Source organism: Protomyctophum parallelum, assembly GCF_964188405.1.
Source record: "Protomyctophum parallelum genome assembly, chromosome: 18".
Lineage (NCBI taxonomy): Eukaryota > Metazoa > Chordata > Actinopteri > Myctophiformes > Myctophidae > Protomyctophum > Protomyctophum parallelum.
Genome location: NC_139716.1, coordinates 15,280,319 through 15,424,497, shown reverse-complemented (window position 1 = coordinate 15,424,497; position 144,179 = coordinate 15,280,319). Strand labels below are relative to the sequence as shown.

Genomic DNA, 144,179 nt, shown 5'->3' with positions numbered 1-144,179 from the left:
TAATCTGACTAGCAGCAGCCTGGGGACCAGGTAGTGGTGGGGCATTCATGCACCATGGGTTAAGATTGTTTTTGTTTTCTTCTTACTTGTTACTCACTAATCACACTATCACACTGTATCACAGGCTACATTCATGAGCTGGACAAAAAGTGTTTTTTACTTGTACTAAGCAGGACTCAAAATAAGTCTCAAAATAATAATCCATTTCAGTTAATCACCCAAACACTGAAGACACATTTGACACTTGGTGCATTTGACAGTCACAGTAGGTTTGTTTCTCAATTCTCATGCAGCAGCATTTCCCCCCCCCCCCCCCCCCCCCACTTTTTGAAATGTTAGATTTGAGTTTTATATATATATTAGAAAGGTAAAAAGGCAAAAATACAACTTTTCTGAATGCCTGGCTGCGGACGACCAGCAGTACTCCGCGGACCACCAGGGGGCCGCGGTCCACACGGTTGAAAACCCCTGCCTTAGATAAAAGCCCCAATCCCCCGCCGGCGGGGGCAGCGGCTGTCCACCTCATGACAGCTCTCAGCGGGTTAAATGGGGCTGGTCAAGGTCTCAGGTTCCAACTTTTACCTCCTGGGACCCCCCCTGGGTTTAAGAGGTTAAAGCAATGTGGCCTTAACAAGATGTCAGGTTACCTTATGTTGTATAATAATGGATGAGAGGCGTGGTGAGGCACGGGACCATTGCTTTTCTAAAAAACGGTTACAAACATGAGAAATCATAAAAGTAGTCCTAATAATTCACTAGAGAAAGTGGTTCCACTTTGCTCCGACTCCTCGGGTGCGATAACCTCTTAGAAGGACCATATTTAAATAAGGGCCGGGACACACTCAGAGTGACAAGAGTGAGTGAGTTTATTTGAGTTCTTTACAATAACAAAAGGACAAACGTCTCAGCAGTACAGCCATATTGATCGTCATATCCGTCACGTGCATTTATGTTGGTTTACAAAGCCTAAAAAGACACTCAGGAATTACATTGTTATGGTCCAATGTTTGATGATTTGAATGAGAAATTATTGTTGATTAAAATGATCCCATCATGGTTTAGGTTGGAAGTGTGTTACCTTGGAGTAGGGCTTGAAGATCTGCATTTTTTTCCCAACAGCTAAACCTTTAAATAATGGTTGAAGTGGAAGGTGACACAGATGTGTTCCAGGTCTTAAAGGGGTGGGTTACCTTGGAGTGGGCGGGGCCTTCCTCACTGAGCAGCTTGTACTCCGGCTGGATCTTGTTGAAACGGGCTAACTCATTCACCAAACACATGGGGGTCTTCTCTTTGGGGTTTGCCATGTTAGACACTGGAAGAAACAAAGATATCATCAGCATGACCCGTGTTCGTTCGTTCGTTCATTCATTCATTCATTCACTCGTCTAAAACTATGAGCACGAGTATGACTATTAGTACCAGTAGGGGCGCTGTACCTACGGACGGCTGCAATTCGAAACTGGCCCCTGTAAAATCTGTATTCCCCCCCCCCCCCCCCCCCTTTTCCCCTCACTGTATATGTATCTTTTCCCTTTTTGCTTCCTTTATGATGAATTCCTGTTATGTTCTTTAACTATATAGAAGTGTCTATTTGTACGTCTCTAAATGTTTTGATGAATTGAACAAGGTGGACCCTGTTGTAAACAAGTGTAATGCTTAATTGGGTCTTCCACTCACAGTTAACAGTCTTTGTATTGAGTTTGTGCTTGAGATGTATACTGTAATTCTGCAAACTGTTAATAAATATTTAAATCAATCAATGTTGCCAGAAACAGAGACAGTGCAGCACTGTTGCCTGCTAATGAGAGAGAGAGAGAGAGAGAGAGAGAGAGAGGGGGGGGGGGGGGGGGGGGGGAGTTGCACCACTCAGTTCACACAGGTGTGATTTTAGCTATATGTATGATCCACGGTGACGGTGATTTTTATGTATATGATGTATTACCATTCATTCTTTGACGAATTGAAAATGGTGGGCCCAATTGTAAATAAACTAGTGTAATGCTTTATGGTGTCGTCCACTCAGTCAACAGTCTTTGAGTGGTGCAACCACTCCAAGGAACAGCAATGTCCGTCCTAACCTATGTGACTATGTGAGTACCAGTAGGGGCAAAAGTGGCGCTGTTGTGCCAGAAACAGAGAGAGAAAGATAGTGTCACTGGTGCCTGCTATTACAATTCTGCAAACTGTTAATAAATCAATCAATCAAACCCATGTTGTTTTGTTCTTGCATACTGTAAATCACTCTGGATTAAGAGTGTTTGATAAATGCCTAAATTGTAAATGGTGTTTTGCTGTTGGGAATGATGACAGCAGAGACACGGGTAACCACATATCCCAGCCGAACAGAGGGTTTCAGAATCATTTCGTTGACTACCTTTTCCACTGAAGAAAACTAAATGGAAACTAAATTAAAACTATGCTATGGTGACTAAAACTAAGACTAAATATACTGACAATTTTGTCAACAAATAAAAACTAGACTAAAATGTTAGGAAGGGACTAGTGGACAAGAGATACAGTATATTAAAGTCATTTTACACTTAGTTGCATGCTGAAAATAGCTGATCTACAAGCTCACAACGCGTCGCAGCGGCTATTTTCAGCAAGTGTAAAATAAGTCATTATGACGGCAACAAGGCCCGCAAAAATACATTTTAGTCGACTAAATCGCCTGTAGATTTAGTCGACTAAAATCTTATGACATTTAGTCGACTAAAACTAGACTAACACTAATACATTCCAGGTGACTAAAATGTGACTAAGACTAAGTGAAAACTATTCAGGAGACTATGACTAAAACTAAAATAGAAATTTGCTGCCAAAAACAACACTGTCCCCAAGTCTTCACTCGTCTCCAGAAACCCTCCGTCGCCCGTCGCCTGCCGTCGACACAGCATCACAGGTCGGACCGGCTCAGATCAAAACCGTGGACGCCCGGCTTTGAAGCTTTTTGTTTTCCAGGATACCGTGGTGTTTTTTGGACTCATTCTATCAACACCAGGGACCAAAATACCCCCAGAGATGACAGGACTGTACATGTTATTTCATCACATCTCTCTGTGAGCAGGCGTTCACTCATAATGAATATTAACCTTTTTAGGCCTGAGATCAGACATTCTATAAATGTCTTGTACATCCTGACAGTTGTCTGAAAAAGCTATGTTTCTATGTCAGTCGTTCTTTGATTTTTTCAAAAATAGCAGACCTACAAGCTCGTAGCGCGCCACTCGGTGGCGCATTATGAGCTTGTAGATCTGCTATTTTTCAATAGCTAAAGCATAGCATAATGCTAACACCAAAAGGGGTTCCCGCCGAAAATGCATTAACACGTATGAACTCTGCTCCCAGCCGAGACTGACACAGACGTCTAAATGACGAGTGTTTACACTTTCGTCTAGAAATAGATTTAATGTCTATTATTATTACTGCAGGAATGAATGCACATTATGGGTCAGGGAAGGGTTATGCGTGTTGCGCAAGTTGCATAACGCGCCACACCCCCCCAAATATCGCAGATCAACAAGCTCACGGCGCGTCACACGGCAATGTGTTTTAGCGTGGCACAATGGCAGCCCATTCATCCAAACAGAAAAGTCCTCTCTGATTGCCTTAAACAACGACAAACTCACCAACATTGCAGCTGTACGGAAAGCTTGAATTATCCTCTTTCTATATGAGCTTCTATTTTATGAGCTACTTTGTGTCCTTAGTTGCAGGTGATTATTTTTCTAAGTGCTGGAGTTTGGAAGTGCTCGTTAGATATCACTCAACTGCCCTGTGCTGTGTACCACCTGTTTTGAATGATCACATAATGCAGGAGGCAGCAGGCCATTAGCTTTACGGAAAACGAGTGCTTCCAAACTCTGATGATGGAAACATGGCTGCGGCGGTCTGTGAACGGACAATTGCACACACACCTGTGGTGGGGGGAGGAGGAGGAGGAGTGAAGGGTGTGGCAGAGCCCGACGGCAGGGCGGAACTCCTTAGCGGGTGGCTGGCGCTCTCGGAGGGCAGGGTGCCCCCCGTGGCGCAGGGGATGCCGTACCCAGGCTGGGGGGGCCCTCCTCCTCCTCCTCCGCCCCCTGTGGCACACGAGATGCTGTACCCAGGCTGGGGGGGCCCTCCTCCACCTCCTGTGGCACACCCGATGTTGTACCCGGGTTGGGGAGGCCCTCCTCCACCTCCTGTGGCACACCCGATGCTGTAGCCTCCGGGTTGGGGGGTCCCTCCTCCTCCACCCCCTGTGGCACACCCGATGTTATACCCTGGCTGCTGCTGCTGCCCCCCCATTGGCATGGGGGGCTGGGGGGTCCCTCCTACTCCACCTCCTGTGGCACACGAGATACTGTAGCCTCCGGGCTGGGGGGTCCCTCCTCCACCCCCTGTGGCACACCCGATGCTGTAGCCTCCGGGCTGGGGGGTCCCTCCTCCTCCACCCCCTGTGGCACACGAGATACTGTAGCCAGGCTGGGGGGGCCCTCCGCCGCCCCCTCCTCCTGTGGCACAAGGCATGTTGTACCCAGGCTGGGGCGCGTGCTGCTGCCCGCCCATTGGCATGGGGGGGGTCTGAAGGGCGCTGGCACTGGCAGAAGAACCCGCACTGGGCATGGCGGGGGCATGGCTGCCCCCCTGTGGGGGACACTGGAACTGCAGCTGAGACATGGTGGCTTCTTTCACTCACTGGTTTGAGTAGAGCTGTGGGGATTACACGTGTATGTATGATTAATTGTCACGCAAATATGTGACTTTTTTTAAATTGTAAATGTAAATATGAAATAAATGCTTACACATGTAGCTAGGTGTAATGTTAAGAGTCCACAGAAGACATGTAAATATGAAATAAATGCTTAAACATGTAGCTAGGTGTAATGTTAAGAGTCCACAGAAGACATGTAAATATGAAATAAATGCTTAAACATGTAGCTAGGTCTAATGTTAGAGACCACAGAAGTGTTTTCTCAACTCACTGTTTCTCTGCAAGACATAACTCTATAAGACATATCCCCAAAACTGGTGGGTCAAACTGAACAACCGATATGTCAATTTGAAGCTATGATTCCCTGCTTTCATGACATGAACAAACAAAAAATCTTTCAAATGGCTACGTTTACATGAAGGGTGATCATTCCGAATAAATACTTCAGAATAAAATACATCCGATGTAATGTTTTTTGCCACGAGTTTACATGGGAAATGGTCATTCCGAATGAGTGTTTATATGGAGAAGTGATAGAAGACATGATACATGTTAATTCACGTGAAACTACGCCATCTGTTGGACACATAAAATATAGGCAGTTCATTCATTCATTGTGACTTTCAGACGAAAGACGACACTTTGAAATCCCATCATTTCATTCCGCAGTAGTTTTGAGGCTGCTGCTTGGATAAGGACGGACATACTATGTTTACCGTCTTTTTTTCCCCACCTGCTGCGGCTCCCCTTCTCCGCTGGGAAGGTGATCATCTCGTTTTTATGTGTAGCCTACTTTATTATCTACAGCACGGCCAGGGCACGCAACACACTGATTATTATTGTATCGGGTCGCTCGTTATTTTTGAGAGAGAGAGAGAGAGAGAGAGAGAGTGTGAGAGAGAGACCGTTGAACACACACACACACACACACACACACACACACACACACACACACACAAAATGCACGAAATAACGCGCTCTATGTGCAAACTCCTCAGCGCGCCTTGGATATGAGGCTTATGAGCGCCTTGGAGTTGGAGCGCAATGGAAATGAGCATGCTCAGAAAGACCAGAATTAATTTACATCCGAAGCAGTGTATACATGAGTCCAATTTTCTTTCAATCGCATTGAACATCGGAGTAATCCGGCCAGTGACATCGGAATGGTTTTTAGATCGCATCGAGCGTTTTCATTCGGATGTAAGTTTTTTTAGGTGTTTACATAACAACGTTTAATACGATTTAACTTCTATTCGGAATGAAAAGGGGATTTAACTGCTCATGTAAACGTAGCCAATGACTTAGCCTCGGTCAGAAAACGGTCACAAATAATCTAAAAAAAAAATCATTGAACATTGGAATGTCACAATGTGTACTTCTGTTTGCCTTTTAAGTCCAAACCACACCAAAGGGTCAGGTTTTTAAGGTTTACCTTAAAAGGATCCCTGGCTAATAAAACAAATATGTCTTAAAACATTATCCTTGCCCTCTAACTAAAATAAAACGCCTTCAATATTGTATTTTTCATAAATAAAGAATCTTTCACTCAATAGTAACTGCTCCTGTCACAAGTTGATAATAATAATAATATTAATAAAACTTTATAGCACTTTTTTAAACAAAGTTACAAAGTGCTTTGAACAGTCAGACATCAATAACAACAGAATACATCACTGATGCAAAAGAAAAAACAGTAGAAAATGCAAAATAACAAAACAGATAAGAATCAGGGAGATACAAAGGCTATTTTGGGGGGTTTAGGGGGGTTTTAAAATGTGTTAAGAGACTGGGTTAGCCTCAGTTCCTCTGGTATAGGCTATTCCCTGTGTTAGAGACTGGGGTAGCCTCAGTTCCTCTGGTAGGCTATTCCATGTGTTAGAGACTGGGGTAGCCTCAGTTACTCTGGTATAGGCTATTCCCTGTGTTAGAGACTGGGGTAGCCTCAGTTCCTCTGGTAGGCTATTCCATGTGTTAGAGACTGGGGTAGCCTCAGTTCCTCTGGTAGGCTATTCCATGTGTTAGAGACTGGGGTAGCCTCAGTTCCTCTGGTAGGCTATTCCATGTGTTAGAGACTGGGGTAGCCTCAGTTCCTCTGGTAGGCTATTCCATGTGTTAGAGACTGGGTTAGCCTCAGTTCCTCTGGTATAGGCTATTCCATGTGTTAGAGACTGGGTTAGCCTCAGTTCCTCTGGTATAGGCTATTCCATGTGTTAGAGACTGGGGTAGCCTCAGTTCCTCTGGTATAGGCTATTCCATGTGTTAGAGACTGGGGTAGCCTCAGTTCCTCTGGTAGGCTATTCCGTGTGTTAGAGACTGGGGTAGCCTCAGTTCCTCTGTTAGGCTATTCCAAGTGTTAGAGACTGGGGTAGCCTCAGTTCCTCTGGTATAGGCTATTCCCTGTGTTAGAGACTGGGGTAGCCTCAGTTCCTCTGGTAGGCTATTCCAAGTGTTAGAGACTGGGGTAGCCTCAGTTCCTCTGGTATAGGCTATTCCCTGTGTTAGAGACTGGGGTAGCCTCAGTTCCTCTGGTAGGCTATTCCATGTGTTAGAGACTGGGTTAGCCTCAGTTCCTCTGGTAGACTATTCCATGTGTTAGAGACTGGGGTAGCCTCAGTTCCTCTGGTATAGGCTATTCCAGAGCCTTAACCACAATGATGATGTCATATGCCAATGTGTGGTCCATCCCTATAGAATGCACGTGCTAATAAGAAGCATTTACAATATTGCTTTTATGCTCATATTAACCTTAGGAAGTATTGCGTTTATTATACAATTATTGTATTGGGTTTGCTTTGTATTTGCCCTATGCATTCCATAGGGCTAGACCATAAGGGGCATATGACATCAACTTGCGACAGGAGCAGTTCCTATTGAGTGAAAGACTATTTATTTATGAAAGAAAGAAAGAAAATATTGAAGGTGTTTTTATTATTTTATTTTAGTTGTAGATACTAGAGGGTAGTATAATGTATAATGTTTTAAGGCATATTTGTCTTATTAGCCAGGGATCCTTTTAAAAACACAAATGGAACAGGGCAGACGTGACACGGACACATTTAATATTTTTTCCTTTCCAAATAAATGTACAAAGTAGGGGAAAAGGTTCTTACAACATGTGTTGAAAGCTTGTTTGATCAGCCATTTCTGCTACTTTTGACATGGGAAAACGATTGACGATTATGCAAGAACTATATTGCCATGATTGCAAATAATTGTGATTAGGCGATAACGTAACAGTCGTGAGTGACAGGCGTTACCGTACCGTTGGGGGCGGGGTCAGACGAAGGGGGCGTGGTGGTTCAGGGGGGAGAGCTTTGCAGTGCGGCGGCGAGCGGGCGGGTCAACGGACCGGGTCAACGGACCGACCCAGAGCTTCAGGAACTGGCTGGATGGTTGTAGAGATGTGACTGCAAAGCTCTGCCTGAAAGAGAGAGAGAACGCACAATGGATTTAGAACTAGACCAGTGGTTTTCAGCCTTTATCGTATCAAGGTCCATTATTTATTCAGAATTTGAGCCACGGAACCACCGTTTGATGACATTTAGCCTCTCAGACCCATTTGAGCCACGGAACCACCATTTGATGACATTTAGCCTCTCAGACCCATCTGAGCCACGGAACCACCATTTGATGACATTTAGCCTCTCAGACCCAATTGAGCCACGGAACCACCATTTGATGACATTTAGCCTCTCAGACCCATCTGAGCCACGGAACCACCATCTGATGACATTTAGCCTCTCAGACCCATCTGAGACACGGAACCACCATCTGATGACATTTAGCCTCTCAGACCCATTTGAGCCACGGAACCACCATTTGATGACATTTAGCCTCTCAGACCCATTTGAGCCACGGAACCACCGTTTGATGACATTTAGCCTCTCAGACCCAAAACTGTAGACCAATTATAAACTAGAATATTTTGTTGTCGTTGGACAATATAAGAGATAATAAGAGATCAAAATAACAATTATTCTACATTATAAAATTGTGAACTGCTTGTAAAAGAAATAATTCAAATGTTTAACAATAATTTAACTCTGAGAGCGTAAAATTAAATTATTTCATTTTACACTCAACGGTTATAGATCTTTAACTCATTCTGGACGGGAACCCCTTTTGGTGTTTTAACTAAGCATTATGTTATACTTTAGCTATTGAAAAATAGCAGATCTACAGGCTCATAGCGTGCCACCGAGTGGCACGCTACGAGCTTGTAGGTCTGCTATTTTTTTTAAATCATCCACAGTATGAAACACAGTCATCCTCTGCGCTGCGTGCTTACTGTATGTAAAACAACTGTAGTTATCCACAGTATGAAACACAGTCATCCTCTGCGCTGCGTGCTTACTGTATGTAAAACAACTGTAGTTATCCATAGTATGAAACACAGTCATCCTCTGCGCTGCGTGCTTACTGTATGTAAAACAACCCTAGTTATCCACAGTATGAAACAGTCATCCTGTGCTGCATGCTTACTGTATGTAAAACAACTGTAGTTATCCACAGTATGAAACAGTCATCCTCTGCGCTGCGTGCTTACTGTATGTAAAACAACTGTAGTTATCCATAGTATGAAACAGTCATCCTGTGCTGCATGCTTACTGTATGTAAAACAACCCTAGTTATCCACTGAATGCAACATAATGATCCTCTGTGCTCAGAGTGCGTCCACTAAGGAAAGTAGGCTTTCTAATGACACAACCCGCCTTTGTTTTGGTGAGTAGCAAAAACGTTATTTTTATTCACGCTAAAGAGTAAAGACGAGAGGCTGGTCTGCATTCATGCGAGCGGCGGAAGTTGAGACTGAGAGTAACATAGCTCTAAATGCAACGCATTTAGAGCTATAGGTACGGCCATGACAGCAATGTTAGGAAAAAAGATATATAATATGAACCCATTTTAGGCAGTAACCCCTTTTGGTGTTAGCATTACGTTATGCTTTAGCTATTGAAAAATAGCAGATCTACAAGCTCATAGCGCGCCACCGAGTGGCGCGCTACGAGCTTGTAGGTCTGCTATTTTTGGAAAATTGAAGAACGACTGACATAGAAACATGGCTTTTTCAGAAAAAAAAATGTAGAAGGATGTAGAAGAACATTTGTAGAATCTGATCTCAGGTCAAAATGGGTTAATCATATATTCGGATATTCGGTTTCCCTTTCGGTGCGTCCCTATCTATTTCCAGCCCAGGGCCTGGGAGGTCAAAGTTTGTGTTGAAATGTTGAAACTAAAATTGTTTGTACTTTTGAGGGAAGACTCCCACAGGGCATTGTTCTGAAACTAGTCTGGCAGGTCATTGTGTTGTCCGCTCCAAAAACACCAAAACCGGTGTTTTAAACATTATGTTATAATTTAGCTATTGAAAAATAGCAGATCTACAAGCAGATCTACAAGCTCATAGCTCATATGAGCTTGTAGGTCTGCTATTGTCAGAAGCAAATATTTGAGTTAAAAACGTTCGCTCTGAAAGAATATACATTCAATGATTTGAGCCACATTTGCATCACGATTTTTCCAAAAAATAGCAGACGTACAAGCTCGTGGCGCGGCACTCGGTGCCGCGCCACGAGCTTGTAGATCTGCTATTTGTCAATAGCTAAAGACAAGTATAACATTATGCATAAAACCGTCCGAAATGGGATAAACATGATGAAAGCCAGTGGGTGGACAGACAGTCTGGACACTGACAGGTTAAAGCTATCGATCGCTGTTCCAACCTCGACTCAACCGGCTGTTATTATGGATCCCGATAATCCAATTGAATGCATTTACAATTGATCTAATCCAGTCAACCCGTTCCACAAAATGTCTTCCAAGTCATCATGACAGTTCTCTCAATGTTTCTATGTCAGCGTGGTTTCTATTTCACATCAAGGACCTCCACCAGAATTATCTGTATTTGGACATCATCTGAAAATGTGTTGTTCCTGGGAAAGGAAAGGAAAGGTACCATGTTTACCCAGGGTAACTGGACTAAAGCTCAAGAACTTGTTTACAGCCAGGCCCTGCTCATAGAACATTTCATGGTAGGGGTTCAATGCCTTGTCCAAGGGCACTTCAGCGGTGGTCATTTTAACGTGCCAGTTCCGGGGATATGAACTATAGCGACCTTCCGATATCAAGACCGCTCCGCAAACCGTTCGGCCACCGCTGCCTCCCCAGCGTACTCCCCAGAAGCTTAGATACGACGTATAAACGTTTGCTGTGAAAGAATAAACATCACCAAAGATTTGCACAATTGTCACGATTAAAAGAAAAGCAGATATCTGTTATTTTGCAATAGCTAAAGTATGCAGGAGAAGAAACACCCGCACCTTCTTCAAATGCAGTGAAACGGTTTAATAGTCTGTGTCACCATATAGCTTTTAACCACTTTAACCATTATTTATAACTTTATCTGTTCAAAAATAGCCGATCTACATGCTCAGAATAGCTACGAGCTTGTAGATGTGCTATTTTAGAAAGGTCTTTGCAAAAATGGTGCAAATCTCTGAATATATATTCTTTCCAAGCGAACATTTTTAACTCATATCTTTGCTTCTTATCTGGGGCGGGGGGGTCCCTGAAACTACATATTTTCAGATGGGGTCCACGGCCAAATACAGATCATTCTGGAGGTCCTTTGAGAGAACCTCTGACATAGAAACATAGGTTTTTCTGAAAACTGTCATGACAAAAAAGAAGACATTTTGTAGAATCTGTCGTCGGGTCTAAATGGATTAATTAGGACAAGCACCAATAACAAACATTGATCAGCTGGAGTTAGCATAGTAGCTAATAATGCTAACGTTCAAACTTCTCTCCATCACAGAGGATCACAAGCAATGACAACACCATGGCAACCATACACAGGACTGTCAGCATGTCACTCACAACAATAATTAATTATTGTTCATTTGTACTTACAAGCTTATCATTTAGATAAAAAGACTATGTTTGCACACACACACAGTCCACTCACACACAGAGAGAATAGAGCACCGAAGTCTGACGTCAATATCGGTAGAGGGCACAAATCCACAGGTTCATGTACTTTTTATTTGCATTGTAATCCCCATCGGGGGATTTTAGATCGCCTCATAAGAACTGTGTTTGAAAAATAAACATGTCATCCCGGCCACTTCACTATTTTTGGACCACAACGCTTATAGTAGACGATATTAAGATCACCCCATGTTATTCTCCATAGAGAAATTACTTCCGCGAACCAGGGGAATCGAAGGGATGATCGAGTTGCGTCAGGACTTCGGTGCTCTATAGCTGCAGCTTTGCAAGGCAGCCACGGAAACACGATTGCACAGGATAGGATAGCCCTGAGACATCACAGCCAGGAAGCGTATAAAGATATGACAAAAACAAACATCCCATTGTTTTACCTGCCATTGTGTCTAAATTTGATTGCTCTTGTTATTTTTGAGGGGTGCTAGCCCCTCCTAGCCTGACACTCAGCCTGAATTTTCATTTCGTTTCACTCCATTATTCAGTCTGAACGCCCTCCCTACTACAACCGTTTCTGGGATGGGCGTTGCCAAAGAGGGAGTCTTCGGTGATTGGTTCATACCAACCAATCAGAATAGTAGGAAAGCAGATGGCATTGTGTCAATCATGTGGCTATGGCTAACCCGTTTTCTAACCAAACAAACGCAGCCAACGAGCGCTACTAGTATGTAAACAAAAGCGGTAAAATGTCGGATGATGTTTATAAAACCTCTCGTGTCTTCAAAGAAACTATTTATCATACGTCGATTTAATAGCCAGATTGATACGGCCGTGAGTTACTGCAGTGGGGGCAGCCATGTTTGTTTGTGTCTGGACGGCACTGTTGTTTGACGTCATCGAGTTGAAACGACGCTGATTCGTCGGTTGGATTTCCAACCGAGTCTGAGACCTCCTTCGGGAGCGTCACCAGACCCTAAATCGCCTGAACATATTTTTTTTAATGTGGCTAGATTAGATTTAGGGGCTGGAGCCAGGTTAAGCCCCTCCTATACACAGGTTAAATGTTTGTCTTTAGTTCAATGTTTGTTTTGTAAACGCCATTGAAAAAGGGAAAATGTACGTCATAATGTGTCATCTACGTCGTATTCTCTTTATTGTTAATGGCGTTTAATGTTTGTGTTGGCACCGTTTGTTTTACATCACCTAATGAGTTAGACTTTAATATATTAGTGCCCCTCACTTCACACAGGTGTGATTTTTATTATAATTATTCATTGTGGTATAATGATATATTCAACAAAAGAAATTGACCAATGAATGGTCCTCCTTCCTCAACAAATCAGAAGCCTCCGTGTCATCAGAAGAAAGACAGACAGACGACGCATGGCTATGACGTCACTGACCATACCTTGGTACTATCCATGATGAATTGAACATGGTGGACCCTGTTGTAAACAAGTGTAATGCTTTATGGTGTCGTCCACTCCGTTGAGTTGTATCGAGTTGTGCTTGAAATGTACTGTAATTCTGCAAACTGTTAATAAATACTCCAATCAATCAATCATCAATGAAGGAAGTTATAGGAACCAAATGGACCCTTGTTATGGGTCTTGATTGATTGATTGAAATATTTATTAACAGTTTGTAGAATTTACAGTACATTTTAAGCACAAACTCAATACAAAGACTGTCAACTGTGAGTGGACGACCCAATTAAGCATTACACTTGTTTACAACAGGGTCCACATTGTTCAATTCATCAAAACATTTAAAGACATACAAACATTTAGAGACATACAAATAGACATTTCTATGTAGCTAAATTCATCATATGGGAAGCAAAAAAGGGAAAAGATACAATATACAGTGAGGGAAAATGGGGTGGGGGGGGGATTCAGATTTTACAGAGGCCAGTTTCGAATTGCAGCCATCCGTAGGTGCCCTTTGAGAGCGGTTTTGAAGGAGTCAAGGGATTCACATGTCTTAATGACTGTTGGTAGGGCGTTCCACATTTTGGTGGCATAGGAGCGAAAAGAATTTAGTCCCTTGTTTGTGCCGAATCTGGGTTGTACATGGTTTGTTGTACTCCCTCTGGTGTTGTGGGTGTGGACTTCGTTTACACTAAGGAAGTATTTAGACAGGTACATGGGTATCTTGGTGGTGTATCGAATCTTGTGGACCAGACCCATTGCAAGATGCTGTACTCTGTCGTCGACCCTAAGCCATCCCAGCCTGTCAAAGTGGGCAGGGGTGAGATGGGTTCGGGGGGTGAGGCCAAGTAGGAGCCTGACCAGTTTGTTTTGGGAGGTCTGGAGCCTTGTTTTAAGGGCCTTTGAGGTGCTGTGGTACCAAGACTCTGAGAGTGTACACATGGAACCAAACGGACCCTAACGGGTCCATTTGGTTCCATTTGTACACTCTCAGAGTTAAATTAACATTGATTTTACAATATAATTAAACTGGGGGTCCCATGCAGAGATAGTATTGTCATTAAATGGGGGGTCCGTAGCCTAAATGCATGTCAAACTGGGGGTCCTTGACGCGACATTAAACGGGTTGAGAATCACTGCTTAGAGCCGTAAAGACCTCATGTACTGAGATTCTCCCAAACTGTAAATAAATACTTCAATCAATCAATCAATCAATGGCCTCTTCGTCCTAGCTAGGCTAACGGCTAATAGCATAGCATCATGCTAACAGTCAGGAATGGAACTTTAATGTCAGGTCTGTCTCTCTCTCTCTCACACACACACACACACACACACACACACACACACACAACACACACCCACTCCAGTCGTATCAGTGCAACACGACACAGTATGTGTTGCAAAGTATCTTCAAACAGAACCAACGTTCTCTTGCTCAAATGAAATGAGGAAGAATGAATGTATATGTTTCAGTGTTAGCCACACAGCCTCCTCCTCCTCCACTACAGAGAGGAAGGAAGGAAGCTTCGACACAACATTAAAACAATAAGAATCTCTAATATCCTCACCTCGTGCTTCAATCCTCCGTCCCTCAGTGTGTGTGTTTATTAATATGCCTCCATAAAGGTGCTGTACTGTACGTATTGTGTGTGTGTTGACTGTATAAAAGGAGCTAAGGCAGCAGTGCGCGTAGACAGGGCAAACACTAAAGAGAATGAACTGACACACCAGGGCTGGATGCACAGGAAGTGACATCACGCGCGCGCGTGTGTGTGTGTGTGTGTGCACATTCACTTCGTCTCTTGGAAACGAATTGGAAACGACCCTATGCTGTACATACATGCATTGATTGATTGATTGATTGATTGATTGATTGATTGATCGATCGATTGATTGATCGATTGATCGATTGATTGATTACTTTATTAACAGTGCAAATAGTACAGTGGTACAATTATACAATGGAGCTAAAAGGATTGATATTGTTTGTTTTTGTTTGTTTTCCTCGTGTTTTGCTTGTTCCCCCCCCCCCCCACCCACCCACACACACACACACACACACACACACACACACCGTTTTGTTGTGGTTTGTGTGTTGTGAAGAACGTTGTAAAGTATTGCTTTTGAAAAGTGCTATATATGCCTACAAATAAAGTTTAATATTATTATTATTATTGTGGTCTTGTGTAATAACAATCCGATAACAGAAAAGCCGTACATAGCCTGATAAAATAAATCACACCTGTGTGAAGCGAGGGGCACTCTTACATCATCGTACATCATCATCATCATCATCATCATCATACTATAATTCTAACAATGTCTGAGTGTCTGTGTGTGTGTCCGTGTGTCTGTCTGTGTGTCACTGTGACTGCCGTAACTCCTTACTGCCTGCACCAATCACTCCCACTTTTCACACAGGCATTGACCATATGAATATGGAGGGCGTAACGAAGCCCTTTTTCCGATTTGACACATGAATGATTATTAATTAATGTATTAGTCAATTACAAACGCACCCGGGTGCAGTACCCCCCACGGCCACAAGGGTGGGGGGCAAATATCGGGTAACGGGTAAGGGCTATGAGGTAAATTCTCCATTCATTGTCAATGTGAATTTATTGTTTGTGTAAAACGAAAATCTACACTATAAGCTGAATACTGCGTGAAAAGAGGAGGTAACGGGCAATTATTATGGGCACTAGATTTGCCCATAAACCTCAAGTTTAGCAGCATATACAGTTAATATACAGTAAAATACAGGTGTGATGGTACATATACAGTTAATATATACATATATATATATATATATATATATATATATATAGGAGGGAACGTTGTCCGGACTTTCGGGGTGAGATGTCCGGACAACTCATAATCTTTTAAAACAGACCCCGAAAATCCACCTTTCAACCCCAAGGGAGAGGAAATGATTACTATTATTAAAAGGACAGGCTAGCCTAACAGCAGTGGTTCTCAAACTTCATGTCAAGGACCCCCACATTGACATTTATCACCCCGCGGACCCCCGTTTGAAATGATACAGCAGCTATAGGGACCCCCCGTGCATAAGAGGAGATTTTGTACGGCTCTAGCAGTGATTCTCAACCCGTTTAGTTTTTAAGGACCCCCAGTTTGACTTGAATAAGCCTATATACGGACCCCCATTTAATGGCATTTGTATCTCTGGGACCCCCAATTTATATTGTAAAATCAATGTTAACTTTAACTCTGAGAGTGTACAACAAATGTCCATTTGGTTCCATTTGTACACTCTCAGAGTTACAGAGACATTTGTTTCCAAACTATATATCATTTAGCTGCAGGGGACTCCCTGGAACTCCCTCAAGGACCCCTGTGGGTCCCCCGACCCCACATTGTGAACCCACTGGCCTACAGTGAAGTTAACGATTACACAGTTTATGACTCTAGATGTACAGGAAGTGTCTGGAGGTCTGAAGTTCAGTGAGGACTTGTGACTTCAACGACTCACCTTGTTGGCAGGTAAGCATTCTGACTATGAGAACATCTTTGAACAACAACAGTACACAAATATGATTATTTATATGGACTTACATACTGTAAGTGTTTTAAAGGTGGGCCACGTGATATATTAACAGTAGGCATGTAACTCACCATACGATTCAAATCACGATATTAGGTTCACCAAACGATTTTTCACTAAAATAATTTTCTAGACAAAATGACCGAAAAAAACGTTTGTATTATTATTATTACTCTCACACAAATGCAGTATTGTCTTCTTTTTAATTTAGAATACTGTTTGTTTTCAATACTGTAACAAACGACAGCTATAGGATTATTTTATTTTATTTTAGTTCATGTTTTTGAGGGACAGTGAGTGCATTTTCCAGCAGCGGCCACGGCAGCCGTGGGGGGAGGAGGGAAAGTTATGACTCGCAATATTAATATTTAATACATTATTATTGTCTGAGGTCGTTATGCATAAGCATTCATATTCCTGTATTATTTCTGAGGTTGTTTTGTAAGCAATATGAAGCAGCTCCACTTCGGCACAAGGGACTAAATTAATTTCGCTCCTTATATGCCACCAAAATGTGGAACGCCCTACCAACAGTCATTAAGACATGCAAATCCCTTGACTCCTTCAAAACCGCTCTCAAAGGGCACCTTATACGGACGGCTGCAATTCGAAACTGGCCCCCGTAAAATCTGAAATGGGATTTAATACCTTATAATTATAATCTCCATTTAGTAGTTAGTCGTTTTCTGACAGATGCTTTTTCAGGCCTGAAGCCATGCAGTGATGTAGCTCAGTGTAGCTGTTTTAAATTAATATCAGGGTATGAACATGCATAAAGGGAGTGGCAGACCTTTCTGTTTGGATGTATGGGCTGTCAATCAGATAGGACCTTTCTGTGTGGATGTATGGGCTGTCAATCAGATAGGACTTTTCTGTGTGGATGTATGGGCTGTCAATCAGATAGGACTTTTCTGTGTGGATGTAAGGGCAGTCAATCAGATAGGACTTTTCTGTTTGGATGTAAGGGCAGTCAATCAGATAGGACTTTTCTGTTTGGATGTATGGGCTGTCAATCAGATAGGACTTTTCTGTTTGGATGTATGGGCTGTCAATCAGATAGGACTTTTCTGTTGTGATGTATGGGCTGTCAATCAGATAGGACTTTTCTGTTGTGATGTATGGGCTGTCAATCAGATAGGACTTTTCTGTTTGGATGTATGGGCTGTCAATCAGATAGGACTTTTCTGTTTGGATGTATGGGCTGTCAATCAGATAGGACTTTTATGTGTGGATGTATGGGCTGTCAATCAGATAGGACTTTTCTGTTTGGATGTAGGCTGTCAATCAGATAGGACTTTTCTGTTTGGATGTAGGCTGTCAATCAGATAGGACTTTTCTGTTGTGATGTATGTGCTATCATGGCAAAGATTGTTAATATAGGAAGATATACGAACTTCATTGGAGCCACATAGAGGCGCAATGGACTACAAAATGCTACAAATGGTCTCCTAACGTATAGGCATGGTTTGCTCGGAGTTGGAGTTAAGGAATGGATCATAAGCTGTGTTCACGTTCACTCTCCCATTGGAAATGAATAGACTCCAACCTGCTCCCTGTCTCCTAATAATGTGTCTGGCTGTCCGCCCACTTCACTCAGATACAGGGAAGTAAAGCACAGTTGGCACCTCTTGCTATTGGCCTCTTGGGTCAAGGCCAGAAAGTATTGTCCACTCAGAAGGGGCATATCTTCCAGGCATGATGATGATATCAGGTGCATATACCCTCTATAACCAAAGGGGGGAGCACCAACCCCTTATTTATAGTAATTGTATTGTATCCTGGTTACAGCAGCTCCTATTTGTCTGATTCTAGTGACCTTTTCAGTTTAACCTCTGTCATCATTGACAGAGTGTTGCTTGGTGATTTAAACCTGTTTTAAACCAGTTTAACCTCTGTCATCATTGACAGAGTGTTGCTTGGTGATTTAAACCTGTTTTAAACCAGTTTAACCTCTGTCATCATTGACAGAGTGTTGCTTGGTGATTTAAACACTTTGTCATCGTTGACAGAGTGTTGTTGGTGATTTAAACCTCTGTCATCATTGACAGAGTGTTGCTTGGTGATTTAAACCTGCATCTCAATCAATGTTGCTCTGAATGACCTCATAGTGGATTAGCTATAGGGCTGCTCTAATGGTTTAGCTATAGGGCTGCTCTAATGGTTTAGCTATAGGGCTGATTAAGCTACAGGGCTGCTCTAATGGTTTAGCTATAGCACTTTGCTTGGCTATAATAGAAGTGTCTATTTGTACGTCTCTAAATGTTTTGATGAAGTGAACAAGGTGGACCCACTTGTAAACAAGTGTAATGCTTTATTGGGTCGTCCACTCGCAGTTAACAGTCTTTGTATTGAGTTGTGCTTGAAATGTACTGTAATTCTGCAAACTACTATAAATATTTCAATCAATCAATCAATCAATCAATCAATCAATCAATCAATCAATCAATCAAAAACAGCAGCTGAAAGCTGGGGTACCATTAACAACCTAAGAAAAACATTTCTAAATTTAACTCTGCTTTCAGTAGCATGTGTCAAACTAGGGGGGGTTCATGATTCTGAATTAATTCCAGACCAAATGTGCCCAAAATGTGATGACCTCATCACATTTCGATTTATGATGACAGCTATGGCTGTTTTTAGCCCAAGGAGGGTTTTTTTTCGTGCCAAACTAATGCTTGTAGTGGATTCAGAATCCTGTCAGAGTCCCAGATCTAAACTAATGCTTGTAGTGGATTCAGAATCCTGTCAGAGTCCCAGATCTAAACTAATGCTTGTAGTGGATTCAGAATGCTGTCAGATCTAATAAAGTCAATAGATCAATAAAGTCCCAGATGGACTTTATTGAGCAGAAATCCCTTCAGTCCAGAGAGGTTCTGTTGATGTTTAATCTGCTTTTATTCACCTGTTGGACTTTATCCTGGTCTGACTTGGTCTGACATGTTTATTATTGTATTTACTGGACTCTGTCTTCTGGCTGCATGCTTTTTATAATGTAATCCTTCACCCATTCTGGACGGGAACCCCTTTTGGTGTTTTTACCAAGCATTATTTTATACTTTAGCTATTTAAAAATAGCAGATCTACAAGCTCATAGCGCGCTACCGAGTGTCGCGCTATGAGCTTGTAGGTCTGCTATTTTAGAAATAAATCGTGAAAATCAGTGTGGAATGTAACTGTTTTATTATTATTAGTGTTTATGGTTCACGCGCATGCGCGCGCACGCGCACACGCACACACACACACACACACACACACACACACACACACACACACACACACACACACACACACACACACACACACACACACACACACACACGGCTATGTGGTTAGTTCAGTCTAAATTAATGTGAGAATCCAGACTCTAAATAATTAATCTGTAGGTCTAGTGTGGACATGGTGTCGGTCAGAGAACTATTACATGTGAGAGAGATCTTGTGATGGAAACACATTTAGAGTCTGTTCATCTCTAGCAGTGGTTGTCAAACCAAATGGACCTGTGAGGTCATTTAGTTCCATATGTACACTCTCAGAGTTACAGATCTGTGAGGGTCCATTTGGTTCCATATGTACTCTCAGAGTTACAGATCTGTGAGGGTCCATTTGGTTCCACATGTACTCTCAGAGTTACAGACCTGTGAGGGTCCATTTGGTTCCATGTGTACTCTCAGAGTTACAGACCTGTGAGGGTCCATTTGGTTCCATGTCTACACTCTCAGAGTTACAGACCTGTGAGGGTCCATTTGGTTCCACATGTACTCTCAGAGTTACAGACCTGTGAGGGTCCATTTGGTTCCACATGTACTCTCAGAGTTACAGACCTGTGAGGGTCCATTTGGTTCCATGTCTACACTCTCAGAGTTACAGACCTGTGAGGGTCCATTTGGTTCCATGTGTACTCTCAGAGTTACAGACCTGTAAGGGTCCATTTGGTTCCACATGTACTCTCAGAGTTACAGACCTGTGAGGGTCCATTTGGTTCCATGTGTACTCTCAGAGTTACAGACCTGTGAGGGTCCATTTGGTTCCACATGTACTCTCAGAGTTACAGACCTGTGAGGGTCCATTTGGTTCCATATGTACTCTCAGAGTTACAGACCTGTGAGGGTCCATTTGGTTCCATATGTACTCTCAGAGTTACAGACCTGTGAGGGTCCATTTGGTTCCATGTGTACTCTCAGAGTTACAGACCTGTAAGGGTCCATTTGGTTCCACATGTACTCTCAGAGTTACAGACCTGTGAGGGTCCATTTGGTTCCATATGTACTCTCAGAGTTACAGACCTGTGAGGGTCCATTTGGTTCCACATGTACTCTCAGAGTTACAGACCTGTAAGGGTCCATTTGGTTCCAAATTTACTCTCAGAGTTACAGACCTGTGAGGGTCCATTTGGTTCCATATGTACTCTCAGAGTTACAGACCTGTGAGGGTCCATTTGGTTCCATGTGTACTCTCAGAGTTACAGACCTGTGAGGGTCCATTTGGTTCCATATGTACTCTCAGAGTTACAGACCTGTGAGGGTCCATTTGGTTCCATATGTACTCTCAGAGTTACAGACCTGTGAGGGTCCATTTGGTTCCATGTGTACTCTCAGAGTTACAGACCTGTGAGGGTCCATTTGGTTCCATATGTACTCTCAGAGTTACAGACCTGTGAGGGTCCATTTGGTTCCATATGTACTCTCAAAGTTACAGACCTGTGAGGGTCCATTTGGTTCCATATGTACACTCTCAGAGTTACAGACCTGTGAGGGTCCATTTGGTTCCATATGTACTCTCAGAGTTACAGACCTGTGAGGGTCCATTTGGTTCCATATGTACTCTCAAAGTTACAGACCTGTGAGGGTCCATTTGGTTCCATATGTACTCTCAGAGTTACAGACCTGTGAGGGTCCATTTGGTTCCACATGTACTCTCAGAGTTACAGACCTGTGAGGGTCCATTTGGTTCCATATGTACTCTCAGAGTTACAGACCTGTGAGGGTCCATTTGGTTCCATATGTACTCTCAGAGTTACAGACCTGTGAGGGTCCATTTGGTTCCATATGTACTCTCAGAGTTACAGACCTGTGAGGGTCCATTTGGTTCCAAATGTACTCTCAGAGTTACAGACCTGTGAGGGTCCATTTGGTTCCATATGTACTCTCAGAGTTACAGACCTGTGAGGGTCCATTTGGTTCCATATGTACTCTCAGAGTTACAGACCTGTGAGGGTCCATTTGGTTCCATATGTACTCTCAGAGTTACAGACCTGTGAGGGTCCATTTGGTTCCATATGTACTCTCAGAGTTACAGACCTGTGAGGGTCCATTTGGTTCCATATGTACTCTCAGAGTTACAGACCTGTGAGGGTCCATTTGGTTCCATATGTACTCTCAGAGTTACAGACCTGTGAGGGTCCATTTGGTTCCATGTGTACTCTCAGAGTTACAGACCTGTGAGGGTCCATTTGGTTCCATGTGTACTCTCAGAGTTACAGACCTGTGAGGGTCCATTTGGTTCCATGTGTACTCTCAGAGTTACAGACCTGTGAGGGTCCATTTGGTTCCATATGTACTCTCAGAGTTACAGACCTGTGAGGGTCCATTTGGTTCCAAATGTACTCTCAGAGTTACAGACCTGTGAGGGTCCATTTGGTTCCATATGTACTCTCAGAGTTACAGACCTGTGAGGGTCCATTTGGTTCCATATGTACTCTCAGAGTTACAGACCTGTGAGGGTCCATTTGGTTCCATATGTACTCTCAGAGTTACAGACCTGTGAGGGTCCATTTGGTTCCATATGTACTCTCAGAGTTACAGACCTGTGAGGGTCCATTTGGTTCCATATGTACTCTCAGAGTTACAGACCTGTGAGGGTCCATTTGGTTCCATATGTACTCTCAGAGTTACAGACCTGTGAGGGTCCATTTGGTTCCATATGTACTCTCAGAGTTACAGACCTGTGAGGGTCCATTTGGTTCCATATGTACTCTCAGAGTTACAGACCTGTGAGGGTCCATTTGGTTCCATATGTACTCTCAGAGTTACAGACCTGTGAGGGTCCATTTGGTTCCATGTGTACTCTCAGAGTTACAGACCTGTGAGGGTCCATTTGGTTCCATGTGTACTCTCAGAGTTACAGACCTGTGAGGGTCCATTTGGTTCCATATGTACTCTCAGAGTTACAGACCTGTGAGGGTCCATTTGGTTCCATATGTACTCTCAGAGTTACAGACCTGTGAGGGTCCATTTGGTTCCATATGTACTCTCAGAGTTACAGACCTGTGAGGGTCCATTTGGTTCCATATGTACTCTCAGAGTTACAGACCTGTGAGGGTCCATTTGGTTCCATATGTACTCTCAGAGTTACAGACCTGTGAGGGTCCATTTGGTTCCATATGTACTCTCAGAGTTACAGACCTGTGAGGGTCCATTTGGTTCCATGTGTACTCTCAGAGTTACAGACCTGTGAGGGTCCATTTGGTTCCATGTGTACTCTCAGAGTTACAGACCTGTGAGGGTCCATTTGGTTCCATGTGTACTCTCAGAGTTACAGACCTGTGAAGGTCCATTTGGTTCCATATGTACTCTCAGAGTTACAGACCTGTGAGGGTCCATTTGGTTCCATATGTACTCTCAGAGTTACAGACCTGTGAGGGTCCATTTGGTTCCATATGTACTCTCAGAGTTACAGACCTGTGAGGGTCCATTTGGTTCCAAATGTACTCTCAGAGTTACAGACCTGTGAGGGTCCATTTGGTTCCATATGTACTCTCAGAGTTACAGACCTGTGAGGGTCCATTTGGTTCCATATGTACTCTCAGAGTTACAGACCTGTGAGGGTCCATTTGGTTCCATATGTACTCTCAGAGTTACAGACCTGTGAGGGTCCATTTGGTTCCATATGTACTCTCAGAGTTACAGACCTGTGAGGGTCCATTTGGTTCCATATGTACTCTCAGAGTTACAGACCTGTGAGGGTCCATTTGGTTCCATATGTACTCTCAGAGTTACAGACCTGTGAGGGTCCATTTGGTTCCATATGTACTCTCAGAGTTACAGACCTGTGAGGGTCCATTTGGTTCCATATGTACTCTCAGAGTTACAGACCTGTGAGGGTCCATTTGGTTCCATATGTACTCTCAGAGTTACAGACCTGTGAGGGTCCATTTGGTTCCATATGTACTCTCAGAGTTACAGACCTGTGAGGGTCCATTTGGTTCCATGTGTACTCTCAGAGTTACAGACCTGTGAGGGTCCATTTGGTTCCATATGTACTCTCAGAGTTACAGACCTGTGAGGGTCCATTTGGTTCCATATGTACTCTCAGAGTTACAGACCTGTGAGGGTCCATTTGGTTCCATATGTACTCTCAGAGTTACAGACCTGTGAGGGTCCATTTGGTTCCATATGTACTCTCAGAGTTACAGACCTGTGAGGGTCCATTTGGTTCCATATGTACTCTCAGAGTTACAGACCTGTGAGGGTCCATTTGGTTCCATGTGTACTCTCAGAGTTACAGACCTGTGAGGGTCCATTTGGTTCCATATGTACTCTCAGAGTTACAGACCTGTGAGGGTCCATTTGGTTCCATATGTACTCTCAGAGTTACAGACCTGTGAGGGTCCATTTGGTTCCATATGTACTCTCAGAGTTACAGACCTGTGAGGGTCCATTTGGTTCCATATGTACTCTCAGAGTTACAGACCTGTGAGGGTCCATTTGGTTCCATATGTACTCTCAGAGTTACAGACCTGTGAGGGTCCATTGGAACCCTCTTTGAAAACCGCTGGTCTAAATATAGTATATTCATCATATTGTCCAATGTGTGATATAACAATATAACAGTAATGACAACAAACCAGCAGATTATTGTAATGTTAATGTTTTACAGTTCAACCAACAGCTGCAGACAGGATGGCCAGTGGAACCTCAGCTTCCATCACTGGTGAGTTCTATCAACCCTTTAAAACTGAGAAAGGATCTGTGTGGTTTTAGAGTTCAGCTAAACGTAAATATATAGGCCTATATACTGTATAGCAATGTAGTTTTATCAGAAAACTCTTAGGATAGCAGATCTATATCATAGCAGATCTACAAGCTCACTGCAGCATGCATGTCACTTGTGCCACGCTGTGAGGTTGTACATATTTGAAAAAATCCTCAGTGTTGAGTGTGGAATGAATTTTACTTTTTAATATTTTAACACAAATCCTCTCTTCTGGAGGTCCCTGGAAAGATATTTTACAATGGAGCAGAAAAGGCATATCATTCTGGGTGTCCTTGACTTGAAAAAGATTGAGATCTACTGATTTAAAAGGCATTTGTAGAATCTGCCTCAGGTCTTAATGGGTTAAATCAGATGAAACCAACAAACTGATACTGGTTTAGTCACATCTGTGATTTTTATCAATATTATGTTTATATCTCCAACCAGGGAAGAACAGCGAGCCGTCAGAACTGAGCATTGTTCTGATTGGACCCGGAGTGCCCAGTGTAAAGAGTTCAGTAGGAAACCTCATCCTGGGCAGAGATGGTTTTAAAACAAACACAACTAAGAGTGTCATGAGACAAGAGTTAGTGTCAGGGAGACAGGTCAGTGTGGTCGACACACCAGGATGGATGTCTCATTTACCCCTAGATCTGACCCCAAAACTGACCCAGTTAGAAATCCAACATAGTGTGAGTCTGTGTCCTCCAGGATCACATGCCTTCGTCCTGGTGATGCCATTGGACGTCCCACATGTAGGAACAGATCTGTCAGCAGAGGAGCATGTGAGTCTTCTCCTCAGTGACCGAGTGTGGAAACGCGCTATTATGGTGTTCACTGTAGCTGATAAAACCAACATGAGACCTGATCTCATTAGATCTGACCCTGACTTTAGATATCTTACTGAGAAATGTGAAGGTCGCTTCCATGTTCTTAACATCAGTGACAGAGGAGATGGTAGTCAGGTCACACAGCTGATGGAGAAGATAGATCAGATGGTGAAGAGTAGTGGTGGTCACTATGAGACAGAAGAACACGTCTCAGAGGAACTGAAGGAGAAGGAGAGAACTATCAGCAGAAGAGCAGAACAAAGGAGGACAGACTCTCTGAAACGAACCACTGGACTTCCAAAAGATACTGGTACACACACACACACACACACACACACACACACACACACACACACACACACACACACACACACACACACACACACACACACACACACACACACACACACACACACACACACACACACACACACACAATCTAGTCTAGTAATGTACATTATTATTATTCTATGTATTCTACTGAACTGTACACTGAACACACTTTTCTACTGTTTTTTTTATCAAATAGATTATTAGATATTAAGAACAACATATAATTTCCTGGACATTGTATCCTGGAAGTCATTCCTAATATGGGCATGTCATTACACTGTAGTGTAGGCGAACAATTCCAAGCAGATCTACAAGCTCACAACACAACATATTGTGTTAATAATTGTGAGCTTGTAGATCTGCTATTGTCTTGCTATTTTTACTGCGATGAATTGTGAAATAATGATATGTCTCCAGTTTTTAAATAAGAATCTGTCAAAGTGAAAGTAAACAATGTTTTCTCTGACAGGACTGACTGACCTCAGGATTCTGCTCTTGGGAAGAGCGAACTCTGGGAAGAGTTCAGCAGGAAACACCATTCTAGGAGGAAGTGGTTTTAAAGTTAGTCAGAGAGGTCAGAGGTCAACAAAGTGTGAGGTGAGACAGGGTAGCGTAGCAGGGAGACAAGTGACAGTGGTGGACTCACCAGGCTGGTGGTACAACCGTCCACTACAGGACACCTCAGAGATGGACAGACTGGAGATCAAGGACAGTGTGTCTCTCTGTCCTCCTGGACCACATGCTGTCCTTCTGGCCGTTCCTCTTCGTAGAGCATTCACCAAAGCACAGAGAGTAGCAGTAGAGGAACACATGACCCTTCTGTCACAGAGCGCGTGGAGTCTTGCTATAGTCCTGTTCACCTGTGGAGACCGTCTGGGAGACAGAAGCATCGAGCAGCACATCGAGGCTGAAGGAGAAGACCTCCGCTGGCTTGTTGACACATGTGGGAACAGGTACCATGTCTTCAACAAGCAGAAGACAGATGACACTCAGGTCACAGAGCTGCTGCAGAAGATGGAGGAGATGGTGGCAGGAAACAGAGGAGGACACTATGAAGATGGTGGAGATGTTTCAGAGACGACGTCAGAGAGGAAGAAGATCAGAGAGGAACATGTCCACACATTGATGACCAAGACACAGAGACAAAGAGCTGCTCTGAACGCTCTGTTTGAAGGTGTGTGTATGTGTGTGTGTGTGTGTGTGTGTGTGTGTGTGTGTGTGTGTGTGTTTGTGTGTGTGTGTGTGTGTGTGTGTGTGTGTGTGTGTGTGTGTGTGTGTGTGTGTGTGTGTGTGTGTGTGTGTGTGTGTGTGCGTGCGTGCGTGCGTGCGTGTGTGCGTGCGTGCGTGCGTGCGTGCGTGCGTGCGTGCGTGCGTGCGTGCGTGCGTGCGTGCGTGCGTGCGTGCGTGCGTGCGTGCGTGTGTGCGTGCGTGCATGCACACATGCCTGCGTGTGTGAATCCCACATATTAATAGAAAAGATAATGTGTAAATAAACAAACTAAAACATTAATTTAAACAGCATTGATGTCACGGTCTCACATCATCTACCAAAACACAGAAGACAGTCGACCTGCTGCTATATTATTATATCATTGATCCTGGTGACGCACGCTTAGAGATTCACCGTCGGGAAAACTTGGGATTCCCTTCTAACGTACCAGTGGGACATGTCCCGAGTACCAGTGGGACATGTCCCGAGTACCAGTGGGACATGTCCCGAGTACCAGTGGGACATGTCCCGAGTACCAGTGGGACATGTCCCGTGTACCAGTGGGACATGTCTAACGTACCAGTGGGACATGTCTGACGTACCAGTGGTTGGGAACCTCTGCATTAAAGCATCAATAACTGTGTGTGTGTGTGTGTGTGTGTGTGTGTGTGTGTGTGTGTGTGTGTGTGTGCGTGTGCGTGTGCGTGTGCGTGTGCGTGCGCGTGCGCGTGCGCGTGCGCGTGCGTGTGCGTGTGTGCGTGCGTCAGGAGAACATCAGAGGCTACCAGAGGTGAAGGTGATGCTGGTTGGTGGAGAACAGGATCAGAGAAGCAGAGCTGGAGATCTCATACTGCAGGAGTCTGTGTTTAAACAAACTCCACGCAAGGTGAGGAATATTATATGAATGTGATGTTATAATTATAATGAATGACTTCACTCTAAGTAAATAAACAGTAAAGAGATCAAATTTGTTTTCTGAAGATAATGTAACAATATATAATATAATATTATACTATACTATATCTGCTGTCATGAATGTGCATTGATCATGTGATCATTGAAGTGTCACTGATCAATACACAGAAATGTGTCATTTGACATCTGCTATTCAAAAATAGCAGATGTACAACTCATCGTACGTCACTTCTGCTATTTCTATTTTTTTATCTTGAAAATGATACTAATTTAATTTAGAAGGTATTTGTAGAATCAGCATCTTAACCCATTTTGGGCGGGAACCCTTTTTGGTGTTTCAAGCATTATGTTATGCTTTAGCTGTTGAAAAATAGCAGATCTACAAGCTCGTAGCGCGCCACCGAGTGCCGCGCTACGAACTTGTAGGTCTGCTATTCATGAAAAATGCGGCACAAATCTTTGAAAAAAAATTCTTTCAGAACGAACGTGTGTGTGTGTGTGGGGGGGGGGGACTGGAACAACATATTTTGAGATGGGGGTTGGCGGCCAAATTACATATAATATTTGGGGTCCTTGACATGAAATATTGAGCTGATACAGAAACATGAGGTTTTTCAGAAAATTGTCATGATTTAGAAGACATTTTTTTAATGGGTTAATAAACTGCTCTGAACATATCCTGTGGAGAAGATAGAATGTCAAATTGACAGCTTTCAAACACAGAGTTTAAACTTTTAGAGATTTGTTCGTTTCAGTATTCAGATTACGGCACAATATTAATCCCATATTACTGTCACTGTTAGACAAAGAAAATGAGAATAATATATTCAATGAGTTCATTTCTGTTACGATTGAAGAGCAACTCCAGTGAGCACAGAATAGAGTGAATGTTTTGATTATTATATAACATACAGTAAACTTCATATTCCAGGAGTTTAAAACCCAGACTAAACTGACAGAATGTGTCAGACAACAGAGACTAACATACAGTAAACTTCATATTCCAGGAGTTTAAAACCCAGACTAAACTGACAGAATGTGTCAGACAACAGAGACGAGTTGCTGACAGAACAGTGAGTGTGGTGAACTGTCCAGACTGGTCGACTACACCTCCATCCCAGAAGACCAAAGATGTCCTTCTACACGGTGTGACTCTGTGTTCTCCTGCACCCCACGCCGTCCTGGTGACGGTTCCTGTCAGGTCCAGTTTCTGTGAAGCTGACAGGAGATCAGTGGAGGAACCCATGGAGCTGCTGGGGGACAGAGTCTGGAGACGCGCTCTGGTTCTGTTCACATGGGGATACTGGCTGGGAGGGAGACGTGTTGAGGAGTACATCGAGGCTGAAGGAGAACCTCTGAGGAGGATCCTGGAGAAATGTGGCTACAGGTACCATGTTCTGCATGGTCAGAACGGGGACATTTCAGAAGTCACAGAGCTGATGAAGAAAATAGAAGACATGGTGATGAGGGACAGAGGACACTTTGGACAGATGACACTCATTAAAAGACTGAGAGGAAGAACAGAAGAACAATGGAAGAAGAGAGAGCAGGAGATGATAGAGAGGATGAGGAGGTCTGTGACGACGGAGCCAGAAGAACCAACCCTGCCAGCCGTCAGGAGAAGGAACAGCATTGAGCCACTTCCTCCAAGTAGTGAGTATCAATATCCTGTCTACAGCATATTGGCATTGTTCCTGTGTGTGAGCTTGCATGTGCGTGTGTGTGTGTGTGTGTGATGACCTTTTGGGTGTAAGAGGTCAAGAGGAACAGTATCTGTAGGTGACCAGTGTCATGTAGGGTTTTCACATCCAGTTGTGTTTTTAATGTTTTATTGTCAGTGTAAACATGTTGCTGTCTGTTGTCTTGTGTTCCAGTGAGTGTGTTTATATTGTCAGTGTAAATGTGTTGCTGTCTGTTGTCTTGTGTTCCAGTGAGTGTTTATATTGTCAGTGTAAACGTGTTGCTGTCTGTTGTCTTGTGTTCCAGTGAGTGTGTTTATATTGTCAGTGTAAATGTGTTGCTGTCTGTTGTCTTGTGTTCCAGTGAGTGGAGGAACTCGCTCTTCAGGATATGACACCGCCAGTAAAGCTCCAAGCCTCACTGATGCTGATGTAAGTGTGAGAGAGGAAGATGTTTCATAGATGAAACTTTAGTCACAAACATTTAAGTTCTCATTTCTTTACTTTATGTTTCATTGTGTTTTCAGTCTGTGGTGACGGGGCTAGAAGAACCAACCCTGCCAGCTGTCAGGAGGAGAAGAAGCATGATTTGGGATCCTCCAAGCAGTGAGTATCAATATCCTGTTTACATCATGATGTTATCACTGTCAGATGGAAACCTGTACTGTAATGTTATACTTTTCAGGAAATAAAAAGAGGCTGTGTTTCAATGGGTAGTAATTATTTAGTCACAGCTGTTGTTAATACTTTTTATTGGTTCAATAGTTATAAATTGAAAAATAAACGATAATTATGTAATCGTGTAATGTAATGTGTTGCTGTCTGTTGTCTTGTGTTCCAGTGAGTGTGTTTATATTGTCAGTGTAAACGTGTTGCTGTCTGTTGTCTTGTGTTCCAGTGAGTTTGTTTATATTGTCAGTGTAAATGTGTTGCTGTCTGTTGTCTTGTGTTCCAGTGAGTGTGTTTATATTGTCAGTGTAAACGTGTTGCTGTCTGTTGTCTTGTGTTCCAGTGAGTGGAGGAACTCGCTCTTCAGGATTTGACACCATGAGTGTCGTTTCAAGCCAGGCAGAGTCTGATGTAAGTGTTTCCATTGTGGTCTACAGTATGTATTACATTAATCAACATAGCATAACACTTTGTTGATAACTAGCTTTGGTTACAAATGCAAATGTAATTGATCATATTTTTCCATTGTTGTTTTTATATAGGAAGATAAATCAGATTTAAGTGCTGATGATTGATATACCATCTATCTGATATATCGGGATGATATTTGTGCTTTTTCACTAATTACTGTTCCCTCTGTTTCCTGTTGATATTGTGACAAGGAGACACGACAGAAGACTCTGTTTGAGAGACTGACAGGAGTTAAAACTCTAACAGCAGAAGAATGGAAGAAGAGAGAGGAGGAGCTGATCGATACGATGTTGACGTCTGTGATGACGGAGCCACAAGAACCAAGTAGTGAGTCTTACTGTTGTCCTCTTATGTGGACATGCATTACTTACTAAAATGTGTGTTTGTGCATTTCATAAAATAACAAGATTGGATTCATTTTCATTAAAGAATGATTAGTAGGCTGCTCTGAGATGAATATTTAGGGTGACCAGATTTAGGGTAGCGTGAAGTACCTCATTTCCAAGACTTTTCAGGCGTCCCACAAACTGAGACCCTGTCCAACATTGGGCATATAGGGCATTATATTTGCAAACAAAGTATCTTGCTTTCAAATAAGTCAGGACACTGTCAAAGTGCACGTGGTCAGGTAGGACACCTACTGGACGACAAGAGGTACTGCATAGATCTCAAAGGAAAACTATCATTCCCAGACATGTCCTCTCCATTATAGTTACAGAGTGACCAGATGTCCCTTTGTGTGGGACAGCCCCTCAGGCATCAAACTGAGACCCTGTCCCACATTGTGACCGACAGGCATCAGTGTTCAAACTGAGACCCTGTCCCACATTGTGACCGACAGGCATCAGTGTTCAAACTGAGACTCTGTCCCACATTGTGACCGACAGGCATCAGTGTTTAAACTGAGACCCTGTCCCACATTGTGACCGACAGGCATCAGTGTTTAAACTGAGACCCTGTCCCACATTGTGACCGACAGGCATCAGTGTTCAAACTGAGTCCCTGTCCCACATTGTGACCGACAGGCATCAGTGTTCAAACTGAGACCCTGTCCCACATTGTGACCGACAGGCATCAGTGTTCAAACTGAGACCCTGTCCCACATTGTGACATGGAAGGCATCAGTGTTCAAATGGCCTAATTAATAGTTAGTCCTCTAGTTGGCTTTCTGTTGTAAAGCTCTCTCGTTGTCTCTTTTCCAGCAAGATGTGTTTTTAAGCCTGTTATAATAATAGGCTGACATGAGAAATATCCTCTAGGCTACAATAGGCCTACCAGTAAGTCGGCCATACCACCCATGAACCCAAAATTAGCATTTAGAACACAATGTGAGGGTTTGTGTTTTTATTGTATTGTAAATGTGTGGTGGTGTGTTTGTTGTCTTGTGTTGCAGTGACAGTGTTTTATTCTAAGTGTAAATGTGTGTGTTTGTTGTCTTGTGTTGCAGTGACAGTGTTTTATTCTAAGTGTAAATGTGTGTGTTTGTTCTCTTGTGTTGCAGTGAGTGGTGACACACCTTCTGCCAAGGTCTCAGATTGGCTGAACAGACATACTGGACCAATGGCGCCCTCTTCAGGACATGACACCATGAGCATAGCTCCTCCCAGCCAGGCAGACACTGGTGATGTGAGAGATGAAGATGTTTCATAGATGAAAACTTTATTAGGCTTGAGTTATACTTTGTTGCACACACCGGTGTCACACGGATGAATAGCAGATCTACAAGCTCACACAACTAGTAGTGATGAGCATTGTTGTTCTTTTCAGTGTACGGACAATCTAATTCAAATCAGATCACTAAAACTTTACTTTGAGTTGTACAGATCTAAGTGTATTATTGTATTAATATGAACATAATATTTCTACATTGGTTGATCATTTTAGGTTAATGTTTATTTGTCTTGATTAATTTGTTGTATTTAAATGTATTTTACCATGTATATATTTCTATAAGTTGTTGTATAGTAAATAATTCAGGTTTAAGTATAGAGAGAAATGCCTCTAAAATAAAATAAACTAAACTAAACTAAACTAGGGCCTGACCGATATAATCGTCGTCCAACTGACAGATCAGGCTGATATTTGCATATTTCAGTCATATTGACATAATTGTCCCTTTCTTTAAATCTCTATTGGTCAATAAATAAACCCACACCAGTCAGCCTGTGGACATTACAATGTAATACATTTACAACCATGTGAGCTTTCATTGAAGAGAACATGATTGTATTTCAACATTATTATTGTTGTTCAAGATCAAGTTTATCATGTCATGTTTTATGTTGTCTGTAGCATCCATCCTGTATATTAATGTAAACTGTTCTGTTTCATCTATCAGGGAATAAATCAATTATTTTATGTAAGAGACAATACTGGAAATGATGTTGTTCACTAAACTATGTTTACTATCTATAGTCTGTACCAATAATTAATACACACATATTTGTTCAGTTATAAATGATATACATTATAAAATGATTAGATGTCAATTATTAGGTGTAAATGTGTTTTCATCAGGGAACATTACTACACACTGATACAATTGGACACAAACAGGTCAAGAGGTCAAACTAGCTTCAGATGGACAGTATTCAACCTCATCCACGTTTAAACATGTTTTACTGCTGCATTAACATAATAATAATAATGATGAATAATATAATAAGATGAATAATAATTCATTATTACTGTAAATTACTTTGAGGGACTTCTGCTGTGTGTTGTTGTGTTTACAGTTGGGGAGTGTTGAGTGTGTTTGCTAGATGAGTAGCTTTGATAGCACTGGTTTCAAACGCGACATTTTGGTTTGCTAAACACTTGCAGATGCAGATGTGTGAACATCTGGGAGGGCCAGGAGTCAGGACATGTGTTCCAGATGTGTGAACATCTGGGAGGGCCAGGAGTCAGGACATGTGTTCCAGATGTGTGAACATCTGGGAGGGCCAGGAGTCAGGACATGTGTTCCAGATGTGTGAACATCTGTGAGGGCCAGGAGTCAGGACACATGTGTTCCAGATGTGTGAACATCTGGGAGGGTCAGGAGTCAGGACACAAGTGTTCCAGCTTATTACTTAGGCTACCATATTTCAACATGGAAGCATTGATACTTTTGCTTAAACGGATAGTTCACAATGGTTTTAACTTGAGCTGTATGAAATACTTGCCATTAATATAGTTGTTGCAACTGTATTGATTGATTGCCAGAGTCTCGTGGTGGGAGTTCTGCTCTGGTTTTGGTGAATATTAAAGGGACACTTCACCCTTTTTTGCAAAAACATAATATGTTAATGACTATTAGAAGATTTAGAACACTTTCCGTGGGGTCTTTATGTGTAATATGTGGTTTTAATATTTGAGCAGTGGGCCCAGTGTCTTTGATGTCATGGACATTGGGCTCACTTCCTTCCTGGACTACAATTCCCATAATGCTCTGTGCACTGCTCCTCCTTGTGGATAGAGGGAGGGCTGTCTTACTGAGACAACAACATGTAGTCCAGGAAGTAAGTGAGCCCAATGTCCATGAAATCATAGACACTGGGTTCAAATCTAAAATATCTAAAACCACATATTACACTCCTAAAGACCCCAAAGGAAAGTGTTCTAAATCTTCTAATAGTCATGAAGTTTCCCTTCATTTTCCGGTCATAAACTAAACTAAACTAAACTAGGGCCTGACCGATATAATCGTCGTCCAACTGACAGATCAGGCTGATATTTGCATATTTCAGTCATATTGACATAATTGTCCCTTTCTTTAAATCTCTATTGGTCAATAAATAAACCCACACCAGTCAGCCTGTGGACATTACAATGTAATACATTTACAACCATGTGAGCTTTCATTGAAGAGAACATGATTGTATTTCAACATTATTATTGTTGTTCAAGATCAAGTTTATCATGTCATGTTTTATGTTGTCTGTAGCATCCATCCTGTATATTAATGTAAACTGTTCTGTTTCATCTATCAGGGAATAAATCAATTATTTTATGTAAGAGACAATACTGGAAATGATGTTGTTCACTAAACTATGTTTACTATCTATAGTCTGTACCAATAATTAATACACACATATTTGTTCAGTTATAAATGATATACATTATAAAATGATTAGATGTCAATTATTAGGTGTAAATGTGTTTTCATCAGGGAACATTACTACACACTGATACAATTGGACACAAACAGGTCAAGAGGTCAAACTAGCTTCAGATGGACAGTATTCAACCTCATCCACGTTTAAACATGTTTTACTGCTGCATTAACACCACAGTATAATTCATTATTACTGTAAATTACTTTGAGGGACTTCTGCTGTGTCTGTTGTTGTGTTTACAGTTGGGGAGTGTTGAGTGTGTTTGCTAGATGAGTAGCTTTGATAGCACTGGTTTCAAACGCGACATTTTGGTTTGCTAAACACTTGCAGATGCAGATGTGTGAACATCTGGGAGGGCCAGGAGTCAGGACATGTGTTCCAGATGTGTGAACATCTGGGAGGGCCAGGAGTCAGGACATGTGTTCCAGATGTGTGAACATCTGGGAGGGCCAGGAGTCAGGACATGTGTTCCAGATGTGTGAACATCTGTGAGGGCCAGGAGTCAGGACACATGTGTTCCAGATGTGTGAACATCTGGGAGGGTCAGGAGTCAGGACACAAGTGTTCCAGCTTATTACTTAGGCTACCATATTTCAACATGGAAGCATTGATACTTTTGCTTAAACGGATAGTTCACAATGGTTTTAACTTGAGCTGTATGAAATACTTGCCATTAATATAGTTGTTGCAACTGTATTGATTGATTGCCAGAGTCTCGTGGTGGGAGTTCTGCTCTGGTTTTGGTGAATATTAAAGGGACACTTCACCCTTTTTTGCAAAAACATAATATGTTAATGACTATTAGAAGATTTAGAACACTTTCCGTGGGGTCTTTATGTGTAATATGTGGTTTTAATATTTGAGCAGTGGGCCCAGTGTCTTTGATGTCATGGACATTGGGCTCACTTCCTTCCTGGACTACAATTCCCATAATGCTCTGTGCACTGCTCCTCCTTGTGGATAGAGGGAGGGCTGTCTTACTGAGACAACAACATGTAGTCCAGGAAGTAAGTGAGCCCAATGTCCATGAAATCATAGACACTGGGTTCTCTGCTAAAATCTAAAATATCTAAAACCACATATTACACTCCTAAAGACCCCAAAGGAAAGTGTTCTAAGTCTTCTAATAGTCATGAAGTTTCCCTTCATTTTCCGGTCATTTTGTGGGGGGCACTGGGGTAAAATAAATGCCTTTTCGACCAATGACAAAGCTTCTAGGAACATCGTTGAATGCTGATTGTGGCCCCTAGATTTGTCACAGAGACGTAATATTTTTTGAGCGTTTTACTCATATCTGGCTGTCTGAATACCAAAGAAATCAATAAAAAGAAATGTCCTTAACATTTTGAGAAATATTGCTTCTAGCAGCTTTAATTCTCAGGGCTTCTTGGTAATCCGGCCCCAATGCAATGCCCATATATGGAGTGTCACGGCAGCCTCCGTGTCGCTCTGTTCTCGCTTGTGTCACGAGGCGTGACGGACTGATGCCCGTATATGGTGGAGTGACCGATGGGTCACGCCACGGGTTTTGCCGGTTTTCATAGTAATCTACGGTCACAATTATTATGCAGAATGTCCCATTTCACACACGTTTTCAAATGTATAAATTGTATACAGATATTTTGAAAATGGCAGATCTATACAAACTCAATGTGTCACATCGCATGCTTGTAGATCAGCAATTTTCAAATGGCCGAAGTGTATATAGGGCTTAATGTGTGTTTTGTAGTAATGATCTAAATCAGTGGTTCTCAACCAGTGGTCCGGGGACCACCAGTGGTCCTTGAGAGGGTTCCAGCTAGGTGGTCCCCAGCTAAATGATGGTACCCAAATGGACCCTTATAGAGCGTTGCAGTCCCGCCCCCTTTCATGACGACGAGAGACCCGGAAAAGAATAACGTTCATTTTCCTCACGTCAGAAATCATGACAAACACAATGTTTTGGGCTGATCAAATAATTTGTAAGAAAAACAAATAGTGTTGTATCCTGCCTTTTTTTCATGGTTTATCACAACTCCAGGTGGCTTTGTCCACGGCGTAAACGTCTTTAAATGAATACTTTTTGAAAAGTCTGAGGAAAAAAATAAAAATAATCCGGGTCTCTCGAGGGAGCGGGACTGCGACGCTCTATAGATCTTTAACTCTTGAGAGCGTAAAATTAAACCAAATATTTGGTTTCATTTTACGCTCTCAAGAGTTAAATTATTGTTAAACATCTGCATTACTTAATTTACAAAAAGTCTACCCAATTAGAGAATGTAAAATAATTGTTATTTTGATCAACATCTGCCTGCTATATCTCCTACAGTATAATGGTACCAACATCAATAGAGAATGGAATGATGGACAAAATCTCATCCGACACCAAAATATTCTTTAGTTTTGGGTCTGAGAGGCTAAATATCATCTAAAAAATCACACCATTTGAGCCACGGAACCACCATTTAATGGTGGTTCCGTAGCTCAAATGGTGTGATTTTCTTTTTGTGGGCGGGAACCCCTTTTGGTGTTAAGCAATATGTTATATATATATATATATAATATCTACAAGCTCATGTGCCGCGCTATGGCTGTGAATACACTGTCAGGCGTGAAAGCGTCAGTTGTCCGTCGCGTCAGGTCTCACTTTAAATCCTTCCGGGGCTTTGGGCGGTTCCTAGAGGAGACGCACACGGAAGCCTATTTAAACGCCTGTAGTCCTCTATTTCTTCGTTAGCGAAGTGGGCGTGAGAGGGACGTTTGAGTGACAAGATGTTGACACAGACAAAGGCGCATTCTAATGTAGGCTATAAGTTGCTCTGTTGCTACTTCGCTATCGAGTCATGGCTGTTTAGTCGACTGGTTAACGTACGTGCCTTTGGAACAGGGGACCCGGGTACGCCTCCCGGCCGAGGAGTTTTAAAACTAGTTTTGTTTTCGCCGACGACTTGCGCGACGGACAACTTACATCTGACGCTCTCCTCCGCGTCAGATGTAAGCTGCCGACAAGCGTGTGTCACCCGGCGGTGAGAAGGAGAAGGAGATTTTTGATTGATTGATTTAAATATGTATTAACAGTTTGCAGAATTACAATACATTTCAAGCACAAACTCAATACAAAGACTGTTAACTGTGAGTGGACGACCCAATTAAGCATTACACTTGTTTACAACAGGGTCCACATTGTTCAATTCATCAAAACATTAAAGACGTACAAATAGACACTTCTATATAGTTAAAGAACAGAACAGGAATTCATCATAAAACAGTGTTCCCTGACCGGGAATCGAACCGGGGCCGCGGCGGTGAGAGCGCCGCACCCTAACCACTAGACCACCACGGAGATGGATAATGATGATGAGAAGGGCAGCACATGGTGAAGAGAACGGGCTATTTTATAAAGTAACGTTATTTCAATGTCATGGATCAGGGTTACAGTAAATGACAATGTAATTCAGCCAGGGGTGCCATGGATGAAAAGATTACAGGGGTGATCTGAAGCAAACATGAGAACCAATGCTTTACTTTATTTCTTCAGACGATTTTTCAATGTTTTGTTAATAATTTGGACAGAATGTTACTTCGAGCTGCCCACTGCCCAGATGTCTTCCTGTATCCCTTGACATGGCTTCACAATTCCCTCGCAGGGGGCGTTTGACAGCGTGAAAGAAGACAACTACAAGTATAACTCCTCCCAGTGGATGGGCTGCAGGCTGCATCTGTTCCATTGGCTAGTGCCTATCACTGCCGGGTGACGCGCTTCATTTTCACGCTTGTGCGCGGCTTCCATTTGAGTCTGTCCGTCGCGTCCATTTGAGACTGTCCGTCGCGTCCGTCGGGCGCGGAGGTGGAGCTTATTTTCCATCCACCAGCTGTCTAAAAACCCCACGAAGAAGAAAACTTGAGCTTCAACTTCACGCCTCCTGACGCTTAGATGTGCTCACAGGGACTACTGAGCTTGTAGTTCTGCTATTCTTTGAAAAATCGTGGAAAATGTGGCACAAATCTTTTAAATATATATATATTGCAATTTATCTTTATCTGTTTTCCTGAAACTCTAGAGAGTGTGTGTAATGAGTGTCAATTTGGGGGTCCTTGACATGAAAAAGTTGTGTCAAATCGTTGTGTGATAGGGACTTAATTTGTTTTATTTTCACATTAACCACTTGAACCCTCATATCCTAGATAGTCTCTCGTATTCCACAATCCCCGAATGCTATATAGACTCTGGGTTTGATTATTTATTTCCATGTCTGCTATTAAAGCAACAAGCTATATATGCTGCTCACCTGATTTCTATTTATATGAGGATACATTTGCGTGACTGTAAAGATGAAACGGAAGTGGGGAGGAGGCTTCACTTCCACTTTATCGCTTACTCAGGATAGAGCTTCCGTTGCTCCAGTACAGGAAAAATCTCAAAGTACAGGTAAAAATCTCTCTCTCTCTGAGAGAGAGACGGCTAGCCCCATGGAAGCCGTGGATAGGCTTGGTGTACTCCACAAGTACTTTTTAGTCTAATCTAGAGAGGAGTGCCAGCACTGCAGAGGGTAGACGGGTGACAGACATACCAATGCAACTGAACTCAATAAATACAAACAAACATTTAAAACTCTTTCAACCATTGTGTTAATTACAAAAAATGTCATGTGTAGGCCTACAATATATATAAAACCGTTACTTCCAGTCCAGCTGTTTGTCAATTGATCAAGTTGACTTAACTGTGTGGTCTATTTGCAAGGTCCTTGACATTGTCTAATAGTCCAGTAATAATGTAATTGTAATAATGTAATAATACCGGCCATAGCCACTTGTCCAAATGTGCTGACCTCATCACATTTGTGATGACAGCTATGGCCGGTATTAGCCCAAGGAGTGTTTTTATGCAAAACTAATGCTTGGAATGGACTCAGCATCATGAAAACACCCTAGTTTGACATGTCACATGCTACTTACAGCAAAAGGAAATCTTGAAATTATTTGCCTTATATTGTATGGTGGCCATACTGTACAGGCCATTTTCAACACTTTCCCCTCAGACAATTCCAGGCAACTTTTTGTATGTTATTCAGGACATATGTAAGATACAAAGTCAGCTGAGTTTGGTTGTTTTTTTTGCAATTAGTTGGAAGTTGACCCCTTTTTTCCCATATAATGCCTGTACTATAAGGGCACGGGCTGCCCCGTGACAGATCCCATCTCTCACACGTTACAATTCTGGAAATTCCTGGAATAGTGGAATACAACAGGAAAAAATGTTTCAGCACCACGGAGAGCGCTCTCCGCACTGACATGGTGCAGTGGTATAAAGCGGACAGATAGACTGATGATCCAGTTGGAACACTGAGGACTCCTTAGCAATCTCTTCTTTAAAACCAACGAGAGAGAGAGAGGGGGGAATTGCACCACTCAGTTCACACGGGTGTGGTTTTTATATTACGTTCTGAAATTGTATATTTAAATATGCAAATTAGGCACTACAGTATATAGGGAAAAAATGCAAAAGCTACTACTGTGGAAGGGTTATCATATCATTTACTTACATTTATCCTTTAAACAATTTAATATAGGTATGGTTTTGTCCAACGGTGTCTGGGTTGTAATGCCAGGTATCGCTGAGAATATGGTAAATGGTAAATGGTGCATTTATATAGCGCCTTTATCCAAGGCGCTGTACAGAGATTGTGCATTACATTCACCCATTCATTCACACACATTCATACACCGATGGCGGCGGAAACCATTCAAGGCACCAACCAGCACATCAGGAGCAATCAGGGGTTCAGAGTCTTGCTCAAGGACACTTCAACACTAACTCTGGGGAGCCCACAGGGTTCGAACTGGCAACCTTACGGTTCACCATCCAGCCACTCTACCCCTGAGCCACCGCCGCCCCCTAGTGGCCACTCTACCCCTGAGCCACCACCGCCCCCTAGTGGCCACTCTACCCCTGAGCCACCGCCGCCCCCTAGTGGCCACTCTACCCCTGAGCCACCACCGCCCCCTAGTGGCCACTCTACCCCTGAGCCACCGCCGCCCCCTAGTGGCCACTCTACCCCTGAGCCACCGCCGCCCCCTAGTGGCCACTCTACCCCTGAGCCACCGCCGCCCCCTAGTGGCCACTCTACCCCCTGAACCACCGTCGCCCCCTAGTGGCCACTCTACCCCTGAGCCACCACCGCCCCCTAGTGGCCACTCTACCCCTGAGCCACCGCCGCCCCCTAGTGGCCACTCTACCCCTGAGCCACCGCCGCCCATATCTCAGCGATACCTACCCAGACAGCGGATGATGTCCAACATGCAGCGGACAGACATGAAGAGACATGACATGATCAGACAGCCACACAGAAGGTGTTTAGTCGTGTTGGGGTGGACGTTGTAAAAGGAAAAGAAAATGGTGCAAAAACACAGACAAATACGTCATGGATATCGTGGTGAAATAAATGCTGGTGTGCCGAAACATCGACGTGATCATGTGGATATCCTATCGTAAAGATAAAATAAAATCTGGCACTGCCTCAAACATCACTGTTTACAAGCATTTAGCTGACGCTCTTAATCCAGAGCGATTTACAAGAACAAAACATGGCAATACATCATATAGGCTACATAAAAAGTAGTCGTCATGAATCATACATAAGCTAAGAACGAAACAGTGGAATATCTATATAATGATTTAAACTATGCATTTGCATACATGCAAATGCATAGTTTCATTATATTCCACTGTTTCTATATAGTGCTATGACTACATAGGTCGTCGAGGCTATTTGGAAAGTGCTATGGGCTAAGATGGAGTCTGAAGAGGTGGGTTCTCAGACTATACGGCAGAAGATTGAGAGTATCTTTTGTAGATATTCTGCTGTATTAAAAAAAAAGAAATATTGACGATTATGTCGTTAAAAAAAAAGGAGATTCAGAAACATATTTGTTGTGGAGAAAAAGAAAAGAAAATGGTGCAGAAACAGACCTATTGTGTTGTGGATAATCTGTCGTGAACTAAATAATAAATGAACAGACGTGTTGTTGTGATCATCTGTTCTTAAAAAAAGGGGAATTAAGGGTGGTGTTCAGAAATATTGTCATGGTGTCAATACTCTGTAATTTAAAAAAAAAAGGTTCATGTTGCTGCATGTGAATATTGTCATCATGTTAAAAAAGATGTGCAGTATATTCTGTATAAAAAAGACGTAGCAGTGATTCAGCGTTAACTGAACAGGGATACGTAGTTTGGCGTTCACTGGCCGCTTTTTGGCGTTCACTAGCCGCATTTTGGAAGCTCCCTCTCCACGCTAGCTTTGAGATGAGGTTCCACAGGTGCGTAGGGTTCAGAGGTCAGAGGTGTGTCCGGCAGGAAGTCGGCCAATGGTGACCTTTTTTCCGCAACCTTTTTCATATCCAAAAATGAAAAGGTTAATGAATGGTCCGAGACGCCTGCAGATGTTTCCGCAAAAGAGTCGGAAAGTACAATTTAAGTGACGGGTGGAAGAAGCAACCGTTTTAAATCGGTTAGTTAGTCAGCCTGTGACCGACCGCGGGTGTCGGTACTGCTCCGACTCGGATGAAATGGGAAAACGTGTCTCTCTCAGGCTGACTACGTACGTGATTTGAAACGGTTGTTTCAAGCCGTCGCTTAAGATTTTACATTGCGACTATCTCTTCCGATGATCTGTATGCGTCTCGGACTACCTATAGTTTTTTTATATGAAGTTGCGAAAAGGGGGGACACTCGTTGTCGATTTACCGGACGCAGCCTCTGCCGGGACCTAGCACAGTGGGTAACCTCATCTCGGAGCTGTCACGGTGACCGAGGTCCCAAACGGGCTATAGGTCTAGGAGTTCACTTAGTTTCATGGCTTTTTCAGTCTCTCTGTTTAGGAATTAGTTTGGATGCCTCCATGGTCGTCTTTCTGTTCTTTCTCCTTCTATCCTGCAGCTCCCCCTGCTGGTATGACAATGAAGTATTCTCTAATCATCGCCTTCTTCCTCCTCGAACTCTCCGTCGTCGTCAACGGAGGCGTCCTGGTACTGCTGGTACTCGGACACCAGGTCGTTCATGTTGCTCTCGGCCTCCGTGAACTCCATCTCGTCCATGCCCTCGCCGGTGTACCAGTGGAGGTAGGCCTTGCGGCGGAACATGGCCGTGAACTGCTCCGAGATGCGCTTGAACAGCTCCTGGATGGCCGTGCTGTTGCCGATGAAGGTGGAGGACATCTTGAGGCCGCGGGGCGGGATGTCGCACACGGCCGTCTTGCCGTTGTTGGGGATCCACTCGATGAAGTAGCTGCTGTTCTTGTTCTGCACCTTGAGGATCTCCGCCTCCACCTCCTTCATGGATATGCGGCCTCGGAACATGGTGGCGACGGTGAGGTACTTGCCGTGGCGCGGGTCGCAGGCTGCCATCATGTTCTTGGGGTCGAACATCTGCTGGATGAGCTGGGGCACGGTGAGGGCCGCATACTGCTGGCTGCCTCGGCTGGTGAGCGGAGCGAATCCGAGGATGAAGAAATGCAGCCGGGGGAAGGGAATCATGTTGACGGCCAGCTTCCTCAGGTCGGCGTTGAGCTGGCCGGGGAAGCGCAGGCAGGTGGTGACGCCGCTCATGGTGGCACAGACCAGGTGGTTGAGGTCACCGTAGGTGGGCGTGGTGAGCTTGAGGGTGCGGAAGCAGATGTCGTACAGGGCCTCGTTGTCGATGCAGAACGTCTCGTCCGTGTTCTCCACGAGCTGGTGGACGGACAGGGTGGCGTTGTAAGGCTCTATCACCACATCCGACACCTTGGGAGAAGGCACCACGCTGAACGTGTTCATGATCCTGTCGGGGTACTCCTCTCGGATCTTTCCAACGAGCAGAGTGCCCATGCCTGACCCGGTTCCACCTCCCAGGGAGTGGGTGAGCTGGAAACCCTGGAGGCAGTCACAGTTCTCTGCCTCCTTCCTCAGCGCATCCAGCACATTATCCACCAGCTCAGCTCCCTCCGTGTAGTGGCCCTTGGCCCAGTTGTTGCCGGCGCCCGTCTGACCAAACACAAAGTTATCCGGTCGGAAGATCTGACCAAAAGGACTGGACCTCACAGAGTCCATGGTGCCCGGTTCCAGGTCCACCAGCACGGCACGAGGAACATACTTGCCACTCGTTGCATTGTTGAAATAGACGTTGATTCTTTCCAGCTGCAGTTCGCTGTCCCCACGGTATGTCCCTGTGGGGTCGATGCCATGTTCGTCACTTATGACCTCCCAGAACTTGGATCCAATTTGGTTGCCACATTGGCCAGCCTGTAAACTCACAATTTCTCTCATTTCTGTCAAAAGTTTGTTCAGTCACCTATAAGAACTTCTCTTTCAGTCTTTTATACTAGTTTTGTTTTTCAATCTTTCACTAGTTTCAATTTCTTTCTAGTTTCTTTCTTTTTTCTAGTTTCTTTCAAAGTTTCAATATTCTTTCTGTTTCTAGATTCCTCTTTCTTCTTCTTTCTGATTCTAGATTCCTCTTTCTTCTTCTTTCTGTTTCTAGATTCCTCTTTCTTCTTCACTGTTCTTAGGCAATTCTATATTCTGTTCTGTAGGCTGTGTGTAGGACCACGTCTTATATACCCTACCAGGCTCCGACAGGTCCGACATCACACACACACACACACACAAACTGTTGCCTAACAACACCACTTAGCGCACTGTTTCGCAAACCTTTTCATGTCAAGGACCCCCAAATTGACACTAATGAGCCCCGCGGACCCCCATTTGAAAACACATGCCAGGGACTCCCACATAAGAGAAGATTTTTACGGCTCTAGCAGTGATTCTCAACCCGTTTCTTTTCAAGGACCTGATTGGAGAATATAATATTCTCTACAATGTTCATATACAATTACCTTTATTTTTAAGTGGCAAAAGTGGCGCTGTTGTGCCAGAAACAGAGAGAGAGAGAGAGAGAGAGAGAGAGGGGGGGGAGTTACACCACTCAGTTCCCCCCCCCCCCCCCCCCCCCCGGGGACACGGATTTGCAACACTTACTTCACACAGGTGTGATTTTTTCACTTTAAACTGTTGTTCTCAAATTCCAACGCTACTAACTGATACATCTCTAGGGAGCGCGCCCTGACCAAGGAGACAAGGCCAGGAGGCCCTTTGAGAGGTACGCGCGCAGAGTGTAAATCATTCTGCCCAGCAACAAGCTACTGGTTTCAGCCAGAACTTCAATGGCTCATTGCCCAGTTGTTGCCAGTATCTCCTTTTATGATGATTTCCTGTTTTTTTGTGTATATTTCTATCTCTAAATGTTATGATGAACTGAAAATGGTGGACCCTATTGTAAACAAGTGTAATGCTTTATGGTGTCGTCCACAGTTAACCGTATTTGTATTGTGTTGTGCTTTAAATGTACCTATTATTCTGCATAGGCCTACTGTTAATTAATACTTCAAACGTCACCATTAATGCACACAGCTGGCATGCTGTGGTTGTGTGGCACCACACCGCCTAGTGGTGGCACAGAGGGGCTGTGGTTATACAGCTTTAATGGAAGAGGAGGAAGAAGTCATTTTCTGCTGATATGAAAAGGAAATGAACTTTCTGGATATTATAGATAAGATAGTTGAAAAATAACAACACTCTCAATACCAAAATACCAAATATTTAACAAAATACCAAACATTTATAAACAAAAGAAGGCTGTTGGGCCAACAGCCTTCTCTTTGCACTTTTTGGGTTTGTTTTCATAGACCTGACCGCTTGTTTCTCCCGTGACATCCGATCTGGCAACACACTGATTAGGAGTTCAGAGGAAACGTGTGTGTGTAAATGTGTTTGTTTCTGTTTCAGCCTCGCCCAGAGTCAGACCTCCTGTTTTTATGAGAGAACTTCTAGTTCTGGGAACTCACGTTAGTGAGTTTACTTTACTGTTCCTTTACTGTTCCTTTACTGTTCCTAATATATGTTAACGACATGACTTCAGCTTGTGACTGCAACTTGTTCCTGTTCGCAGATGACTCAGCACTGCTGGTCTCGGACAGGAACAAACTGCAGGTTGAAAAGACCCTCAGCTCTGAACTCGGTAGAATCTGCACCTGGCTCGCTGATAACAAACTATCCTTACACCTGGGAAAAACTGAATCCATCCTCTTCGGATCAAATAGTAATCTCAGCAAGGCAGATGGCTTCTTGGTTAGAGTGGGTGACAATATTATCACACGAAAAGATCAAATTACCTACCTAGGTTCCATCCTGGAGGCCAATCTTTCCGGTGATAAGATGGCCACCAACGTAATCAAAAAAGTCAATCAAAGAACAAGATTCCTTTACAGGATCTCCTCACTGGTCAGCAAAAACACCTTGAAGACCTTAACAGGAGCCCTCGTACAAGGTTTCTTTGACTATGCATCCACCTCTTGGTACCACAGCACCTCAAAGGCCCTTAAAACAAGGCTCCAGACCTCCCAAAACAAACTGGTCAGGCTCCTACTTGGCCTCACCCCCCGAACCCACCTCACCCCTGCCCACTTTGACAGGCTGGGATGGCTTAGGGTCGACGACAGAGTACAGCATCTTGCAATGGGTCTGGTCCACAAGATTCGATACACCACCAAGATACCCATGTACCTGTCTAAATACTTCCTTAATGTAAACGAAGTCCACACCCACAACACCAGAGGGAGTGCAACAAACCATGTACAACCCAGATTCGGCACAAACAAGGGACTAAATTCCTTTCGCTCCTATGCCACCAAAATGTGGAACGCCCTACCAACAGTCATTAAGACATGTGAATCCCTTGACTCCTTCAAAACCGCTCTCAAAGGGCACCTACGGATGGCTGCAATTCGAAACTGGCCTCTGTAAAATCTGAATCCCCCCCCCCCCCCCCCCCACCCCATTTCCCCTCACTGTATATGTATCTTTTCCCTTTTTGCTTCCTATATGATGAATTCCTGTTCTGTTCTTTAGCTACATAGAAGTGTCTATTTGTATGTCTCTAAATGTTTTGATGAATTGAACAATGTGGACCCTGTTGTAAACAAGTGTAATGCTTAATTGGGTCGTCCACTCACAGTTGACAGTCTTTGTATTGAGTTTGTGCTTAAAATGTACTGTAAATTCTACAAACTGTTAATAAATATTTCAATCAATCAAAAAAAGTCTCAGTCATCAGTCATTCTCCACAGAGAGGTGACCATCAGTCAGTAAAATGTCTCTAGTCGTGGACCAGGACCAGTTGTCCAGTTGTTCTCTGTGCGTGGAGGTGCTGAAGGAGCCAGTGACTCTGCCCTGCGGACACAGCTACTGCTTTGGCTGCATCGAAGGAGCCTGGGACCAGGAGGCCGAGGAGAAGAGACTGTCCAGCTGTCCTCAGTGTGGAGAGAGCTTCTGTCCACAGCCTGCTCTGAGGAGGAACCACATGCTGGCTGAGGTGATCATTCTGATGAACATCAGAGACACGAAGTAGTCTTGGATTAACTTCGCACACCAGGCTTTAGACTAGCCGCAATTTGCAACTCTAGATTTTTTTCTGTTGAATGTTGAATCTGTTGAATCTAGAGTTGCAACACCCTCCATCCACTTCCTATTCATGATTTTCGGTTTCTGATCTGCTGGTCTTAAATGACGTTAAACTCACCAACATTGCAGCTGTAGTCCAAGCTTGAATTATCCTCTTTCAATCTGCCGAGCTTGTTTTTCATAAAAATCCACCGTAGACATGTTATGAGTTACTTTCTGTCCAAAATATTCCAAGAGTTCACAATCCGAGCCGCCATATTGTATTTTTGCAACGTGCTGTAAAACAAGACGTGAGGGGGAGCGCTTGTTTAATAGAATCTTACCTGCGCAGGTAAGACACCCAAAGAAGAGGCCGACGCAGTGCGACGCCCCATCACGCACAGCCTTCTATTAAACAAGCGCTCCCCCTCACGTCTTGTTTTACGGCACGTTGCAAAAATACAATATGGCGGCTCGGATTGTGAACTCTTGGAATATTTTGGACAGAAAGTAACTCATAACATGTCTACGGTGGATTTTTATGAAAAACAAGCTCGGCAGATTGAAAGAGGATAATTCAAGCTTGGACTACAGCTGCAATGTTGGTGAGTTTAACGTCATTTAAGACCAGCAGATCAGAAACCGAAAATCATGAATAGGAAGTGGATGGAGGGTGTAGCAACTCTAGATTCAACAGATTGTAAGAGTTGCAAATTGCGGCTAGCTTTAGACTTGGATCGAGACGCCCAGAGTCTTGGAGTTTTGTTCACTTTCTCACTTGGGGTCCGTACGTCTACATAAACGTTCATATTTCAAATGTAAAGTGCTTAACCTATGGCCACGGATGTATTAATTATGTACGGTCGATCAAAAGTATCTGTATATTATTTATTGTTCAATAGAAAAGCCTTTTAATCCGATCGGTGGCCATTTTCTCTGTATACTTTCAACTGCGCGACCCTATCGGTTGGGAGGTGTAATGCACTCTGATATGTTATAACTCTTTGAGTAAAAATAGCCACCGATGGGATAAAAATGCTTTTTATTTAACAATACGGACTATATGGGTACTTCTGATCAGCCGTACATGATTGTAACATCCGTGCCCATTGGGAAAGCTATTTATATTTTAAATATGAACATTTCTGTAGATGTACAGACTATACAGAGCTTATAAAGTGCGAAAGAACAAAGGCTATTTGAACTAATAGCTCTAATGCGTTGCATAGCTCTGGTCCATAGCTCTAATGCATTGCATAGCTCTGGTCCATATAGCTCTAATGCATTGCATAGCTCTGGTCCATAGCTCTAATGTGTTGCATAGCTCTGGTCCATAGCTCTAATGCGTTGCATAGCTCTGGTCCATAGCTCTAATGCATTGCATAGCTCTGTTCCATAGCTCTAATGCGTTGCATAGCTCTGGTCCATAGCTCTAATGCGTTGCATAGCTCTGGTCCATAGCTCTAATGCGTTGCACCGCTCTGGTCCATAGCTCTAATGCGTTGCATAGCTCTGGTCCATAGCTCTAATGCGTTGCATAGCTCTGGTCCATAGCTCTAATGCATTGCATAGCTCTGGTCCATAGCTCTAATGCATTGCATAGCTCTGGTCCATAGCTCTAATGCGTTGCATAGCTCTAATGCGTTGCATAGCTCTGATCCATAGCTCTAATGCGTTGCATAGCTCTAATGCGTTGCATAGCTCTAATGCGTTGCATAGCTCTGCTCCATAGCTCTAATGCATTGCATAGCTCTGGTCCATAGCTCTAATGCGTTGCATAGCTCTGGTCCATAGCTCTAATGCGTTGCATAGCTCTGGTCCATAGCTCTAATGCGTTGCATAGCTCTGGTCCATAGCTCTAATGCGTTGCATAGCTCTGGTCCATAGCTCTAATGCGTTGCATATAGCTCTGATCCATAGCTCTAATGCGTTGCATAGCTCTGGTCCATAGCTCTAATGCGTTGCATAGCTCTGGTCCATAGCTCTAATGCGTTGCATAGCTCTAATGCGTTGCATATAGCTCTGATCCATAGCTCTAATGCGTTGCATAGCTCTGGTCCATAGCTCTAATGCGTTGCATAGCTCTGGTCCATAGCTCTAATGCGTTGCATAGCTCTGGTCCATAGCTCTAATGCGTTGCATAGCTCTGGTCCATAGCTCTAATGCGTTGCATAGCTCTGGTCCATAGCTCTAATGCGTTGCATAGCTCTGGTCCATAGCTCTAATGTGTTGCATATAGCTCTGATCCATAGCTCTAATGCGTTGCATAGCTCTGGTCCATAGCTCTAATGTGTTGCATAGCTCGCCCTTGCTGAGATTACTATTTGATCCGAAGAGAATGGATTCAGTTTTTCCCAGGTGTAAGGATAGTTTGTTATCAGCGAGCCAGGTGCAGATTCTACCGAGTTCAGAGCTGACTGTCATGGCGGACCCCATATCGCGTTTCAAATGGATATATTCCTTAAATCCTTCACCTGCGAGCTGCTCCAATCAGAGAGCTGCTCCAATCAGAGAGCTGCTCCAATCAGAGAGCTGCTCCAATCCAGCACAAAGTCAAAGTAAGTTTGTTGCGTGCAGGTTATGATCCCACCACGGCCACTGTGTGTGTGTGTGTGTGTGTGTGTGTGTGTGTGTGTGTGTGTGTGTGTGTGTGTGTGTGTGTGTGTGTGTGTGTGTGTGTGTGTGTGTGTGTGTGTGTGTGTGTGTGTGTGTGTGTGTGTGTGTGTGTGTGTGTTGAAAGAGGATCATTCCAGCAGGGCTATTAATAAAGGGTCTTTAGCATCCTGTTACATGCACATCACTGTGTGTGTGTGTGTGTGTGTGTGTGTGTGTGTGTGTGTGTGTGTGTGTGTGTGTGTGTGTGTGTGTGTGTGTGTGTGTGTGTGTGTGTGTGTGTGTGTGTGTGTGTGTGTGTGTGTGTGTGTGTGTGTGTGTGTGTGTGTGTGTGCGTCCGTGCAGGAAATGGCAGAACTCCAGAAATGATTCAATCACCTCCTTTCCTTACTTCTCATCTGTCTCTTCTTCTTTTATTCTCCTCTCCTCTCCTCTCCTCTCCTCTCCTCTCCTCTTCTCTTCTCTCCCGGCATCTTCGAATATAGTTATTTAGTCTAAATGTAATGTATAGTTGTATCTCACCAAAATAAAACTATAACATGGATCTCCTGACGACATTAATGGAATCATATTTTATTATTTTATCTTGTGTCCTTTCTTTCACCACTAAAATCCAATAATGAGCTCTTTACTCTCAGAAGACTATAAACTTCAGTAACATGTTTTTATCCCAGACATGTAGATTGTAGAACAGAACAGATACAGTGTTGTTTTTGTCGACTACCTTTTTCCACTGAGGAAAACTAAAGCTACGAGGTGGACCCTTTTGTAAACAGGTGTAATGCTTTTTAATTTTCAATCAATCAAAACGATGACTAAAACTAATACAACAAATAAAAACTAGACTCAAATGTTAGGAAGGGACTATAGTGGACAAGAGATCCAGTATAAGTCATTTCACACATGGGATACATACATGACGTACAAAGCCAATTAACTCGAGTTGTGAGAAATCATGACAACAAACACAATGATTTGGGCCGAACAAATAATCAGAAAGAAGAGAAAAACACGGAAGGTTACAACACTTTTTTTGTTGTTTTTCTTCTTTGTAATTATTTGTTCTGGTCCTCGGGAGGGGGCTGGACCGGTCCTAGGGAGGGGGCGGGACCGGTCCTAGGGAGGGGGCGGGACCGGTCCTAGGGAGGGGGCGGGACCGGTCCTAGGGAGGGGGGGGGACCGGTCCTAGGGAGGGGGCGGGACCGGTCCTAGGGAGGGGGGCGGGACCGGTCCTAGGGAGGGGGCGGGACCGGTCCTAGGGAGGGGGGCGGGACCGGTCCTAGGGAGGGGGCGGGACCGGTCCTAGGGAGGGGGGCGGGACCGGGGGGCGGGACCGGTCCTAGGGAGGGGGCGGGACCGGTCCTAGGGAGGGGGCGGGACCGGTCCTAGGGAGGGGGGCGGGACCGGTCCTAGGGAGGGGGCGGGACCGGTCCTAGGGAGGGGGGCGGGACCGGTCCTAGGGAGGGGGCGGGACCGGTCCTAGGGAGGGGGGCGGGACCGGTCCTAGGGAGGGGGCGGGACCGGTCCTAGGGAGGGGGGCGGGACCGGTCCTAGGGAGGGGGCGGGACCGGTCCTAGGGAGGGGGCTGGACCGGTCCTAGGGAGGGGGGCGGGACCGGTCCTATGGAGGGGGGCGGGACCGGTCCTAGGGAGGGGGGCGGGACCGGTCCTCTGGAGGGGGCGGGACCGGTCCTAGGGAGGGGGGCGGGACCGGTCCTATGGAGGGGGGGGGGACCGGTCCTAGGGAGGGGGGCGGGACCGGTCCTATGGAGGGGGGCGGGACCGGTCCTAGGGAGGGGGGCGGGACCGGTCCTCTGGAGGGGGCGGGACCGGTCCTAGGGAGGGGGGCGGGACCGGTCCTAGGGAGGGGGCGGGACCGGTCCTAGGGAGGGGGCGGGACCGGTCCTAGGGAGGGGGCGGGACCGGTCCTAGGGAGGGGGGCTGGACCGGTCCTAGGGAGGGGGCTGGACCGGTCCTAGGGAGGGGGCGGGACTTGTTTTCGGGAGGGGGCGGGACCGGTCCTCGGGAGGGGGCGGGACTTGTTTTCGGAAGGGGGCGGGACTGCGACGCTCTATTCATGATGTCTTTAGGTAAATCACACACAGAAAAGTTCTACTGGAGATAAGAGGTTTCCCAGGTCACGAGACTCCGCCCCTCTCCTGTTTCCATGACACCTGACTCCTCCTCCTATAAATAGAACCGTAACCGTGGCGACCCAGGGATGGGATTGATTTTTCACATGCAGGCAGACAGTGTGCTGACTGCAGAGACAGGCTGGCAGACAGACAGATAGGCAGGCAGGCAGGCAGAAAGGCAGGCAGGCTACGCCTATTTTCAGCATGCAACGCAAAGTGTAAAATGACTCATACTGGATCTCTCGTCGACTAGTCCCTTCCTAATATTTTAGTCCCAATTTATATTTGTCGATGAAATTGTCAATATATTTAGTCTCATAGTTTTAGTCATCATGGCTTAGTTTTCATTTAGTTTCCAATATTATCAGAATAATGTCAAATCTGGGAATACATTTCTTACCAAGAATTCTCTTCAACAATGTGTCTTCAACAAAGGATGTCTACTAACATATCCCACATGGTTTCTATTCAACCACCCTAGGGGAATGTTTGACCGCTCCTGAAAGCAAAATGTTCTAGGGTGGTTCAATAGAAACCAATGTGGGATAAGAAATGTATTCACAAATTGTATTAACACATTTTGGGGGCCCCTTTTGGTGTTTTAAGCATTATCTTATACTTTTTACCTCAAATCTTTGATTCTGGGGGGGGGGTCCCTGGAACAACATATTTTCAGATGGGGGTCGGTGGCCAATTTATAATTTGTGGGTGTCCTTGTCATGAAATAGTTTGAGAACCACTGACATAGAAACATAGGTTTAACCCTGTGAGAACCACTGACATAGAAACATAGGTTTAACCCTGTGAGAACCACTGACATAGAAACATAGGTTTTTCAGACAACTGTCAGGAGGACATTTGTAGAATCTGGTGTCATGTCAAAATGGGTTAATATCCCCTGACTATAGAGTGTCGCAGTCCCTCCCCCTTTCAGAACGACAAGTGGCCTAGGAAATGAATCCCAGTGCATTTTGCCCATAGGCTTTTCTTAAAGTATTTATTTAAAGACGGTTACACCGCGGAAAAAGCCAACTCGGATCGTGACAAATCATGACAATGAACACGTTGTGTTTTGGGCCGATCAAATAATTTATAAGAAGAAAAACAAAACAAATAGTGTTGTCTCCTGCCTTTATTTTCTTCTTTCTAATGATTTGATCGGCCCAAAATATTGTGTTCATTGTCACGATTTGTCACGATCCGAGTTGGCTTTGTCCGCGGCGTAACCGTCTTTAAATACTTAAAAAAATGCCTATGAGGAAAATGAACGAGGGAACGGCGATTTATTTTCCGGGTCTCTCGAGGGGGCGGGACTGCGACGCTCTATAGAGGGTATGCGCGTGACATCATCATCATCATCATACCCGGAAGTTATGCAGGAACGCCTACTGAGTGACAAAAAACTACTTTCTGGCCTTGACAGCCTCATATACATCCACACAGAAAAGTTGTATTTGATTGCATTAAATTACTTTAAACAACCTTAAACTCACTTTGCCACTCGATCTGCCATTCACTTTATGCGTGCGCATACCCTAGTCTATATACTTACCGTCATGTGACAACAAAAGTGCATGATATCTGTACATTATAATGTTACACATATACTGTAAGCTATACGGACACAGGAGTACACACATGGTATACGTGATTATAGCATTATGGTTTTTATAACACGTCATTTACACTGAATGTGTGTTTGATACATGATATCGTTGTTTTTTTTTTAAAGGTACGTAAATTACACTGAATGTGTGTTTACTCGTTAAGGCATATAATTAATTGGCTAATTGCGTCCTCACGCGACCGTCTAAATGAACGACTTCACCCGTTTTCAACCTGCCTTCGTATGATTGGTCCTCACTGTAAAAACTATTTGTTTTTGGGGGTTCTTTCCATGGCAGGAACCCCCAAAATGACACTCATTAGCTATTCCTATTTACCGTAAGTAAATGGGTTTAATATTACTGTTTTGACAGAGTAATCCCTGACACTACTCGTTACTGGGAGAGGTAATACATAGTATTACATTCTAAAACAGTTAGTCCCAATACTTTATTCTGATTGGCTGGTTGCCATGGTATAAATCTCACGATAATCCACACCTTCAATCACCTTTATAATCATTCCCAGCTGCGTTAACATTGATCCCACAGCTCTGTAGCTGAACTGAGGAAGGGGAGCGCTTGATTGCCTTATATACAAACCCAGGCCGCGTGGGCGTCTATAAGCACCGCCCGCGCTCATAATGACTGTGAATGTGTGGCTCCGGGGTGGCCTCGTATAAAGACATCGAGCGCCCCCTAATCCCCCGTCACAGAGACTGGCCGAGTTTTAAAACTATGAAGGAAGCGTGGCTCGCTCTGGTTGGGCGCAAAGCGGTGCAAAGCGTAGCTACTTTTGTGAATCAGCAAATAGTTTTATGAGGTTAATATTGCTATATATGTATATGTTTGTAACCGTTTTAGAAAAGCAATAAGCCACGTGAGATCCCGGCTTATACCGGGTATTTTATAATGGCTGAAAGGGTCATGTTTCACCAGGCCTCTCAGCCATTATATTATAAATACAACGTAGTTTCAGGAGTGGAGACCAGCCTCTCACAATCACCCGTATCCACTACACCTGTCTCCTCTCACCACCACAGCCAATCCCTGGTGCAATCACCACAGTATAAATACACCTGCGATCGCTCAGCCAAGTTGTTTGGCCTGCTCCACGACAGACCAAACATGGGTTGTGAGTATACTGTACTTGTAGATCAGCTATTTTCGCTGTTCTTCAAATTTTGCCATCCTCCTCCTCCACTCCAACCTCCTCCTTCCGCCTCCATTCTCTAGGAATCCAGGGGAGGGGGGGCAGTGGCTGAGCAGAGACGACCAACCGCTCACCCCGAGTATAGAGCAAAGATGGCCGTCAGCTCCAGAGACTATGCGCCCCCACCCTGAGTCTCGCCCCAACCTTGGGTTCCTCACTCCGTTCCACATTCATCTCATTCTGTTTCAATAAACTGTTAAGTAGAGGTGTGGTCTCTTCTCTTACTAGTGAAAATACCCGGTAACCTGACACTTTGTGGCTTAACTAGTTACTGCCCGACACTGTTGACTGAGGACCAATTATATGAAGATAGGTTGACAATGGTTGAAGCAGACCTTTAATATCGGCTTACATTATTATACAAAAAAAAACATTAACGTTATATTCCCAAGAAAACATATTACAACTTTTTTGCAGATCATAATTTCCTCTTTTTTTATCAGTAGATAAAAACCTCATATCTCCAACATGGCAACTTTCACAGGGAATGAAGACATTCTGTTTAGCTCATTTTGGACAGGAGCGCTTGGTCTGTGTCGCCTTATAGCTTCTAACCACCTTTTACCATTATGCTAAAAGTATAGCTGTTGAAAAATAGCAGATCAATCAATGTGGTGCAAATCTTTGAATAGCCTATATATTCTTTCCCACTGAACACTTTGAACTCCAATCTGGGCTTCTCTGGAACAATATATTTTGAGATTGGGATCCGGGGGCCAATTACATATAATTCTGGGGGTCCTTGACATGAAATAGTTTGAGAACCACTGACATATAGAAACATACGTTTTTTTTTTCAGAAAACTGTCATGATTTAGAAGACATTTGTTGAATATGGTCTATAAATGGGTTGTGTGTGTGTGCGCGCGTGTGTGTGCGTGTGCGCATACGTGTGTGCGTGTGCATGTGCGTGTGTCATATGTGGAGTTATGAGGTTTCCAATCCTCACAAAACAGCAATATAAAATAAACTATGTTTTTCTCTAGACACATTTCAGCACGAGGGAACATTCTGATGCTGTACATATACACTTAATGATAATGAATAACATTCTCTCGTGGACAGTAATCTGCTGTTCTACACTGTGTACCAGGGGCCACCATCGTCTTAAAACGTTATTCATAGTCTGGATTTTCGGTGGTGAAGTGACCACCCAACTACAACATGACGTCACTGAGGTGACCACCGAACTACAACATGACGTCAATGAGGTGACCACCGAACTACAACATGACGTCACTGAGCCGCGGTGAAGAGCAAACCACCGCCAACACTCCAGCCCTTCTCTCTGTTTTTACTCACCACCGCTCAACGTTATTTCATCTCCGGTGGTCAGCTCACCACCGGAGCGGTGGTCACCTCAGTCACCACTGGGACGGTGGTCACCTCACCACCGGGGCGGTGGTCACCTCACCACCGGGGCGGTGGTCACCTCACCACCGGAGCGGTGGTCACCTCACCACCGGAGCGGTGGTCACCTCACATTTTCTGTTTCAGATGTTTACATTTTATCATAACAGCCACTTGCTAAATGTTAGTCCAGGTTTTCTCCAGAATATGTATATGGCAATTTTTTATTATGACACCATGTATGGCACATTAGGAGTCCAACTAATACTATAGTGCTTTTCAAATGTTTTATTTGCATGGATGGAACCCTTAATTGTAACTCTGAGAGTGTTCAAATAGAACCAAACAAACCCGCAAGTGTCCGTTTGGTTCCATTTGAACGCTATGCTATTTTTAATGTCCGTGGCAAAATGTTTATGATGACCCCCTGATCATTTCTGCATTTGGGGAACACATCATTCTGTCTTACACTATTATATGACAGTGGCGTAACGTCGTGGCGGTGCAAATATTTATTTAATTTTATTTATTTTCAGAGGCGCTCTGACCGATCGATCGGTGATCGGTCGATGTTCACTCCAAATGACTCGATCGGTGATCGTCAATTTATACCCGATCTGGAGAAACCGAACTTTTAATACCATTTCAGTGATATAAAAGTCAATCACATACAGTATACATATATAGTATAATATCATTTTGCATCTTTGTGACAGGCCTTAAACATGCACGCACGCACACACACACACACACACACAGGAAAAAGTTGCTGGGTGAGTTTTGACATAATAATTTCGGAAATATTACAAATATGATCATTATCGTACATCTGGCAACACTGTCTGTCGTACACTGTATACTTGAAACATTCACACATAGTATTTCAGCATGGGACACATTCTGCTGCTGTACACAATATTATTATTATTATTATTTTAACATTCAAACATTATAGATTCAAGTCTGGGATCATAAATGCTGATAAAGTGGGTCTATCTGCAGCACGGTTTAAAGTCCTTTTCTTTCGTGACCACTAAAGTGATGCTAAATGCTAGAAGCAATGCTAGCCTTAACGCATTCTGGGCGGGAACCCCTTTTGGTGTTAGCATCATGTTATGCTTTAGCTATTGAAAAATAGCAGATCTACAAGCTCATATAGCGCGCCGCCGAGTGGCGCGCTACGAGCTTGTAGGTCTGCTATTTTTGAAAAATCGACACTGACATAGAAACATAGCTTTTTCAGAAAACTGTCGGGATGTAGAAGACATTTTTAGAATCTGATCTCAGGTCAGAATGCCTTAAATCAAAACAACTAAGCGAGGCAACAATTTTAAAGATGGAGTGCCGTGATTTGGTGTTGTATTTTTGTGTGTTTGTGTGTGTGTGTGTGTGTGTGTGTGTGTGTGTGTGTGTGTGTGTGTGTGTGTGTGTGTGTGTGTGTGTGAGCACGGACAGCTGAAATACCACTGTTGCGCAGCCTCGCATGCACGCACACACACACAGGCCATGGGGCTTGTGCTGCACCAGTCCAGTCCAGCACGAGTACAGTACAGCACCACTCACTTCAGACTGGTCTGATTTTTCCCAGTTTTTCACGTGTCTATGAGGTGACAGTACTTCATTAGACACCCTGGAGTCGTTTTTATGTGTATTTAGGGTTTCTTCCTGGAGGCTGAACCCTTGACAGTCAAACGTGCCAATGAAAATAAAAAAGTGATATAGTGACATCACAATATCATCCCCTCCCCTAACCCCTCCCCCTTTATCATACAACAACAGCTGTGGGTGCGGCTTCAGTTCAGATGGCATGCAGGCAAACCAGGCATACTTAATGAACTGGTGGGCGTGTCCACATAAAAACGACATTTTAACAAATACTGTACCCTTTGTTTTTGGCCGGGGGGGGGGGGGGGGGGGGAATCTTCCTCCTTGTATAACAACAATACGTGATGATCATGGTAAGGGTGGAAATAAATCACAGCACTTAATCTTTAAATTAAACCAGCCACTCGGGTGGTATGTTTTTTTTTTTACAATGTATAATTAACAATACATGAATAAATACAATGTATTGTTGTCAAATATCACTTTTAGGAAGAAAGGCAGAAAGTGAAAAACAAAGTCTCGTTATTTTCTTCCGGAGGAAGCTAGCATTACTTTGTACAGTTAGCATATTTAGCGTAGCAACACTGTGCTTTTTCTCTCTATACAGCTCAATCTGACATTACAATATAACACTTGATAATAATTATAAACACTCATTATTAATTTATACTTCACTGTACCACAGTGTTGCAGACCCAGGAAATAGACGATCTGTATGCCAAAAATGCATCGCATCCTCGACACGTCGTGAGCTTGTAGATCGTCTATTATCGGTCCGCGGCAGTGCCGTGCGACAGATTAGTAAATGGGGTCTCAACTCTTTATAAACTATATAGCTGGTCCATGTGTCACATTCACATTATTGTGAAGGGCTTCGGTTAGATTTAACCTGCTTTAAACCTCACATTCACATTGTGAAGGGCATAACCCAGTTTTAACCTGGTTTTAACCTGGTTTAAACCTCTTCTTTTGGTCGGTTACATTTCAACTAGTTTCACGTAGCCAGGCAATTATTCCACCACAATCACCGAATGCTGAGTCTAGAACTACACCTGGCTAATAAGACAGACCGAATCAGCCGTTGGCAAGAAAAGATTGCCTTCCGGCACGACAGTGTTATGTGATATTAGTCTAGCTTATTAGCCAGGCTAGAACTACACCTCCTGAATGCTACTGTATATGGAGTCAGGAACTACACCTCCTGAATGCTATATAGTCTGGAACTACACCTCCTGAATGTTATATAGAGTCTGGAACTACACCTCCTGATGCTATATAGAGTCTGGAACTACACCTCCTGAATGCTATATAGAGTCAGGAACTACACCTCCTGAATGCTATATAGAGTCTGGAACTACACCTCCTGAATGCTATATAGAGTCTGGAACTACACCTCCTGAATGCTATATAGAGTCTGGAACTACACCTCCTGATGCTATATAGAGTCTGGAACTACACCTCCTGAATGCTATATAGAGTCAGGAACTACACCTCCTGATGCTATATAGAGTCTGGAACTACACCTCCTGAATGCTATATAGAGTCTGGAACTACACATCCTGAATGCTATATAGAGTCTGGAACTACACCTCCTGAATGCTATATAGAGTCTGGAACTACACCTCCTGAATGCTATATAGAGTCTGGAACTATACACCTCCTGAATGCTATATAGAGTCTGGAACGACACCTCCTGAATTCTATATAGAGTCTGGAACTACACCTCCCGAAATACGATAAAGGAAGCTGTCATCTGTTTGTAATTTCCGTTCAAATTTGCACCACTGTAAAGTAGGGATGTCCCGATCGTTTCCGATCCGATCCTGATACCACAATTCTTGTGTTAGCCGATACCGAATACCGATACCTACTACGATCTTGTGTTGTGTTTATAGTTACCGGTATCTAGCTATGGTGTTGTGTATATATATGTAGCAGACTCCTTACTTAAATGTGCACTTGCAGTTTGGGCAACTCCAAAGCAAACTCCACATGCCTCAACATTTTATTTACCTGCCATAGTGTCAACCCCTTCCTTACCCCTGTGTCGGATCGGTGGTTAGACTGGCATATTCGCCTCTATACCGATATGACCCGATATGACAAATAAGGGCAGAGACTGTAGGAAGCGTTGCTCCAGACTGTATGAAACAGAGACTGTAGGAAGCGTTGCTCCAGACTGTATGAAACAGAGACTGTAGGAAGCGTTGCTCCAGACTGTATGAAACAGAGACTGTAGGAAGCGTTGCTCCAGACTGTATGAAACAGAGACTGTAGGAAGCGTTGCTCCAGACTGTATGAAACAGAGACTGTAGGAAGCGTTGCTCCAGACTGTATGAAACAGAAGCATTTGGAAAATTGTGGGAAGTAACGGCATGACTCGCGAGACTACAGTAGCTACACTACATCTCAACTAAACCCGGTTTCAATTCCATTCAGCTCAGTTCATATAAGTTCTGCTGTAGGTTCATTCAGTTCGCCCTCCCAGTCTATAGACTATAGAGTATAGGTTTGTTTCAGTTCATACTGCAGTGCATAAATGAGCTCATATAAAGAACGTTTAAGGTTCAGTTCATAATTCATCTTTAAAGGTTCAGTTTGAAGTAACTCCAGTTGTTGTTGGTCATAAAGCTGTGAGTCTGAAAGGACAGTCGTTGTGCTCATGTTGTGCTTCTCCTCTCAGCTCCATTCACGTCCTCCGGCGGTAACGTCCACCCGCGCCGTATTGCTAGCCCGGGTTCCAGCCTGGGCCCATTTCACCGCGGGGCACGTCCCGCCCTTAGCGTATATATGAATAGAGACGGCACCGGATCTCTCCTCCCATCCACTTGCATTAAGTTGCGCAAAAAAAGTGCATGAGGCGATTTCACTCCTCCTTCCGGGTAGGAACAGAGTGCATTCTGGGATGGATTGGACCCATATCGTGAACGCGCTGTGCCGTTGACTATCATTGCACGCGTTCACGTGCGTTCACGTATGAAACGGCGTTCACGTGTCATCATGAACGTGCGCAGTGATAGTCAACGGACCAGCGCGTTCACGATTTGGGTCCAAACTGCAATACCAAATTCGGCCACTATGTCCATTTCGCCTCAGGGTTTCCTCCGGGTGCCGTCTCTATTCATATATACTCTAAGGTCCCGCCTACCTTGGAGAATTGGAGCCTTTCCAGACTGAGTAGCAAAGTGACAATTCAGATTCACGGAAACCCCAGGCTACCATATTGCACACACACCGAACAGATTTGGAATAAAATATGGATATACCAAACAAACTATTCTTACTTACTGGTGACTTAGTACTTACACGAAGAAACGCGTCGGATTCATATATACGGCGCGTCATAGCTTTTACGATGCCCTTTGATCACGGGGGATTTTTGCGTACTTCTGATTCCGGTTTGTGTGGCTTCCTGCCTGATGACTGCACATCAGTGATTACAAACAACATGACGTAAAAGTCCCGCGACCGGATCACGAACCCCCCGAAAAGAAATGCTTCCTCTGCAGGCTAGTGGGTTGGTACCCCAGGCTAGTGGGTTGGTACCCCAGGCTAGTGGGTCGGTACCCCAGGCTAGTGGGTCGGTACCCCAGGCTAGTGGGTCGGTACCCCAGGCTAGTGGGTCGGTACCCCAGGCTAGTGGGTCGGTACCCCAGGCTAGTGGGTCGGTACCCCAGGCTAGTGGGTTGGTACCCCAGGCTTTTATTTTCGTTCGCTATGCGGCTCAAAAAAATGAAAGCCTCGGGCGAACGAGAGACATTTCCTGGTCTCGGAGTGGAAGTGAACTACAGTGCAGAGAGAGAAAGAGAGAGGGGGGCGTCTCTCTCAAAACAGTGACGTCAGTTTTCTCCGCCGTTTTCTACCAGGGAGGGGAGAGAGAGCGCTTGCTCCATGCATGCGCTACCCCGCCCCCTCTAGACCTTAAAGCACGCTGGCTGCATGGCCAGGCCAGTGGGTTGGTGGTTGCAGTGCGGTGGGTTGCAGTGCGGTGGGTGGGTTGGCGGTTGCAGTGCGGTGGGTCGGTGGTTGGTTGCATGTGCGGTAGTTTGCAGTGCGGTGGGTGGGTTGGTGGTTGCAGTGCGGTGGGTCGGTGGTTGCAGTGCGGTGGGTGGGTTGGCGGTTGCAGTGCGGTGGGTCGGTGGTTGGTTGCAGTGCGGTGGGTTGGTGGTTGCAGTGTGGTGGTTTGCAGTGCGGTGGGATGGTGGTTGCAGTGTGGTGGTTTGCAGTGCGGTGGGTTGGTGGGTGGTTGCAGTGCGGTGGGTTGGTGGGTGGTTGCAGTGCGGTGGGTTGGTGGTTGGTTTGCAGTGCAGTGGGTTGGTGGTTGCAGTGCGGTGGGTTGGTAGTTGCAGTGCGGTGGGTTGGTAGTTGCAGTGCGGTGGGTTGGTGGTTACAGTGCGGTGGGTTGGTGGTTGCAGTGCGGTGGGTGGGTTGGTGGTTGCAGTGCGGTGGGTGGGTTGGTGGTTGGTTTGCAGTGCAGTGGGTTGGTGGTTGCAGTGCGGTGGGTTGGTAGTTGCAGTGCGGTGGGTTGGTAGTTGCAGTGCGGTGGGTTGGTGGTTACAGTGCGGTGGGTTGGTGGTTGCAGTGCGGTGGGTGGGTTGGTGGTTGCAGTGCGGTGGGTTGGTGGTTGCAGTGCGGTGGGTTGGTGGTTGCAGTGCGGTGGGTTGGTGGTTGCAGTGCGGTGGGTTGGTAGTTGCAGTGCGGTCGGTTGGTGGTTGCAGTGCGGTGGGTTGGTGGTTGCAGTGCGGTGGGTTGGTAGTTGCAGTGCGGTGGGTTGGTAGTTGCAGTGCGGTGGGTTGGTGGTTGCAGTGCGGTGGGTTGGTGGTTGCAGTGCGGTGGGTGGGTTGGTGGTTGCAGTGCGGTGGGTTGGTAGTTGCAGTGCGGTGGGTTGGTGGTTGCAGTGCGGTGGGTTGGTGGTTGCAGTGCGGTGGGTGGGTTGGTGGTTGCAGTGCGGTGGGTTGGTAGTTGCAGTGCGGTGGGTTGGTGGTTACAGTGCGGTGGGTTGGTGGTTGCAGTGCGGTGGGTTGGTGGTTGCAGTGCGGTGGGTGGGTTGGTGGTTGCAGTGCGGTGGGTTGGTGGTTGCAGTGCGGTGGGTTGGTGGTTGCAGTGCGGTGGGTTGGTGGTTGCAGTGCGGTGGTTTGGGATCAAATGGATAAATGAAAATCAAAACCACATGCAGCTAATTGCCTGCATGTGCACCACCAGCTGCAGGAACGTGCACACTGCACACATAGACATCAAATGGGGCTTCAGCCCCTGCCCTTTTTTTCTTTTACCCGTCGGTAAAACAACTGCAGCCCTCTCCAATACAAATGGCCAATCCTTTCCATGCCATGCCGGAAAGGAAGGAGAATTGCTTTTTTTCCTGTCTCCTAAACTTGAACGCGTTGAACAAAATATGTTTCGAAATCCAATGTCGTACACACCCGCATCTCCACTAGCCAAAGAGTGCTGGGGTTGCGCCCCCGAAAATAGCCGATCTACAAGCTACAAGCTTGTAGATGTGCTATTTTCGCACTTTGTTTTTGTCCAAAAGTGCCTTCTTTCACCGGATTTCTGCACGTCCCTGACCAGCTTATGTGTACAATAGCTCCAAACAACGGTTCCGCGCTGCATATGGCTCCTTTACTGCCTCCAAACCGGTCCCTTTACTGCCTCCAAACCGGTCCCTTTACTGCCTCCAAACCGGTCCCTTTACTGCCTCCAAACCGGTCCCTTTACTGCCTCCAAACCGGTCCCTTTACTGCCTCCAAACCGGTCCCTTTACTGCCTCCAAACCGGTCCCTTTACTGCCTCCAAACCGGTCCCTTTACTGCCTCCAAACCGGTCCCTTTACTGCCTCCAAACCGGTCCCTTTACTGCCTCCAAACCGGTCCCTTTACTGCCTCCAAACCGGTCCCTTTACTGCCTCCAAACCGGTCCCTTTACTGCCTCCAAACCGGTCCCTTTTACTGGCTCCAAACCGGTCCCGTTACTGGCTCCCACCGGTCCCGGCCAGCCGCGGCGGTGCTTCCGCTTTAGAGTCCAGTCGACCCGCCATCTCCGCCACGGCGGGTTCATCAAATTCCACCCCTCCTCCTCCTCCTCCTCCTCCCCCTGCCTGGATGTCCTCCCCGGTGGCCAGCTGCTTCATCCTCAGGTTGATGGAGCCGTAAGTCCTCTTGGGTCGGACGAACATGGTCCCGGCGCCGCCGCCGCCTCCTCCGCGTCGCGGGTTCCAGTCCCCGCCGCCCCCGCCGCGGCAAATGGACACCATGAGCAGCACGGAGAGCAGCATGCCGCCCAGCGTCAGCAGGCCCAGCCCGGCGATGATGCACTTGTCCAGGTGGGCGCCCAGCCGCGCGTAGTAGAGCTCCAGACGCTCCATCTGGCGCGCCGACACCGCGTCGGGCTCCTCCACCTTCAGTTCAGTTCAGTTCAGTTCAATGCAAAAAGGAGCTTTATTATTGGGCATGAGAAAACATTTATACGTTTATATACATTTGCCAAAGCAATTAAGTGTCAAAATATAGTGAAAACTGTTGAAAATGGGGAAAGGGTGTTGTGTTGTTGGTAGGACAGTTGAGGACGTGTTACGTTCCTTAAGAGGCCCAGACCTGCAAGAGCATGCTTAAGGCCTATTCATAGTCTGGATCTTCGGTGGTGAGGTGACCACCGCTCCGGTGGTGAGGTGACCACCGCTCCGGTGGTGGGGTGACCACCGCTCCGGTGGTGAGGTGACCACCGCTCCGGTGGTGAGGTGACCACCGCTCCGGTGGTGAGGTGACCACCGCTCCGGTGGTGAGATGACCACCGCTCCGGTGGTGAGCTGACCACCGCTCCGGTGGTGAGGAGACCACCGGAGCTGAAATAACGTTGAGCGGTGGTGAGTAAAAACAGAGAGAAGGGCTGGAGCGGTGGCGGTGGTTTGCTCTTCACCGCGGCTCAGTGACGTCATGTTGTAGTTCGGTGGTCACCTCACCACTGAAAATCCAGACTATGTATGAGCCTTTAGACTGGCGAAGAGTATATCTCTTCTGACCCCTTTACATGTTTTAAATGATGAATATCACTTAAAACATGTTTTTTCTTAGTTTTTAGTCGACGAAAACAACACGTGACTCCACCCACCTTGGCCTCCCGGGGGATGGGAAAACAACACGTGACTCCACCCACCTTGACCTCCCGGGGGATGGGAAAACAACACGTGACTCCACCCACCTTGACCTCCCGGGGGATGGCGTAGGCGACGACCACCAGCAGGATGCCGCTCACCAGGAACACCAGCGCCGCCACGAAGCCATAGTCCGCTGAGCGGTCCTCCACGCTGACCCCGCCCCCACCGCCGCCGCTGTTGAATTCTGCAAAGTCCTGGACCGAATGAGCAATGCTGCCCCCTGCTGTCTCCTCTTCGTACTGCTGCTGCTGCTGCTCTCCTTCCTAGAGAGACAGAGAGAGAGAGAGAGAGAGAGACAGAGAGAGAGGGGGGAGGGAGGGGAGAGAGAGAGAGAGAGAGAGAGAGAGATAGAGGAGAGAGAGAGGGGGGAGGGAGAGAGAGAGAGAGAGGGGGGAGGGAGGGGGAGAGGGAGAGAGATAGAGGAGAGAGAGGGGGGAGGGAGAGAGAGAGAGAGAGAGACAGAGAGACAGACAGAGGGAGAGGGGGGGAGGGGGAGGGGGAGAGAGAGAGAGAGAGAGAGAGAGGGGGGGGGGGAGGGAGAGAAAGAGAGGAGAGAGAGAGAGAGAGACAGAGAGGGGGGGAGAGTGAGAGAGAGAGAGAGAGGTTTATCACAGTGCTTCCAGTGAGACGACAACAGCGTTTGAAGTCGCAGGGGGGGAGAGAGAGAGAGAGAGAGAGAGAGAGAGAGAGAGAGAGAGAGTGGCCAATGGGATAAGTGGAGTGTAGGGAGTGCAACCAACCATGTAGATTGTAGAACCCAGATTCGGCACAAACAAGGGACTAAATTATTTTCGCTCCTATGACACTAAAATGTGGAACGCCCTACCAACAGTCATTAAGACATGTGAATCCCTTGGACTCCTTCAAAACCGCTCTCAAAGGGCACCTATACGGACGGCTGCAATTCGAAACTGGCCCCTGTAAAATCTGAATCCCCCCCACCGCCCCCCCCCCCCCCCCCCCCCCTTTTCCCCTCACTGTATATGTATCTTTTCCCTTTTTGCTTCCTTTATGATGAATTCCTGTTCTGTTCTTTAACTATATAGAAGTGTCTATTTGTACGTCTCTAAATGTTTTGATGAATTGAACACGGTGGACCCTGTTGTAAACAAGTGTAATGCTTAATCAGACCAGTGTGTGTCCAGTGGAAACCTCGTATGAATCTGATCTCAGGTCAGAATGGGTTAATTGGGTCGTCCACTCACAGTTAACAGTCTTTGTATTGAGTTTGCAGTGCTTGAAATGTACTGTAATTCTGCAAACTGTTAATAAATATTTCAATCAATCAATCAATCAATCAATCTGGTGGTGGGAAGGAATACATCTGGAAACGACCGACCTTGTTGCGTGAGGAGGAGGCCGAAGAGGGTCCGGGCTGCGCCGCCGCCGCTCCCCCCTCCCCCGCCCGCCGCCGGTCCTGCTCCTCATCCTGCAGGAAGGAGGCGTTCTCGAAGCCCCGCCCCCCCGCCGAGCAGCTCCACGCCGCGCCTCCGTCTCCTCCTCCTCCTCCGAGTTCCCGGAGCTCTACGCCGCCGTTGTGACGATCCATCGGCGTGCTCGACTGGACGCCGGACTCATGTCCACGACGACGACATCATCATCACCCTGTCCTGTTGTTTCAACACCATGGAAGAGAATAACGCATTATTACCGGTAATAATATAGCCCCTTTTATCCACGCTGCATTACATATTTTATTTTATTTTATTTATTTATTTATTTGACAGGGACAAAGCTCATTAATCAACATGTCAGTTTTCACATCAATGTAAATGGGCCAGAGTTAGCTGAAGCTAAATTTCATCTGTAGTCCCTGGGACTATGTAGTCCCTGGGACTACATAGATTACATTCACCCATTCATTCACACATACCTTTTTTTTATATTTTTTTTATCCCATGATTTTGTAACCCATTTTTCACCCCTGTGTCAATCATCTAATGTGATCCTGGGCTCTACACACCCTCCACCAACCTAGTCCCCATATATGGGTGCTTCCTTCATGCCTGAGTGTCCAAGTTGCTCCTTTACACCTGACAGGGGGGAGTTTCCCTGGTTGGACTTAGCGCATGGAAGGAACACGTTATTCCAACCAGTTCCTTTCCCCTCCATCAGGCGCCCCGGCTGGCCAGGGGGAGGCAGTTTATTGACCAGGATTACTGCAAGTTTTTTGTGAGGGTACCTACCCTAGGGGACACGGGGAGAACATGCAAACTCCACACAGAAAGGCCCTTTCGCCAACCCCGTCTTCGGGTATGGGCACTGATGACGCGGAGGAGGAAACACGCCGCCAGCACCCACAGCGAACCCAGGACCTTCTAGCTGTGAGGCGACATCACTACCAACTCTGCCACCGTGCCCATACCTTTACAGAGATTACATTCACCCATTCATTCACACAGCTTTACATAGATTATATTCACCCATTCATTCACACACCTTTACAGAGATTGTGCATTACATTCACCCATTCACCCATTCATTCACACACCTTTACAGAGATTGTACATTATGCATTCACCCATTCACACACACATTCACACACCTTTACAGAGATTGTGTATTACATTCACCCATTCACACACACATTCACACACCTTTACAGAGATTGTGCGTTACATTCACCCATTCATTCACACACATTCACACACCTTTACAGAGATTGTGCGTTACATTCACCCATTCATTCACACACATTCACACACCTTTACAGAGATTGTGCGTTACATTCACCCATTCGTTCACACACATTCACACACCTTTACATAGATTGTGCATTACACATTCACACACACACGCTAACCAATCACATTAATTCAGTTGTTCATGAGATGATGCGTATGATGATAAGAGCGCCCCTCACTTCACACAGGGGTGATTTTTACATGTTTACTGGAGCGGTGCTGTACTGAGTCGGCAACGATCGGAATTGGAGATCCATGACCCACCCGGCTTAGGGCCGATTCATACTCCTATTTTAGAGCCGAATAAAAGTCGGTTCGGCACTGTAGAGCCTACAATTTGACGTCATTTGAGGTTCGGGGGGGCGGGTACCGTCCTAAAGTCGGCTCTTCGGTGCTACTGAAAATTTCTGACGAGCCGAAATCATTTCGGCACTACAGCGCCTAAACAGCGGTAAAATAGGAGTATGAATCGGCCCTTAGTCTAAGCTTTGCATAGCCGGGCCGGCTATGCAATACCCGCTGTACTCGTGTCAGAGTACCGTATACCCTTATGGGTCTGTAACTAAGAGAGTGTACAAATGGGTCCATTTGGTTCCATTTGTGCACTCTCAGAGTTAAAGTAACATTGATTTTACAATATACTGTACATGGCGGTCCCAGACATAGAAATAGGTACTTGAGGGAGTTCCAGGGCGTCCCTAGTTATAGGATCCAAATGGACCCTTATTGGTCTGTAACTCAGAGAGTGTACAAATGGACCCGAACGGGGCCTTTTCGTTCCATTTGTTTCAGAGTTACATTAACAGTGGTTTTACAATATAAATTGAGGTACCAGAGATATAGAAATGCCATTAAATGCGGGTCCATAGCCTATAATGCTTGTGAAACTGGGGGTCCATGAAATGAATATGTTTCAGGAATAACTTTTCTTATCAGGGGCACTGCCATATTGTCTTCAAATGGGGGGTCCGCGGCCTAATAGATGTGGATTTGGGGGTCCTTGACATGAAAAGGTTTGGGAAGCAGTGATTTAGGAGAGCTAGATAGAGTGGTCTCAGTACATATGATGGTGCAGTTTGCAGGGCAGTGTTGCATTTAGATATAATGGTCTCAGGACATATGATGGTGCAGTTTGCAGGGCAGTGTTGCATTTCAACCTTGGTGCTTTGTCCCTGAGAGAGAAGAACATTCTATTAATATCACATTACCTCCATTATACTGCACACCCTGACTGGGCTAGTATTATTAGTATTAGCATTATTATTAGTAGTAGTAGTATTAGTAGTAGTAGTAGTAGTATTAGTAGTAGTATTAGTATTAGTATTATTATTATTATTATTATTATTATTATTATTATTAGTAGTAGTAGTAGTAGTAGTAGTAGTAGTAGTAGTAGTAGTAGTAGTAGTACATTATTATTATTATCATTATAAATAATAATTAGTATTATTGCCATCACCTGGGTGGGTGTCACTTTCTCCACGTTAAGCTGTGTATGTTGTGTTCAACAACACAGCCATGCAAAAATAACACTGACAGCTATGAGGTGGCGAAAGCTTGCACTGATGAAAATAGGGCTCTTAGTCCCCTAATAGTTGGCTTTCCATGTTGTAAAGTTGGCTTTCTGTCGTAAAGCTCTCTCATTGTATCTTTTCCTGCATGATGCGTTTTTATAAGCCTTTTAAAATAACATGATAAATATAGTGTACAGTACCAATGACACTTAGGGTTCCATTTTCGTCACCGCTAAACACCTTATCCCTAAACTTCTTTGCCTTTTTTATTTTTACTATTTTGCAACACATTTTTGAATAGTTCAAATGGCCAGTCTACAAGCTCACAACGTGTCAATGTAGATTGGCTAGTTGAACTATTAAAAAATGTTTTTCAAAATAGTAAAAGAAATAAAAGGCAAAGAAGCTTGGAATAAGGGGTTTAGCGGTGACGGAAATGGAGCCCTTTAGCCCCTCAGACCCATACTGCAGTACTGACTCCACTGTGAGGGTCCATGTCTCTGCCCCATACAGCAGCACTGACTCCACTGTGAGGGTCCATGTCTCGGCCCCATACAACAGTACTGACTCCACTGTGAGGGTCCATGTCTCGGCCCCAGTACTGACTCCACTGTGAGGGTGAATGTCTCTGCCCCATACTGCAGTACTGACTCCACTGTGAGGGTCCTGCATGTCTCTGCCCCATACAGCAGTACTGACTCCACTGTGAGGGTCCATGTCTCTGCCCCATACAGCAGTACTGACTCCACTGTGAGGGTCCATGTCTCGGCCCCATACAGCAGTACTGACTCCACTGTGAGGGTCCATGTCTCTGCCCCATACAGCAGTACTGACTCCACTGTGAGGGTCCATGTCTCGGCCCCATACAGCAGTACTGACTCCACTGTGAGGGTCCATGTCTCGGCCCCATACAGCAGTACTGACTCCACTGTGAGGGTCCATGTCTCTGCCCCATACTGCAGTACTGACTCCACTGTGAGGGTCCATGTCTCTGCCCCATACAGCAGTACTGACTCCACTGTGAGGGTCCATGTCTCGGCCCCATACAGCAGTACTGACTCCCACTGTGAGGGTCCATGTCTCGGCCCCATACAGCAGTACTGACTCCACTGTGAGGGTCCATGTCTCGGCCCCATACAGCAGTACTGACTCCACTGTGAGGGTCCATGTCTCGGACCCATACAGCAGTACTGACTCCACTGTGAGGGTCCATGTCTCTGCCCCATACTGCAGTACTGACTCCACTGTGAGGGTCCATGTCTCGGCCCCAGTACTGACTCCACTGTGAGGGTCCATGTCTCTGCCCCATACTGCAGTACTGACTCCACTGTGAGGGTCCATGTCTCGGCCCCATACAGCAGTACTGACTCCACTGTGAGGGTCCATGTCTCGGCCCCATACAGCAGTACTGACTCCACTGTGAGGGTCCATGTCTCAGCCCCATACAGCAGTACTGACTCCACAGTATGCTATATGAACAGCAGCCTCTTAAGGTCTTCTCCCATAATGTAATTTCCACACTCTAGTCTCCTCATTCCTTACAAGGCTTTCCAGGCAAGTGCTCTCCGAACCTTCACGATACCGAACAACGTTAAATGACATTAAACTCACTTTGTCACTCACTTTGCCACTCAATTTGCCATTCACTTATATCTATCTTATCTATAACTACCTTATCTAGCTTTTATAGCCTGCAGCAAATGTACACCTAATACTACACATTGCACGCAGGGACGTGCTCACATAGGGCCTGATTCTTCAAAAACGAAATGCGCCAGAGTGTAACGGTGGCGGAAACGGATATCGTATTTATCCGTCCGATCATCCTACGTTGAGAGGACGTGTTATTCAGGGAAGCTGGTGTAATCACTTCATTTGTGCGGATCGCCGAGTGTATCCTTTCCGCATTTTTCCCAAGCGATTCGCCTGGTGTCGCCTGGTTATTTGGAACATCCACGCCCATTCTACACCATATAAGGGCAACAGGAAATCTCGAAATACGTCATCATAGCCTGCACAGAGGATTTCAATTCTATACAACAGCGCGATGAGCTTGTAGAGTAGTTAATTTTGACAGGATGAATGCACTGCAGGGTTATAAAAAAAGAAAGGCGCCCTGCAAAAGTAAAGAGATATCCGATACTTTTTTTTAATCAGAGCTGCATTGATTCATTCGGGGAATAGATTAATATCATCTCACTGTCAGCTGTCTGAATGCATATAGTGGAGAATGGATTTGTTCTGAGCATGGACATGTAGGCATAGCTATTTAGAATTTCAACCATATACAGCGGGTAGCCTATATCCTCTTTGTCAGATGTAAGTGCATGGTTCATTTCATGATGTCCTCATATTAAAATGATTCGCGGGAGTCGGGACACTTGGCAAACTTGATTGATCTCATGATGAGATCAATGTAGTAGCCTACAGCCTACACAGCTACAACGTTGCCCATATTATAATGAATTACGGTGAGCTGGCTTAAAACTGACTGGCCAAATTGCACGCGCTGATGCCATAATGTGGATTTATAGGGCTAATTAGCCCTCGTGACTGCTGTCTGTCTGTCAGACCGGCATGTCTGTGAACCAGAATGTCAGTCGGGCCGGGCCGTGTTCTGTCCTGGCCGGGCTCACCGCGCCGTTATATTAATTTTCCAATGTAAATTTCACCCAGATTGGACTCGGTTCAGCGGCAGCATGCTGCTGTCCGCCACACACACACACACACACACACACACACACACACACACACACACACACACACACACACACACACACACACACACCGACAGTCAAGAGAACTGACTCACTAAACAATACAGTCACTAACACACACTAAACAACGTTAGATTCGTACAGTGCAAAATGCAGATAAGTGTAGGCCTATGTTCTTATTATAATTGTGAGTTTGTTTTTTAACATGCGCGAGAGCCGATCTACAAGCTCACAACGCTTGCACTGCGAGTAGCCTAGAGAAGGCTGTCAAGTGAGCAGCGCAATCGCGCATGGCATGCTATATAAATATCCTAATAAATAAATAAAAAGGTGTCGGGGCTTGCAGGGGCAGTTTCCTTATGGGACTCTATAGGCTAACTTGCCTCTAGAATGCATATGCATTTAGGCATACAAGTGCACTTGGCTTTTATATATATATATATATTATATATATATATATCGTTTTTTTATGTGCTGATCGACCAATATGTTGGGGACACATGCCTACATATTTTATCTGAGATTTGGGGACTATTTATTGATTCAGCATGAAGACTAAAGCCTTCTGAATAAATCTATATATGCAAGTGTATGCTTCCGCAAATTTCTCCGCCACCTAAAGAGGTGGCGGAGGATTTAGCGGAGTTGCCGATCAACCAAAGTCAGCGTCAAGTTCACGGCCATTTCCATGAATTCCAAATTAATGTGGGAAATCCACGTAAATGCCTTTCCGCTAGCGTCACGTCAATATATAAGCGGAAGCGCGTTGAAGAATCAGGCCCATAGACACCAAAGGGGGCTTCAGCTCCTGCCCTTTTACCCGTCTGAAAAACAACTGCCCTCTCCAGACCAACGAATGCAGCATTATCCAAATGGTGAAATAAATGCAAATGCCACTCCTTTCCTCTCCATGCCATGCCATTAGGCAGCATTCAGGAGAATTGTTTTTTTCTCCGAAGTCTCCTGAACTTGAACACAGCATTTTGCGTTGAACAAATTTGTCTATTAATCCATGTTGTTACACCTGCATCTCCACTAGCTAAAGAGTGCTGGGTGGGTTGTGCCCCGAAAATAGCTGATCTACAAGCTTACCTGTATATTATCTAGCATAGCCTATAGTTAACCTATACTAATCATACAGTTAACCTACTAACCATAATGTTAGCGACTACCTTATCTATAGCTATAACTCAGTGGTTTTTAACCCCTTTCATTAAAAGTCCCATTATTTATTTGGCATTTGAGCCACGGGCGGACCGCCATAATTTGGATGAGACAAAAAAACAAACAAAACAGACATAACATTTTGTTATGTTGGATATACGATCTTGTCCACAATTCAAGAGTTGACCCATTTTGAGCGGGAACCCCTTTTGGTGTTAGCATTATGTTATGCTTTAGCTATTGAAAAATGGCAGATCTACAAGCTCATAGCTGCATAGAGCAGGACAAAATGGGGTAAAGATCTATAAGGGTCCATTTGGTTATACAAACTATCTCCATCATTTTAGCTGGGCCTTGGGGACCACCTGGAACCCCCTCAAGGACCACTGGTGGTCCCCGGACCACTGGTCGGAAAAGCACTGGCTTCACTAGTTATAGGCTATACTAGAGCTTATAGTTAACCTACTAAACCCAGATGTTAGCTTTAACCTGATATAGCTTATCTAACCTATTAAAGCTGACAATGTAAACATGATATCATCCTTATCAACCATAATAGGAAATTAGGTTATATTTCATCATAAATGTAATCATGATGCGAACCAATATCATATCATCCATGGATTATTATATGAATGTAAACATGATACGCGGGGAGATTGCAATACAATCATAGCGGCTACATATAATCACATATCAACCATAAATATTTAATATTATCATAAAATGCTACTATTAAACGTGCTCTATTAGGGACACACAGTCCTTCATGCATGGTTTAAAATGGATGCATAACATTGTTTATTATTATAATTATTAGCTAACGGTTATAACGGTTTAAAATTAATGCATGTGTGTTGAGTCTCTGCACACTGACAGCATCGATTCTATAAAAGGGGTGAGAAAAGCCCCCCCCCCCCCCCCCCCCCCCCCCCCCCACAGATATCGCTCGTTTATAAATGAACACAAAAGATAATGTGCGTGCGTGTGGTCTTCTCGCGCATCGCGTGCGTGCGTGCGTGCGTGTGAACGGAATGCAAGCATGTGTGAATGTGTGAATGCAGGCGGACGGTGCGGTATAGCTCCTACCTGCTGCCGCTGACCAGACATGGTGTGTCCGCTAGCTTTGTTCCACAACACGGTCACATCCAGGGACGGACGGACGGACCGACGGATGGATGGATGGTGTTGTTGCGAGGGAGAGATGATGATGAGAGAGAGACACAGACACAGACACAGACTGAGGGGGAGAGGTAGAGAGAGAGAGAGAGAGAGAGAGAGAGAGGGGGGGGACGGACGGGTGGTGGGGGGGGGGGGGGAGAGAGAGAGAGAGAGAGAGAGAGGGGGGGGGGGACCCGGGGGAGAGAGAGAGGGGACTGGGGGGGAGAGAGAGAGAGAGAGGGGGGGGGGGGGGACCCGGGGGAGAGAGAGAGGGGGAGAGAGAGAGAGAGGGAGAGAGAGAGAGAGAGAGGGCGACACACACACACACACACACACACACACACACACACACACACACACACACACACACACACACACACACACACACACACACACACACACACACATGCAGTGGTGGCTCCTAATTGTTTATTATTTATTATTACTATAGTCCTTACCTGTTGTGAGATATTCCCCCCCCCCCTTGTGGCCGTGAAGGGTACTGCGCCCGGGTGCGTTTGTAATTGACTAATACATTAATTAATAATCATTAATGTGTCAAATCGAAAAAAGGGCTTCGTTACGCCCTCCATATGCATATGGTCAATGCCTGTGTGGGAGTGATTGGTGCAGGCAGTAAGGAGTTACGGCACTGTTTCTGACAGACACACACACAGACACACACACACACACACAACACACACGGACAGACATTCAGTTAATTATAGTATGATTCTTATTATTATTATTATTATTATTATTATTATTATTATTATTATTTTGGGGGATCCCTTTCTCTCCATATACTGTACACGTTTACCCCTTTTTTTTAACTTTCTTTATAGGATGATTTCCTGTTTTATTTTTTAGCCTATATTTGTAAGTCTCTAAATCTGATGAATTGAAAATGGAGGACCTTGATGTAAACAAGTGTTTTGTCATCATCATCATCATCATCATCATCATCATCATCATCAGATATGAGGTTTAAGCCCTCATTTTCAATGTAGCCGAGGTTACAATACACAAAATACAGTAAAAAACAATACATCAAACATTATAGATCACATGTCACATGCAGGTTTCGATCTCAAAGTCAAGTTTTTGTATTGACGTGTGCTTTCATTTGAAATGTAGTAATAAATGTACCCATTCTGCACACATCACTGTGAAATACTGTGTATATTGTACTCATTCTGCACACATCACTGTGAAATACTGTGTAGAAATGTACCCATTTCTGCACACATCACTGTGAAATACTGTGTAGAAATGTACCCATTCTGCAAACATCACTGTGAAATACTGTGTAGAAATGTACCCCATTCTGCACACATCACTGTGAAATACTGTGTAGAAATGTACCCATTCTGCACACATCACTGTGAAATACTGTGTAGAAATGTACCCATTATGCACACATCACTGTGAAATACTGTGTAGAAATGTACCCCATTCTGCACACATCACTGAGAAATACTGTGTAGAAAATGTACCCATTCTGCACACATCACTGTGAAATACTGTGTAGAAATGTACTCATTCTGCACACATCACTGTGAAATATACTGTGAAATGTACCCATTCTGCACACATTACTGTGAAATATACTGTGAAATGTACTCATTCTGCACACATCACTGTGAAATACTGTGTAGAAATGTACTCATTCTGCACACATCACTGTGAAATATACTGTGAAATGTACCCATTCTGCACACATTACTGTGAAATATACTGTGAAATGTACCCATTCTGCACACATTACTGTGAAATATACTGTGAAATGTACCCATTCTGCACACACCACTGTGAAATATACTGTGAAATGTACCCATTCTGCACACATTACTGTGAAATATACTGTGAAATGTACTCATTCTGCACACATCACTGTGAAATACTGTGTAGAAAATGTACCCATTCTGCACACATCACTGAGAAATACTGTGTAGAAAATGTACCCATTCTGCACACATCACTGTGAAATACTGTGTAGAAATGTACTCATTCTGCACACATCACTGTGAAATACTGTGTAGAAATGTACTCATTCTGCACACATCACTGTGAAATACTGTGTAGAAATGTACCCATTCTGCACACATTACTGTGAAATATACTGTGAAATGTACCCATTCTGCACACATCACTGTGAAATACTGTGTAGAAATGTACCCATTTTGTACACATCACTGTGAAATACTGTGTAGAAATGTACTCATTCTGCACACATCACTGATGAAATACTGTGTAGAAATGTACCCATTTTGTACACATCACTGTGGAAATACTGTGTAGAAATGTACCCATTCTGCACACATCACTGTGAAATACTGTGTAGAAATGTACTCATTCTGCACACATTACTGAGAAATACTGTGTAGAAATGTACCCATTCTGCACACATCACTGTGAAATACTGTGTAGAAATGTACCCATTCTGCACACATCACTGTGAAATACTGTGTAGAAATGTACTCATTCTGCACACATCAGTGTGAAATACTGTGTAGAAATGTACCCATTCTGCACACATCACTGTGAAATACTGTGTAGAAATTTACTCATTCGGCTCACATCACTGTGAAATACTGCGTAGAAATGTACTCATTCTGCACACATCACTGTGAAATACTGCGTAGAAATGTACTCATTCTGCACATAAACTGCACACTACTGTGAAATATAAAAAAAAACTTCTACCAATTCCAATCAGCTCATAATATAGTCGCTTCTTTCGGGGCTTAATGCTTTCATAGACCTGGCAACACCAGCCGTGGCTTTGTTTGCTTGTTTCTCGCGGGACGTGGCAACCCTGACCTTGTACGCTAGCAGTAATGGAGTCTCAGTGACAATGAGACGGAAATAGCTCCGTCAGGTTTGTTTACCTTTTAACATTTATACTTATTAATTCACCCGCCTCTCGCTGTAACCAAACGCTCCGTGACGTCTCGGGGGTTTTAATCTAACGGGTTTTTAATGTTTTGTACGCCTGGGGTTTTTCATTTAAGTCCAGTTTATTGTTAGTAGGAGTAAAACAGCAAAAATGCTGCCTGCTGCTCAGCATTAGCATTAGCCTGCTGTGCTAGCTTAGCACAGTGTGGTTCCCATTAAACTTTCTCATGGACCCCCAAAATGATGCTCATTAGCCTTGCGGACCCCGATGTGAAAATATATGCCAAGGAGGACACCCCAAAAGAGTAGCATTGTATGGATCTAGCAGTGATTTTAAACCGTTTTTCATTTGAAGGGCCCCCAGGTTTGACATGAATTAAGGCTACGGACCCCCCCCATTTAATGGCATTTCTATCTCTGGACCCCCCATTTTTATTGTAAAAATCAATGTTAATTGAACTCTGAGAGCGTACAAATGGAACCACTAGGGTCCATTTTGGTTCCATTTGTACACTCTGAGTTACAGACAATTGACAATTTAGGCATTTAGCAGACGCTCTTAATCCAGAGCGATTTACATTAAGCAAGAACAAAAAAGCATGGGAATACATCACATAAAAAGCAGACCCATTATGATCCATTTGGTTCCATTTGTACTCTCAGAGTTACAGACCCATTTGGTTCCATTTGTACACTCTCAGAGTTACAGACCCATAAGGGTCCATTTGTACACTCTCAGAATTACAGACCCATAAGGGTCCATTTGTACACTCTCAGAGTTACAGACCCATAAGGGGTCCATTTCCTAAATATCATTTATCTGTGGACCCCCCTGGAACTCCCTCCAGGACCCCTAGGGGTCCCCAGACCCCACTTTGGGAACCAGTGGCCTAGCATTCATGTGCTGTTTGTTGTTTCCTGAATGAGTCCAGGTTTGAATTAATACAAATTAAATCACAATATTTGTTTATGTGTTAATGAATGCACTGTGGTGGTTCTGCTAGCATTAACCCCAGGTTCGGCTCAAACCAGGGGTTCAATTCATTTCGCTCCTATATGCATGCAATGCCACCAAAATGTGGAACGCCCTACCTTTCCCTTTTTACATCCTTTATGATGAATTCCTGTTCTGTTCTTTGACTATATAGAAGTGTCTATTTGTACAGTCCCTCCTGAGGGCTCTGGAGTCAAAGCCGCCAAGGACCCTGGAGTAAACCAGTGTAAATGCTTTATCATGGTGTCGTCCACCAAAGTCATAGTTTTTTGTGTTGACTTGTGCTTTCGTTTGAAATGTACCCATTCTGCATACTGTGAAATTACATTTTCAATCAATCAATTAATTCTGAAGCATAGTGTGTGGGACACAGTGTATGAACATAATGTTGAGGTCCAAAACTGAAGCATATTTTTATCATCATTGGATATTCTCTAATTGTGTAGACTTCTTGTATAATTAACAGTAATGTACAACCACAGTCTGATACTGTTGTACTGACCAGTACAACCACAGTCTGATACTGTTGTACTGACCGGTACAACCACAGTCTGATACTGTTGTACTGACCGGTACAACCACAGTCTGATTACTGTTGTACTGACCCGGTACAACCACAGTCTGATACTGTTGTACTGACCGGTACAACCACAGTCTGATACTGTTGTACTGACCAGTACAACCACAGTCTGATACTGTTGTACTGACCGGTACAGCCACAGTCTGATACTGTTGTACTGACCGGTACAACCACAGTCTGATACTGTTGTACTGACCGGTACAACCACAGTCTGATGCTGTTGTACTGACCAGTACAACCACAGTCAGATACTGTTGTCCTGACCAGCATGTGGCCAATCACAGCACATCTTTTCCGGGACTACTTGGACCCGAACATGCGCTCTGTGACGCACGCTCATGTTTCCGCGTTTATATGTCTATATGCTGACCAGTACAACCACAGTCTGATACTGTTGTCTTGTCTGTCTGTCTGTAGGTCTGACCTGACAACAGTAACGTTGACTCCCTACCGCCGCCTAGTGATTAACACAAACGCTACAAGACCTGGACTCCCTGCTTCCCCCTAGTGGATTAACACAACACCTGCAGGACCTGCTGACTCCACAGTGCCTCCTGCTGGTTGGGATGCCTAACAGAAGACCACACACTGTCACTATGTTGTGTACACAAACTACACACTAAACCAGCCCTGAACTACAAAACCTCCTTCCAACAAATCTGGACTACAAATCCCACACATCTGAACTACAAACCCCCCACACACAGACACATATCTGGACTACAATTCCCACACATCTGCACTGCTGTGTGGCTGAGCTCTAGCACAGAGGTGAAAGGTAACTTAAGTACATTTATTTATTATAATAATAATATTACTACTTTTCTGTCGGGAGGAAACTACCTAACTCCATTTTTGAGGTATTTTCTTTTTTTTTGCATTGTGTTGGTTAAATCTTTTTTTTTTAACCAATAGTTCACCAATAGCTCACAACGCATCGCGCTGCGACGCGTTGTGAGCTTGTAGATCAGCTATTTTCAGCATGTAACCAAGTGTAAAATGACTTATACTGGATCTCTTGTCCACTAGTCCCTTCCTAACATTTAGTCTAGTTTTTATCTGTTGACAAAATTGTCAACATATTCAGTCTTAGTTTTAGTCATCATAGCTTAGTTGTCATTTAGTTTCCATTTAGTTTTCGTCAGTGGAAAAAAGGTAGTCGACGAACATTCTTCGTCTTGGTTTTCAGTCGATGAAAACAACACTGGACCAATCAAAACGGGTCTGTCTACTCTGTAGCAAACAATGAGTGACGTTCATTCTCGTTCCACAGCGGACGGCCAGACTTCCAGCACCTAGACGACGACGACGACAACAGGAAGGATGTACTGCCTCCAGTGGTTGCTGCCGGTACTGCTGATCCCCAAGCCTCTGAACCCGGCGCTGTGGTTCAACCACTCCATGTTTATGGGATTCTACCTGCTCAGCTTCCTGCTGGAGAGGAAGCCCTGCACTATCTGTGCTCTGGTGAGTTGACTCAACCCTGTACTATGTGTGCTCTGGTGAGTTGACTCAACCCTGTACTCTATGTGCTCTGGTGAGTTGACTCAACCCTGTATTATGTGTTCTCTGGTGAGTTGACTCAACCCTGTATTATAATGTGCTCTGGTGAGTTGACTCAACCCTGTATTATATGTGCTCTGGTATGTTGACTCAACCCTGTACTATAATGTGCTCTGGTATGTTGACTCAACCCTGTACTATAATGTGCTCTGGTGAGTTGACTCAACCCTGTATTATATGACTCTGGTACGTTGACTCAACCCTGTATTATATGTGCTTCTCTGGAGTTGACTCAACCCTGTATTATATGACTCTGGTACGTTGACTCAACCCTGTACTATAATGTTCTCTGGTGAGTTGACTCAACCCTGTATTATATGACTCTGGTACGTTGACTCAACCCTGTACTATAATGTTCTCTGGTGAGTTGACTCAAACCTGTATTATAGACCGATTCCGTACCGGTTTCATGGTCGCAGCCTACGTATTTCCTGTAGGCGGACTCGACGTAGCTGCGGGGGTAAAACCCTCACCAGGCGCACATCTTCCACTACAGTGAACGGCAGAGTGACTGATGTTAGTTTGCCTCAAACTTTACTCCTTTACCTGCTTTTTTACTAACACTAACATTACAAAGATGCCCAGAACATCGAGATGAACCTGTGTAGTTTATGGCTGCTCCAACAGTAGTGGCAACATAACAAATAAAATAAAACGGAATGTCTAATATCCACCGCGATGGCTGAGACCAGAGCCATTGAGTAATGGTTGAGACAAAGCAGTGAAGAATCCTGCAAGATACATAATTTCAGTCTTACCCAATACCCAATCTTTCTGTTTTATGAACACAAGGCTGCTGTATTTTATACCTCATACTAAGCATTTAAAGTATGAGGTATAAAGTACAGCAGCCTTGTGTTAATAAAACAGAAATATTTGGTATTGGGTAAGACTGGCGTTATGTATCTTTCACTGCTTTGTCTCAACCATTGCTCAATGGCTCTGGTCTCAGCCATCGCGGTGGATATTAGACATTCCGTTTTATTTTATTTGTTATGTTGCCACTACTGTTGGAGCAGCCATAAACTACACAGGTTCATCTCGATGTTCTGGGCATCTTTGTAATGTTAGTGTTAGTAAAAAAGCAGGTAAAGGAGTAAAGTTTGAGGCAAACTAACATCAGTCACTCTGCCGTTCACTGTAGTGGAAGATGTGCGCCTGGTGAGGGTTTTACCCCCGCAGCTACGTCGAGTCCGCCTACAGGAAATACGTAGGCTGCGACCATGAAACCGGTACGGAATCGGTCTATATGTGCTCTGGTGAGTTGACTCAACCCTGTATTATATGACTCTGGTACGTTGACTCAACCCTGTACTATAATGTGCTCTGGTGAGTTGACTCAACCCTGTATTATATGACTCTGGTGAGTTGACTCAACCCTGTACTATAATGTGCTCTGGTGAGTTGACTCAACCCTGTATTATATGACTCTGGTGAGTTGACTCAACCCTGTACTATGTGTGCTCTGGTGAGTTGACTCAACCCTGTACTATATGTGCTCTGGTGAGTTGACTCAACCCTGTATTATATCTACAATTTACGATTTACAATGTTGGCATTTAGCAGACGCTCTTAATGCAGAGCGATTTACAGCAAGCAAGAACTAAACGCATGGCAATACATAAAAGTAGTCATCATGAATCATATGTAAGCTAAGAACGTAACAGTGGTTCCACTGTTATGTGTCTATATAATGATGTCTAGTTTTCTACATAAACTGCTATCCAAGTCTACATAAGTAGATCCTTTGCATACGCCTGTAAGGTCGTCGAGGCTATAGGGCAAGTGCTACGGGCTAAGATGGAGTCTGAAGAGGTGGGTCTTCAGACGATGGTAGAAGATTGGGAGTGAGGCTGCAGTTCTGACTGTGATGGGAAGTGCATTCCATGGTTTTGGAGCCAGAAGGGAGAAGAGTTTGGGACGTGTGGAGCGTTGTTTTGTTGCCCCGGCGTTTTTAGTGAGGGTACTTCCGGCTTCCCTGCGTTGGCTGATCTGAGCACGTAAGGTTTGTGTCGAAGTGTCCTTGAGCAACCCCTAATTGCTCCTGATGTGCTGGTTGGTGCCTTGCATCGGTGTATGAATGGGTGAATGTAATGCACAATCTATGTAAAGGTGTATGAATGTGTGTGTGAATGGGTGAATGTAATGCACAATTTATGTAAAGCGCCTTGGATAAAGGTCTATATAAATGCACCATTTGGAACTCAGGCATGAAGGAAGCATGAGTTCAAGTCCGTTGCTCTCCCCAGGTTGGCGGAGGGTGTGTAGAGCCCAGGATCACATTAGATGATTGACACAGGGGTGAAAAATGGGTTACAAAATCGTGGGATAAAAAATTATATTAAAAAAATAAAATAAAAAATGCACCATTTACCTTTTTGCACTTTCACAGTAGCAACTGCAAAGCTAAAAAGTAAACCCATCTGAAAATATGTTGTCTCAGGGACCTCGCCAGACGCAAAGATATGCGTTAAAAACGTATTTTCAAGTGCCGCGGCTCTACGAGCTTGTAGATCTGCTATTCTTTTCAACAGCTCAAAGTATAACGACATGCTTGTTGTTCTGTTCTCTAGGTGTTCCTGGCAGCTCTCTTCCTGTTGTGCTACAGCTGTTGGGGAAACTGTTTCCTGTACCACTGTCCCGACGCCAGTCTGCCCGCTGTCTCACCCCACCCAGCTGTCGTTGGCACCTAGAGACAGACAGGTACCCGTCTCACCCCACCCAGCTGTCGTTGGCACCTAGAGACAGACAGACAGGTACATTATACTGTCTGCTGTCTCACCCCATAATCCTTCAAAATAAGAGCTCTCGGGTGCCGGAAAGACATGGTCGCTCGCTTTTACTCTGAAACCCACGACCCGGAAACAATCCGGTAAAAAAAAGTTTGCTTTACATTGCTAGCTTACATTGCTATCGTTTTAATTTATCCCATATATGATCCGAAAAGCGTTCATATTTTGAACAGAAATGAAGCGCCAGTATATTGTCAGATCAAAAGTTGGAGAGCGCCCTGGATTAGGAGAGACGAGGCATTCTTTCCGCCGCGCTAACATGCAAGTCAACGGGAAAATAAAGAATTCAGAATATTCTTCTCTCGCCCCGGTATCATTGAGGATGCGCTAGGATGTCTACACACGTCCTATGGATGGAAACGGTTAAATGCCTTGATAACTAAATGTTCTGATGTTTTATTTATTTTTAGTTGACCTTTATTTAATCAAAGACGTCCCTCAGTGCAATATGGTCACAACGTACAAAAACAATAACATTTTACATGAGGTGAAATCTAGTGATTGTGTTCACTAAGGCGGAGAATAAAATCCGCACTCTCAGTTGTAGTAAGTTGAGTTGAGCGTTGCCTTTTCCCTTGCCTTTTCACTAAAGGCAACCATTTACACTGGCTACCTAAATCTAGTCTGAATCAGATCTGTGCCACATCAAGACTGGAATCCGATTTGTTTAAACAAGTCTAAATGCAGACAGGTCACCAACGGGGTCACATGATGGAATCAGATTTTTTCTTTCTCCAATGTGATTTGAGACGTACATTCAGAGGTGGTTTCAAATCCGAAATCGGATCCAAATCTGATTTCAGGAGATCTGTCTCAATCTGAATGCAACAACCTGATCTTGGCGCCAGCATTCATATCGTGCATTGCCATGGTTTTATCGCGCGTAACACTTACTTTGAAGAGCCAGATATCCGTAAACGCGTGTTACAAATTAATGACAAAATGCTGTGTGTGCCGGTTGTTTTCTCGGTCGGTGGTGAAGAATCCTGACCGCGAGTATCACAGCGCCTGCTGTCGGCCGTTGAAAAACCTTGTTTTCACCAGAAACGACATTCATTGCGCCAATTTGGAGATACAGGCATTTGAACGCAGACCATTGAATGCAAGTGAAAGCGCGCCGCGCGCATCTTCAAAATGGCCACGGCCACTGTCCCACTTGGACACTGTGGACGAACGGCAGCTAACGATATGATCGGATCAAAACACGGATTAAAGAACATAAACCCCTGGATAACGTAGCTACGGTTCTGTCAGGCTAGACGATTGATTTAACACCGTTTTCTACGGTTGTGGTGGGCTGCGTGTTAACATCAGATTCCATGTGACTTCACTAAATGTCCCAATGTGTTCACAGGTCTGGCTGGGAGGAGGAGGAGGAGGGGAGAGACCGGATGGGGAGAAAGAGAGAGAGAGAGAGAGACATGGACTGTGTGTGAGGAGAGGAGGAGAGAGAGTGAGAGCGCCACCATGCTGTGAGAGGGGGGAGTGACCGTGGATGAGGAGGAGGAGACACTGCCAGCGCTGTAAGGACAACTGTAGAAGACATCCTGTTACCATGGTGATCACACAAAAAACTGGGGGGTCCTTGAGGGGGTCCGGGGACCCTTGAGGGGGTCTGGGGACCCCCACAGGTCCTTGAGGGGGTCCGGTCCTTGTGGGGAGGGAGTTCCAGGGGGTCCCCAGCTAAATGATAACAAGCAACCTAATGGACCCTTATTGGTCTGTAACTCAAGAGAGTGTACAAATGGAACCAGACGGACCCACATTCGTACACCCTCTGAGTGAAATTAACATTGATTTTACGATATAAAATAAAATGTGGTTCCAAAAGAAGGAAATGCCATTAAATGGGGGTCCGTATAGCCTGCTGCCTGTCAAACTGGGGGATCATGAATCCATGATCCATGAAATTAAAATGGTTGAAGAGGCGTAGAAATCTTCTCTTATGGGGGTCCCTGGCAAGGCTGGCATGTCTCTTCAAATGGGGGGTCCGTGGGATGACAAGTATATCCATTTGGGGGTCCTTGATATGAAAAGGTTTGGAACAATAATGATCACACTGACCGGTTGATGGACAGGAGGGGGGGGGGGACTCAACTTCAGTGATGTCATGTTGTAGTTTTCGGTGGTCAAACCTCTTCACTGAAAACTACAACATGACATCACTGAAGTCGAGCGGATGTGCTGTTGAAAGGCACGCTGCGTCGCTGCCGCTCGAGTGACTCGCTGGCCAAACACAGCGCGTCTTTTTCTTCTCCCCTGTGGACGTTATCAATTCAATCCAAAAGGAGCTTTATTTTATTGGCATGATTGAGAAAACAAACGTTTATATCGATTGGCTGATCATTGGCCTACCGAACGTCACCTTGCGTTACGCACGCCCAGAGCCATAGAGTAAGACAGTTACGACAACTTTGTTCACTTCATGGGGCTTCAGTCCAATGGAGGCTCTCCTACATAGACTTCTATTGGCATCAGTCCAATGGAGGCTCTCCTACATAGACTTCTATTGGCATCAGTCCAATGGAGGCTCTCCTACATAGACTTCTATTGGCTTCAGTCCAATGGAGGCTCTCCTACATAGACTTCTATTGGCTTCAGTCCAATGGAGGCTCTCCTACATAGACTTCTATTGGCTTCAGTCCAATGGAGGCTCTCCTACATAGACTTCTATTGACGAAGAGTGACAAAGTCCTGGACCGGAAGTTGGCAGAAATGCACTGGACTCAGGGCAACAGCACAGCTTTAATGATCTTGAATCCCTTTATTATAACATTACAGACACTTTAGTTGTTAAGGCCTATTCATAGTCTGGATTTTCGGTGGTCAGCTCACCACCGCTCCGGTGGTGAGCTGAGCACCGGAGCTGAAATAACGTTGAGCGGTGGTGAGTAAAAACAGAGAGAAGGGCTGGAGCGGTGGCGGTGGTTTGCTCTTCACCGCGGCTGGTGACGTCATGTTGTAGTTCGGTGGTCACCTCACCGAAAATCCAGACTATGTATGAGCCTTTACTGTACAATACTTTACAACAGTTGTCATGTTGCACACATGCCTAAAATAGCTCTTATTTGTGCTCGCCCTCGTTGAAAACAATGTATTTCAAACTCCAGCTTGTCACTCTCCTCCAGGCTGCATGAACAGAGCTCGAGCACTCCGTTTTCTGCCCCCTCAATGTCGTAACTCTCTTTCTCTATGGCTCTGCGCACGCCAAAGCTTAATTGCAATGTTTCCACAACAAGCTTTGTACCTCCTCTGGAGATACACGCGCGGCCTTTCTAGGTCTGCACCAGTGGTTTTCAACCCTTTTCATATCAAGGTCCAATCATTTATTCAGCATTTGAGCCACAGAACCACCGTTTGATGACATTTAGCCTCTCAGACCCATTTGAGCCACGGACCACCATTTGATGACATTTAGCCTCTCAGACCCATTTGAGCCACGGACCACCGTTTGATGACATTTAGCCTCTCAGACCCATTTGAGACACGGACCACCATTTGATGACATTTAGCCTCTCAGACCCATTTGAGCCACGGAATCACCGTTTGATGACATTTAGCCTCTCAGACCCATTTGAGACACGGACCACCATTTGATGACATTTAGCCTCTCAGACCCATCTGAGCCACGGACCACCATCAGATGACATTTAGCCTCTCAGACCCATCTGAGCCACGGACCACCATCTGATAACATTTAGCCTCTCAGACCCATTTGAGCCACGGGCCACCGTTTGACGAGACCGCAAATCTTAGCTGAGTTTGTTCCATGCTGTATTGATGTCGGTACCATTAGGAGAGAGAACGCAGGCAAACGTTGATCAAAATAACAATTATTCTATATTCTCTAATTGCGTAGACTTCTTCTATCATTTTTACACTCAAGAGTTAAAGATCTAATAAATAAGGGTCCATTTGGTTACCAACTCTCCCATCATTATAGCTGGGGACCACCTGGAACCCCCTCAAGGTCCCCGGACCACTGGTTGAGAACCACTGGTCTATACCACAACACGGGCACACACACACGCACACACACACACACGTGTCTGGTGTTGCCTCGTCCCAACAACATCCCTCCTCTCTCCTCCCCGTTGTCGTGGAAACCATCAACCGTGCAACCCGATTGGTGTGTGTGTGTTTTTCCTGTGCATGAGGGAGGCGGGGTTTCATTGTTTTTTTCTTTTGTTCCCTGTTTTATTTTTGTTTTTTTGTGTTGATTTTTATTCACATGCTGAAAGTTTCCAAAGGGGTTAGGTGTGTGTGTGTGTGTGTGTGTGTGTGTGTGTGTGTGTCTCTGTGTGTGTCTGTGTGGCGCGCACACACACACTGTGCGTGTGGCGCGACTGTGTAGTTCTTGGTTAATATGGGTTTGGAACATAAAGAAAGTATTATTTTTTTTGAGGACAAAGTCATGGAGTGTATAAAGCTGATCCTGGTTCAGAAGACGACCACGTCCTCCTGGTGGTCACAATGCTGTACTTCACTTCAATTCAGACCCGAGACCACATTCTGCAACATGTCTTCTAACAGTATATGACAAAATAACCTACGGTATGTTTCAAAAGTCAGAGGTTCATCTCAACACTGTTTCATGTCAAGGACCTCCCAACAAATATGGACCCCCACCCCCAAAAGCAAAGATCTTTTGTTAAAAACGTTCACTGTGAAAGAATATTATGTTCAAAGATTTGTGCCACGTTTTCACGATAAAAAAAAAAAGGGCAGATCTACAAGCTTGTAGCTTGTATGATCTGCTATTTTTCAACAGCTAAAGTTTAAAATAATTGTTAAATTGCTATGAGGTGACACAGATGTGTCCTCAGGTCTAAATAGGTTAAAACGGTGTTTGTCAAACTCGGTGGACCACTCGAATTGCTATGGATTTGGCCCGAGGACCTAGATTTGGCCCACGGACCTACATTTGGCCCACGGACGTATACATTTGGCCCGAGGACCTAGATTTGGCCCACGGACCTACATTTGACCCGCCGACCTAGATTTGGCCCACGGACCTACATTTGGCCCGTGGACTTAGGTAGTTTTCAAGAAGTCTACACATTTTTTTATCAACATTAAATACAGCATGACATTGTGGAATAAAACTTTATCCAAACAATAACAAAAATATCCCTTCGTTTTGGGTCTGAGAGGCTAAATCTCATCAAAATGGTGGTCCGTGGCGTGGCTCAAATATTAAATGAATAAATACATAAATAATGGGCCTTGATATGAAAAGGGTTGGGGGGGGGGGGGGGGGGAGCAGTGGTTTGAATCACTGGAGTTTACTCTGTTTTTAGTATTGAAAAGTATGAATTGTCGCACATCAATGACATCACATCAATGACATCATCACATCATGGCGGAGAATCTGATGTAAATAATGAAGCAATCCCCGAAGGTCAGAGGTCAAAATCAACTGTCCTGCTGTGCTCTGTGTGTGTGTGTGTGTGTGTGTGTGTGTGAGAGAGAGAGAGAGAGAGAGAGAGCGTGTGTGTGTGTGTGTGTGTGTGTGTGTGTGTGAGAGAGAGAGAGAGAGCGTGTGTGTGCGTGCGTGAGTTGATCTTGGGTCTAGTATTGCTAAATCATGACTGCTTTTTGGTTTTAATTTAAATAAAGTGTTTTCCTCTAAATGTGTTGAAATGTGTCCGTTGGAATGTCTTTTGTTGTGTGTAGAAAATAAGTAAAAAGTCTCTTCTGTTCTGGTTGGAAATATGAGCTGTATCCAGTGTTGTTTTCGTCGACTTAAACCAAGACGAAAAATGATCGTCGACTACCTTTTTTCACTCGCGAAAACTAAATGAAAACTGAGCTATGATGACTAAAACTAAGACTAAATATCCTGACAATTTCTTCAACAAATAAAAACTAGACTAAAATGTTTGGAAGGGACTAGTGGAAAAGAGATCCAGTATGAGTCATTTTACAATTGGTTACATGCTGAAAATAGCTGCTATGTTCAGCAAGTGAAAAAAAACTCATTACGATGGCATCAAGGCCTGCCAAAATAAAATTTGTTTGACTAAATCAACTAGATTTAGTCGACTAAAATCTTATATTTTGTCGACTAAAACTAGACTAACACTAAAACATTCCACGTGACTAAACTATGACTAAAACTAAATTAAGTTTCATTCCAAAGACTGACTAAACTAAAATAGAAATTTGCTGGCTGTATCTGCTCTGCTGCCAGTAGTGAGGCTATTATTTATTCATCTTTCATTTGATGGGTGAAGTTTTATTTGTTCAGCACACCTTTATCATACTTATATTAAAACTTTATTTGTAGTATAGCACCTTTCATGACATGATGAAATGCGAGTGCTTTTTACAGTCTATGGTTGAAACCATAGACTGTAGGTTGAAACACTGCCTGGGATGCAACTTTTATCATATAATATTTAAGTTCAGACGTCGGAACCAAACATTTTGTGTCTTGGAAGTGTTATAATAATTAGGTTTGGTCCACATGAGCAACGGTATTGGGGCTATTGACCTGGAGTGTACAAATAAAATGAATTAAAATGTTAAAATAAATATAAAAACAGACGATATGTTCCTTTTAACCACTTAGAAAACAGCCATGATACTATTGTGTTGGATGGCTGCAGTTTGTCTAGTGATCCACAAGGTGGCACTGTTGGATTTCTTATCAACTAGATCCTATGAATCTACCATTAGACATATTCATCTGAAATATGATTAGATCCATGAATCTTGATTGATTGATATAGATTGATTGAAGTATTTATTAACAGTAATCTACAGTAATCTGTTACAATAACAATAAAGATCTATCAGTATGCAAGTACAACTTTTTGATGAATTGAACAAGGTGGACCCTCTTGTAAACAAGTGTAATGCTTTATTGGGTCGTCCACTCACAGTTAACAGTCTTTGTATTGAGTTGTGCTTGAAATGTACTGTAATTCTGCAAACTGTTAATAAATATTTCAATCAATCAATCAAAAAACTGTGACGTCACACCATTCTTAAAGCACTACTTGTTTACAACAGGGTGCACCATTTTCAATTCATCAGAGCATTTAGAGAACGTACAAATAATTCAAATATATACTTCTATATAACAAAAACAAGCAGGAAATCATCATTAAAGGATGTAAATATATCTTAAATGACAGTTGAATAATGAATGTATTTGTATTTATTTACAGATAACAAATTAACAATCAGACAGGGTTTTGGGGTTTTTATTTGTCATTCAATAGTCTCTCAAGACAGACTGTTGCCAAATTTCGAGGAACAACAGGGGAGGCGCTGTTTTCCCGAATATTCTCAGATTGTTGCTGTATTGACTACCTTTCCCGTCGTGCCTCGGTGTTCCTGCTGTATTGACTACCTTTCCCGTCGTGCCTCGGTGTTCCTGCTCTCAGTCCAACATGGCGGCTCCCTTGACTCTGCTGCTGGTCGTGTCGGTGACGATCCGGGCGGTGCTGTTCCGGTCCGGTCTGGCCGCTCTGGTGGCGGACCGGGTGGAGGTGGTGTCGCCGCTCAACGCCTGGAAGAGAGGTCAGCGGCTCATTAGCATCTCATTAGCATCTCATTATTAGCACGTTGAAATAAACGATGAGGTTCTGAATCTCTTCCCGGTTCGTTCAGCCCACAACAACAATCAGTGTTCTCAAACATCTATTCTCCACTTCATGTCAATTCAGTACAATTTTAAATGTAGCTTTATTGGCATGATAACAGCGTCAGGTTAATGATAACTGATAAGTCATACGTTTACATTGCCAAGGCAAGTGCCAAAAGCACAATAATGTAAAGAGGGGGAGAAAATCACACCCCTATGAAGTGATCCTCCTATGTCATCTCAACACAGAGTATGTGAGTCTTTGAGGGTCTGTGTCACAGACCCTCAAAGCTGGACATAGGCGGGTCTTAGCCCTCCAAGCAGAACCCAATGCTACTGAAGTTTCTGACATTATTTAGACCCAGTGCATTGGGTCCTGTTGCATCAGTATCCTGCCACCTGGTACGCAGCCATACTAAAACATAAACAACGTGTTTATGGCCTGTCTGCGCTCTTTGACGACATTTTTTCGTGTGAGGGTTTCTGAATATGTGAAGTATAAGTACCCATACATGCCGCTGCGAATATCTCCTGTGGCGCGGAAGCCGTTAAGTATTTTTAATCTTTGTTTGACCGATTTGGTCGCTTTGATTCTTCTCTTCCTTCCTTGTTTATTGACACCTCATTGTACCGCCTATCTGGCTAGCTAGTGGCGCTATAGCTATGACAGAGCAGATCAGAGGCAGGGACGTAGCCGCACAAGCCAACCGCACACCGGGAGGCGGTACAATAAACGGTAAACAAACAAGAAGAAATAAAGCGACCAAATCGGTCAAACAAAGATTAAAAATACTTAACGGCTTCCGCGCCACAGGAGATATTCGCAGCGGCATGTATAGGTACTTAAAGTTCCCGAATTCAGAATAACTCAAGCAAAAAAAGGCCGCCACACGCCGCAGATAGGATCTTAGAGAGGATGTTTACGTCCGCGTTCCAGAATTCCCATACGAAAATATAGTCATGAACAGGGACCCTACATAAAACTCATCAAAATGTCAGAAAAGCTTTATGTAGGGTTCCGAGAGGGGCTAGGCGGGTCTATACTAGCGCCACTCAAAAACAAAACTATGTACAGTTGTAGTCCTAGAAATGACTGTGATATTACATACCTTTCATGTATTACACAGCAGCATAGATGTCAAAGTGGGGTCCTTGAGTAGCCTTAATTTGCATCTCTAGATTTCTTTTACAATGAGATTAATCTAGAGTTTCGTAAAAAATCCACCGTAGACATTCAAGGTTAGTTCAAGGTTTCTTTATTTTGTTTCCCAAGGGAGAAATCTGTCTTGGACCCAAAGGACCCGCCCTGCAGCATACAGATACCGATACAATAGACAATACAAGACAACAAAGGCACCCAGTGACCCCTACAACATTAAAATACCACACACCACCATATCTAGTGCAGAAGGGGGAAGAACATCACCTCAAAACCTTCGACCCCTACCACGTCTGCCCTCTGCCAGTACTCTGTTAAGGAGTGTCATTGACAGAGGGACAAAGGAATGCTTGTACCTCTTATACTTGCACGCATGGGCCTCGTACCTCCTACCCGTTGGCAATCATGGCATTAGCCTATACTCGGGGTATAGTGCATGGGAGGGGCCAGACACAGTTTTATTAACCTGCCCAATGGTGGCCTGCTCAAAGATGACCTGGGGGGTGATCGGAGGTGACTGTAGACATACCCATGATCTTCCCTGCCATTTTGGCTAATCTAAGGATCTCAGATTTGTATTTTACAGTTGATGATACCATACCTTAGAATTGACTCTATACTAGCTCTATAGAAGATCAGCATTGTGTTTCTACTTACACCAAAAAGTCTGAGCCTACGGAGAAAATGAAGGCGCTGGTGTACTTTTGCACACATACTTGTCAACTACTTAACTTTCTGTCAAGAAATTCTCTGCATGTGATTCTTTTTCTAGGTGTTGGAGTTTGGAGTTTCATTTTTATTAACGGGTTGCACTATTAATATACCGGTATATAATATGCAACATGTAGCTTAGAGCAGGAGTCTCTCTCTTCCTGGTTTTTAAACAGCTGTTGGGTGGAATATGAAGCTTGCAGCGTGGGCGCCCGGCGCTATTGGGAAGCTCCGCCCACGCTCAGTCAGTGCACAACGTTTTTAACTCAAACCTTTGCTTCTGTGTGTGTGTGTGTGGGGGGGGGGGGGGGGGGGGTGATCCCTGCCTGGAACAACATGTTTTCAGATGGGGGTCCGTTGCCAAATACAGATCATTCTGGGGATCCTTGACATTAAAAAGGTTGACATAGAAACATGTGTTTTAGAGAAAACTGTCATTTCAGAATCAGCCTCATAGCGTCTAAATGTGGTTTATTTAGTTGTATCAGTATAGTTAATAAATGATAATTAAATGAATGAATCGATGTGTGTTTCAGTGGTGGAGGGTTTGGCTCTGTTGGATCTGGGAATCTCCCCTTACTCTGGAGATGTGTTTCACGAGGTAACGTGCACACACACACACACACACACACACACACACACACACACACACACACACACACACATTTCGATTTCTTTATTTGAATCCACAAATTACAATTAATTTTTACAAAGAAACAAATATAACGGGGTTGACGGTTCATGTTCACTTAAGGATACACATGGCACCTCCTCCTCCACACAGACAGACTGCCTATAACAGACCAAACAGAACAGTATTTGGCAAGTTGTCTGGCTTTGCTTTTTGTCATGCCAGCTATTCTTAGGCCACTCATGGTCAGTTTATGCACATGGCCCAGGCTTCCGAATATCAGTATGGCAAATCTACAGCGATACCCCAAGTTTGTTATACTTCCAAGTAATGGTTGATACACACACACACACACACACACACACACACACGTATGCGCTTACATGTGTGTGATGTCACTGATACTGTCTGTGTGATGTCACTGATACTGTGTGATGTCATTTCAGACTCCCCTCACCATCTACCTGTTCCACTTTGTGGTGGATTACGCAGAGATCACCTTCATGGTGAGTACTGCTGATGATGTCATCGTGATCGTCAATGACATGCTTGTGGTTTCAACTAGGGGTGGGAGCTATCGATCAATTTATAATTGATACGTTTTGATAACCTTATCGATCGATTAACGGGTTAGTTGATAAGCAGCGTTTTCTATAAAACATCTTGTCTTGTCACATACTGTACCATGCAAAAGCAGAGACGTTTCTGTGGCTACCAAGGGAAGGGGGGGGGGGGGAGACTTATTGTGCGTTCCTCAGCCACGTGCACGTCACGCCCAGAGTCCCAGACAGCACAGAAAACCACTCAACCGGGCGGTCACCGTCACAGAGAGGCAGCGGTGGCCGAACGGTTAGCGGAGCGGTCTTGATATCGGAAGGTCGCTAGTTCGTATCCCTGGACCGGCACGTTAAAATTACCACCGCTGAAGTGCCCTTGGACAAGGCATTGAACCTCTACCATGAAATGTTCTATGAGCAGGGCCTGGCTGTAAACAAGTTCTTGAGCTTGGTCCAGTTACCCTGGGTAAACATAGTACCTTTCCTTTCCTTTTACAGAGTGTGGCTTATTATATACGAACAGTTAAAACTGGTCAGCTAGCTTAGCTTTCTGAACCCGGGGAGCGCTCGAGACACGCGACACGAGACACGCACGCACATGCACTGTGACACTGACTGGACAACCCCTCCTTCTGAGGAGGGTCGGGTGTCATGCAGCGCACCAGGTTTTTGAACAACAAACGCACCGAGTGCACTGAATAAACAAACGGCAAGCGGGCACACCAGTGCGCTCAGTGCGATTCCACATGCTGTATTCTTTTTTTTTCAGTACTTTATTTTAGATTTTTTACAAACACAGAAAATACAAACACAAGCAACAACAACAGAATATGTATTCATGGATATGTGTATGAACACAGAAACATAATAAAAAACAAGGATATAAACAAATACAAATAAATCAAATCAAAAGTTTACAGTATTTACACTACCAAACACGCAGCATCATCAACCGTATCATATGTGTAGTAATACAATAAACAACCAAGAGGGCATTGCCTGACCATGGATTACACCAATGGACCTGCAACATGACTGAGGAACACGTTCCGAATCATATTTATCCAACTGATTATTCATCTTAAAGGATCCACATACTGTATCCTGACCTCTCTCTCTCTCTCTCTCTCTCTCTCTCTCTCTCTCTCTCTCTCTCTCTCTCTCTCTCTCTCAGTTGGCTGATGTCATCACTGCAGTGGCTCTGTACCTCGCAGCAAAGGACTACAACAAACAAGTGGTGAGTAACCAATGAGAGAAGCTTTTACTACAACAAATACCTACCTAATAAGAATTGTAGCTGCAGAGCAAACCCCTTTTGGTGTTTTGAGCATTGTTATACTTTAGCTATTGGAAAATAGCAGATCTATAAGCTCACCAAGTGACGCGATACGAGCTTGTAGATCTGCTATTTTTTGGAAAAGAAACTTGAAAATGTGGCGCGAATCTTTGAATATACTTTCAGAGCGAACGTTTTTAACTCAATCTTTGCTTCTGGGGAGTCCCTGAAACTACATATTGTCAGATGTGGGGTCTTTTTCAGAAAACTCTGATGTGTGTGATTTTGCTTTTGTTCCAGTTCAGAAAGCAGAAGTATGCGCTGGAGGCCGAGCGCTACGCCTTAGACTGCCTGGAGCTCATCAGAAGCCCCGGACAGATGCACTACATACCTCTGAAAGTAGCCATGTTGTAAGTACTGTCTGAGCTCATCAGATAAACTACATACCTCTGAAAGTAGCCATGTTGTAAGTACTGTCTGAGCTCATCAGATGCACTACATACCTCTGTAAAGTAGCCATGTTGTAAGTACTGTCCTGAGCTCATCAGATGCGAGGGGCAGCAGTCTGGCCACGCATGATCAGAAGCCCTAACAGATGTAACCTTTTTGTGCGTGCGTGCGTGCGTGCGTGCGTGCGTGCGTGCGTGCGTGCGTGCGTGCGTGCGTGCGTGCGTGCGTGCGTGCGTGCGTGTGCGTGTGTGTGTGTGTGTGTGTGTGTGTGCGCTTTCAGTTACCTCCTGAACCCGTTCACCATCCTGTCCTGTGTAGCTAAGTCCACCTGCGGCCTCAACAACACTATTATAGCTCTGTACATACTGGCTACCATTAAAGGTACAAATTATAACCCTATATATATACTCTAACACTACTGAACAACACTATTATAGCTCTGTATGTATATACTGGCTACCATTAAAGGTACAAATATAACCCTATATATATACTCTAACACTACTGAACGCTGTACATACTGGCTACTATAAAAGGCACAAATATGAACGTTACTAAACCCCACATGTCTTGTTTGTTGACAGGAAGTGCCTTACTGAGCGCCATCTTTCTGGCTCTGGCCACGTATCAGTCCATCTATCCTGTGACGCTGTTCGCTCCCGCACTGCTCTACCTGCTACAGGTAAAACCCTTTAGATGTCCCCATACACACTGCTCTACCTGCTACAGGTAAAACCCTTTAGATGTCCCCATACACACTGCTCTACCTGCTACAGGTAAAACCCTTTAGATGTCCACATACACACTGCTGTACCTGCTACAGGTAAAACCCTTTACATGTCCCCATACACACTGCTCTACCTGCTACAGGTAAAACCCTTTAGATGTCCCCATACACACTGCTGTACCTGCTACAGGTAAAACCCGTTAGATGTCCCCATACACACTGCTCTACCTGCTACAGGTAAAACCCTTTAGATGTCCCCATACACACTGCTCTACCTGCTACAGGTAAAACCCTTTAGCTGTCCCCATACACACTGCTCTACCTGCTACAGGTAAAACCCTTTAGATGTCCCCATACACACTGCTCTACCTGCTACAGGTAAAACCCTTTAGATGTCCCCATACACACTGCTCTACCTGCTACAGTTAAAACCATGTATATGTCCCCATACACACTGCTGTACTTACTACAGGTAAAACCATGTATATGTCCCCATACACACTGCTGTACAGGTAAAACCCTTTAGATGTCCCCATACACACTGCTGTACAGGTAAAACCCTTTAGATGTCCCCATACACACTGCTGTACCTACTACAGGTAAACCCCTTTAGATGTCCCCATACACACTGCTGTACCTACTACAGGTAAAACCCTTTAGATGTCCCCATACACACTGCTGTACCTACTACAGGTAAAACCCTTTAGATGTCCCCATACACAATGCTGTACTTACTACAGGTAAAACCATGTGTATGGGGACATATACACACATACAGAAGCACAAGAATGCCCGTCTCTCTCTCGCTCTGTCTGTCTGTCACAGCGTCAGTACATTCAGGTGGGCGTTCTGGGCGTTCCCAGTATGCCTTCATGTTCCTGTCTGTCACAGCGTCAGTACAGTCAGGTGGGCGTTCTGGGCATTCCCAGTATGCCTTCATGTTCCTGTCTGTCTCTCTCTCTACAGCGTCAGTACATCCCAGTCAACGTGTACCTGTCTGTGTCTCTCTACCTGTCTCCCTCTCACAGCGTCAGTACATCTTGGTGAACCTGTACCTGTCTGTCTGTCTCTCTCTACCTGTCTCACAGCGTCAGTACTTCCCGGTGAACGTGTACCTGTCTGTCTCTCTCTACCTGTCTCACAGCGTCAGTACATCCCAGTCAACGTGTACCTGTCTGTCTCTCTCTACCTGTCTGTCTCTCTCTACCTGTCTCACAGCGTCAGTACATCCCAGTGAACGTGTACCTGTCTGTCTCTCTCTACCTGTCTGTCTCTCTCTACCTGTCTGTCTCTCTCTACCTGTCTCACAGCGTCAGTACATCCCAGTGAACGTGAGGAGGTGGGGCTTCTGGGCGTTCCTGCTCCAATACGCCTTCATGTTCCTGGGCAGTCTGGTGGTGCTGGTCGGCCTCAGCTTCTTCCTGCTGGGATCCTGGGACTTCCTGCCGTCCGTGTATGGATTCATGTGAGTGGGGGGGGGGGGGGATTACTCAAGCTTATTGATTACCTGTTATCGATAAGCTTTGGGCTTATCTAGCCTGTTAAGCTCGTGAGCTTGTAGATCTGCTATTTTTATTTTATTTTTTCTCCCAATGGGTTAAACAATCAAGACAAGAGGCGATCAATCGATAAATGTAATCCTCCACGCTGGCACAAACATGTCGGTCTAAAAGTCTTGATACCTGCCAACCAGCGCTGTCCGGGGAAAGGACAGTTTCGTCAATATTATTTTCCAAAAGTAAAAAGGTATAATTTGCCTTCCGTCTGTTAGAAAACTACTGTATTTGAAGGCCCTAGTAAGAGACACTACTGTAATACTACTGTATTTGAAGGCCCTAGTAAGAGATACTACTGTAATACTACTGTATTTGAAGGCCCTAGTAAGAGATACTACTGTAAAAATACTGTATTTGAAGGCCCTAGTAAGAGATACTATACTGTCGTCTGCAGTTGTTGTGGAATCTTTCGGAGAGCACTTATAACACAGTTAAACAACATAACGAGACAGACACAATTCAGAGTTTCAGAGTATTAGAATCTTGTATTCGAATACGGAGCCAGCAATGAAGCGTTGCAATGGAACACCATGTACCGACTCAACACAACTCAGTCAGACTTCAGCTTAAATACATTCCTACTGCCTCAGGGAGAGTAGGTGGGTCTTAACCTTAGAGTATATACAGTATGAATAGAGAGGGCATCCGAGTTCTCCTTCCATCCACTTGCATTAAGTTGCTCAAAAGCGCATGAGGCGATTTCACTCCTCCTTCCGGGTAGGAACAGAGTGCATTCTGAGATGGATTGGCCCCAAACACATGAACGCGCTGCCGTTGAACGTGCACAAACGTGCACGAGCGTGCTGCCTTCGTGAACGTGCACAATGATAGTCAACGGACCAGCGCGTTCATGTGTTTGGGCCCACGCTGCAATACCTTCATTCGGCCACTATGTCGCCTCAGGGTTTCCTCTGGGTGCCGTCTCTATTCATTATACTCTATGGTCTTAACTAACACATGAGACAATGGGAAGACCCCTTCAGGCCACACAAGCCACAGGTCAAATGACAGTAAAGAACAGCTTCTCATAGTTTAGTTTTCCCATGAGGGATTTGATCTCCTTAAATGTATAACTTAGGTATTCCACATTTCCTCGACACAGTCTTTCCACAAAATAATAGAAAATATGAACCCGGCTCGATAAGCCTGATCACATGGAACTCTTCTGGCTGAGATGGTCCTACACTTCCTAACTCTCTCTCTCTCTCTCTCTCTGTGTTGTCTATGTCTCTCCCAGTCTCTCGGTTCCAGACCTGACCCCTAACATCGGTCTGTTCTGGTATTTCTTCGCTGAGATGTTCCAACACTTCCGTCTCTTCTTCCTCTGCGTGTTCCAGATCAACGTCTTCTTCTACACTATCCCCCTGTCCATCAAACTGCAGTAAGACACGCACGCACACACACACACACACACACACTCGAAATTTAACAAAAATCTTCTAAATCCTAAATTTCCTTTCTGAAATAAATATTTTCACAATTTTTCAAAAATAGTAGACCTACACGAGTGGCGCGCTACGAGCTTGTAGATCTGCTATTTTTCAATAGCTAAATTATAACGATGTTTAAAACACCAAAAGGGGTTCCCGCCCCCAAAATGTACTTCCAAAGTGTGTACAGTGTTTAACCGGTTTTGCCCTGAGGGCGATTCTAAAAAAACAAACAGTTTGTTTCTATGTCAGTGGTGCTCAATCTTTTTCACGTCAAGGACCACCAGAATTATCTGTATTTGGCCACGGACCCCATCTGACAATGTGTTGTTTCAGGGACCCCGCCAGAAGCAAAGATTTGAGTTAAAAACGTACGTGTGTGTGTGTGCGTGTGTGCGTGTGCGTGTGTGTGTGTGTGTGTGTGTGTGCGTGTGCGCGTGTGCGTGTGTGTACCTTTCAGGGACCACCCGGTCTTCCTGATCTTCATGCAGATCGCCGTGGTGTCCATCTTTAAGTCCTATCCCACCGTAGGAGACATCTCTCTGTACCTGTCCTTCCTGCCGCTCTGGAACCATCTCTACCGATGTAAGTATACGTTTATACTAGTAGGCATGTAACGATATATATACCAGCTCAGTGGCCTTGTGGTTAGAGTGTCCGCCCTGAGACTGGGAGGTTGGGCGTTCGATCCCTGGCCGGGTCATAGCAAAGACTGTAAAAATGGGACCCAGTGCCTCCCTGCTTGACACTCGGCATCAAGGGTTGGATTGGGGGTAAGTCCCTGCGACATACTAGCCGACTAGCGTCATGTCCAGGGGGTGTACTTGGACATCAAGCTGCCTCACGCTACAGAAACAGGACATAGGCTCCTGCCCTGCTATAGGCCCCATGGCTCGGCAAGGCTACTTACTTACTTACTTATGTAACGATATATGGTATATCGATATTAATCCCGACGATATAATTCGATTTATTGAAATAAATAAAAACGATTTTCAATCATGTACAAGCGCTTTCTGGAGAGAAATGAGTCACTTTCAGTAGTAGAGGCCTGTAGAGGGGAGCTGTCTGTGTCTGTGCCCAGGTCTTTGATGCTCATTAATAATATCTCTTTCAGCGCCACCTGGTGGTCACCAGTTTAGGCTTTGAGTGCCAATTCTCCCATTATAAAAAAAGAAAGAAATTGTAATTCTATTATGCATGTAATGTGCATAATCACCTGTACACTAGATTAGAGGAATTTTCTAAATATGGATTAAAAAAAAGAGAGAAAAGAAAGAGAATATATATATATATATTATATATATTATTTTTTAATTCCCAAGGGAAGACGTCTTGTCGTCCGTGGCATCCGGTCCATAATTGGCAATTAGACGTCTTGACGTTTATGGCTCTTAAACTGTTTTAATACATCAAGGAAGGCAATTATGTTTCTTCATTGTCAAAAGTAATGCTACTTCTTTTGCAATGTAGTTAAAAAATAGCTTTGGGGGGGGTAAGATAAATTATTTTTTGTTTAAAATATGGTGAGAAATCGTATCGTGAACCTCATATCGTGATACGAATCGTATCGTGAGTTGAGTGAATCGTTACATGCCTAGTTTATACCACTGTGGAGCCATCTGTACTAATGTATTTTTTGGATAAAACATCTGTATCCAAAAAATGGATTTTAGCGAGCAAGCTTTATATTGATAAAGAAAAAAATATTAAAAGGTCCCCAAGACGTCCTTAGCACCGCGCGGTATTGTTTGATACCGTCTTTTGTAACCAACATGTTAACAAAACAAAACCCAAAACTAAATTAACGGGTTCATTAATATACACTAGGGAAGGGAAATTCTTGGCCGAATATGATTAATATTATATATATCTTTTTTCCTACCATTGCTGTCATGGCCGTACCATTTTGGGCGGGAACCCCTTTTGGTGTTTTAAACATTATGTTATAATTTAGCTATTGAAAAATAGCAGATCTACAAGCTCATAGCACGCCACCGAGTGGCGCGCTACGAGCTTGTAGGTCTGCTATTCTTTCCAGAAAACTGGAGGATTTAGAAGATTTTTTTTTTATTTCGAGGTCGGGCCTGAAATGGTTATGGCAAAACTTTACTTAAATAATAATCACTATTCTGGGTCCATAAAACATTTATTCCGCTCTTTTGAATGCATTCATTGCATACACTATTCGGTGATATATTTTCTGCCTATTCGGGCCGAAACCGAATAGGCCGAAACTGCATTTTTAGCCATTTTCGGGCCGAATATTTTCTGCAGACGAATATTCGGTGCATCACTAAAGTCCAGGTGTGTGTTTCCAGTCCTCCGGAACATCTTCCTGGTGTCGTGCGTGATGCTGGCGTGCTCCGCCCTCTTCCCCGTTCTCTGGCACCTGTGGATCTACGCCGGCAGCGCCAACTCCAACTTCTACTACGCCATCACCCTGCTGTTCAACGTGGCGCAGGTAGGTGGCGCTGTTGACCCATGTAGACATGAGGCCCATTCTGTTGACCCATTAAGACATGAGGCCCATTCTAAAAAGAAAATGTCCACATGCAAGAATGATCTGTATTTGGCCACGGACCCCCATCTGAAAATATGTTGTTCCAGGGACCCCCCCAGGGACCCCTCAAGAAGAAATATGTTGTTCCATGCTTTAACATGATATGAGACTGCTCTCTATGAGCAACGTGCACCCCTCCAGACAGCGCAGTGCATTTTTGCGCACCGACATTCTTACCAGAGCTGTTGACAATCACAACAAAACTGTCCCACATTTTTCCTCCGAGGTGGAAAGCCTGGTGATGCGAGGTTAGTCCCACATTGCTTGTTGCTTTGCGTTTCACCTCGCTCGCTGAAGGGGGCCGCCATGATTGCATTAATATAGCCATGTGTGTGACTGTGTGTGTGTGCAAGCGAAAGAGAGAGAGAGAGCGCTCTCGAGTCGTTGACTCTGTTCAACAGACAATATCAACTTTAGAATGTAATAATTACAATGCACGCATGTCTATTTTTGAAACCTATTTTTAAAGTTGAAGGGTTTAATTTATAAATCTCGGATCCTCACGGTTATTTCGGGTATTCTGCATTTCAGATACCCGAAACGAGATCCGCAGCTTTGAAATGGAACCGACCCGTTCCCCGACGGCACGTCAATATTTTGCACCCGACCCGGCTCGGTTCTCGGGTCGGATCTCGGGTATTCGGGTCCGGGTGGACCCGTGCTGCCCTCTAGTTCCAGGGTCCCCCCCCAGAATATATAAATAAATATGTTGTTCCAGGGACCAAAGATTTGCACTTTGCAAAACGATTTGCAAAACGCACTGACGAGGTTTTATACAGTGTTGATTTCGTCAACTAATAGAAAAATAGCAGATCTACAAGCTAAATAGCCGATATACAGTTGTGAGCTTGTCTATCGGCTATTTAGCAAGTGTAAAATCAGCCATTATACGACGGCATCAAAATACGCCAAAATACATTTCAGTCGACTAAATCAACTGTAGATTTAGTCAACTGAAATCGCGTGACATGTAGTCGACTAAAACTAGACTAACACTAAATCATTTCAGGTGACTAAAAACTAAATTAAAACAATTCAAAAGACTAATGACTAAAAGCTGGTTTGGTGTCTTTCAGATCCTGCTGGTGTCAGACTATTTCTACGCCTATCTGAGGAGAGAACATCACCTGATCCACGGGCTGTACCTGAAGAGACCGGACGGGACCGAGGCTACGCTAGTGCTAAAATAACACACATGCACACACAAACACACACACGCACGCACACACACACACACGTACACACACACACACACACACACACGTACACACACACACTGAACCGAGGTGGGGGGGGGGCCTGACATGGTCCATTTTATATTTATCCAGCATGTTTGAGCCACGGAACCACCATTTTGAAGACATTTAGCCACGCAGTCCAAAAACCAAAACAATATTTTGTTATTGACAAAAGGTATCCTTCCTCCAAGTAGTACTGTAGTACTGTAAGGTATCCTTCCTCCAAGTAGTACTGCTTGTCAAAATGTGAATTACAGACTTGAAAAGAAAAGAATCCAAGGCAATAGTTTATTTGATGATGAGCAAGGCAAATAAATAACAGGACCTACGCGTTTCGACCAAAAGGTCTTCGTCAGGGTCTATCTTTTGTTATTGTTGGATAGGATTTTGTGCCCAAATTCCATGCTGTATTGATGTGTATACCACACATCAATCAATACAGCGTGGAATTTAGGAGGAGAGACAACAGGCAAACGATCAAAATAACAATTCTTCTACATTCTCTAATTGTGTAGACTTCTTGTAAATTAACTAATGCAGTTTAACGAAAATGTAACTCTTGAGAGCGTACAATCATTTTGGTTTCATTTTACGCTCTATCTCATGGGTTAAAAAGATCTATAAGGGTCCATTTGGTTACCGACAGTACTTCCATCGTTTAGCTGGGGACCACCTGGAACCCCCTCAAGGACCACTGGTGGTCCCCGACCACCTGGAACCCCCTCAAGGACCACTGGTGGTCCCCAGACCACTAGGGACCACCTGGAACCCCCTCAAGGACCACTGGTGGTCCCCAGACCACTAGGGACCACCTGGAACCCCCTCAAGGACCACTGGTGGTCCCCAGACCACTAGGGACCACCTGGAACCCCCTCAAGGACCCCTGGTGGTCCCCGGACCACTGGGGACCACCTGGAACCCCCACAATGACCCCTGGTGGTCCCTGGACCACTATGGACCACCTGGAACCCCCACAATGACCCCTGGTGGTCCCCGGACCTCTGGCTGAAAACCATTGACTATGCAAAGACTAGTTTGTCATTGGAGACGGTGGTGACGCTGGGAGACAGCGACACCCGGTGGCAGGATGGGACAACAGTTTTTGGCGGTGGAGATTATATTTCTTCTTCTCAAGCCTTTTTCATTATCTTTTGAATTAAAAAAAAACTGCATGAAACTCGGTAATCTAAAAATAACACGAAATACATTGCTTTTCCTAATGACTAAGTTATTAATTAACCCATTTTGGGCGGGAACCCCTTTTCATGTCACGCTTTAGCTATTGAAAAATAGCAGACCTACAAGCTTGTAGGTCTGCTATTTTTGAAAAGTCGAAGAACCACTGACATAGAAACATAGCTTTTTCAGAAAACTGTCAGGATGTAGAAGACATTTATAGAATCTGATCTCAGGTCAAAATGGGATAATAAAAAACAAACCACGGTAGCGGCAGTAATTAATTTTATACCAGGAGTTTGACGTGATGGGTTTTTATTTTTTTTACTCTGGCACCGGGATGGAGACGGGAGGGGGTTCTTCATTCTGTGGGAGTGGGACATTATTTACATTATCACATTTAAACCTGAGACCAGATTCTACTAAATGTTTTCTAAATCCTGACAGTTTTCTGAAAAAAACCCCATGTTTCTATGTCGGTCGTTCTCAAACATTTTCACGTCAAGGACCTCCCAAAAATGTACTACTATAGCCTACGTAATTACGATTTTTCTAAATCGATCTACAAGCTTGTAGATCTGCTATTTTTCAATAGCTAAAGTATAACATAATGCTGGGTTTTATACCAGTTGCATGACTAGTATAAACCCATTGAGAACCTGTCCCTGAGGTCCATTCTACAGGGTGGTAACGTGTCCAAAAACGGTTTCAAATTCAATCGTAGCAGATCTACAAGTTGAAAAACGTGATGCTTTTGTGTGGCGCTGTAATTGGTGATGTCCCTAATTGAGGGGGGGTCCCCAGATATAGATCTACAAGCTCATACCGCGCCACAGAGGGCCGCGCTAAGAGCTTGTAGGTCTGCTATTTTAGAAAAATAGCAAATTAGGCACAAATGTTTGAATATATAATTATATATTCTTTCAGAGCGAACCTTTTAAAGAAATCTTCTGGTGGGTCGCTGGAACAACATATTTTCAGCCAAATACATATATTTTTGGGGGTCCTTGACATGAAAATGTTTGAGAACGAATGACATAGAAACATGGGGTTTCTCAGAAAACTGTCAGGATTTAGAAGGCATTTGTAGAATCATCCTCAGGTCAAAATGGGTTAATCTATATGCTCTATTGCCCTGTGCACCTGTCACTAGCCTTCTGAGGTGTGCATCTGCCTTTTGCTAAAACAAATAGATTGTGATACAGTGAAACCAGATGGAAGTCGTGTGAAGCAAGTGTCTTCAGTCGGGCGGAGTCAGGTTATCTGACAACCACTGCTGTATGTAATGTGTATATATGTTATTTATTATTATTATGGGCTGTTTATTACGGGGTAGTGTTTATTACCCAGTTAAAGGGACACTTCAACCCCTTTTGCAACCAGATCTTATTTTAATGATGTCTGGGAGACAGCACTTTCCTGGGTGGTTTTATGTGGGTAAACTGGGCTCACTTCCTTCCTGGACTACAATTCCCATAATGCTTTGGTGCACTGCTGCTCCTTGTGGATATGGGCAGGGCTGTCTTGCTGAGACAACGTGTAGTCCAGGAAGTAAGGGAGCCCAGTGTCTGTGACATCATGGAGCCCATTGACACTTAGAAATACTAAAATATCTAAAAACTCAAATTACCCACATGAAAACCCCAGTAAATTGTTTCTTGTCTGGTTGCAAAAGGGTTGTAGTGTCCCTTTAATGTTATGTTATGAAAGGGTTAATGTAATATCTGGTGAATGAAATAAGTAACGTGGAAGGATTGTTTTTTTTTCTATCATGAAGAGATCATGAAGTTTAATAAAATATCATGTACTTAAACGTTTTTATTAAACATGTGGGAATCGTTTGCTTTTCTTTTCATTTCAACACAATTTGAATCTAGCCAAAGAAGAGTCTGTCTAGAGCGCCCCTCACTTCACACGGGTGTGATTTGTTCTATATCCATCCATCCATCTTCAACCGCTTATCCGTAGTCAGGTCGTGGGGGCAACGGCTCCACCAGAGAGCTCCAGACTTCCCTCTCCAGAGCAACATTATAGTGACTTCCTCCTGGGGGATCCCGAGACGTTCCAAGGCCAGTGAGTCGATGTAATCCCTCCATCTGCACCTCGGTCTGCCCCGGGGTCTCCTCCCAGTGGGACGTGATCCTTTGTCTGCCCCGGGGTCTCCTCCCAGTGGGACGTGCCTTGAGGACCTCCCTAGGGAGGCGCCCGAGAGGCATCCTAACCAGATGCCCCGAACCACCTAAGCTGGCTCCTTTCCAGGCGAAGGAGCAGCGACTCTACTCCGAGTCTCTCTCGTGTGACTGAACTTCTCACCCTATCTCTAAGGGAGACGCCAGCCACCCGTCGAAGAAGACTAATTTCGGCCGCTTGTATTCGCAACCTTACTTACCTTACATTATATTCCTCCAGATTCTGTCCAAAAATCCTGCAAATCGTTACACAGTATCTCTATAGTCATGTGTTCAGGACGGATCTGTCCGATATTTCATATTCCATCCAAATTGGCTAACATTGGCTTTCAAAGTTTGCAGGATTGGCCCGTTTTGATGATTTGAGGCCACAGAATGCGTCAAATCATCCAATTGCCATCCAAGGCATGAGAAGAAATGGCACCCTTTTCACATTGGCCTATTATAGCGTCACCAGGAGGCCACAACCTGCCCTGGTGGAGACCTTTGCCCCGAGGGGGACCTTATCTAGTTGTCAATGTTCTGTTGGTTGTGATTGGCCAACCTTTGCATGCCGGTTTGTGCGTCCCGACTCATATTTGTGCATTCCTTTACAGCCCCACAGAACAAGCACGGTACATCAGTCGTCGATCCATAACTTCACCGTGCGTCAGAAGAGCCATCGACTAACCTGTGAGAGATGCTCAGCTGGAGGGTTCCTCTGAGAGGACCAACTGGAGGATGCTTACGGGTCGCGGTCACCGTAGGACACAAGCTGTACACCTTCGGAGTGTCTCCAGAGGCGCCAGCTTGCCCACGGGAGTACACCGGCCATCAGATCAGTGTGTACGTCTTAAACACCGGGGCTCTGCACTGGCGGAAGTTGTCGGTGAGAAGGAAACGAGGCGAGAAGAGCCTGCCCCCCGAGGTTCCCTACATGCGCAAAGGACACTCTGCGGTGCTGGTGGAAGGTATCGTTTACATCTGGGGAGGGGGGTTGTGGATGCTCGTGGATGATGCAGATGACCGGGTGTATGCGTTAGACGTGGACACCCACAGATGGCTGAAGACACAGGTTTCTGGGACCCTCCCAGATTTGAGGTTCAAACACTCTGCCTGCGTCTTGGGGAAGGTCATGTATGTGCACGGAGGATTTAATCGCGTTACATGCATGAGATGCAACGACATGTACAAGTTGGACACCTCCACAATGGTCTGGTCTTCAATTATCAGCGGAGGAGATCTACCGCCCGCTTCATGGCTTCACCAAGCCACCATCATCGGGACAAATATGTTTGTAGTCGGGGGCTGTGGGGTCGGGGAGCAACCCAACAACAGCATCAGAGTGTTTGACACAGAGACCAACCACTGGCTGAGCATCACGCCTTCTGCACAGTCTGTCCCTGAACACTGCTCCACCTATGGCGCTGCAGCCTTTACCTACAATGGAGAGCTGTACGTGTTTGGTGGTAGTGAGAACTGCTCTGGTCTGTGGAAGTTCAATACAAAGACCTTCTCCTGGAAGAAGGTGGATCCCAAGGGGAAAGGCCCGTCTAAGGCGTCTCGTACGGGCTGTTGTTGCATGCTGGGAGACCGTGTCTTCCTCTTTTATGATGATCTAGTGTACATCTTAGACTTGAGTCCAAGTCTCCAGACATTCTGCAAGCTGGCGGTGATTCAGCACGGTCTGGATAAGTCTGAACTCCCTCACCACATCAAGTGGGAACTGGCAGCCATGATGTCGGGTGGGAACTGGCAGCTGCAGGGAACTGTCCTCAACTGGGAACTAGAATTAGACGGGAACTGGAAGAAGGTGACTCGCAGAAAGTGGGAAATGACAGCAGGTGGGAACTGGCAGAGGCAGCCATGACATCAGCTGAGAACTGGCAGGGGAAATGAACCCACCTATATGCTAACTAAACAATGCGGAATACAGCAATGCTAATCGCTGTCCCAGCACATTTCTAACACCCGTGGCACACGTGAGTGACGTGATGAGTACTTTATGGTATTAGCATAGGTGTGCTTCCCTCCGCAGCTCAAAGGAGCTCGCTAGCCCTCCTGTCCGTAGCAGTATGAAGCCTTTAACGGCTCCTTTTGACTCCTAAGGTGAGTAGTATAAACAGTGGTAAGGTTTCTCTTACCACCTTGTCATGCGGGCGGCTCTTGGAGTGGCGAGGCTTCCCCGCTCTCTCTCTCTCTCTAGGCAGGGGGATTGGGCGAGAGTGGCGTCCTCTTCCACCTCTCTTCTCCGTGTCCGTCTCTGATCCTGTAAGCCTGTCAGACAGAACAGCAATGAGAACGTGCACACAATACGCTACACCAACCTGGGAGCGTGTATGGCTGTATTCTGCGCGTCTTAAGTACCAGGTCTTATTCCCTAACTTGAGTAAACTAAAGACCTGGAGGCGTGATCAATGCCATTTGGGAATAAGTTAGTTAGGGAATAAGACCTGGTACTTAAGACACGCACAATACAGCCCTGTGTCTCTGTGAGGCGTGCCCCTGTTAGCCTGTGGTGAACCAGCCGTCACCACACACTGACTGAGAGCGGCTTTATATACTACCTTCCTGATGCCGCGCGGCTGGCGATCATTTCCGTCTGGCCTATTATGAAGTTCGGCACATACACTCGGCCTATTGGCTGCCCGAGGGGGGCGTCTCACGCTCTTGAGTGCGTTGCGACAGACGTACGTACCATGGCAACGCACTCACTACGACGGGGGTTTCTTACTGAGATCCCACAATATATATATATGTATAGTTTAATTATATAGATATTCCACTGTGACGTTCTTAGCTTACGCATGTTTCATGATAACTACTTTTTATGTATGTGATATATTGCCATGTTTTTTGTTCTTGCTCTGGATTAAGAGCGTATGCAAAATGCCTAAATTGTAAATTGAATAGAAACCAATGTGGGATATGTTATAGTATAGACACCTTTACAAACACATTGGTGAAGAACATTCCTGGTAAGAAATGTATTCACAGATTTTTATTACTATTCCCTGACTGAAATGTTTTGTTGGATGACGGTTTGTGCGTCCCAACCATAGACTGTAAAAAATATGGACAAAGCGTTCCCCGGGTCTAACATGCACGTAAAATGAAGCCTGTCAGTCGTTGAATTGTACATCGCCATCTTTCTAGATCCGTTTTGGCCCAGCTGGCCATTGGCTGGCCCAGACAACGAGGCGGGACTTCCCCCCTTCTTCTTAGTTGGTTTTTATTTTGACTCGAGTGGGTAGGGAATCCCGATCATAGACTGTACCGGTACTACCATGCCCCTCAGAACATACGTGACTTTATGGTAATTTTTTTTTATAAATGGGACCATAATTTTCCAAAAAGAATATTATGACATTAGAAATGAGACTTTAAACTAGTGACTGGAAGCAGAAAGTATTCATGACCATGTTTATTAAGGTAATACAGTCTAGGTGAAGTTGGACCCAAATACATGGACTTCTATGGGGCTATGGGGTTTTTTGGGCCCAATGACAGCGCCACAACAGGCCATTATATGAACTTTCAGGAAATCCCGATTTCCTTAGTGGCTTCACAAAATATCTGTATGACTGCCCCCCTGGTCCCAACTCATCATGTGTGCATACCTTTACAGCCCCACAGAACAAGCACGGTACATCAGTCCATAACTTTAGGATTCAACGGTACAGCTCAGCCTATCGATCCATAACTTTAGGATTTAACGGAACAGCTCAGCCTATCAGCTACAATACATGACATTTAAAAAAAATTGACGGCTGCTAGCCCCTCCTATATACAGCTTTTGTGCCCACACGTCTCATATTTGCCATTGACAATGACAGGAGAAATAATAGGTCATATGTGCCTCAAGTACGAGATGTACATTTGTGGCAGCGCAAACAATAAATGCCATTGACACTGATACGACAATTTATGTCATATGTAGACGAGCAAATCGGCTAACCAATCGGTTATCAATCAGTAAATTCAGTTGTTCATGAGATGATGTATAATGATAAGAGCGCCCCTCACTTCACACAGGTGTGATTTTTATTTTTATTCATCTGGCTATATGAATAATGCATTTTTTTTCTGAATTCCTGTAGTTTTTAGGCCTTTTTTAAATTTAGAGTATTGTTTTGTATTTGATAAATGTATTCTTGTATGATAGTGCTTTGGCATGGGGGGGGGGGGGGGGGGGTCAGATCAACTTGTGGAATTAATTCTGTACTGGCCATATGCAGATCTAGGTAGTAGCCTGGCCCTAGGTGATGATCCAGTCTCAACAGTTAAAGATCAATAAGGGTCCATTTGGTTACCAACTCTCCATCATTTTGCGCCTGGGGTTATGGCCTGGGGACCACCTGGAACCCCCTCAAGGACCACTATAGTTGAAAACCTCTAATAAAACATGTTTATTAAACGAACCAGCAGAGGGCGGTAGTGTCTCCTCTGAGGCGAGCAGCAGAGGGACAGCCATGGGGTGAGATTGGACAGCATCTTTTTTTTTCCCGGGAAAGAAACTCCACCCTTAAAAACGAGAGGACAGCGTGTGATTGGCTGGCTGATCCTGCTGCCCGGCGTCAACACACACACGGCCCCGCCTCCACATACATACGGGAGTGGAACAACCTTGACAGACGTCGCCGTCGTCCATTCAAAACGCCGGCTCGTTCTATAGTCTCCGCCCAACCTCGTTGAATATTCATGAGATTTCGCGGGCTTCGGGCGTCACGTGATCGTTCTCGCGCGAAAAGTGAGCCTACGCCGGAAAAGACAGTTTGTGCTGAGCAGAGAATCAGAGCAGAGCTGAAAGCATGGCGGTGAGTCAATATTACTGAAAACACCCTTTTAATGTACAAATACGACACACACACATCCGTGTGCATTTACAACACCGTTTTATGCTTATGTAACGGTACATGAAGTCATATTTAGTTTGACATTTAACAACTTAAAAATCCTCTGAAGTCTAGTCTCTGTAATGACTTGAGTTACAACTGTTGTTGGGATCTCAGTAGTTTTGTCCCAATCTCTCTACTCTTTACCAAAACTACAGCCGATCTCGTTTTGTGACTTTGTGAGCTTGTAGATCGGCTACTCTATGGACTTTATGCCCCCCCCCCCACCCTAGCCTGCAGGGTTTAAAGCACATGTGTGTCACAACAAAGAAACGCCGTTGAATGTCTATTAATTTATAATCTAGACAGTATTATGGGCACATGTTGTACTCTTTAAGTACAACATGTGTTCTATGATTGGATTCTGTGCTGTACTGATGATGCTGTGAAGGTTTTCAGGGTTTGTTTAGAGATAATTATGTATTGTTGTCCGTGTATGGGCTATGTGATTTGTTTTGTCTTATTGTTTACATGTACAATAATGATTGTGACATCGAAACCGAGATGGTACATCTCTTCTCAAGGCGTCTTTTTGTCCTAATAAAGAAACTTGAATCATGAATCATGCTCCTTAATATCCAGAGTGGATTTAAACAAAGTCGATATAAATCACTAGATAGAAAGCACTGTCAGTGAGTGTACAATAATGTTGACGTAATCTTATAGGTCAAATAATGGTGTGTGTGTGTGTGTGTGTGTGTGTGTGTGTGTGTGTGTGTGTGTGTGTGTGTGTGTGTGCAGCTGCACAAGCTACTTGTTTTAGGTTGTCTGAGAGTTGCACACTGCCTTCACCATAATGCATTTGTACTTTATTGATCGATTGCAACAGTATCGGTTCATTTATGGATGTGTAGTGTAGCTTGTTTTATTGATTGATAGATTATAGATTGTGATCAATGATCATCATCATCAGGGTGGATTAATTCCTTACGTGGATGCTGTGAAGGATGTTGCCATGTGGCTGTGATGATCAGTCAGTGATGCCATGTTCTGATCATTATAAGCAACGTTGGGATTGGTTTTCTCCTGCCCTTAAGTTGTGTGTTTGGGCATGCCAGCTTAACGTGTGTGTGTGTGTGTGTCACATGGGCTGAGTCTGTTAGAATATTACTGCGTCCAAATGGCCGCTGTCGAGATCTACTGTATGTGCTGTGAGTTTGTAGATCTGCTGTATGTGCTGTGAGCTTGTAGATCTGCTATTTGTAAATAGCGAGTGTGTGTGTGTGTGTGTGTGGGGGGGGGGGGGGTTGATTTTGATGCAAGGCTTGGGATCCTTTAGGATTTTAATGGAACCTTACAGGGTTAATTTGGGTCCATTTCTAAACTCTCAGAGTTATTGGAATTAAAACCTTTGAGTGTGAACTGAGAACCAGCGCTATTGTAACTGTAGAGGTCCCCCCCCAACACTGACAGGTGTTTGAGAACCACCGCTATTGTAACTGTAGAGGTCCCCCCCCCCAACACTGACAGGTGTTTTGAACTGAGAACCACCGCTATTGTAACTGTAGAGGTCCCCCCCCCCAACACTGACAGGTGTTTTGGGACCGATCTAAGATCGGAAAAAAAGAAATCGTCCCAATACCGATCGTGCGCGTTATGTTCCACGTCAAGTGTGTATGTTGCGTGTGTGTGTGTGGAGAATGTTTAGGCCCGTCACAAAGATGCAAAATGATATTATACTATATATCTGACTGACTTTTATTTATACCACTTAAATGGTGTACAAGTTTGGAGTTTCAACAGTGAAAACGGAACATTCTAGGTAAACAGTGCTCTTAGACAGACACGTTCAGGTGTTTAGACAGATATCTGGTGTTGTGTTTATAGAAGACAGAGCTCTCTGGACACGTTCAGGTGTTTAGACAGATATCTGGTGTTGTGTTTATAGAAGACAGAGCTCTCTGGACACGTTCAGGTGTTTAGACAGATATCTGGTGTTGTGTTTATAGAAGACAGAGCTCTCTGGACACGTTCAGGTGTTTAGACAGATATCTGGTATTGTGTAAACTAAAGATGATCCCCCGCACTTGAATTGGTGATCGGCAATTTACACCATTTTAAGTATAACATCATTTTGCATCTTTGTGACAGGCCTAGACATTCTCCCCTGCCTCCCCACACACACAGGAACAGTTTTGACGTGAGTTTTGAGATGGAATAATTGTAGAAATATTCAAATTCTCCTAACGCACAAGATCGGTAACGGACGATCACGAGAGAAACGATCGGTGATCGGGACCTGATCGGAGCATCCTTGTGTTTATAGACGGCTGCGTCCCCTAGTCTCAAACGAGCACTTTCCTCGGTCGGGGCAACCTGAAAGCAAACGGTAATATATGTTCCTTTTTATATATTTCCAGGATTCCTCCGAGTCGTTCCAGGGCGCCACCAGCCCCAGCAGAGGGGAGACCCCCAGGCGCGGGGACATGACCTCCAGCCCGGGGAGGGACCTGCCTCCGTTTGAGGACGAGTCCGAGGGTCTCCTGGGAGACCAGACCCTTCTGGAGGAGGAGGAGGACGGGGACGGAGAGGAGCTGATTGGAGACGCCATGGAGAGGCGAGTCATCTTTATTCATTATTATACTTTTATTTTTTCCGGGGAATTCTGTATTTGGCCGCAGACCCCCATCTGAACATATGTTGTTCCATGGACCCCTCCTGGAAGCAAAGATTTGAGTTAAAAACGTTCGCTCTGAAAGAATATATATTCACAGATATTTGAGATTCACAAGATTTGCGCCACACTTTAACAATTTTCAAAAACTAGCAGACCTACAAGCTCGTAGCGCTGCACTCGGTGCCGCGCTATGAGCTTGTAGATCTGATATTTTTCAATAGCTTAAGCATAACATAACGCTTTAAAACACCAAAAGGGGTTCCCGCCCCGAGAATGTGTTTTAACGTGCGGTGTCTGTCTCGTCCAATCAGGGACTACCGTGTCATCCCAGAGTTGGACCGCTACGAGGCGGAGGGGCTGGACCTGGACGACGAGGACCTATCAGAGCTCAGCCCCGGAGCCAGGGCCGCTGCCGAGGAGGCCATGAGGAGGCGGGACCGAGAGAGAGGCGTTTCTGATAGGCTGAGGAGAGGACTGTTGTATGGTGAGACGCCTGTCTGTCTGTCTGCCTGTCTGTCTGTGAGATTAATCGATGATGGACTAAAGACCTATTCATACTCATACAGTTTGAGTATCATCGTACCAAGAGGCTTAGATATAGACAGTTACGCAAACTGCGTTCACTTCATGGGGCTTCAGTCCAATGGAGGCTCTCCTACATAGACTCCTATTGGCTTCAGTCCAATGGAGGCTCTCCTACATAGACTTCAATTGGCATCAGTCCAATGGAGGCTCTCCTACATAGACTTCAATTGGCATCAGTCCAATGGAGGCTCTCCTACATAGACTTCAATTGGCATCAGTCCAATGGAGGCTCTCCTACAGAGACTTCTATTGGCTTCAGTCCAATGGCGGCTCTCCTACATAGACTTCTATTGGCTTCAGTCCAATGAAGGCTCTCCTACATAGACTTCTATTGAGCATGGGGACAACCAACTGGGACAAGTCCTGGACCGGAAGTAGGCAGAAATGCACTGGACTCAGGGCAACAGCCCAGCTTTAATGATCTTAAATCCCTTTATTTTAGATTGTTTTGTAGTAATAGTAAAACAATAAACATTACAGAGACTTTAGTTGTTACTGTAGAATACTTTAAAACGGTTGTCATGTTGTAACTATTCTATTAGATGGCTCTGATTGTACCAAAACCTAACTCGCAGAAGTAGAGAGGAATGTCCACCCATCAGCCACAGAGACACCTCTTTGACTCCCCATCAGTAGAGAGGAATGTCCACCCATCAGCCACAGAGACACCTCTGTGACTCCCCCTCAGTAGAGAGGAATGTCCACCCATCAGCCACAGAGACTCCTCTGTGACTCCCCCTCAGTAGAGAGGAATGTCCACCCATCAGCCACAGAGACTCCTCTGTGACTCCCCCTCAGTAGAGAGGAATGTCCACCCATCAGCCACAGAGACTCCTCTGTGACTCCCCCTCAGTAGAGAGGAATGTCCACCCATCAGCCACAGAGACTCCTCTGTGACTCCCCCTCAGTAGAGAGGAATGTCCACCCATCAGCCACAGAGACTCCTCTGTGACTCCCCCTCAGTAGAGAGGAATGTCCACCCATCAGCCACAGAGACTCCTCTGTGACTCCCCCTCAGTAGAGAGGAATGTCCACCCATCAGCCACAGAGACTCCTCTGTGACTCCCCCTCAGTAGAGGAATGTCCACCCATCAGCCACAGAGACTCCTCTGTGACTCCCCCTCAGTAGAGAGGAATGTCCACCCATCAGCCACAGAGACTCCTCTGTGACTCCCCCTCAGTAGAGAGGAATGTCCACCCATCAGCCACAGAGACTCCTCTGTGACTCCCCCTCAGTAGAGAGGAATGTCCACCCATCAGTGTTTTTTCTCCTAACGCTTTTTGTGTTTTTTATTTTATTTTAATTTATTTTACAGACAGCGAGGATGAGGATGACGAGCGGCCAGCAGCACGGAGAAGACGATTGGCTGAGAGGGCGGCGGAGGGCGTGGCCGGAGAGGCAGAGGACGAGGAGATGATCGAGAGCATCGAAAACCTGGAAGACATGAAGGTTTATTATTATTATTATTATTATGATTATGATTAAGGATGATATCTGAAGATCCAGCTCAGTGGCCTTGTGGTTAGAGTGGAGACATGAAGGTTTATTATTACTTGCGCAAGCAGAGCGCGCAAGTAATAGTTTTGCACCGTCCCAGCAAATTGTGCCTGATTTGCTGGGACCAGATTACATGGTGTGTATATGTATAACTAGCTCTCAATGATGACGTAAGAAATATGTGGATTAAAGGACCCAATGCCAGAGTGTAATTGGTTTTCGATGGTGACGTAATGACGATATGTTTTAGTCTTGGGAGGCACTGATTGACATATTTATACGTCACCATCCAAAGTCGTTCATTACAACATTATGTTTCTGAAGTGTATAAAAACAATTACCATTGTTTCATTCTGGCACCACTGCCGTATCGGGCACAAGTAGTCATTACTGAGATTTGACAGTTTGTAGCGGTCGAAAGTACTTGCGCGCTCTGATTGCGCACTAGTAGGCCATTTATGGGCCATTTCCAGGATCATGCAGTCAGAGAGTGGGTGTAACTCATATTAATGTTAATATTCCAGGTCCATACAGTCAGAGTGGGTGTAACTCATATTAATATTATTAATATTCATATTCCAGGGCCATACAGTCAGAGTGGGTGTAACTCATATTAATATTATTAATATTCATATTTGTACGGTTTTACTAAATTACTCCTCAACTTTAGCAACTCCTTCCGCAAAGGGGTTATCGACGGGTGAGACAGTGACTTACTCGAGCATATTTGAAACACATTTATTAAACTTAACACATTATTTTCAGGCAGTTTCAACTAGTGGCTAGGTAATCGACAGCTCCACAACACCCATCAACAACAATGTCCATCGTCCTTCTGACTCGCAGCCAGTCCTCGCATGCGCATAAGAGCCTATCTTGCGCGTGATCATTACTGCCGACAGATGTCACTCTTACACCACTCAATACAAAATAAAATAGAAAGCATAGCAAGAAAATGTTTATATTAAAATGGGATAAAACCACACACCTCCCACCTGGGCTATTGGGCACCGACCAAATAGGCCATAATAAACACACAAACAAGCGATTCTTTCACTGCTCCAAATCCTGCTTTGTAAACATAATAGACAAATCGTAAATATTTAAAACATGGAAAACTTCAAAATCCGTTGTGGTAGAAAAATAATCCAACATTTAAAAAAATGGAAAACTTCAAAGTCCGCTGGTGGTAGAAAATAATCCAACAGCTTTTCAAACAGTAGCTAACTGAGTCCGGCACCACCTCCCTGCTCCTCAACTGGAATCAGCACCACCAGCCTCCGCACGTCCCTGTGGAGGATGGTGGAAGAACAAGGAGCCCCTTCCTTCTTCACACGGGACCAGCTGATGGGAGGACTGTGACAGGTTCGCACTTTGACGTCCCGAACGACACCTTTGTCGTCAGGGAAAGCCTCCACGACCCGACCCAGTCTGAAACGACCCCGGAGGGCGTTTTGGTCCGCCAACCAGACCAGGTCTCCAGCTGTGATATTCCTGGCAGGAAAGTGCCACTTTTGACGGACGAACAGGTGAGGACCTGCTAGCTGGCTCCAATGCCTCCAGAATTTGTCGACCTCCACCTGGACTGCTCGTAGACGGCTGAAAGGATAAGCAGGGAATTCAAATCCCTGGGTGTCACCTCCGGGCCCCGCCCGCCCCAACAGCAACATGTTGGGTGTCACAATGTCCACAGTCTCATCTCGAACTTGTGCTCTGGCACCGATCGGCCTCTCGTTCGCGAGATTGGCAGCCAGATAAAGGAGGGTCTGGAACTCAAGAGTGGTCAACTCACCACCCTCACCAACGCTGCTCAACGCTCTCTTCAACACACGGACAGCCGCCTCCGCTGCCCCATTTCGGTGTGGCGAGTCCGCTGGGCTAAACTCCCAAGTCCAGTCGGTCCCAGCCACAGCCGCTCTCCTCTGTATCTCCTCTTTGTTGAGACCCGCCAGGAAGCTGTAGAGCTCTTCAAGTGCTGGTTTGGCCCCCACAAAATTTGTGCCCTGGTCAGACCAGAGCCTCTTCGGATGGCCTCTCAAGGCGGTGAATCGCTGGTACGTTTTGAGAAAGCTGTCAGTCGACAGGTCTTCAACCAAGTCTGCATGAACCGCTCTTGAGGCCATACAACTAAAGACCACTCCCCAGATCTTCCTCTTCGCTCGCCCTTTCACCACGCTCCTGACGGTGTACGGGCCAAACAGGTCCAGTGTTGTATACTCAAAAGGAGCCGCTGGACTGGTGCGTACAGGGGGGAGGTTGCCCATCACTTGCGTGCTTAACTTGGCTCTTCTTTTCCGGCAATGTACGCATACGTCGACCACCTTGCGGGCGACTCTAGGGCCTTGCACTACCCAAGCCCTTTTTCTCATCCGAAGGAGGGTTCCGGCAACGCCTTCGTGGTTGGCACGGTGAGCTTCTTCGGCGAGAAGAATGCTGATACGATGTTTGTGGGGAAGCAAAGGAACCCCACATCTCTCCTCATCCACAGACTGGACTCGGCCGTGGCACAGCAAGAGTCCTGTTGCATTGTCTTTGTGCACAACGAGCCGGTTAAGAGTCGTCGTGGGGAAGGCTACACCGGCCTGGGCAGCGAGGCATAGGTCCTGGAACGCTACTTTGCGCTCCTCGACTGTGAGCGCCGCCTCCCACCGTTCCCGCTTGCCGGTTCGATGTTTCACACTCAACCATGAGTGCACATATCTGCGGACCTGTCCCACAGCACCACAGAGCTTGGTCAAGGTACTGCTCCTTGATAGATCCAACTGATCCACAAGAGCTGAACCCCACAGTCTCTTCATACTGCAGACGTCCGATGCCGTTGAGGAAGACCTTGTAGTTGCACCTGGCAAGGACGTCATGATTCTGACCAGGGAAGACCCTGCAGTTGCACCGTCTTCGACCCTGCCACCGCCACCGCTAGGACCGCCTGGCGCAGACAACTCCTTCGTCTGGGACCTGGTTACGGCTGCGGAGAAAGCTTTCCTCTGTAGCTTACTCACAATCTCCCTGGCACCGGAGGCCACCTCTGCTGCGGACTTCATGGGCCATTCCTTCACCGGTCTGGTCAAGAACTCAGGACCTCTCTGCCACAGGGAGTCACCGTCAAGCTGTTCAGGTGAACACCCTCTTGTGACCAGATCGGCCACGTTGTACTGACCTGGAATCCACCACCAATCCGTCATGGGTCCTGCTTTCTGTATCTCTCCAATACGGTTCGCAAAGAAGGTTTGAAAGCCATAGCTCTCCCTCTGGATTGCGCCCAATACCGTCTGGCTGTCGACGAAGTGATACCACCTTTTCACCTTCAGCCGCCCATGTTTCAGCAGGTAGCTCTTCAGTCGTGTGGCGAAGACCGCGCCACAGATCTCCGCTTTAACTGCGTCGCCCTTCTGATCGAGGGGTGTCAACTTGGCCTTCGACTCCACCAGCCGGACCACAACTCCGCCAGAAGTCTCCCAGAGCAGGTAGAGGACAGCTCCATAGGAGTCACAGCTCCCGTCAGAAAACGTAATCCCCCAGGGCTCACCCACCCAGCCACGGGGAGTAATGCACCTGGGGAAAGTGATGGTACTCAGCCGAGCATAGTCTTTGAAGAGCTCGACTGCCTTCCCACGTAGTTCACCAGACAGCGGCTTGTCCCATGTATCCTTGGATAATGTTCCGGCCTCCTGAAAGGCTCTCCGGACCAGGATGACACCCTTTTGTTTCAGGGGCGTCGCCAGACCAAGGGGGTCATAAAGTCCTGCTACCTGGCTTAGCAACGCACGGCGGGTGAGGGGATCTGGTGTGTTGTCCTCCACGTCCTCTAAGCTGAGGTTGAGTTCAGTGCGTATCTTCTTCTTCCTCGTGGAGAAGTTGACCGACACCATGAGGAAGAGTTCGTCTTCCTCCACGTGGTATCCAACTCCCAGGGCCTTGTTGTCCTCGTCACGAAGCTGGTTGGGCAACAAAATAGTCTCTGGTTTAGCTGGACCAGCGCCTTGCCTCCCACCTTGGCCAGACTGGACCCAGGGCTTGAGGAAAAACCCGCCGGTTGCCAGTATGGTCTCCACCCCCACCAGGATCTCGTCCAGCCTCTGGGGGTCATTGTGTGAATACAAAAAATCATCCACATACGCACTGTCTACGATGACGTTTCTCTCCTCCACCTTGTCTGCGAATTGTGGCAGGTGGGCGGTTTCACGCATTGCGACCTGGGCAATGCAGCCGGCTGGCCGATCGCCCATATTCACCCTCACCACGGCGTAGTCCTCAATGTCATCAGCCGGGGAGTCCCTCCACAAGAAACGGTGAACGTGCACCTCCTGGTCCTCCAGCCACACAGAGTTGTACATTTTGGCCACGTCTCCAATCGCCGCGTGTTCACCCTCCCGGAACCGAAGCAGGACCGCCCTGATGGGGTTCAAGACGTCTGGGCCCTTCAGCAAAATGCCATTCAGGCTCACACCCTTATATTCCTGGCTGCTGTCCCAGACAAGTCTCACCGGGGTAGTAACAGAGTGGGGGTTGGGGGCGGTGAGATGGTTCACCCACCACACAGCTCCGTTCCAACTGTCCATCACATCCCTGGACAGCTTGATGGCAGCCCCCCTCGCGATCATGTCGTGCACCTGTCTTGCGTAGGCTTCCTTCCACACCGGGTCCTTCTCCAGGCGTCTCTCCGACCTCAGGAACGCTGCCTCAACAGCTTTGCGGTTATTGGGCAGGGTAGCAGGGTCCTCCTTCCAGGGGTACTTTGCGTCCCAGTGGGGTTTGTCACTGTGCTTGTCGCTGACCTTAAAGGTCAGTCCTCCCTTGATGATTTCCAACTCTTTCTCATCAGCAAGTGACATTTCCTTCCCACCGGGGGCGCACTTCCCGCAACGGCATCCACCACATACTGGGTCGCAGGCGGCACCAATGCTGTCCCACTGAAGCCATTTAACAACCTCAGCATTGCACGCAGCCGTGGTTCCGACCTCCACGCCGCTCTTCACCTCCGGGCAAACGTGGAGAACATCAACTCGTCTGGCTTCCGCCCTCATGGAGCATGCAAAATGGGTCGATGACTGACGCACTGTCACTTCAATGCCTTCAAACAGTTCTGGGTGTACGCCACTGACGGTTTTCCCGAGTGGGCCGTCCCACAAAACCAGGTCGCCGCACCTCATCATCCGCTGTGGTGCAAGGCGCCCTTCCCGTGTGCTGATGAGTAGCTCAACTTTGTCTGGGCGGATCAGCTCCCCCGGTTTGATACCGGGAAAGTACTTCTCCAGGCGGCCAGAGTCAACTGTGTGGTCCATTCTGGCTATCTGGTCCAGACCATAACAGGTCATCTCGTGAAGTCGCCAAGTCCCCTTCTTCGTTGCTACTTTTAAGCTCAAGGAGTACCTCAATGTCTTGACCTTGGCCTCCATTCCACCCACACCACGTATAACCAGCATGATTGGTTCACCAGTCAGTCCAAGTCTCTCTGCGGCTTGGTGTGTGATATAGTTAGTATCCGAGGCCAGGTCAATCAGTGCTCCTATCCAGTCTCCTCGCTTTGTTGTGACGTCCACCAGCATCATGAGGACTGGGTGCTCCTTCGGTCCGCTTTTGTCCACTAGACCCTCCACGGCACAAACAGTCGACGATACTTTGTTGGTGCAGGCCTTACGAACAGCGTCCAGTTGCTCCGGGGTCAGACCTAGGTTGGAAAACAATGTTTCCTGCTCCTCAGACGGACCACGAGGTTCTCGTCTCCTCTCTCCCTTGGTCTCCTCTCTGGCAGTGTCTCTTTTGACTGGTGCTTTAAGGCATAGGAAGAAATGGTGGTCTGCTGGGGCATCGCCCTTCTTGCACTCATCCTTGCGACACAGAAAGTTCTTAATGCACAGTCCCTCACTCCCATGGACATCCAAGCATTTCAGGCAAGCATTCAACTTCTTTGCCTCGGCCCTCCGTGCAGTCGGACTGGCCTTCCTAAAAGTCTTGCAGCGGTATAAACGGCCAGTATGACCTACTTCACCACACATGCCACAAGAACCCTGTGGGTGGTCGCCTCTTGCCTCGCTCGCCGTAGCCCTTGTGGATGAACGCTTCTCCTGCATTCTCCCGCCTGGTCTTTCTTTTGGCTTCTCGCGTGGTTGTGGGTCACCCGCCCTGGCGGAGGTTGGCCGTTTGGACTGTAATTGCTCCATCTGCACCAGAACAGTCTTCTGGTCTCTCAGGAACCGCCACAACTTGTCGAACCGGTTCCGCGGGTCGACATTATTTGCCGTATCGCACCGGTACAAAAGCCACCTCTCCTTCATACTGTCCGGCAGCTTACTTTCCAGCGACCGGATCACCAACTGATTCTTGATAGCGTCCTCACAACCCAAGTCCATAAGGTCCAATAGCGCCCTCTCCACCGCTTGGATCAGATGCAAAGCCTCTCTTGGTTGGTTGTTGCGCGCAGCCGGTAACTCCTGTAACTCCATTACAATGTCGTCCGCTATTTGCGACATGTCTCCGTAACAGTCCTCCAAAACCCGGAAAACCTCGTTCGCATCACGGCAGTGTGACAGCCGGAGTTCACTTTTCACCTCATCATTAATGCTGTCCAGCAGGTGAAATAGCCTACACTCCGGGGAGCCTGTAGGTTCTGCTAGTCCCTGGAGGGTCCCCCAGTTCGCCTTCCAGCGCCAGTAGCTCCTCCTGTCCCCAGAGAATTTCGGTAGGCGTAGTGGTGCGAGCGCTATCCTAGGTCCGATTGACCCCAGGGAGTTGGCAGACACACTCGAAATGTTCATCGGTGCAGCATTTGCCTGCCGCACGCTGCCGCCATCCGCCGGCAAAGCAAACGATCTTTGCTGCCGCGGTGTGCTGAAAGCGTCTGGTTCAAACCGTTGTGGTGGTGGTGGGCGCTGCGGTGGCGCCTGGTGAGACATCAACGGGGCACTCACGCTTTGCGCAGGGAGGTTCACATTACTATCCTGTGCGCCACCACTGTCAGCACCAGTCTGGTTAGTGGCCAGGCCCGTGCCTCCATTTTGTGGGTGTGCCGCTGTCAAACCACCGTCCCCGCCGCTGTCAGTGGGTCCACTGGTTACATCAGCGGTGGCCGTTACTCCACCGCCCGCGCCAGCTTTACTGTCCCCCCCGACTGCACCACTGTGCATGTGGTCAGCCCATGCACCCATAGTCTTCCTTTTTTGTCTCCACCAGGCCGAAGGCATGGGGAGAGAGTATGTTTTGCACTCCGTCCGTCCGTCCGTCCGTGTGTGTGTCCGTGAACAGCTAATCTCGGCCACCGTTAACCCGGTCGATGCCATATTTTGCACACACACTCCCTGGATGCCAACCATGAACCTCTGCCCCAAACTTTCCAGAACGGCCTGTTATAGCGCCACCAGGAGGCCGCTTTGTGCAAAACAAGTTTTTCAATGCCATATTTTGCACACACACTCCCTGGATGCCAACCATGAACCTCTGCCCCAAACTTTCCAGAACGGCCTGTTATAGCGCCACCAGGAGGCCGCTTTGTGCAAAACACGTTTTTGCACAGTACACCTACAGATGTTGTCCAAACATCACGCAAATTGCTACACAGTCTCTCTAGAGCCATTCAACGAAACGGGTCTTTCAGATTTATCAGACTCCATCCTGATTGGTTAAGATTGGCTTCCAAAGTTCACAGGAGTGCTCAGTTTCAAACAAAATGCTGCAAATCATGAACACATCGCGTGATTTCCGTGAAATTGTGCACCCACATTCCCACTAGGCCGAGGACGAAATGCCACATGAACAATTTCAACTCAGCCTCAAGGTGGCGCTATAACTGGCCAAAAAGTGTTTTTACCTCTAACTGCACGGATCTGTGGATAACCTGGTGGAGACCTGTGCCCGGAAGGGCACTTTTTCTAGTTTCTCTTTGTTTTCATTTAGGCAGGTCCGGATTTCTTCCACTCGTCCCTCGGGGACACATCGGGACCATGCTTGCACAAACTCCTCCAGCGCTTCAACTCTGCTCTCCAACACAGAGCACGCTGCTTTATATTGTTCATGGGACAATTCTTGCCCCAGGAGCGCGTCGGCCTGATCAAAAACAAACTTAAGATTGTCTTTCAGACCGTTCAACCGGTCCACTGCACAACGGGTCCACAATGTCTTTTTAAGTCCAAGCTCTGTGGCAATAAACTTTGTGCGGCACTCTTCCAGCTTTGACATAATTTCAGCCACATCTGCTGTGTATGCACTTGCATCCTTTTCCTCCAAGGCACCAACATAATCAAAACTAGAATTACATAGTCTTTCATAATCTTCCTTGATAGCATTCAGTTCAGCCATTAAATCATACTCAGTCAGGTGGTCAATGTTAAAAGCAATGGAATTAGCCCTCCTAGTGAAAGCCCCTTGTAAGGCAGCACGTTTCTTCTTATATTCATCCATATCCCCCATAGTCAAATCTCGCGATACTCCCGTTTGACGGTGTTATGACCCACTTCCGGTCTACCGAAGTAAGATGGCGGCCGCTCCACTTCCGGTCCCGCGGGAGCTAGCGTAGCAATGTTATTGTTAGCTGAACAGCTCGGTAGCAACTAGCAAAGTCAAAGCGCAGCAAACGGCTTATCCTATGCCGTTGCAATAAACAGATCCAACACAAGACACTCAACCCCACAATGAATGTTGATGCAATGTTGACGTTGGCTTGTTTGATCCTGAAGCGACGTCGAACGGCCGGGATGCTCCTCCTGGCTCCGATGCGACGTTAGCTTTGTTGTTGTCAGACACCGTCCGGTCCTCGCTTCTCCGTCGCGGGACTGGCTCGTTGTCGATTACTGTACGGTTTTACTAAATTACTCCTCAACTTTAGCAACTCCTTCCGCAAAGGGGTTATCGACGGGTGAGACAGTGACTTACTCGAGCATATTTGAAACACATTTATTAAACTTAACACATTATTTTCAGGCAGTTTCAACTAGTGGCTAGGTAATCGACAGCTCCACAACACCCATCAACAACAATGTCCATCGTCCTTCTGACTCGCAGCCAGTCCTCGCATGCGCATAAGAGCCTATCTTGCGCGTGATCATTACTGCCGACAGATGTCACTCTTACACCACTCAATACAAAATAAAATAGAAAGCATAGCAAGAAAATGTTTATATTAAAATGGGATAAAACCACACAATATTCCAGGGCCATACAGTCAGAGTGGGTGTAACTCATATTAATATTATTAATATTCATATTCCAGGGTCATACAGTCAGAGAGTGGGTGTCCATGGCCGCTCCCAGGTTGGAGATCTACCACCGCTTCAAGAACTTCCTGCGGACGCACGTGGACGAAAATGGACACAACGTCTTCAAGGAGAAGATCTCTGACATGTGCAAAGGTTATTATTATTATTACACAACGTCTCCAAGGAGAAGATCCCATATATGGGGGACAAGGGGAGAGCAACGGACTTGAACTCATGCTTCCTTCATGCCTGAGTGTCCAAGTTGCTCCTTTACACCTGACAGGGGGGAGTTTCCCTGGTTGGACGTAGCGCGTGGAAGGAACACGTTATTCCAACCAGTTCCTTTCCCCTCCATCAGGCGCCCCGGCTGGCCAGGGGGAGGCTGATGCTTTAAAAAACAAAACTGTTTTCTGAAAAAACTATTTTTCTACGTCAGCTTTTTCACGCCTCGGGATCACTAATGTTTGACCTTACAGAGAACGGTATCACTAATGTTTGACCTTACAGAGAACGGGATCACTAATGTTTGACCTTGCAGAGAACGGGATCACTAATGTTTGACCTTACAGAGAACGGGATCACTAATGTTTGACCTTACAGAGAACAAAGATCACTAATGTTTGACCTTACAGAGAACGGGATCACTAATGTTTGACCTTACAGAGAACAAGGAGATCACTAATGTTTGACCTTTGACCTTACAGAGAACAAGGAGAGTCTGGTGGTGAACTATGAAGATCTGGCCGCCAGAGAGCACGTCCTGGCCTACTTCCTGCCTGAAGCTCCTACAGAGATGTTAAAGGTACAATATTATAATAATTATAATTATGATGAATTGCATTTTTATAGCGCTCTTCCAAGTGCTCAAAGAGCTTTACAATGGTTCATTCATTCATACATTGGGAGGTGAAGGTTCATTCATTCATACGTTGGGAGGTGAAGGTTCATTCATTCATACATTGGGAGGTGAAGGTTCATTCATTCATACATTGGGAGGTGAAGGTTCGTTCATTCATACATTGGGAGGTGAAGGTTCGTTCATTCATAGGTTGGGAGGTGAAGGTTCATTCATTCATACGTTGGGAGGTGAAGGTCCATTCATTCATACATTGGGAGGTGAAGGTTCATTCATTCATACATTGGGAGGTGAAGGTCCATTCATTCATACGTTGGGAGGTGAAGGTTCATTCATCATACATTGGGAGGTGAAGGTTCATTCATTCATACATTGGGAGGTGAAGGTTCATTCATTCATACATTGCGAGGTGAAGGTTCATTCATTCATACATTGGGAGGTGAAGGTTCATTCATTCATACATTGGGAGGTGAAGGTTCATTCATTCATACATTGGGAGGTGAAGGTTCATTCATTCATACATTGGGAGGTGAAGGTTCGTTCATTCATACATTGGGAGGTGAAGGTTCATTCATTCATACATTGGGAGGTGAAGGTTCATTCATTCATACGTTGGGAGGTGAAGGTTCATTCATTCATACATTGGGAGGTGAAGGTCCATTCATTCATACATTGGGAGGTGAAGGTTCATTCATTCATACATTGGGAGGTGAAGGTTCATTCATTCATACATTGGGAGGTGAAGGTCCATTCATTCATACATTGGGAGGTGAAGGTTCGTTCATTCATACGTTGGGAGGTGAAGGTTCATTCATACGTCGGGAGGTGAAGGTTCATTCATACGTCGGGAGGTGAAGGTTCATTCATACATTGGGAGGTAAAGGTTCATTCATTCATTCATACATTGGGAGGTGAAGCGGCGAACAGTCGACGCCAGCGTCCTCACTTCCCACATTCACACACCGACAGTGGCGAGCTCACACCGACCGACTAGTCTGCTAAGATAAAGTGTGTGTGTCTGTGTGTGCGTGTTTCTCTGTGTGTGTGTGTGTGTGTGTGTGTGTGTGTGTGTGTGTGTGTGTGTGTGTGTGTAGGTGTTTGATGAGGCAGCGAAGGAGGTGGTGTTGGCCATGTACCCCAAATATGACCGCATCGCACACGAGATCCATGTCCGGATCTGTAACCTTCCACTGGTGGAGGAACTACGATCACTGAGGTAATGCACACACACACACACACACCTGTAACCTTCCACTGGTGGAGGAGCTACGATCGCTGAGGTCATGCATGCACACACACACACACACACGCGCGCATGCACGCGTTATTTGGACAGCTGGACATTCTAGTAAATTCAGCAGCTTTCCTACATTGCCACACATGCTTCCCCGGTTGTTCAGCTTTGTTTTCTCGTATATTTCAACAGGCAGCTCCATCTGAACCAGCTGATCCGTTCTTGTATATTCCAACAGGCAGCTCCATCTGAACCAGCTGATCCGTTCTTGTATATTCCAATAGGCAGCTCCATCTGAACCAGCTGATCCGTTCTTGTATATTCCAACAGGCAGCTCCATCTGAACCAGCTGATCCGTTCTTGTATATTCCAACAGGCAGCTCCATCTGAACCAGCTGATCCGTTCTTGTATATTCCAACAGGCAGCTCCATCTGAACCAGCTGATCCGGACGTCGGGCGTGGTCACCAGCTGCACGGGCGTCCTGCCCCAGCTGGGCATGGTCAAGTACAACTGTAACAAGTGTAACTTCATCCTGGGGCCGTTCTTCCAGTCCCAGAACCAGGAGGTCCGGCCGGGCTCCTGCCCCGAGTGCCAGAGCATGGGACCGTTTGACATCAACATGGAACAGGTCAGAGGGGCGTTCGGAATTATCGGTTTAACCCATTCTGACCTGAGATCAGATTCTACAAATGTCTTCTACATCCTGACAGTTTTCTGAAAAAGCTATGTTTCTATGTCAGTCGTTCTTCGTTTTTTCAAAAAATAGCAGACCTACAAGCTCATAGCGCGCCACTCGGTGGCGCGCTATGAGCTTGTAGATCTGCTGTTTTTCAACTAACACCAAAAGGGGTTCCCACCCCAAAATGGGTTAAGTCATGAATTGATACATTTTGATAACCTTTATTGATCGATTAACCGGTTAGTTGAAGCGCCTTTTTTTTGTTTTTTTTGTTTTTTTTGCATTGACCAATAAGATCCCACCTCTCCATCGGGGCTTTAACGCATTCTGGGCGGGAACCCCTTTTGGTGTTAGCATTATGTTATACTTTAGCTATTGAAAAATAGCAGATCTACAAGCTCATAGTGCGGCACCGAGTGGCGCGCTATGAGCTTGTAGGTCTGCTATTTTTTGAAAAATCGTGAAAATGTGCCTTTCTTTTTTGAGAACCACTGATACAGAAACATACGGTTTTTCTGTCACCGGTTATATACGCAGTAGAACTGTTTAATGAACCAATCGACTTCCTCCTTGCAGACGGTATACCAGAACTATCAGCGAATCACCATCCAGGAGAGCCCAGGCAAGGTGGCGGCTGGCCGCCTCCCTCGCTCCAAGGATGCCATCCTATTGGCCGACCTGGTGGACCAGTGCAAGCCGGGAGACGAGATCGTAAGTCCATCCGATCATTCGTTAACACCTTATTAACAGACTCTTGACGACAACGGTTTCTAATTGACGAGATGGAAGAAACTGCAGCCACTCAATGTTAGTTGTATTTGTAGTAGATACAAGTTAATAGTATAGTTAATAGCTTCCCGTTGACTTAGCTGTTAGCGCGGCGGAAAGAATGACTCGTCTCTCCTAATCCAGGGCGCTCTCCGTGGTTATGAACGGATTGATATGCTGGCGCTTCATTTCTGCTCCTCATCCGTCTCTCCCGCAAAATATGAACGCTTTTTGGATCATATATCGTATAAATTAAAATGATCGCAATGTAAGCTAGCAATGTAAAGTCAACTTTTTTTAGTAGATTGTTTCCCGGTCGTGGCTTTCAGAGTAAAAGCGCTCAGACAACTCCGGCCACCCAGAGCTCCTATTTTGATGAGTGTCCGTTTTAACCTTCTGTGTGCGACCAGAAATTGACAGGCATCTACAATGTATTTTAATGTGGTGTGTGTGTGTGTGTGTGTGTGTGTGTGTGTGTGTGTCTCTCTCTCTCTGTGTGTGTGTGTGTGTGTGTGTGTGTGTGTGTGTGTGTGTGTGTGTGTGTGTGTGTGTGTGTGTGTGTGTGTGTGTGTGTGTGTGTGTGTGTGTGTGTGTGTGTGTGTGTGTGTGTGTGTGTGTGTGTGTGTGTGTGTGTGTGTGTGTGTGTGTCTCTCTCTGTGTCCATCAGGAACTGACCGGTATCTACAACAACAACTACGACGGCTCCCTCAACATGGCCAACGGCTTCCCCGTGTTCGCCACGGTCATCATGGCCAATCACATCGCCCGGAAGGACAACCGGGTGGCGGTGGGAGAGATGACGGACGAGGACATCAAGGCCATCACCCTGTTGTCCAAAGACGAGAGGATCGGGGAGAGGGTGCGCGCACACACACACACACACACAGGACGAGAGGATAGACTCTAGACGGGCCCCAAAGTTATTAGTGCAGCTGCACCCGGCAGCCGGCGAAAACTAGAGTTCTCAACAGACCAGAGAATGAAGGGGTGCCTGGGCCCTCATCAAACCCTGTACACTCAAAACACTGCCCCCCCCCCGCGGCCACCCTTAGATCTCCATATATGGAGCTGACCTATTCCGACATTCCATATGTTGATCTGTCCTCATCAAACCCTGTACACTCAACCACTGTCATTTTACAGCCATATAAATGGAGTTGTCGTCGGTTTCCATGTAGATATTCATCATATAAATGGAGTTCTCATCAGTTGTTTTCGTCGACTAAAGCTAAGACGAAAAATATCGGTCGACTACCTTTTTCCACCGATGGAAACTAAATGAAAACTAAGCTATGATGACTTAAAACGAAGACTACATATACTAAATATATAATTTTGTCAACAAATAAAAACTAGACTAAAATGTTAAGAAGGGACTAGTGGACAAGAGATAGTATAAGTCATTTTACACTATTTTCAGCAAATGTAAAAAACGTTACGACGGCATCAATGCCAGCCAAAATACATTTTAGTCGACTAAAATCTTATATTTAGTCGACTAAAACTAGACTAACACTAAAACATTCCGGTTACTAATAAGTGAAAACTATTCAAGAGACTAATTGACTAAAACAAAAATCACAATTTGCTGCCCAAAACAACACTGGTTCTCATTGGTTCAAAACAACACTGGTTCTCATTGGTTCAAAACAACACTGGTTCTCATTGGTTTCCATCCATGCAGATCTTCGCCAGTGTGGGTCCGTCTATCTACGGCCACGAGGACATCAAGAGAGCGCTCGCCCTCGCTCTGTTTGGTGGAGAGCCCAAGAACCCAGGTAACTCCGCCCCCTAGGTAACCCCACCCCCCCAAGTAACCCCGCCCCCCAGGTAACCCCACCCCCCCAGGTAATCCCCATCCCCCCAGGTAACCGAACCTAAACATGTAGCTAGGTGGAATGTTAGAGACCACAGAAGTGAACCTTTCAAGCCTGTTTTCTCAACTCGCTGTTTCTCTGCGAGACATTATTACTCCATATCTCCAAAACTGGTGGGTCAAACTGAACAACCAATATGTCAATTTGAAGCTACGATTCCCTGCTTTCATATGACATGAAAAACAACAATTTGAAAAAAATCCAATGGCAGTCCCTCAGTCAAATCTGGTGACATAAGGTCTTGTGTTGGGTGTAAACACACGGTCTTGTATGATGATGATGATGAATTATAATATTAATAATAATGTCTTGTGTTTTAGGTGGTAAACACAAGGTCCGTGGAGACATCAACATTCTTCTGTGTGGAGATCCAGGAACAGCCAAGTCCCAGTTCCTCAAGTATGTCCATGTTTAAATAGTTCCTCAAGTACGTCCATGTTTAAATAGTTCCTCAAGTACGTCCGTGTTTAAATAGTTCCTCAAGTACGTCCATGTTTAAATAGTTCCTCAAGTACGTCCATGTTTAAATGGTTCCTCAAGTACGTCCATGTTTAAATGGTTCCTCAAGTACGTCCATGTTTAAATAGTTCCTCAAGTACGTCCATGTTTAAATAGTTCCTCAAGTACGTCCATGTTTAAACTGTTCCTCAAGTATGTCCATGTTCTTTAATCTCCAGGTACGTGGAGAAGGTGGCCAGCCGGGCAGTGTTCACCACTGGCCAGGGGGCCTCGGCGGTGGGTCTGACCGCCTACGTCCAGAGACACCCGGTCACCAGAGAGTGGACCCTGGAGGCCGGGGCCCTGGTTCTGGCTGACCGCGGGGTGTGTCTGATCGACGAGTTTGATAAGGTAATCAATCCGTTTTTGTTGACTAAAACTATTGACGAAAAATGTTCCTCGACTACCACTTTCACTGACTAAAACTAAATGAAAACTAAGCTATGGTGACTAAAACTATGACTAAATATACTGTTATATATATATATATAGTTTGCATGTTCTCCCCGTGTCCCGTGTACCCTCACAAAAAACATGCAGTAATCCTGGTCACTAAACTGCCTCCCCCTAGCCAGCCGGGGCGCCTGATGGAGGGGAAAGGAACTGGTTGGAATAACGTGTTCCTTCCACGCGCTACGTCCAACCAGGGAAACTCCCCCCGTCAGGTGTAAAGGAGCAACTTGGACATTCAGGCATGAAGGAAGCATGAGTTCAAGTCCGTTGCTCTCCCCTTGTCCCCCATATATGGGGACTAGGTTGCTCTCCCCTTGTCCCCCATATATGGGGACTAGGTTGGTGGAGGGTGTGTAGAGCCCAGGATCACATTAGATGATTGACACAGGGGTGAAAAATGGGTTACAAAATCGTGGGATAGAACATATATATTAAAAATAAATATATACTGTCGATTTAGTCAACAAATAAAAAGTAGACTAAAATGTTAGGAAGGGACTAGTGGACAAGAGATCCAGTATGAGTTACTCCACTATAGTCGTGAACTAAATCAACTAGATTTAGTCGACAAAAATCTTATGATATTTAGTCGACTAAAACTAGTCGACTAAAACTAGACTAACAACATAACATTCCAGGTGACTAAAATGTGACTGAAACTAAGTAAACTATTCAAGAGACTACGACTAAAATAAAAATGCTTGCTTTCATAAACAGCACTCTAATCAATATGTCCGTCTGATCGACGAGTTTGATACGGTAATCAATAATCTGATCAATGAGTTGGATCAGGTAAACACGATAGGTCTGATCGGCTGGGTCAAATTGGACCAGTGAAGACCTGTGTTGACGGAACCAGAGCCTTAGACATAGACAGTTACGCAAACTGCCTTCACTTCATGGGGCTTCAGTCCAATGGAGGCTCTCCTACGTAGACTTCTATTGGCTTCAGTCCAATGGAGGCTCTCCTACATAGACTTCTATTGGCTTCAGTCCAATGCAGGCTCTCCTACATAGACTTCTATTGGCATCAGTCCAATGGAGGCTCTCCTACATAGACTTATATTGAGCATGGGGACAACCAACTGGGACAAGTCCTGGACCGGAAGTAGGCAGAAATGCACTGGACTCAGGGCAACAGCCCAGCTTTAATGATCTTCAATCCCTTTATTTTAGATAGTTTTTTGTATTAATAGTAAAACATAAACATTACAGAGACTGTAGTTGTCACTGTACAATACTTTAAAACAGTTGTCATGTTGCACACATGCTTTAAAAATAGCTCTTATTTGCGCCGACCCTCGTTGAAAACAATGTATTTCCAACTCCAGCTTGTCTCAGTTCAGGCTGCATGAACAGCGCTCGAGTGCTCTGTTTCTGCCCCCTCGATGTCGTAACTCTTCTATTAGACGGGCCTGGACAGAACCAACATCCATGAAGATATGATGACAATAATTGTGTTTCTGAATAGATGAACGATGCGGACAGAACCAGCATCCATGAGGCGATGGAACAACAGAGTATCTCCATATCTAAGGCCGGCATCGTCACGTCTCTACAGGCCAGATGTACCATCATCGCTGCTTCTAATCCTATCGGTATTTATACAATTAAACCCGACGTCAAAATAAGAAAAAATAAGTCTTCTAAATTCTGCCAGTTTTTTCTGAAATACCCCATGTTTCTATATCGGTGGTGCTCAATATTTCATGTCAATGACCCCCAAAAATGTATATGTAATTGGCCGCCGACCCCCCCCCCCCCCCCCCCCCATCTGAAAATATTGTTCCAGGGACCCCCCTTCAGAAGAAAATATTTGAGTTCAAAACGTTCGCTCTGAAAGAATAAATACTTTAAGATTCGGGCCACATTTTCACTATTTTTAAATGGCTAAAGTATAACGTAATGCTTAAAACACCCAAAGGGGTTCCCTCCCTGAATGGGTCAATATGTTTACTACTATACTGTACTACAGCCGTAAGGTATTACTATGATTATTATTATTTACTACTATTAACCCATTCTGAACGGGGACCCATTTTGGTGTTAGCATCATGCTATGCTTTAGCTATTGAAAAATAGCAGATCTACAAACTCATAGGGCGCCACCGAGTGGCACGCTACGAGCTTGTAGGTCTGCTATTTTTGAAAAATCAAAGAACGACTGACATTTTTAGAATCTGATCTCAGGTCAGAATGGGTTAATCAGACCAGTGTGTGTCCAGTGGAAACCTCGTATGAATCTGATCTCAGGTCAGAATGGGTTCATCAGACCAGTGTGTGTCCAGTGGAAACCTCGTATGAATCTGATCTCAGGTCAGAATGGGTTAACCCTTTAGACCCGAGGCCCAGATCCTACGAATGTCTTCTAAATCATGACAGTTTTCTGAAAAACCCTCATGTTTCTACTGCCGATCACTGATCGAGTCAGATTTGAGACCTTCTGTAATGTGTGTGTGTGTGTGTGTGTGTGTGTGGTACGACCCCTCAATGACCTTTGACCTTCTGTAATGTGTGTGTAGGTGGGAGGTATGACCCCTCGCTGACCTTCTCGGAGAACGTTGACCTCACTGAACCCATCGTGTCTCGATTCGACGTCCTCTGTGTCGTCAGAGACACTGTGGACCCTGTCCAGGTGGGTGCACACACACACACACACACACACACGTTTATACAATCAAGACAAGAGGCGATCAAGAAATAAATGTAATCGTCCACGCTGGTACAAACATGTCGGTCTAAAAGTGTATTGATACCTGCCAACCAGCGCTGCCTGGAGAAACAAGACGATGCTTTTTAAAGTGGACTGTTCACATACTGTAATATACCGTAACGGTTTCTTCAATATTATTTTCCAAAGGTAAAAAGGTAAATTTCCCTTCCGTCTGTTAGAAAACTACTGTATTTGAAAAGGTCTTCGTAAACCTTGTCCTTTCCACAAAATAATATAACATGCTTGATAAGAACCCGGCAGGATAAGCCTGATCGATAAGGTGATCGTTATCAATATAAATGTATTGATGGGTTACTAACTTATTAATAGATACAGGAGGTTTGTACTCCCAATTCACCCTGATTATGTTTGCGAGTCCAGCTTTATGACAAACACACACACAAGCACGCTACGTGTGCATAAACAAGCTTCATCAGTCATCTGTGCCCATACCAGAGGCGGGGTTGGTGAAAGGGCCTTTCTGTGTGGAGTTTGCATGTTCTCCCCGTGTCCCCTATATGGTAGGTAGTAGGTACCCTCACAAAAAACATGCAGTAATCCTGGGGTAAAGCCGGGGCGCCTGATGGAGGGGAAAGGAACTGGTTGGAATAACGTGTTCCTTCCACGCGCTACGTCCAACCAGGGAAACGCCCCTGGCGGAGGGTGTGTAGAGCCCAGGATCACATTAGATGATTGACACAGGAGTGAAAATGGGTTACAACATCGTGGGATAAAAATTTGGAATAAAAAAACCAACCTCATAGGCGCTAGTTATTAATTCCATTTGGCGTTTTGATGTCATTGAGTTTGCATCACATCACATTGATTGGGCTGTTTGGTCCCTCCCTCCCTCCCTGGCACCAGGACGAGATGCTGGCTCGCTTCGTGGTTGGCTCCCACATCAAGCATCACCCCAGCAACAAGGACGCTGTGGGCCTGGAGGAGGTGGTGCTGCCCAACTCCACCGACGTCCCCCTCGTCCCCCAGGAGCTGCTGAGGAAATACATCATGTACGCCAAGGAACGAGTAAGTACTCCGTACTACATCATGTACTTGATGTACTCTCTACTATCATGGCCATGGAACAAGCTCCCACTGTACCTTCGTCAGGCAGCCTCTGTAGACATTTTTTAAAGCACAGCTCAAGACCCACTTCTACAACATTGCTTTTTTGTTTTTGTTATTCATATCCTCACTGTATTGCATTACCGCTTGTTTTTTAATGTCGTTGCCTTGCTTTTCTTTTTTTTTCCTCCATTGTTCTGTAAAGCACTTTGAGCTGCATTTCATGTCATGAAAGGTGCTATACAAATAAAGTTTTATTATTATTATTATTATTATTATATATATCTCGTGTTGTGTTTATAGCTATCTAGCTATATATCTCGTGTTGTGTTTATAGCTATATAGCTATATATCTGGTGTTGTGTTTATAGCAGACTCCTCACTCAAATGTGCATTTGCAGTTTGGGGCAACTCCAAAGCAAACTCCACATGCCCCCAACATTTTATTTCCCTGCCATAGAGTCGACCCCTTCCTTACTCCTGTGTCGGATCGCTGGTTAGACTGGCATATTCGCCGATACCGATGATGATCAATAAGGTCCGAGCCGATACTTTTCCAGATAACCATACAGTATCGGGACATCTCTACTATGATGTACTCGACTGTAGTTTTTGATTGATCGTGAAAACTCTTGTGTACTACATCTGTAGTAATATCATGTACTTTGTACAAAGCTGGGTTTTTTGGGGGGGGGGGGGGGGGGGGGGCCCAGGTGGTCCTTGATGAGGGGACATTTTGAGAACGTGTGTGTGTGTGTTCTCGCTGTTAGGTCCATCCTAAACTCAACCAGATGGATCAGGATAAAGTGGCTAGAATCTACAGCGAGCTGAGGAAAGAATCCATGGTGAGTAGTCGAGTCTCTCTCACCCTTTTCCTTCCGTCCCTCGTCTCCTAGTCCTAAACAACAGATACATCCTTTCCTTCCATCCCTCGTCTAAGCTAAATCCTCCGCAGTAGCATGCCTGCTCTTCAACTCTCTTTCCCCCGGTTGATTTAGGGTTTAGGCACAACCTGGGCGACAACCTGGGCACAACCTGGGCGACAAACACCAATGAAAGAGAGAGACTCCTAACCTTCAACCAGACAATATTTCCACATGTTTGACACTCCTTGACCTTTGACACCTCCTTGAGCCTGACGCGAACCCCTCCTGCTTACCAGGCGACGGACAGAATCCCCATCATGTCTCTCTCTCATCCAATCGTGTCTCTATCCGTGTCTCTCTTCCAATCACGTCTCTCTATATGTCTCATCCAATCACGTCTCTCTCTGTGTGTCTCTCGTCCAACCAGGCGACGGGCAGCATCCCCATCATGTCTGTCTCTCATCCAATCACGTCTCTCTCTCTGTCTCTCATCCAATCACGTCTCTCTCTGTCTCTCTCATCCAATCACGTGTCTCTCTCTGTGTCTGGTCCAACCAGGCGACGGGCAGCATCCCCATCACGGTGCGCCACATCGAGTCGATGATCCGCATGGCGGAGGCCCACGCCCGCATGCACCTCCGGGACTACGTCCAGGAGGACGACGTCAACATGGCCATCAGGGTGATGCTGGAGAGCTTCATCGACACGCAGAAGTTCAGCGTCATGCGGAGCATGAGGAAGGTACGTCAATGTTTAATATCAGCATGAGGAAGGTACGTCAATGTTTAATATCAGCATGAGGAAGGTACGTCAATGTTTAATATCAGCATGAGGAAGGTACGTCAATGTTTAATATCAGCATGAGGAAGGTACGTCAATGTTTAATATCAGCATGAGGAAGGTACGTCAATGTTTAATATCAGCATGAGGAAGGTACGTCAATGTTTAATATCAGCATGAGGAAGGTACGTCAATGTTTAATATCAGCATGAGGAAGGTACGTCAATGTTTAATATCAGCATGAGGAAGGTACGTCAATGTTTAATATCAACATGAGGAAGGTACGTCAATGTTTAATATCAACGCTCTTTTGTCACAAAAAATAACTATTAGCCTTATTTCACATTAACAAATGTCCCTCTCTCTCTCTGTCTCTGTCTCTCTCTCTCTGCCCCCCTCTCGCTCTCTCTCTCCCCCTCACACCCACTCTCTCCCCCTCACACCCACTCTCTCTCGCTCTCTCTCTCTCTCTCTCCCTCTCTCCCTGTCACTCTGTCTCTGTCTCTCTCCCCCTCCCACCCTCTCTCTCTGTCTCTCCCCCCCCCTCTCTCTCTCCCACTCCCTGTCTCTTTCTCTCTCTCCCACCCTCTCCCCCCCCTCTGTCTCTCTGTCTCTGTCTCTGTCTCTCTCTCTCTCTCTCTCAGACGTTCTCTCGCTACCTGGCGTTCAAACGGGACAACAACGAGCTGCTGCTGTTCATCCTGAAGCAGCTGGTGTCGGAGCAGGTCTCCTACCAGAGGAACCGCTACGGAGCGCAGAGCGACAACGTCGAGGTCCCCGAGAAGGACCTGCAGGACAAGGTAAGAGTCTGGGACGTGTGGAGCGTTGTCCAGGGTGTTGTAGAGAAGGGAGAAGAGTCTGGGATGTGTGGAGCGTTGTCCAGGGTGTTTTAGAGAAGGGAGAAGAGTCTGGGACGTGTGGAGTGTTGTCCAGGGTGTTTTAGAGAAGGGAGAAGAGTCTGGGACGAGTGGAGCGTTGTCCAGGGTGTTGTAGAGAAGGGAGAAGAGTCTGGGACGTGTGGAGTGTTGTCCAGGGTGTTTTAGAGAAGGGAGAAGAGTCTGGGACGTGTGGAGCGTTGTCCAGGGTGTTGTAGAGAAGGGAGAAGAGTCTGGGACGAGTGGAGCGTTGTCCAGGCTGTTTTAGAGAAGGGAGAAGAGTCTGGGACGAGTGGAGCGTTGTCCAGGGTGTTTTAGAGAAGGGAGAAGAGTCTGGGACAAGTGGAGCGTTGTCCAGGGTGTTTTAGAGAAGGGAGAAGAGTCTGGGACGTGTGGAGCGTTGTCCAGGGTGTTTTAGAGAAGGGAGAAGAGTCTGGGACGTGTGGAGCGTTGTCCAGGGTGTTTTAGAGAAGGGAGAAGAGTCTGGGACGTGTGGAGCGTTGTCCAGGGTGTTTCAGGGAAGGTTCTCACACATCAGCATCCCTACGTCGGCTGATCTCGAGCGCTGACGTCTCCTCCTCCTCTGTTCTCGTCCAATCACAGGCCAGGCAGATCAACATCCACAACCTGACGGCGTTCTACGACAGCGAGCTGTTCCGCTCCAACCGCTTCTCCCACGACGGCAAGAAGAAGCTCATCACGCAGCAGTTCTAGAGAGATAATCCTGTTTCTGTTCTTCCTCCTCCAACGGCAAGCTCAACATCATGCCTCCTCCTAGAACTATTCCTACAATATCTCCCGTTAAACGTTCTAGCGTTGAATAACTCTCCCCCCCCCCCCCCCCCCCCATGTCTCTGCCTGTTCATTGGTTGAACACTCGTGTAAATAGTTGTAATGTTAAAACTTTGTATTTGTTCCCATTGGTTGTTTAAACCCTGACCTGTGACCTCTGTGTTGTTCTGATTGGCCTACACGACTTCTCCTTCTTCAAGATAAAGTGAATTCAAAGGCCCCTGATTGGCTTCAGCTGATTACGTCCATATTTTGTGGTGTAGAAGGAATTTTCCAAACTTCCCACGTTGGTATTCTAGAATAGTTCATTCTGATGACATGCAGTACAGCGAGCTTTATCGGTATGTGAGTTCGCATCCGAGCTCACTTGAAAAAGAGATTACTGAATCAGACTACTAACTAACGTGTGAATTTTGGAAAATCCTTTTTCACCCAAAGTATGGGTGTAACTGTAAACGGCTTACGCCAAATTCCAATACCCCAAAATCTCGGCCACTCGCCGCTCACTCACACTCAAGTCACTCCAGCTACGGTGACGATGGTGACCTGCCGGAAATATGTGACCATCATGTGGACTTCACACGACGTACTGTACGTGGAGGTCTTTATTAAATGTGGCCTGAATACCGCTGGGTTGAACTGCTAATAAACAATTAACCGCAACGATTTACGCGCGGACACTTGACGTTGTGTGATCGTCCACACATTTCAGCAGGTCACCAATTTCACCGTAACACCACCATGCTGGACTGACAGAATGTGAGTGAGTGGCATTCTGGGTATTAGAGTTTGGCTTCAGTGAATCTGAGCCCAAAATGTTGCATTCTATTGGCCCGCTGTATGTCGAAACAATGTTTAATTCCATTGACTCGCCTGTTGGAAACACTTTGATAATAAATGTCATTTTTTTGTTACATGATTGTCAGTCTGTTATTTTTGTTACATGGATGATGGACAGAAGAGATCATCTCATACAATGGCAACTGGCATTCACTTTAGAGTCTTTTGAGCTTGTAGATCGGATTTATTTTCATATTTTGCAATCCTGAACAATGTTCATCTGTTTTTGAGGGGCACTAGCTCCTCCTATATCCAGCTTTTAGTGCATGTCCACACACTTTGTCCTACACAAACATTAAATTCCCATTGACAATGTATGGAGAACTTTACGTCTTTAGTGTCTGAGCAAATGGACATAGTGTCTATTTTACGTCATGATGTATGATGATAAGAGTGCCCCTCACTTCACACGGGTGTGTCTCCAAGCTGTTGAGGTGAGCATCGGCCTTTTTGTATGGGTGAACGTAATGCACAATCTATGTAAAGCGCCTTGGATAAAGGCGCTATATAAATGCACTTTTTTTTTTCCTTCAGACTAATTTACTATGAATTACTATCTTATGTTGTCAGAATGCCATGTTCTATGACAGTGGTTCTCAACCAGTGGTCCCTGAGAGCGTTCCAGGTGGTCCAAGTATTGAGAGTTGGTAACCAAATGGACCCTTATGGATCTTTAACTCTTGAGAGTGACGCTCTCAAGAGTTAAATTATTGTCAAACATCTGCATTAATTCATTTACAATATGCACAATTAGAGAATGCAGAAGAATTGTTACTTGATCAACATTTGACTAGCTGTTACCTCTGATATACCAACATCAGTACAGCATGGAATTGACAATCTTATCCAATGACAACATTCTTTATTTTTGGGTCTGAGAGGCTAAATGTCATCAAATGGTGGTCCGTGGCTCAAATGCTGAATAAATAAAAAAACGGGCCTTGACATGAAAAAGGTTGAAAACCTCTGCATAGAAAATTAACAGCTGTGCTTTAAAAAAAGCAACAACAGCGACCTCTGCTGCTCAGCTGGAGTGAGTCACAGGACTGGATTCGGTAAGCCACCCCTCTCGGCGTAACACCCACACACCACAGGCATCTTGACGGATAACGGCCGTTTGGTTCCGTATAGTTGCAGCTCCGTGCGTGCGTGTGTGTGTGGTCACTGTCGTGCTGCGTGCGTGCGTGCGGGATGGATGTATGCTGCTCGTGCGTGCATCATACATAGCCGCGTTATAAGGACCGCCTCGCCATCTTCCTCCTCCTCCTCCATCAGCACCGCCAGAGGCTTCAGTTTAAAACGTATTGCTGCAGAATCAGGCTGATCTGGAGTGACTGCGACGTTATTACACCAACAACAGTGACGAGAATAAACATGTCCTGCTCTGTCGCAGCAGGCCTGCTGCTTCTGATGGGTGAGTTATTTGTTTCATAATAGTATTTATTGTTGTTATTATTACACTGGAGTGCATGAAGCATAATATCCTATTTTGGGGGTAGGAGGCAAAAAAAAAAAAAAAAGATCTACAAGCCCACAACACATTGCCTTGTGATGCTTATAGATCGACCTTTTTTTTGGGGGGGGGGGGGTAAGATAATTGGTGTAGACTGGTTACTACTGGTGGTTAATAGTGGTTATTATTATTATCATAGTGCTGCATGCAGCAGTGTGGTTCTATGAACCGGCCATTAGGATTTCTGCAAAGTCTGTGTGCATGGAGACAGACTGCAGTGTTTAATGCACACACGCACGCACACGAGATTGTGATGGTGTTTTACAAACATAAAAAAGCGTATATAGGCCTACTACAATACATTCAACCATGTCTCACTCTGTGTGTGTGTGTGTGTGTGTGTGTGTGTGTGTGTGTGTGTGTGTGTGCCTGTGCAGTTTGTGTGTATGTAATCCACGTCAAACGCCCTGCACCTACTTCCTAAATTCCACCCCAATGCAGTGCCCGGCATCGGGTCGGTCGGATACACGCTTGTCCAGAGCCGCTACAAAAGGTCTCTTGGTCATGGCTCTGCCCGACGGTGGACCTAATGAGACCAAGTTCCCACACCTGTGCAATTTCCAGCCTCTGCCTGAGCCAATTGATTGCCATGGCAACCCCAGCCTTATTCCCCCACACCTGCCATTTGATTACTTTCCACAGTGAGTTTGCACTCTTCAGGTTCTCCTCAGACGTTTACCACTGGACAAGGACTTAGGGGGGACTTGTGGAGCGTTGTCCAGGGTGGACACAGTCTGGCAGTGTGCCGCGGGTTCGACTCCCGATCCCGACGGCCTTTACTGCATGTCACCCCACATCTCTCTCTTCATTTCCTGTCAGCCTAATGTCTGTCCCTCTATAAAAAATATAAAATAAAGGCGTAAAGCCGATTTGCTCAGACACGAAAAGCTGTATATAGGACACAAAGATTTGGCGTTCCCCCTGTGGTAACGTTGAGGGGTCCCTAGGGGTCCCTGTGGTAACTTTGAGGACTCCCTAGGGGTCCCTGTAATATCTGGTATATGGTGCAAATATGGGAGCCTTGAATGAGAGCTGATGGATGGATGAGAGTTGACTGCCCAGGACAACATCAATGTAATGAATGAATGAATGGATTACTGGACAACAGCGAGGGTCTGAAGCCACCAGGGAGATGTCTATGGAAATAGATCTCCAGCCTTCTACACATACAGCGTCATGCATTATTATATTATTATACAATGTAATCATTATAATAACATGCGTGTGTAACCCGCAAAAGAGTGTAAGTGTCTGCCCCTCTGGTTCTGTTGGTTGTTGTTGCTCTCTCTCTCCCCGCCTTGTGTGTGTGTGTGTGTGTGTGTGTGTGTGTGTGTGTGTGTGTGTGTGTGTGTGTGTGTGTGTGTGTGTGTGTCAGTGTGTCAGAGGGATTTGGAGGAGGGGTGGCAGTCTCTTCATAAGCTGATTTTAGGAGTGTTAACCCCCTGTCTGTCTGTCTGCATCATAGACTGTAGAGGTCTGCCAATATATGTATGTTAATACAATATAACTTATACAATCTGTATGGTAAATTAATACAGTATAATTTATACAAGAGTATGTTTATTTATTTATTTTATATATTGTAATTTTTATCCCATGATTTTGCAACCCAGTTTTTCACCCAGTGTCAATTATCTAATGTAATCCTGGGCGCTATACACTTCCTCTGCCAACCTGGGCCGGACGTAGTTCCTTTCCCCTCCATCAGGGGGTAGTTTAGAGACCAGGATTACTGCATGTTTTTTGTGAGGGTACCTACCCTAGGGCCCTTTCTGAAACCAGTCCCTTGACTTGAAGGAAGTGCCCCTCCAGCTGAATCAAGTTCCCTTGATTAGGGTGCTGGGTATAAAAAACTGTTTGGAAATACACTCGCCCGCCTTGTGCAAAAACAGGAAACAGACACCATTCGTTGCCATGGTTACCATCATGCAATTGCGTTACCTGTTATTTAGTTTTCTACAGTTATATTGCATTGCATCGTGTAGGTTTGTGTGACATGTGGATTTCATTAATATGGAAAAAGGAAATACAGCGTGACTGTCAAAAATGACATGTCATATACATCCATGGTGTTTATAAATCATTGTGTTAAAAGTTGTTTTGTTTGTGTGGTTTCATTTATAGTTTTTCACGGTGGGGTAAATAAAGAGCCCTTGTGAACATCAGTTGGAGCGTTGTCTATTCTGCATCAGATGAAGATTATTTAGGAGGAGTTTATTTATCATTTATTTGTGGTGGTACTTCCATATAGGTCTTGGTTTCCGTGCGGACAGAGAGCAGGGCTGCACAAGGCAATGTAGTCTAGATCGGCACAGACTCGCTCTTGAGGGCTTCATAAGCCACTTCCACTCAAGGCTGCTTGGTTTCGGACGACACTTAATATGGCGCAGCCTGGCGTGAACGTGCATATCGAGGGCAAGTGTGTAGGGCGAGTGGCGAGGAGCTGGTTTCAGAACATGTGAGGGTACCTACCCTAGAGGACACGGGGAGAACATGCAAACTCCACACAGAAAGCACATCACTAGGTTCAAGGTTAGCTTTATTGTCCCTTGCGGGAAATTGGTTTGCAGCCAGATCATAGTAAAAATACACTCAAAACCACACAACAACAACATTCAATACAAGACTAAGAACAGGGCACCAGAGACAGAGAATTCATGACATACAGTAGTAGCAAAGTCAGCAAAAGTGCATTAGTGTGCAGTATGTGCAAAAGGGCAAGAATAAAGTGCTATTTGCTGTTCAGTAGTTGAATAGCAGCCGAGACAAATGATAATTTGAACCGATTGGTCTTTGTGGCGGGCACCCTCAGCCGACGACCTGAGGGCAACAGTTCAAACTCAGACCGAAGTGGGTGATCCGATACCTCCAGGAGGGAGGAGGCTCTCTTAAGCATCTGCCTCTTGTACAGATCTATAAGTTGGGCTTTGGGTTCTCCCAGAAATGTACTGGCCACTTTGACGAGGCTGCTGAGCCTGTTCTTGTTTGCTAAGGTCAGGTTACCATACCAGGCAACCATACAAAACATGAGTACAGATTCAATAAAACGTCTATAAAAAAGAGTCATCATAACAGATGAGACATTAAAGGAACTATACTAGCTGTGCCACCGTGGCCCCATACAAGAGTATGTTACTACAATATAACTTCTCTCCTCTGCAGGTCTGCTATTGGCTGGCTCAGAGGCCTTCGTCGTGGGCGTGGTCCAACCCCATCTGGTCCATGACGTAGCCCCGCCCCAGATCCTCCAGGCCACGCCCCATCTGGTCCACCACCATGACGTAGCCAATCAGAGTGCAGCCAGCAGGTCCTCTGTGGACGACAACCAGGATGTTTCAGATGAAATTGA

General features: G+C 45.3%; 9 protein-coding genes across 12 annotated transcripts in view; 6 read left to right on the top strand and 3 right to left on the bottom strand.

Annotated features, from left to right (window-relative positions):
* stau1 (staufen double-stranded RNA binding protein 1) overlaps positions 1 to 14,769 on the bottom strand; it is a 37,732-nt gene extending 22,963 nt beyond the window's left edge. The window contains exons 1-5 of one of the 3 annotated variants that reach the window (XM_083789168.1): positions 14,640 to 14,769; positions 7,959 to 8,117; positions 4,326 to 4,695; positions 3,912 to 4,082; positions 1,191 to 1,312 (exon numbers count right to left, since the gene is read on the bottom strand). In XM_083789168.1, the coding sequence (XP_083645294.1) occupies positions 1,191 to 1,312; positions 3,912 to 4,082; positions 4,326 to 4,662 (630 nt within the window). In that variant the 5' untranslated portion in view covers positions 4,663 to 4,695; positions 7,959 to 8,117; positions 14,640 to 14,769. Of the gene's footprint in view, positions 1 to 1,190; positions 1,313 to 3,911; positions 4,696 to 7,958; positions 8,118 to 14,639 lie in introns of all 3 variants that reach the window. The other 2 variants (XM_083789166.1, XM_083789167.1) reach the window with 2 other exon arrangements.
* A 10,389-nt stretch (positions 14,770 to 25,158) lies between these two features.
* LOC310875984 (GTPase IMAP family member 8-like) lies at positions 25,159 to 29,388 on the top strand (the record flags this gene model as incomplete). The annotated part of the gene is made up of 4 exons (XM_083789433.1): positions 25,159 to 25,747; positions 26,240 to 26,944; positions 27,748 to 27,866; positions 28,903 to 29,388. Coding segments are annotated over exons 1-4 (1,875 nt in total), but the record flags the coding sequence as incomplete, so codon positions are not given.
* A 32-nt stretch (positions 29,389 to 29,420) lies between these two features.
* LOC310875802 (uncharacterized protein) lies at positions 29,421 to 32,519 on the top strand. The gene is made up of 6 exons (XM_083789176.1): positions 29,421 to 29,548; positions 29,939 to 30,010; positions 30,124 to 30,180; positions 30,587 to 30,654; positions 30,906 to 31,041; positions 32,216 to 32,519. Exons 1-6 carry the CDS (start codon positions 29,449 to 29,451, stop codon positions 32,362 to 32,364), a joined length of 582 nt encoding a protein of 193 aa, XP_083645302.1. The 5' UTR covers positions 29,421 to 29,448; the 3' UTR covers positions 32,365 to 32,519.
* A 10,239-nt stretch (positions 32,520 to 42,758) lies between these two features.
* On the bottom strand, positions 42,759 to 44,093 carry LOC310875801 (tubulin beta chain-like; the record flags this gene model as incomplete). Its single annotated transcript, XM_083789175.1, has 1 exon — positions 42,759 to 44,093. The coding sequence occupies exon 1, from the start codon at positions 44,088 to 44,090 to the stop codon at positions 42,759 to 42,761; it is 1,332 nt and encodes a 443-aa protein (XP_083645301.1). The 5' UTR covers positions 44,091 to 44,093.
* Positions 44,094 to 63,748: 19,655 nt separating this feature from the next.
* On the bottom strand, positions 63,749 to 66,482 carry tmem74b (transmembrane protein 74B; the record flags this gene model as incomplete). The annotated part of the gene is made up of 3 exons (XM_083789432.1): positions 63,749 to 64,177; positions 64,978 to 65,192; positions 66,269 to 66,482. 3 exons carry the CDS (start codon positions 66,480 to 66,482, stop codon positions 63,749 to 63,751), a joined length of 858 nt encoding a protein of 285 aa, XP_083645558.1.
* Positions 66,483 to 76,984: 10,502 nt separating this feature from the next.
* blcap (bladder cancer associated protein) lies at positions 76,985 to 86,728 on the top strand. Of its 2 annotated transcripts, none has more exons than XR_014570688.1 (5): positions 76,985 to 77,054; positions 79,063 to 79,423; positions 79,919 to 80,112; positions 82,782 to 82,964; positions 84,355 to 86,728. XR_014570688.1 is itself a non-coding variant. In XM_083789178.1 (5 exons), the coding sequence occupies exons 3-4, from the start codon at positions 79,969 to 79,971 to the stop codon at positions 82,899 to 82,901; spliced, it is 264 nt and encodes an 87-aa protein (XP_083645304.1). In that variant the 5' UTR covers positions 76,985 to 77,054; positions 79,063 to 79,423; positions 79,919 to 79,968; the 3' UTR covers positions 82,902 to 82,911; positions 84,355 to 86,728. The 2 variants fall into 2 exon arrangements, 1 of the variants encoding a protein (XP_083645304.1); XM_083789178.1 differs by having other exon boundaries at positions 82,782 to 82,911.
* A 3,672-nt stretch (positions 86,729 to 90,400) lies between these two features.
* Positions 90,401 to 103,169, top strand: pigu (phosphatidylinositol glycan anchor biosynthesis, class U; the record flags this gene model as incomplete). Its single annotated transcript, XM_083789173.1, has 12 exons — positions 90,401 to 90,530; positions 93,001 to 93,065; positions 93,542 to 93,601; positions 94,827 to 94,889; positions 95,229 to 95,338; positions 95,659 to 95,759; positions 95,963 to 96,060; positions 97,416 to 97,570; positions 98,899 to 99,042; positions 99,552 to 99,676; positions 101,413 to 101,555; positions 102,731 to 103,169. 12 exons carry the CDS (start codon positions 90,401 to 90,403, stop codon positions 102,842 to 102,844), a joined length of 1,308 nt encoding a protein of 435 aa, XP_083645299.1. The 3' UTR covers positions 102,845 to 103,169.
* Positions 103,170 to 106,936: 3,767 nt separating this feature from the next.
* On the top strand, positions 106,937 to 108,106 carry LOC310875982 (kelch domain-containing protein 3-like; the record flags this gene model as incomplete). Its single annotated transcript, XM_083789431.1, has 1 exon — positions 106,937 to 108,106. The coding sequence occupies one exon, from the start codon at positions 106,937 to 106,939 to the stop codon at positions 108,104 to 108,106; it is 1,170 nt and encodes a 389-aa protein (XP_083645557.1).
* A 2,898-nt stretch (positions 108,107 to 111,004) lies between these two features.
* mcm2 (minichromosome maintenance complex component 2) lies at positions 111,005 to 139,267 on the top strand. The gene is made up of 20 exons (XM_083789164.1): positions 111,005 to 111,053; positions 113,492 to 113,688; positions 114,060 to 114,232; positions 115,650 to 115,783; positions 125,034 to 125,172; positions 125,724 to 125,821; positions 126,970 to 127,091; positions 127,532 to 127,739; positions 128,367 to 128,501; positions 129,226 to 129,417; positions 130,243 to 130,336; positions 130,756 to 130,834; positions 131,113 to 131,284; positions 132,858 to 132,984; positions 133,909 to 134,021; positions 134,964 to 135,125; positions 135,935 to 136,009; positions 136,589 to 136,771; positions 137,455 to 137,610; positions 138,289 to 139,267. Exons 1-20 carry the CDS (start codon positions 111,048 to 111,050, stop codon positions 138,397 to 138,399), a joined length of 2,676 nt encoding a protein of 891 aa, XP_083645290.1. The 5' UTR covers positions 111,005 to 111,047; the 3' UTR covers positions 138,400 to 139,267.
* The last annotated feature ends 4,912 nt before the right edge of the window (positions 139,268 to 144,179 follow it).

What these genes read in the sequence shown, in the direction of transcription:
- LOC310875802 (XM_083789176.1), top strand. Translation starts at nt 29,449, where the DNA reads ATGATAGAGAGGATGAGGAGGTCTGTGACGACGGAGCCAGAAGAACCA. An exon ending in TGAGCCACTTCCTCCAAGTA is followed by an intron (nt 29,549 to 29,938) that starts GTGAGTATCAAT and finishes CTTGTGTTCCAG; the next exon opens with TGAGTGGAGGAACTCGCTCT. An exon ending in GGAGCCACAAGAACCAAGTA is followed by an intron (nt 31,042 to 32,215) that starts GTGAGTCTTACT and finishes CTTGTGTTGCAG; the next exon opens with TGAGTGGTGACACACCTTCT.
- blcap (XM_083789178.1), top strand. Translation starts at nt 79,969, where the DNA reads ATGTACTGCCTCCAGTGGTTGCTGCCGGTACTGCTGATCCCCAAGCCT. An exon ending in CCTGCACTATCTGTGCTCTG is followed by an intron (nt 80,113 to 82,781) that starts GTGAGTTGACTC and finishes TCTGTTCTCTAG; the next exon opens with GTGTTCCTGGCAGCTCTCTT.
- mcm2 (XM_083789164.1), top strand. An exon ending in ATTGGAGACGCCATGGAGAG is followed by an intron (nt 113,689 to 114,059) that starts GCGAGTCATCTT and finishes TCGTCCAATCAG; the next exon opens with GGACTACCGTGTCATCCCAG. An exon ending in TCATGTACGCCAAGGAACGA is followed by an intron (nt 135,126 to 135,934) that starts GTAAGTACTCCG and finishes TCTCGCTGTTAG; the next exon opens with GTCCATCCTAAACTCAACCA.